At 37.6% G+C, this 144,179-nt stretch overlaps 1 protein-coding gene across 2 annotated transcripts; it reads right to left on the reverse strand.

Moving 5' to 3' along the window:
* Positions 1-28,917: 28,917 nt before the first annotated feature.
* Positions 28,918-118,706, reverse strand: LOC131689360 (U-scoloptoxin(19)-Sm1a). 2 transcript variants are annotated; one of them, XM_058974391.1, is made up of 4 exons: positions 118,461-118,706; positions 118,161-118,321; positions 58,724-58,873; positions 28,918-29,423 (listed from the first exon to the last, which is right to left on the reverse strand). In XM_058974391.1, the coding sequence occupies exons 2-4, from the start codon at positions 118,267-118,269 to the stop codon at positions 29,290-29,292; spliced, it is 393 nt and encodes a 130-aa protein (XP_058830374.1). In that variant the 5' UTR covers positions 118,270-118,321; positions 118,461-118,706; the 3' UTR covers positions 28,918-29,289. The 2 variants fall into 2 exon arrangements, with proteins under 2 accessions (XP_058830374.1, XP_058830372.1); XM_058974389.1 differs by having other exon boundaries at positions 118,161-118,386; positions 118,461-118,705.
* Between the last annotated feature and the right edge of the window lie 25,473 nt (positions 118,707-144,179).

A 144,179-nucleotide genomic window follows, 5' to 3' on the forward strand; every position in this document is an offset into this window, starting at 1 on the left:
AATTGAACTAATTCTTCCATTATTTAAAGAAGGGACCAGAATCTTCAATAACTGCGAGCTCACCGGTCAAATTACGACTGATATGAGCGGTTTAGGAACAAAAGCATCAGCATAACTGGCTCCAAGGAAAAATATAGAGTGCCGAAAACTCAGAGTAATTAAAAAAGAACCAAAAAACTATGAATATGTAAATAAAGATGTATTTCCAATATAAATAGCATATTCGCAAGAATTCTTGTAGTGATCTACCCAACTATGACAAATAATGATGTTACCAGGAGTGGCAGTTTGATCATGAACCACATTGTCTAAAAGATGAAACATCCAAGTTTGTACAACATAATGTAAAACTGAACAACTTCAACCGAGGCAGAGGGAGGGGTACTTTTTAGTTATGAAGGAAGAGTAAGAGGGGATGAATATCCTAAAATTGATTAGTTTAATTTATGGGCGAAAATAAATCGGCTATTTAAGCTGTGCGCACTTTTGCCCCATGCTATGCGCACTCTTGCCCCGACCATGGGGCAAAAGTGCGCATTTGAGTATTCATAAGAAAATAACTATTTCTCGGATTACAAGCAAAACCAGTATTACGTTTTGAAAATGTGTGATGAGAGTATTAATTTGTAATCATGCCGATTTTCTAGTGCTTTTCTATCAACAGTTATTTTACGAAAACTGTTAGGTGCGCACTTTTGCCCCACCTTACTCTACTCGTACAGAAGATTTAAAAATCATCGAAACTATTTTTCGACGGCTGAAAATGAACCTGATGTGACTAGCGATGAACAAAAAAATATTCATGCAAAAATCCGTGTTGTTCATTCAATTGAATATCTAATACTAATATCTATTTATCTAAATTCAATGTTTTCAAAAGTTGGTAAACACTTAAACACTAATTACCATCACTTACATTGTGTCAGAGTCTACGTTATTGCGTTTGATTCGTTGTTGCACGTTTGATTCGTGCGTCAAATAAAAGCGTAATTTGTTCATTTGACCTTTTCTGTAGAACCAGTGAATATTTATTTGTTTTATTGTTTTATTTTTCAACTGACTGACAATGTCTTATTGAAATTACTTAAAACTAATTAACATTTAAATTGCGCAAACAATATTACATAAGACTAACATTTAACACACTAACATTACGTTACGCATAATAACACAAAGCAAAAATAAATTATCTTTGCGGAATTTGTTGGTCAGCCAAAGGTCTCGCATGTTGCCGTGGACTCCAAGGAACTCCGGAATAATTACTTCGGAATTCTCGATATCGTATACCATGGGGCCAAGTCCCCTGCGATAAAGCTTTTTCCTTTAGTGTTACATCCATTTCCACTTTGAATGACACAAAGTCAAAGGTCGCTGTGTCCTGCCAAGCGGGTACAAGCTTTTTCACAGATATTGGCGTATCCGCATTCAGGCATGTAGTTGCAAGATCGGCTATTTGCTCTTCGGTTACGCCACTCCCAATATTGGACAAGAATAGCTTGAAGTTGTTGCCAAAGCTGGAAAAGTTAGACTGCGGAATTCCTGTTCTCGTCGACAAAAGAGAAACAACTATTTCATGCGCAGGAATGGTGAAATCAATTAAACTGCTCACAAATGCATTCAACTGATCGATGCTGGTCCTCAAATTTTCAATCTCTTCATCATGCTTCTTTTCGCGAAGTGCGTGCACGGCGACGAGAGAACTAGTTACACTGCGAAATCTAGCATTTTATAATACATTAACGCACCTGTCGGACATCCAGAAAATGTTCGAATTTCTGCATGCTGACAGCTCATCAGCAGATAGTCCAGTGCACCGCTCATGGAATACACGCCATCCATCGCAAAAACCATCACAAATCACCACTTCTGCCTTTGCAACGACAAGTTTACACTTTCCGCATGTCATATCCATCCTTACAATTGTTACAGAAGCACGATTTACCCGCAATGTAGTGAACGGCGGCACGATGAGATTATATGGTTTTGCCAGCAGTTTGTTTCAATACGAGTTTCGGAGACAATAGAATTTTTGCCGTTTGTGCGAGGAGATAAATTCTCGCAAGAATCCAAATTTCTTACATTTTCGCAGCTAGGTGGCATTCTATATACTAGATTATCACCAAAAGTGAAACTTCAGAAGACAATTCTATTAACTACAATTTTGTTAAAGATCGCAAAGCAATCCAACTCGAATATGAAAAGTTATTAAACTTTTATTTTTTTCGGAAGAATGGTAACAGTTAGTTCCACATAACACCGCATGGAGGGTGCCAACATTAACTTTTTAATGGGGGAAGATAGAACGTAGGTGTCTTCTAGAAAGTTGAATAAGGCTTTTTGTAATAATTCTTCTGAATACTTAAATTTTTTATCTTGTATTGCAACCTGTTAACAAATACAAATATGTTAATACGGAATGCTCTGATGATTTTTCGAGGACTCGTCTTACGCTACCCTGTACCTGGAAAGGTACAGTGTCAAAGTAACAGTGTACTTCGATGAATTATCATTGGAACTGGCAACGCAGAACGCCAAGCTGTTTATTATTGTATCCTAGTGATATTTCTGTTATTCGTTTTTTATTTACGTGAATTTGAAGTTTTTCATTTGTCACGCTGTTATTCGTTTGCGTTTTCGATGTGAAATGTACAAAAGCACCGAGGTTGAGCTGACGTTCGGTTGCCTATCAGCGCTGGCCAGTTCCGCCCTGTGGCTTCTGGTAGCACCCTTCTTCAATCTGCCGATTTCCGGAAGGCGTAGCATCGTAGGTTCGACTATCGGTTTCAGTCTGGTCGCCCGTGAAATGCAGTGACTCAAGTGGATCACTCTCGGAACGATCGTCGGATCATGGTTCATTTCACCCGTACTCAGTGTTATGATGAGCGTGATGTTGTTCTGGTTCATTCGGAGATTCATTTTGAACGCCAGAAATCCGCTCTAGGCTGGGCTGTTATCATTGCCGCTGTTTTACGGAGCCACACTGGCAGTTAACATATTCAGTATTGCGCACGAAAATGAGGAAGTGTCAGCCCTGTTTTCGTTCCTGCAAATACTGCGACATTCGGAAGTTTTGCTCACGGTGGTAACGATGTGCGTAACGCGATAGGACTAGAGCACTCTAGTTAGAGTGTGGCCAAGAGGCCATGACGTATCCAAACGAACATGGAATTTATGTATACACAATAGAAATACGTCAAATGTCATGTTCGTTTGGATACGTCATGGCCTCTTGGCCGCACTCTAACTAGAGTGCTCTAGATAGTACCACTCATTGCTCCCCTCTAAGAAAAAAACGTCCAACGAGAGTCCTTCATTTGTCCATTAGTGTTGGCAACCAAAAATATGTAAACAATCCAGAAGCACAACGGGTCGACGTCATAGCGGTCCCACGATTCAATGGGAGCGGTACGACCGCTATGACGAAAGCAAGTCGATTTATACTGTGATCACTTACACCACTCATGTACGATTCATCTTACGAATACCAAAGTGCCATCTTTACCAGACCTGTATATACGACATTGCGTTGGGCCCCCGTTGGACCACCGTTTTTGGGGTTTTGAGGTTATGATACTTTGTTTACACCAGCCCCCTGCTATGCAGCCATTTTGTACTAGCCAACATCTCCCTTTGTTAAAATCAAAACCACCCAATCCCAGTTAAACTCATTCCGGAACCGGTTCGGATTTCTGAATGGAGTCATTATGGATTCCAAATCAAATGCAACAACCGATTTTGACTTAGAATCGGTTGTTGCATTTGATTTGGAATCCATACTGACTCCATTCGGGATTCCGAATGGTTTGACCGGGATGCTATTGCACTAGCGACATGGGCCTAGAAGCGGCTAGGCCTATCATATGTTAACTACTGTCAAAGTCTGTATATCTCCATAGCTGATGACAGAAGTGACACCCCCTGGTTTACACCATTTAGATAAACACAAAATTTTAGATCATTTTATTTTTCGATTTTTTCATATAATAATTGTTGCATTTACAAAATTTCTACGTGCAATTACATCCAAACGTGGACACAAAAAAGAATCATTGATTGCAGCATAAGCGACCCCTGCTGGTTCCTCATTCACAGTATTTCGGTTGATTATTCTCATGCTGGAATATCCGTTTCCGACGAAGTTATTTTTATTGTTGATACTGTCCTGTGCCAGTGTGCAAGGTACCTGTCATTAGTTCTTTTGGAGCAGATGATCAGGACTCGGTGCTTGACCCTTTTCAATAGGATTACGATGTTTTTTGGCACTTTCTATCCAGAACCTGGAAAAATTAGGATCATTGATAGCATAACGATAAAATGTATCACAAAACCTGCTTGTACCAGTGTACCGCGTTCAGCAGGGAAGTCTGTGTACAAGATGCAGTATGGTTAGTACTCAGAGTAATTAGTTTCTTGTCAGAGAAGTGTCCTCTCTAAGCTTCTCATTATGTTGTGTGGTGGGCAGTTTCCTGTAATGAATTCCACCAGCCCCTAACATCCGGAAAAAATGTACGGGGGAAAGATTAAAAAACTGGCATAAATATGCATTTCGATGTATTGTTACCGCTTTGCAAGTGGAAACCAGGTTGAGTTGTCTGGTTATCGGAGTTTGTAGTAACTACAACGAAAAACCAAAAATAAGAAGGCATTCATACCTAAATTTGTGAGTGAGAAATACATTTTAAAACTTACAAAAACTACACTACAATGTGTGTGTACCGGTAGAAAATTGCTTTACTGATGCGACAATGCTGGCTGCCAATGAGATAACCGGTGGACCGATTTATTTAATGCTCGAGAGTATTGTTGATTTATCTTTAAATACATATACCATTTTAGCAAACTTCAAAGAACACAACATGATCAGTGATTTTCCGATTTACACTCAAGCTGAATTCATGAATTTCAAAACTGCATCTGGGAGGTTCTACGTTCTACGCCTAAATGTCCCATGTATATAGGGAATCCCATAGAACATGGGACAATTAAGCTTATAACGGCAGTCCAGGTATGACAAGCGGATCTGCTACATGCGTATTTTTTTCGATTCTGCCAAATACTGCAGTGACCAGCTTCCATCGATACATTCTGCTTTCATAATTTATTCACCGCAAGTTATGATTGCACCTTAAATGCCACAATATAGGCCAGTATCGGAATCGAAACCAAATAGGTACACCAGGAATACGTGTGACGAAACCAAATAGGTACACCAGGAATATGTGTGAATTGAAGCTTGACCAACTCGAAGTCATCGTCTCGCCAAATTGAGCGGTTTGTACGACTATAAATCGGTCGGCTAGGTAATATTACAGTCCACCGTCGGAGTAGGTAGGGCAAAAATAATAACTCGGCTTTCTATTTTGTTACTTATTCGCACACTCATCGCACCACAACAAACAGTAGCCATGGAATGAATGGGTTACGTATCCGCCCAGGAATACCTACGAAAAAGTTTTTGATTGTAAGATATACGAACAGTTTAGTTTTGCCATTTACTTTGGTTCAATTGATTGGTAATAGTCCGTAGTGCTTGCGTGCTCTTGATCAACAAGCAGACAGAGCAGATAAAGCTATATCTGCTTAAAAGCAATTGGACATTGTAGAACGTCGTTGCCGTCATGATCCATCGTGTTGTACATTTTACTGTTAGTACACTTCGGTTAACACTTTCGACCAGATTTGTTATCGTAGTGTTGGTGACATCTCGGGGACAGATAATCACTGGTAGAAGTGCTGTATCTAAAAGTGCAAATGTGGTTTCTTTTTGCGTTTCTGCAGTGGTCGATATCGATGGGATTCGCTAAGGAATTCGTTGGAGGAAGTGAGAGTATGTTGAAGCTGATCTTCAATTTCCTTCATTTGTTTAATTTAATCGTTCCAAGAAACCAACTAAATGCAATATTCTTCAGCCTGTAATATATCAGCCACATATCCTATGCATTTGACGAGAGTTTCTGCAGTAAAATCAAAATGTAAAACATTCGTTAGGTTCCTGCAAAAAAAGCCAAATCTGTTCTACGTGACTCACATGTTTCTTGAAATATAAGGCAACAATCAGTGTCGGTGTGATAAATTTGTGGTCCTTGCTTAATGAATGCGGCTATCACATAATCTCAGTATGGTGTACTTTGTAATATCAGCTGAGACAGAATGTCTGCATAGTAGGGTTCGTCGCATTTACCGCACCCGCACCGCAAAATCTGCGGTGCGGTAAGACACTTTTTCCCGCAGATGCGGTGCGGGAAAGAGCTTTTACCAAGCGGTTTTACCGCAACCGCACCGCAAAAAAATAATTCATAAAGTCTCACGTTTGCATTAAAAAGTGGATTAAAACTAGAACTTTAACGATTTGAGAAAAACGCAACTACATTTATTTCCTTGGCAAATGCTTAGCAATGGCATTGTTAGGAAAACCCCTCTGTCAGAACGTTCGAGTTTTACTATTCACCCAACAATAGAGAAACATAAAAAACTTTGAATTGCAATAAATTCCATTGACTTAATAAACTAATAAATAGACCAATAAATATTCGACTTATCACTACTTGATTTCTCACATTCTGGTTATTCTAAATTGATAAACAGTTTGCTATTACGAAAAAAATCTAGCTGTGTCCGAAATAATTTGACGCTAGTTTGACTCCCGTCCACTTCAATTGAAGTTTTTACCGTTGGCTCTTTGGGAAAATATTAGAGGAAAATACATTAAATGCTAGAACTTTCGAACTAGCCTTTAGAAAATCACAGTTCATACACTTTTAAAGGGTTTTTGAATGAAAATACATCCGTTTCTTGAAAAATACAGATGTTAGAATTTAGGATATTTTGATCATTATTTTAATAACATTTCTGCTGTATGCTACAAATCACACATTTTTTTCAGTTTTTGTAATGTTTAATAATTCCGGTTAATACCGGATTTCTGATTAGATCTAATGTATAGAGCAATTTTTTTTTTCGTCAAATATGGCGTCGATCTTATTAATGAAATACAATATGTTTTTATTTCACTGTATTGGAATATATGCGCTACTATATAGAAGTACTTTTTTGGTGAAATTCCTTAAAGAATGAAAAGTGGTTTTTACTACGTAAATACGGAATGTCCATTTCATTTTCATATGTCAAAGCAATGAAAATATGAAAATTTAATGAAAAAAATATGCAACTTTATTTCTTATTACATTTTTATTCCATTTTTTCAATTAACTGAAAGGTTGCTAAAATAAAAGTTCTCCTATTACTGCAGTAGAAGGTTTATGAATGTATAATGTTTGCCTTAAAATGTACGGAATTTTATTGATAGAAAATGCAAAAGTTGATTTTTTTCATAAACATCATATTCTGAAGAGTGTTTTAAAGTTAAATTTCGTGTGAATAAGAATAACATTTTATTATATATGGTTATACAAATTAACAATTTTCAACACTATTTTTAAAAATACAAAAATTATACCGCATTTACCGCATTACCGCGCGGTGCGGTGCGGTAAATAAAGTGCTGTTGCGGTAAGCGGTGCGGTTTTATTATTTTTTTGCGGTTGCGGTGCGGACAATCCATTTACCGCCCACATCCGCACCGCGACGAACCCTACTGCATAGTCAAAGTTGGTCGCTAGAAATATCCAGAACATATTGGTTTTTCCAATATTAGGAGAAACTGCAAGTACTCCTGAGCAAACAGGGAGAAAATCGTTCCGGTATCCTCATCTCCTTTTTTCTTTTTACTCTTCGCAGATCCCATTCGAAGCACTTTCTCCTGGAGTTAGTATGAAAAAGATTTTAACTTTACTTGGTCAGTGGTAAATAAAAAATGTTACTGGTAAGCTAAGTTCCTCAGCGAAGAAATCTTACCTTATATAAAATCATGAAAGCGATCTACAAAAATTTTACTTCAAAAACAAATTGTTGAAAAAACAGAATGGATCGGATCTATCAAAACGCGTTGCCATTTCTTATCATTTTTCAGTATTTGTTACTTGTCAAGCAAAATTCATGCATAGGGTTCTTTAAATCGAGTTTTCGGTGAGTCAAAAAACGATGACCCTTTTGTATGGGACCTTGACGTATTTAATTTGTATTTGCTGTTAATAAGGTGTATTCTGTAAATAAGCCTAGATACTCAGCTGTTATGTCCATCTTTCTCTGCCCTACTGTATCCGCCATATCGAACATGACACCAAATTTGGAAAAACCTCCTAAACAATGATCGACTTATTAAAACTATTGATATTTTTTCTCCGGTCAAGTGCTAAATATCCAGTACATCATGTCAAGCTAGATATATTTCCCGATATCGACAGTTTTCAAGTTCAAATCGTTATTTTCTGGCGTCAAAAACTCGTCAATCCATTACCGTGGCCTGGTGAAAAAAGATCGTTTTACTTAAATACCTGATATTTTTCACGTTAGGTATCTTTCTGAATCGTTGGAAATCTTAAAATGATATAGTACCAATACATTTTAACTGTATTTCTTCAGCTCCTAAAACGCAAAGTGTCAATCTTACCCACAGTGACTGTCTTAGTCTACTTTCCCCTACCTCAAAAGTTAAAACAATCATGAATTGAAAAAATAATATCGCATTGAACAATAAGATTTCGTGTGAAAATTGAAAATTGAGTTGTAAATCATATCCAGTTATCTTGTTGATCGTGGATGCATCAAATACATCAACAACACACCATTTAGAGGTTGATGAAATTAGAAAATTAAATTTATTTGTCAACTAGTAGATTTTACAGCATTATGTCAACGGTAATTCCGGATTGCTTTTCCTTCCTATCCCATATCTAGGGTTCGTCGCGGTTGCGGTAATTACCGCAACCGCGCGGTATTTACCGCACCCGCACCGCAAAAACTGCGGTGCGGTGAGACCCTTTTTCCCGCGGATGCGGTGCGGGAAATGAGCTTTTACCGCGCGGTATTACCGCAACCGCGCTTCAAAAAATAATTGTCTGCAGTCTGCATTAAAAAGTGAATTAAAACTATGACTTTTACCATTTGAGAAGGACGCAACTAGATTTATTTTCTGAACGAATGCTTAGCAATGTCATTATTAGGAAAATTCTTCTGTCAGAACGTTCGAGTCTTACTTATTACCCTACAATAGAGAAACATAATAAACATTTAATTGCTCTAATTTCCATAGACTTGACATTGATTTGCGAAAAAATTCGAATATAATCTGTATTCGACCTATCGCAATTTGATTTTTTACATTTTGGTTATTCTAATATGACAAAATATACTATTACTTAGAAATAAAATCTATAAGCTGCGTCTCATATAATTTGGCACCATTATTTTTACGACATATTTTGAAAACTATTTATTTAATACTTCAAACTAAAAATTTACAAACGAGCCTTTTCAAATACATAAAACGCACAATCCAATCATTGAAAAACAATTGAATTGTGCTGTCAAATCCAATTAAAAATGCACCATTTCTTTCGATTTCTCTTGGAAATCGTGGAATTATGAATCGTTTTCGATGACATTTTCTCAACTGTGAATTTTGATTAATTTGGAGAACTTAAAGATGAACTAATAATACTTAGATTTAAAAACAACCCACAGAATGTAATTATCATCATCAAACCAAACGAATCTGAAGGATTTTTTTTTCGCGTGCATCCATTGTTCGTCCAACTGGGAATTTTTTCTACCAAATTAATATTTTTCAGTTAGGAGTATTTTGTAATTTTTTTAAAGTAAAGCTTTCGAAGTTAGTGTAGGGCATTGCGATTTTTTTTGCGTTTCTCAAAGCCTCCCCTCATACTGTGAAAAGTTTAAAAATTAGCCCAGATGCCAAATTTTGCATAGTTTGGACAGTTTTTGCCTTAATTGAAAATTTATCTTGAAAACTCAGCGTAGGGATTAGGTATTTTTTACATAGAATGTGAATGCAAAGTTTCAATGAAACCGCTTAAGTAGTTTTTGAATGAAAGGTACCACCGCAAACCATGTTTTTCCAGAGACGTTCTACAAAAAGCTTCGTCACCGAGTCGTTTGTCGACTGCATGGATTACAGCATGTTATTGAAATGATACACTATAATGTACAAAACTTTTTATCAATTCGCTTAACGCCAAGTTTAAAAAAATCACAAAAAAGTATTTTTTTGCGCCAAAATCCTTACCCCTCCCCCCCTTAACAAAGTTGAATTTTTTCATAAATGTTACATTCTGAGGAGTCCGTAAAGGTAATTTTGGTGTAAATAAGAATAACATTTTATCATATATGGTTATACAAAATAAATGAATAATTTTTAAAAATACATGATTTTTACCGCATTTACCGCATTACCGCGCGGTGCGGTGCGGTAAATGCAATGCGGTTGCGGTATGCGGTGCGGTTTTATTATTTTCTTGCGGTTGCGGTGCGGACTATCCATTTACCGCCCACATCCGCACCGCGACGAACCCTACCCATATCTACTCACTCAATCTCTGAACTAGCATATGAATAGAAATGGAACGTACCAGCTGGTATAGCGCAATTTTTCTTTTCGTCTTGGATGACATTCAATGCATGCACAACTTTGTGACAGGTGGTTTGTGATTGCATCACCAGCTACAGCACTTGATGAGGAAATCCTGTCGCTCGTTGGTGCATAAATTATTGAAATTCATTTCTCCAAAACGGATCAGAGAACAGCAGGTCGGATAGAATGGAATGGTCAGATATTTCAACGTAATTTAGCATACGGAACAAACAGACTCAGGTGAAAAATTGTCATGTGGGGGCGAGCTTACATGCTTATAATTTCGATGAATATCTTTGTTAGTATGTCGTATGGACTTTGAGTTTCAAAAAAAAAGAGTTCGATGATGCAATCCCTCTATTTTAAATGTTCCGAAATTTCTACTCCAGTGTAGTGATAGAGCGACAGTGTCACCTTTCACTACAAATTTCAACTTACCAGACGGAGCAGGAAACGGAGAACATACAATGAGAACAAATTGCTGTAGTAAAATGCTAATTTATGTGTTGCCTTAAAATTCCTAAGCTCATTAACAACTTACTATTCTGCTTCGTTTTTCGGTACGGCGTAACAAGAACTTTCCCGGACTAGAAAATATTTTTTTCCGGGCTAAAGTAAATTAATATAAATGAGCATTAAAATGAATTGCCTGGGGATGATTTTCTCAACTCTGGCCTGAATGTAATTACAGTCACCCTTGCAGCCAACTTTCGCTGCCCTCGTGGTAAGTAACATTTTAACACTCTCAGGTTCGTTCTTTCGTATGAATGCGCTAACTGCAGCTGTTGGTGGTGCGAGAGCACTTGGGAAAAAGTAAGCATAACTTTGAATAAGACGTAAAGAAATTCACTGTGAAGCGTGCAATTGCATTCAATGTAGCCATATGGTTTGTTTGGTTATGTGTTTTTATATAGAACGTAATATATAACATGATCTGAGCAATGGACGATGCGTAGATTTTCTCTCCATTATTTGACATTCCAGACAATTTCACTCAAACGGGATTTTCAAAATAACAACCACTTAATTGTTAATCACATCGAGCAATGGAAACAGCATACCAGCAAAGTTTGCCCATGTCTACCAAGATGATTTTTTAAAATAATTCAGAAATAGCCTCACTTCCGACACATTTCAAAAATCGATCTTTTCATATGGAATAGACTTTTCGGATTTCTTTTCCGGTAGTTCGACTAGTTCCGATTAAGCTGCCAGCTTACACTTAATCGGAATGGTAGCTCGCATAGATATCTAACGCTGTTTGAAAGCAACTTTAGCGCTTTCTTACTCATAATAAATCATTAAAATAAAAATCATAAACCAACGCAATGCAGTTGGTGGTATTTGAAATATGTCTCAAATGCATGTTATGTGCAAGTGGTGCTTTCCAATCGTTCGAACTCATCGCATAACTTCTTATGAAATCAGACCACACTGGGAAGATCGTGTAGCTGGTAAAAGGCAAATAACTACTTTCCTAGAACTTTCGAAATTAAATTCACTCTCGGCTCGGCCTGATGAATAATTCACATACTAACCACACACTTTACGCCACATCCTTCGGCTCACATTACGATAGCTCCAAGATTCAAGCTCAAGCATATGCTTCGCCCCATCTTCGTCTTCCACGATGAGCATGCTTGCATATTACATATGTAGAACATATAGGTACCAGCGAGCCTGTATTGTACCAAAAGCACATCGGTGGTCCAAGCTTATCACACTGCGGTGGCTGCTACCGGAGGATCTATTGTGTCGTTGTGCGGATATCGTTCCACAGCAGAACAGCCGGTAACACTGCAGCTGTGTGTTGCAAGACAGCGGCTATTCAGGAAGTGAGATAGAGACTAACTTTCTTGGCCATATTGCTAGTTTTCCGCTATCGAGAGAAGTACTAACCTGTGGTTAACTTGAGCGAACAGCCGCAACATTTCCGTAAGATTAAAGAGGGGGTAAGGGGATTTATTCCCAATCGAGACATAACCATCGTTCGCGTTTGGAAATGTTTACATTGCTTTTACGACGCTTAGCTTGATTAACTAGGAAGACTCATTGAACTACTTTCTTGTAACGATAATTTTTAAGCTTCCGTTTTTACTTTTCGCGTGTAAATAAATACTGTGCAATTATTAAATTTTTTTTTAATCCAGACCCGGAAAGCCCAGTATATACCATTCCACTCAGTTCATCGAGATCGGAGAAACTGACCCGCCAAAACAATTACCCTTGCGCGGAATTTGATTTCTCTATAGCACTACCTTGCGGTATTACTTCGGGGAGGGTTTTTTATGTACGTAATACACACTCTAATTCCACTACTTAGTAGTTACACCATTTCAGCAGGCTTACAGTACCCCTCCTCGACACACTGCCAGTATGACAGTAGGAAAGCTAACTGTGAATGGAGAATTTGTGCTCTTCCCCTACGAGAACAATCTGAGCAGCAAAGTCCAGATTGTCTAATTTAGCCCTATCTTGTGCCATTCAGAACCACAACTTGATGGGCCCTTTGGCTCTCTATCCGATGTCATTTAGCACCGCCACCCTTTAGGCTCTTTGGCTCCCTTATTGTGCCATTTACCACCACTTCCTTGTTGAGCTCCCGACTAGTTCGCGAACTACTCGGTCTAGTCCCCGACGATAGAGCTAGCCAACACCGAAGGAGAATACCCCTGCGAGAGAAGTTCTGCCGAAATCGAGCTAACCAGCCAGGTGCCGAGATCAGTACGGTGAAGGAGGACATCCGGTTCGTTCGTGACTGGTAATGTCTCGTCGCGGTCTACTCGATCTTGTCCCCGGCCGAAGAGAGTTCCCCGGCGAAAGAAGTTCTCCCGATACCGGTTTTTCTTTGGTTTTCGCTATGTTTCTCTCTGTCCAATCGGTAGAGTGCTATGGTCGGTCCAGCAATAGTGGGTGGAGCGTGGCGTTCGGTTCACTGGCGCTCCGACGACCCATACTCGGTTCTCTGTCGCAGTCTACTCGATCTAGGCTGCTCCGGTGGAGAGGTTTTGCGGTGATAATTGCGCTGTTGACTGACCGCGTTGCACGTATTTACGTCGCTGGTTATTATGTAGATGACATTACCTAGATTTTTGTCCGGTCATCCCGTTTCAAGCACCTCCCTGCGTGTCGCGTCGTGCCTCGGACATTCGAAGACCACATGCTTCGGTGTTTCCTCGACGTTTATGCACTCCGGACAAAACGGGTGATCGAAACGATGTAGGTACTGTTTGAAACAATAATGACCAGACAGGAACTGCCTCAGATTTCAGGTTAATTCATTATGCTCCTATTTATCCAGTTCGAGAGAACTGGTATGAATGTGCGATTTCCCCTCACTTTTTCCAACGAGTCTCAATCATGCCACCATCGAATCATTTTTTAGTGTTTTCCGTGTTTATCTGGTCCCTTTCCACTTACAGCATTCGTTATCTTCCACTAGGATGATGCCGATAGGCATCATTCCAGTGAAAGCACAGACTGCCTCTGATGAGATAGTCATATACGAAACCCGCATGACCATGAGCCTGAGCGTACTACTCAGCTTTATTCCGCTGTGTCTCCAGCGCCGCAGCTCGGACATGGAATCCATACCTCAGTATCGACGACGACGCACTAGCCGGCAGACGCCTCTAGCTACTACTTGGCCCGGCGGTTTTCTTCATAACTCTGGTTTATAACTTTGGCCACTTTCTCGCAGGCATAGTCAACATGGGTGCTGTCGTTTAGTCGGTCATCGATCATTACACCCAGCTAATTCAACGCCCGCTTGGAGACCATGACTTACTCTCTGACAGTGATTTCTGCTCGCTGCAACACTTTTTAGTTACTGACCAATAGCACCGCCGTTTTGTAGAGGGCTATCTGCAGCTTCCCTACTTGCACCCAATTGCCAATCTTATCAATCGCCAACATTTCCACCTCTTCTAGTGTCTCTCCGAGTACCGTTATTAGGATGTCGTTCGCAAACCCGACGATTTTCACACCCCTAGGCAGATTAAGCATCAGCACGCCATTATGCACCCCGTTCCAAACCGTTGGACCCACGATAGAGCCTTGCCGGACTCCTGTCAGAATTCTAACCGATTTTTGCTTCGTGTTTGTCTCATAGATCAGGACCCGGTTCTGAAAATAACTCCTTAGAACTCTACGCATGTAAGAAGGGACCCTCCTTTTGTCCAGTGATTCCGCAATGACTTCCCAGCTGGCGCTATTGAACGCCTTTTTGAAGTCAAGATACAGTAACGATTTTCTCTTCTTTTCTGATTCAGCGCCATATCGGCTCTCTCCATTACTGTCCGAATCGCGTCCGCCATAGACTTGCCCTTCCGGAATCCGAATTAGTTTTTCAACAACCCGTTATCGCCCTCCGTAAATGCTGTCAGCCTAATAAGGACAATCGTTTCCAAGAGTTTCTCTAGCGAATCCTGTAGGCATATTGGTCTATACGAGGATGGATCCTCGAGGGGCTTACTTGATTTGAGCAGTAACACTAACTTCTGTACATTCCATTTGTCAGGAAAGTGTCCCTCATCTAGAAGCATTAGAAACACCTCTCTGAACATATCCGGGAATGTCTCAATACGATGTTGCGGATTCCATCTTTAAACCCATTTCCAATGCAACGAGTTTCTCGTTGGAGACTTGTATCTCTTCGGCATTGTCCTTCTTTATCTCGCCATATGGTATAATCGACCATATCATTGGATCGTGCTCCGGAAAGATCCCTTCTTAGATAACCGTATATTTATTAGGGTAAATTTCCAGAGGCGTCCTGGGCCCTTTGATCTTCGCCATCGCTACACGGTCTGCGCCCCTTATTAAACGCAACCCTTTATTATGCTTCATTCTATCCGCTGTAGTGCTAGCTCTCTGAGCGTATCTTCTGGCTCTATGTTCGGAGGACTCCGAGCTCCTCGTTTCACAGGTACGCTGGACACCATCTGTTCCTTGGCACTAGTTTTCTTGGCATTGTGGTGGGGCTCTGTTAACACTTCAGCGTTTATGTTAGAGGAGTTCCTCGCTGCCTGAAGTGCTTCCACAAAAATATCGTCGTCAATTAACTTCACCTTCCATTTTCGCTCATATTTTTACGCTTGGTATCGTTGACTGATACTGTACCAGATTAATTTTTATCATTTCACATAGCTAGAAATGAGACCAAAGCATGAAATCTACTATTAACGCCAAAACGGTTCATTTCAGGCCTATAGCATCTAATTTTAATAGATGCAACATGTCCTTCCTTTTCATATTGTGCTTTCGCAGATTAATCCTCCTATAAGTGAGATATTTTCATTAAGTCCTTGTACTGAGATGAGGTCTTCGGCAAGTTTGTAGCTCTTACTTCTAAGAACAACTTTACTAGAAACAACAACTAACTATCTTGAATCCCTTAAAAGTTATATCAGTAACTTTGATAGAACGGAAAAGGATGATATCAAAGATTTTTTTTGAATTTCATTTTACTATCTACCACCGCTAGAAATAATCTCCGACCAATTCCAAGTTGTCTGTGCGGACCTTCCACACTTATCGGCGCAAAAAAAATAATTTGCTCAAACCATCTGATAGCTAATTTTCTAAGTTATAGTCATCGGATCGATCCGGAACATATCACGGAAAATAAGAAGCGAAATAAGTAACTCCAAGCAGCTGCCTTTTCAAACAAGTTACTGTTACAATACTGTTAATGATAAATCGCTTCTGCTGTTCATAAACAATAAGATTCACATTTTATAAAAGGCGTAAGTTTGTGAAATTCACACGGAAAAAACTGGATTTGAGAACAATTCCTAAATAGCGTTTCATAGTTCGATATGTTCCCTATATGTAGTATTCATACCATGTACAAAGTTTTCAATGATAATCTCAACAAATATGCCAAAGACACGAGTTGTGGTACTATTTCTTTGAAGAATTAGTTCTTTTTAATTACTTATACGATAATTAATTATAAAAATGAATATATGAATTATATGTGCTTTTTTTCAAAATACCAGGCAGAATCAAGCGTAAGCGGCTTTGAGCATGAGAGGCTGCTCGTGCAGTGTCCCGTAACTTCAGGAAGGCCAGAGTGAAATATTTCAACTTCTGAATGAGTGCTTAAAGTCAAACGGTTTTATCAACTTTTGGAAGGAAAATTGAACTCTTTCAGAATAATTTCTGACAAAATTTTAATTTTGAGCTATGATAAAATTATACAATCTTAAAAGCTGGTGAAACTAAATGTAAGATGCTCTATCTCTTTTCGTTTGAAGATTAGGTTTTCTGTAGCCTACTATGATAAATTTCTCAAAGAAATGTCGCCGAAAAATGCCCTCTTTTATAAACATAAATATTGTAGAACACGTCAATTTTCAAATATGGATAGTTTTAGCTCCACATAATTAGGCGCTTCAAAATCATATTTTGAGCCACTGTGCAATGTTACTTCCACAAGTATTATCGAAATAAACTTAAGAGTTCCAGGATGTGGTGTAAGAATTGACCAGTTTTACGGATATAAAACATGCCTCCGACCACAACTCGTTTCGGCCTATTGAAATGCTGTCATATATCTGGGAGTTGTTCAAGAAAATGATCCTATTCCTCCTCGAGTTACTAGAGATGTGCAAACCAGCCCCTTTATTGGGTGGCTCCGAACCATTTACTTCATTGCAGCAAACTGATTCTTCTGAAGAGCTCGTTAGCTGATTTAATTTTGGCAAAGCTCGCTTCATTTTCCTCTACCTTTTTTGAGCCAACTCTTATTCCTTCATCGAGTTTTTTCTGTCCGCTCTTTCACGAATCGATCCGAAGACACATAACTCTTCATGGGACAGCTAAGAGCTGCTTTCATGTATGTCATTTTTTCACACCAGGATGGGAGGGAGAATGGTAGATAGAACAAAACAGGGTCGACTTTAAAGGTATCTCTGGATATCACATTTGGTATAAATTTTCTCTGAACACCACCAGGAACATTGCAAGGTGCGCGCTCAAGAGATCTGGCCAGGTTGTAACAAACAACGATATTGTCGGTGATGGAAGATCGGTATTTCATCAAACTGCAAAGAATTCAGTATCGTTATTTTTTGCACATTGTCGTGGATTGCATACGGGCTGATTGACAATTTCGAGAGGTTTTTCGAGCTAAATGCGCAGTCCCGTTATATGCCCTTGTACTTTGACTACACAACAAAGAACATCAATCTTCTTCGAAACCGTCTAATCCTCACAGTGTTCATTTCGTAGATACATCCGATTCAGCTCCAACTCCATTAAAGTCCACCAAGAAATTTAAGTCTTATCCTACGTTGTACAACTATTAACCCAACCCTTTCCCTTGTCACAGTTCGTCATAATATCAATACTATTCCACACCCCTCAAAATGCTACGACAATTGTGCATGGTCCCTATGAAATCTGAAAGACGGATAGATATTCTAGAGCGAATCAGTAAAAACTTTAAACAGAACACTAAAGGCACTAGGCAGACTCATTTAAGGATGGTCAACAGGAAATGTCTTCTGTTGTATTCTGCTTCCGAGCAGACGGGTATTTCGTTCGAATCTAACAGCGTGGTCGATAAGCATTCATAATTGTGAAAATTACACTTTTTGTATGTCATTGCAGAATATTTGTTAATTGATTGTAGTATTTTAATTCGTGTTTTACTTCATTATGTGAGAGAGGTAAAAATAATCAATGGATATTAACCCTTTCATGCCCAACTTTTTTCTAGTGCACTAGTTTTCTTTGAAAACGATGGGGTCACGAAACATTAAAAGCCTTTTTTCATAAAGATTGGTGCTTCCCTCACAGTGCTAGAAGCTGCTCAATTTTTACCTTTCAATGCTCAATGCAATTCTCCTAGAATATTTACTATAGTCCACTTACGTGGAAAACGTAGCCAAAGACACTAATTTGATAAGTTTTATCAGTTTTCAATAATATTGAATAATAACGAAGATAGATGAAAAAATCATTTTTTCGTCGTCAACGTAAACTGTCGCTGGCAGCACTGTTCCATTGGAATCCAATCAGACTAATTGCAATAACTTCAGTTCTAGAGCTGATCCTGGTAAATGTTAGTACTCAAATGAAAGGCAATAGTCAGGTTTATTAGCCTTACTTGGTTTTGTGAGCAAATCTTGCCTCAATCAAAAGTTATAGCTTTTTAAAAACGTTGTTGTCCACAAACAGCATGGGCATGAATGAGTTAATAACTTTAGTGTAATAATTGTATAATTTCCCTTTTCTCTTACATTCTCATATTTTTTTAAAGATGATAAAATACAATTCTCTTCATTGAACTCACTTTATTGTCCCAGAGTTTCCTCAACTGTGCTAGTGGCTGTGTCAATTGTTTTATACAGTTTTTCCCCTACACCCAACTTTGACAAACTTTGTTTTAGTGCTTTGCTGAAAAGTTGGTTCTGAAAAAACGGGCATTATCAACATATTTTTCCTGTATTATCAACCAGCTCTATTTTGACGACGGGCACTTCTGGTGCGTCCTCTCCATTACAAAGCAATCGCCATGCTAGGAACGGTCTGCTCCGAACTGTTCGCAAACTATTTTCCGCTTCTCTACTTTCAAGCTGTCGAGCGATCTCAATGTTTTCTTTCACCCGCATCCAATAAAACTTTTATTTTTCAATTTCATCACTCCCATTCCACCGAAACCGAAATTTTGAAGCACTCTTGCATTAGGCCACGTACCGCATTGATCGGTCAAAAGTTTTGTTTCTTCACGATTTCGGTTTAACAGTACGAAATTTGAAAACCAACAGAACTGAGGGTTTTGGTTGTAGTTGTTCATTTGGATTGACTTTTTGAGGTTTCCTGTAGCTCTAGCCTCTTAAAATTAATTTCGTTCCGTTAACTACTAAAATAGTTTGTACGGAGAAGAATTACAACACTGGAGATGTCAAATAATCCTTATTATTAACCCATAGAAACATTATTAATGATTTTGTGCGTACAGTTGCATCGCGGAGTGCCGAAAATTTTCAGAATCACATAAAAAAATATATTGTGCGATTTTTTTTGGTAAATCATGTATAAGTTAAATAGCTGGGACCTTTTAGATCATGAATACCCCAAGTAACAATTTAAGTTTTATAGCACGCTACAAGTGCTATATAAGTTTTATCAGTGGCTATAAAACTACCATAAAACCTCAATTGTTACTAGGGCGGTCATCTATAATTTCAGAAGAAAGCGTCGTCGTGTAGCATCTCCCCCCCCCCCCCCTGCTTAATGCTTAATGGCAAAGGGTGCGTACCTAAAACGTATTTTTTCACATCAGGAGGTGATTAAATTTACATATACGTCATGCATAGGTTCTTAGTATATCCACAAACTAATGGACCTAACACAGTGACAAAGAGGATTATAAGTCTATTTATCTAAATATTTGAATGGTGGATAAGTATAGTTTCTACGGTTTATTCTTTCAAGTTTCAGGCACTAACTTTCGTGAACGCATTAATTTTTATTGATGTCAATTGGATTAAAAAGAAAATTTCAACGATTTAACCCTTGTGAAGGCAAGCTAAAATCCTAACATTAAAGGGCAAGCCGGGCCTCTCAGGCCCGTCTAAATTCAAGCTCCTTTTTGCCGTTCTCATATAGAAAGGTTATGCAATCGGTCGAAATTTCGACTTTTTAACCGAGACCCGCAGGGCCAAATCTCTTATACCATTCGACTCAGTTCGTCGAGATCGTAAAATGTCTGTATGTGTGTGTGTGTATGTATGTATATATGGATGTATGTATGTGGCAAATAATCTCACTGATTTTTATCTGAGGTGGCTGGACCGATTTGTACAAATTTAGTCTCAAATGAAAGGTGCAGTCTTCCCATCGGTCGCCATTGATTTTTTTATTGATCCGACTTTCGGTTCTGGAGTTACATGTTGAAGAGTACAATCACAGAGCAAATTTCCATAGAAACTGATACCACCATGATGTCCAAATGATGCAATATATATTAAAATATGTCCAACATTACTTGGCTTTGCATGCCTAGATCATTAATGACCCACCGAAGGCATTACGACCACATTGGCCAGCTATGGCGGTTCTTGATGGCCCGGGGGAACTTACCAAGTTCCTAAGATAATGTCATACCTATTTCTCAGCGAATTATTTACCGATTTTTACAAACTTGGTTTCAAATGAAAGGTACTGCATTCCCATTGGCTCCTGTTGAATTTCTAATTGATCCGACTTCCGGTTCCGGAATTACAGGATGATGAGTACGAACGCGCAGCAAATCCCGATTTCAGCGTATAAGGTGATGGATGTAAAAAGGTCAATTTTTTTTCCAAATGGTGAGTACTCGGAAGATCACATCGACTGTCGATTGGTTCTGAGCTCCATTTCGTTTGAACACGACCAATAAATGTTTCTGGGTTGCTATTAATTTCTTCTGATGCATAACCGGAGTACATATCCACATTTTTCTGCATCAGATTCATCGTCGGAAGCAATATCATTTACATCTTCTTCCTCGCTTTGCAAATCAGTTTCGGAATCGTCTGCTGTTGAATTTGCTTGAATTTCTTCCATTATTTCAGATTCTTTGAGACGATTGAAAACATGGGCATATCGTCTTATAGCCATTTCAATTTTTTGTTGCTTTTAGATCCTACAAATTGAATAATTACGACAACTATAACACAAAGAATAACCAACAAAAATAACGACAGAGTTAGGTTATGTTGTATCCAAATAATTGTCAAGTACACCACAGTGGGTGAAATAAAAGTATTTACCCAAAAAAATATGACACACGTCATTATCGTATGCTATTTTTACATTCCTTATAAAATAAATGTATAGAATTCGCTCAAACTTTCAAGCTTTTTTCTTATAAGAAAAGGTAAAGATAAAATCAATCAAAACATGAAAAAAATCCTGCTAATATGAAGATGAACTCATCAAAATGTTTTTTTCAGATAAATATTAATGTATAAAACCCGTGGTATTCCTAGTAATTATTGCATGCACACCGGGCCTGCCAGGCCCGTCTTGCCTTTTTGTGCATGTAAAAAATTCAAACATAGCTGCGCATCACTCCATAGATGAAAATTTCACAATTCTTTATTTTTGTTATAGATTTCAAAGCTACTTATCAAAATTTCCATGCCCAAACTTATACTGCATACACATTTTTTTGTAACTAAAAAATTGTAACGTGCCGGGCCTCTGAGACCCGGTTGCCTTTTTGAGGGTTAATGTTCTTTTTAAAATGAAGCTTGCAAGAATAAACTTAACCCTCTAGTTTCAACCATCGCCTCTAGGCGGTCTTTTCTAAACTACTAAAATATGATTGTTTGTTGTCATCAGCACTATTATTTCTTCCCAACGCTCACACCTTTCATACACATATATTCTTTGAATATTCGTAGTTTTCTGTCCAAGGCAATTGAAGCTCAAATTTGAAAATTAGAGAAATACGTGGAAATATTTTTTGTGTTTAGTTGTAATCTTCATTAAATAAATTTTAGCTATTTTTGGAAATTTCAATAACTAAAAAAATATTTTTGAGTAGCCTGTTACTAGCATTTCACTGTAGATGTGAATTGGTTTAGTGGAATAATTCGGAAGTTTAGCTTTTTTGGTAAAATGTGGGTGAATGCTGCTGTTAGAATATGGATGTCCTTATCATTTAATAATATTTAGGGGAGTCTGGGGCTAGTTGGTGGAATCTTTTTTTCTCCTTTTCTATTAGACATATGGCGCTGGCTCTAGTTCTGCACTTCAAGTACTTGATTCAAAGTCAAAGCGATTCCTTGACCTGATTCAAAGTCTATACTAACAGGTTATCGTGATTAATAAAATTAGAAAATTACAAATTACTGTGTAATACAATCTCAAATGTGTTTATGTTGCATGACATTCTGTTTTGTACACGTTGTAAGCGATATTAAGTTTTCGAACGTATTAGAGTGAAGAGCCTATTTTAGTCGTATTAGGGAGGGTGCCTCACCATTTCATTAATTACTCGGAATACAATTGATTCAATGCGTATGAATTGGCAGCAATATCTTTGCTTTCTTCATATGAACCATTATGATAACAAAAATTGCCTTGCCATTTGAACCAATGCGTTGAACAAAGATGGCTAACGCCGCTCTAGCCAACGGTTTCATATGGTTAGGGCGAAAATAAACCCATTGCCCTAGGTGAAGTTTTTAAATTTCAGCATTTTTGTTATTTAGGGCGAGTTTAAAGCTATTCCACGAATGATTAGATTTTTCGATTGCGCGCGAAAAGAATTTTCCATTACAATATATGTAATATACGTAACCACAAATAAAATTTGTTTTTTTTTAATGTTTACTTAAGTTTAAGTTTACTTCTGACTTTCACTTGAAAAATTTCAATAATTCGCTTTTGAATACGAAGTGTGCGGCGAATTTAAAATGCCGCAACATTGAGGCAATAATGAGCATGATAATGAGTATCGATTGATTTGCAGTTTTATTGAAAAGACAGCTCACGCGATTCAAACTTTATCATCAAAAGTGGCCAGGTGGCATCATTGTGTGAATAGTCGTAAGTTGGCGAGATTTCCGCATCACATATTTAAAATTCTGTGATGCAACCAACAGTGTGCTCTTTTGTTTAGCGCGTTCTCTTTTACACGATCTTCTTAAATTAAAAAAATAAAACATGATAAGTGAAACCATCGACAGCAGACCCTGGACTCCCTCACTATAAATTAGAAGTCAATAATTAAACAACCAAAGCACTAGAGAAATACTCCTTACAGTTTAGGTAATTTGCATTCTGATATGGTCTAAAATATACAGTGACGCAATCTCATATTCGTATAGTGTATATGTTTAATATTGTTTCACAAATGTTTGCGCTATTTAATATAGGTATTGTTTTGTAAATGTGGTAGTCATTTTCTTATCATTTGTAATCTAAAGTGTGCAAGTTTCCGTACAGTACACATAAAAAATCATTACTTGTTGTGAAAATGGCACAATTTCATATTCGTACACTTTTGAAAAGTCAATCAATTTGTCAATTTTAAGACCTGTTATTTCTTTATTTTTTGTTTTGCTTAGAAAATAGATTTTATGACTACAGAAAAGTGTTCATTGGCACTAGTTTAAAAAATTCTCTCAAATTAACGTAATAGTTAAAAAAAAGTAAACTAGCTGCTTCTATGGGACGAAAACTAATTATTACTCACCAAAATGAGGGTAAATCACTTCATGAAATCTTTGAAATTGTTCAAAGGTTGCGTCCAACAATTTAAAATGCCGTTAAAAGCTTTGATGTGGCAAAACGTAGAGCAGATATTGCGAAAAACTTGAACTGTGGACAATTTACGATGAGGGATAAACGGATTTTAATTAGAAAAATTTGGGAAAATCGAGCAATTAATGTTATATACATGGTAAATAAATTGAATCGCAGTATTTAAGTATAAGTTTGCTCTGGTACGGCTCGTAATGTATGGAGAACGGACAATTACAATGCCTGTGTTCTGAGCAACAAGCTGTTCATCAATGAGAAGAACAAATAATTGATTTTTTATTTACTAAATAACATTGAAACATTTTATCGGAATATTTGAAAGATGGTAAACTTTGTTAACGAGTCCAAATTCAACAGTTTTGACGCAAATGGCTGTTGTTTTGAGTGGAGAAAATCGAACTCAGACCTGAACGTAAAAGCCTTATAACAGCAGCCAAGCGCAGAGACAGTGGCCTTTTTGTATGGGGTATTATATGTCCACTAGAAGTACTAGAAATATTGTCTTCATTGATGGAATGATGGATCAGAATGTGTATTTTAATATGAATAACTTAAAATAAATTTGAAAGCAAAGCTTCCATAAAATGATACTTTTACTAAGAAATAGTGGATATTGGAAATTCGATCAGGAGAAGAACCTAAAGTATAAGGCGTGCAAAAACGTTTAGAGTATGTAAATTTATAATTGTTTGAATATATTGGATTCTCCACTGCGGACCCCGTTTATTATTTGATTAGAAAAATAAATGGGAGTATTTGGATAAAAAGTGCGAAACTATCCGCATTATAATGAGAATGATCTTAGAAACTACTATTTAGAAGAATGGGATAAAATTTAAGTTGAATACACACAAAAACTAGTAGTTAGCATTCCAATACGATTGAAAACTGTAATTACAAACAAAAGCTAACACATTGAATATTTATTATAGAAATTTCAATTGATTTTTGAAAAAATATGTGTACTGTACGAATATGAGATTGCGTGTATATTTGACTATCTTTAGAATTATGATTATTTTTGAAAAAATGAGCATTTTTGGTACAAAAATAATTATTGTATCTTCCCTATGCTGTCTAGTAAACTATTCTACATATATAAAATGTCTCGTAAACTTAATTTTTACTTGTAAAATGCATATAAGCATTCCGCATAGCGGTTTACGAAAATGAGATTGTGTCACTGTAGCAACGATCTGTATTGAATCAACTAGAAGAAAAAAGTTTTTGTTTTTTATTCGCCGAGGTGCCCAACACCGCCTCTAGGCGGCCTACTTATTTTAAGGCTTTAATGAAAAACCCATTACTTACAAGAATTATAAACAATATTTTCGATTTTCTTATCACGAAGCCCACATACAAAAGCCTTTTCAAGCCAAAAAAATTGAGCGCTAGAGGGTTAAATGATATAAATTCATTGTATGAAGAAACCGTCTAAAAGCTACTTTTAAGGAACCCCTGCTAATACATAGATATATGTCGCTCGCACAAACATATAGATAATTAGTACCCTTAACAAAATTACTCCAACTTAAACATTATACAAGGTTTCGAAAGAAAAATTGTTTTGTATTGTTGGATAAAAATTGTTGCTAGAAAAGGAAGTATCCCCTTAATAAAAGTGAAGGTGTAAGCCAATTTATAGGCATTACGCATCTTCATGAAACTATGTTGAAGACACCTAATCCCGAAAAAATCAACGAGCCTAATCTCCTCAAGTGTTATGGTATAAAATGAAACAATGAAGAGCACTGCGACAAGCAGATTCATCTTTTCTTGGTAAATTACATTCACAATCCGTATGCGTAGAACTATTTCAAATACTGGACAAGACTAGATCTGAGATGATCTCAGAATATTGAAAAATTTAAATAAAATAATGCAGCCCAGGTTTTGGATGCAGCGCAAGTGAGCGACGTTACTGCGTTATCAAATATGTTTTCTATAAATATAGTGAACTTTTTGGTAAATTATGTACCAGTAAAAAGCATTCGGATTACGTGCACTGTAATTTAGAATGTCGTTTAGCCAGTGAGATGCCGCACTGGATGGCTGAGGATGCGTAGCTGAAATATGTTTTTAGACGTAGGAATGACACTAGCGTAAACTTTTTTCATTCATGCGTATAGTTTTTATTACAAAACCACATGACCGATTCAAAATCCTAAGTTAGTAAAATATTATTTTCCAACTGCAATAAAATCTGCAAATTCGACAAAATGAGATTGGAATTAACAGCTCTGAAAAATTAAAAATGCTCATAATAAAATTTGACAGTAATACTGGAGTATTTGCAGTTGCTATTTGAATGGATATATTCTGTTTCGCTAATCTGAACATGCCCTACAGCGTGGATGCCACATTCATCAATTAGCTAAATAAGCTATCCACGTGCGAATCGAACTAATATTGAATTCTGTCACTTGATGCCCTCTCTACACCCCACATGAACCGACAATACAGCGAGCAAACAGAGATTTCACCACATTCCGTCAATTAATAATAGTCATAATTGTCGCACACGACCGGAGAGTCCCGTGGCAAACATAAAGCTATCGTGTTTTAATGTAAATAAAAAAAATCCAATCTAATAACTAGATTTGTCGAAAACGTGTTGCAAGTGCACTACAAAATCGCTCCAGAGCAATTGTATGCTTCGACAATGATTGACGCTAGTTTCGACACGCATGAGCCACGTGATGCGCGGTTGACTGGGCGAGTATTGTGAATCCAATTATTCAAATTGCGAAATCACGCTCATGAAATATGATTTACGCTGTGCCGAGCAGGAAATGAATTTTTCGCTTCCAACTGCAATTTTTAAGTGCGACCCACTTTATACTGTCCAGTTTAACTTATTTTGGGCCAAAAGGTCAGAGTACCCGTGTTTTTTAGCTCGCGCTTCTGTTGAATTAGCTTTTATCTCCTCATGGTTACACATATTCACTTTTTATATACTTTTAGTATTGAAAATAGTTTACGCGGCTATATGTGGCTGGTGCAAGGTGTAAAACTAAAATTTGGAATTTGATCACGAAATTGTGACATAATTTCAAAAGATTATGGCGTTCATAATAGTTGATGGTTTTTCATTATTTAATCACCATTAGATTTATACAAGTTCAACTTAAAACTTGATAGCAACTTTTTTCCTTTTTTATTTCGACATTTTTTCTTTTTAAAACGACATTCAATTTGCTAGAAATTACTGGGTAGGGAAAGTTAAGAAAATTTGAAGCCATAGTACTCACGTGAGAGCAAGGATGTGAAGTATACAGATCAGAAAACTAGAAGTGGCAGGGTCATTACAACAGGCTTAATATCTTACGGGCTTAACTTTTGTCTTTTGTTCATTTGTGCTTTATTTATTGTGCTACATGCACGGAGAATAGTGCATCTCAAAAGTAACAAAAAAGATGTGCTTCATGCATCCCCACACCACCCCTGCGGCTCTGTTCAGCTCATACATTGAGTTGTGTCAAATATACACAGTGTGTATTACACACCCAGGAAAAATCGTAAAAAAAATTATGTCTCCCGACCTTGACATATACGAACGTCAAAAATGATACAGTTTTACGTTGGATTTTAATTTTACACGACACTAAATTTCGTATATCACGCAATTTTACTCCACATATGGCGTTTGTCTTAAATGTTGATACGTGTAATTTTATAGCACTGAACACGTAAAGTACATCTTTCATATTTTTTTGTTCAAAACGGAAAAATATCATCCATTTTCAGTGTTTCTACGAAGAAACTTATAAATGCTGTTTGTTTTTTTTTCCGAATCGTTAATACTACATGAGCCATGATGCAAGCTTACCAGAGCCGTAGCTCTTCAATATTTACAGTGAATGAATAAAGAAAAACCTAATTAATCCACCTAGCAGTGATACGAGAAATTTCATAAACATATCACAGTTGGCTCATTTATTAGTTTGCAGAACTTATGCGAAGTAGGCACCCAACTAGAAATGGGATGAACGCAGTTTCGGAGAGAATATATCAGTGATATTCCGAAGATATACTTGTAAAATGGTAAATAACTTCGTTTTTATCTTATTCAACTAAACAGTGTAATTATGTTAACAGAGATAAATTATGTGTGTTCATGATGTTGGAATATGCACATTAATTTAAATTTGGAATCTGACCCCTACGCAACATTTGTGTAACCGGATACTCACAACGGTTGTCGGTAAAAGGGACTACTTACAAACGCAGAGGATCAATGACATATCCTTTTCTAAATACAAAATAATACTAAATCAATACATTTGTTCCTAAATCCATTCCTCGAGAAATAAACTGTTAATGTTTATTGTTATAATAAAACTATCTATGCCAATTTCAAATTACGTGAACCCAACAACTTTAGCAAAAGCAATGCTCTTTTAAAAAGGCGCAATCTTGAGATTTAAGAATAATAAATGGGCATATTCGCTAGCGCATTACCGAAGATACCATCCTGCTTAGAAATCAATAGTTCCAGATACAGTGAGTCAAATAATGGCAAGCTTATTAGTGCCACCTAGTGGCAGAATCCCAAACTATTCGGCAAATTTCCTAGCAGGTTTTTAATCCCCTGAATAGCTTCGCCGAAGGAACAGATCTAAATTAATTAAATTTAATATTGACAGAAGATTACAGTGCTCCATATGATGAGGATCGTGAATTATTCTAAGGACAAGAGATAAGTACAAAGTACAATGCGCAAGTGCACGTATTACAAAATTTGGCGCGAGCGTCGGAGGGTTAAGCATGTCGTTACACTCAATGGTAATATGTAAATTCAAATTTGGTCGCCGAATTGTCATATTTTGGACTATTCTCAAGTGGATTTGACTTAATTTTAAATAATAACATAATATTGGGCATCACCTTCGTAATAATTTAAATGGAGCATGTATAATAAGATTAAATTGAAGTAATCTGTCGGCTCAAAATTTGGAGTACGCTATGTTAGCATAATAGTAATAATTTGAATATAGTATTTCTGGGGGAAACGACCACCGGAACCAGAAAATGGAGATACTGAGAGGAAATTTCGGACAAAATAATTTCTATTATTATTTTATTACTTCATCAGGTTATATTCAACCAGTATTGTACATGTAGGCCATATCATGTAAACATAATTAAACATGCCTTGCTTAAATTCCTGTATCTGCCACTTATATTATTAGTCAACCAAATTTACAAGAAGCAGTTTCGCATTCTTCTACTGTGCGTTCACTAATGCAAAACATCCAACAAAAGTAAATGTTGCTATTCATGCTATCACTGTTCAGACTTTTTGCACACAGACCATTATCATGACAATTTCCCATCAAGCAATTGCTTAGTAATCCAATCTTATTACAGACATATCCCAACCATCTAAAGTAAATTCCATTATTAACATCAAATTCAAACGATTTCTGTAATGGGTAAGCACATAAAAATGAAAGGTATTCGTGATCAAAACTGGGATACCAAGTTTGCGTATGCCTGGTAGAGATAAAAGCGCCGCATCGTTTCCATCATTAATTAGTCAACACACAGCAAATTTCGTCCTCCTCGCAGTCTTTTGCCGGACGTCTCAAACCGATGGCGTTGCAGCTTGTCATGCACTCGCCTAGATACTCGGCACAATTAAGTTCGCCCTTAACTGGGATCACTGAAAATGGATTGAAAAAAGAAAAAAAAATATGGTTTCATTCAGCATCGGAAGGATAACGGAGTGAATAGAGTTGTAGAATAACAAGTGAGAACAGTTACAGATTCAATATATAGATTTCTTAACAATACAGTAAACACGGTAAACAGTTTCAGAACAACCTTGCGTATTCCGTAACCATTCCTAATCACAGATTTCTGAAGCGTAGAATCTCCAAAAAATAGACATTATATGCATTATTTACCACTCTCCTCCATTAACTTCAACTTCCATTATTGCAATCAAAACGCGCTTTTCCCATTTGGCATTCGGCAGAAGATTCAAGTTCCGCTCCACAACTAAGATGAATCACTGGGTGCTCAACCTTCACTGACCCGAAAATGCTTCATGTGAAATATTTTTTAAACCAACCGAAGTGATCTTCTATAAACTTGAAACAGAAAGCATGTTCAGTATTATCCCTCATAATTGGAAGCAAGAGAGAGTCATCGGAGTCATCGCCATTATTAGAAATACCGAATTAACTCAATGCAAATGCAATTGATCTATACTCGCAACAAACAAATTCCGAAAATCTTCTTGGAAATTACAGTTACCTGTATGGTTTTGAACACAACCAGTCCATTTTTTTGTTTTTTTTTTGGCGCATCGAGGTGTTCAAATATTTAATTGAATAGTATTTTTGAGTTTACCGGTTTCCAAGCAATTTTCTTTTTTTTTGTTTCAAGTCGAACTGTTTTAACCTTTTTGGGCAATAGAAGTGAGGAAAATCATTCCAATTTTTCATTTTATTTTCATGCGTTTGAAAAAAATGGGAAATTTTTCCGACTGAAACACAGAACTTTAGTGGATTATTATGTAGGACGCTTCCTTACGGCACATCTGCGGGACGGAAAATTTCTCCGAGAGAACATTTTGCAGAGATACCTGAAACGGTCTATATATTTTGATGCGATGCATCGCGAAATTGTATTTATGCAGCTTTAGAACCGCCGATTCTGATACATCAGATGTTGTTTTTTTTCGAAGCTGTCAACAAGAACGACCCCATTTCGGTTCCACCTTCTGTTGCCCCACATCTCGTGCCGGGCGTTATACTATGGCACGATGTGTAACAATACCCCAATAAATCTATTTCGTTGGGTTTTCTCCAGGTTTGAACAAAATTTACTCAAAAAATTGAAAAATCGGTTTTTAACACGTCGTTGCAGCAAATGATGTCGAGGATTTCTGTTCCATTAAAATGAATTTTTAATACCAACGAATTTCAAACGGTCATATCTCAAGAACTACAAGATCGATTGTAGTAGCTTTGAGTTAATTAGAAAGAGAGATGGTTTTTGTGAGGAAATTTACGTTCATTCTGCATCAAGAAAATATATGCATCAACTATTATGAATTTGACAGAATTTAATGTAGCTTTAAGATATAATGGTCTCATCTTGCGCATTTTAGCATAAAAGACTTTACATTCATGTTTTTGAAAAACAAATTATGGACCATTCATAAATTGCCGAGCGTAAAATTTGGCCAAACCTGACTTATCACCTCTCCTGGTACGTAACAAATGCCTTGAAATAAATTTACTTCAGTAAAAACATGTTACGCACCGTTCTAGCTTACTCCCCCTTCCCCATATATCACAACATGTCATATTTTTTAGTACCCCCTCCCTCCCGTTTAAAAGGGTTAATTAATTTATGAATGTCCCTTACAAACCTAAACAACTTCATATTGCTGAAAAAATTTGTGCTTTTACTAGTTTGAAACAATTTCTCCCATCACAGGCGAGGCTACTATTATTAACGTGTACATTAATCATATATATATATATATATATATATATATATATATATATATATATATATATATATATATATATATATATATATATATATATATATATATATATATATATATATATATATATATATATATATATATATATATATATATATATATATATATATATATATATATATATATATATATATATATATATATATATATATATATATATATATATATATATATATATATATATAATAAATAATTGAAAAAAGAGAATTATGAGATCTCAATACTGATAACTGAAATGGATTCAGTGACCCGAAATTAGTTCAAGCCCATAGTTTTACCCATATAAACCATTTTTTTATAATTTTATTGCGGCTTTGCAGGGAGAGGGGCAACTATGCGTTGAGGCCCCTTGCGATGATATACTTCGCCTGCCACTGGGTCAGCTTGGCTAAGTCATTTTTAATAAGGTGTGAAAAGTATCAATAATCCCAAGGATATACTGAACAGCAGCAAATTTTGAACATAAACCGAAGCCATCATTGACTTTGAATAAGGTGGTGAGGTATTGATTGAATACACCGAAGCCAGTGGAGCCGTCGAGGCTTGACCTGTCGGTGTAAAACATCTTATTGCAGTTGACTTCTCAAAATTTCTATAAAAAATGTTTGGGATCACTAGTCAACGTATGTGATCCGGAATTCCACGGTTAGGACAATACGAAGGAGAATTGATGTTTTGTTCCATGTAATCGATATACAAGGACATAAATCGTTTATGAGCATTGATCTCGACCAGCTGCTCGAGATTTGCAATAACTAACGGGTTCAAGATATCGCATCGAATGAGCAAACGATATATGAGATCCCAAAATCAATTATTCAGCAGGAGGTGGCCCGTCAGCACTTCCCGAGCAGAAGAAAATAACTGCGGAATACTGAATTTAGGTATCAATACCAACGACTGTTTACCAAAATATGATATTAATGAGGTCTACATAAGAGGTAAAATACCAAAAAAATAACACAAATATTTTCTACAAATAACTATCTGATAATAAAACGAGTTATTATAATACCTGAATAATAATAAAACATTTTTCAACCTTCCAGTAACAAAATTCACTCTATGGAAGTACTCAATAAGGTATTGATTTGGTATTTGAATCGCTGGAATACATAAATAGTACTAAAATAAAGTATTATACCTCATTGAGGTATTAAGCAAGTATTGCAAAATGTTTCTTCAATACCTACTTAATACCTCAATAAGGTATAAAAATCAATTAACACCAAGTTTTGGTATGAATACCAAAAAAATAGTATGCTCGGGTTATTGCCCAGTTATTTTCTCCTGGTCGAGTTCTAGACACATCGTATGTGTCGAGTGCATGCAACCCAAAGCAATAAGCAATCAACAATGCTGGATTCGCTCGAGTTATTGTGCTGAGAAAGTTGATCCTTTGGTGACACTTCTGTTCCAGATACCTAATGTAGCATCTCCAGGTACCGAACCAAAACCCACGATATTTAAATGGGATGTGTGTAATTCGTGATGTTGATAAATCACCATGCAAAAATACCTGTGTTGTTCAGACAAATTTAGCAGAAAATTGTTTAACCCTTTATAAGGCCCAGAGTTTGGGGCTATTATTGAATGTTATATTAATAGAAACACCACATGAAATGCTTTTTAATAGATTTTCATGTGAAATACAAACGGAAATCATTTCTTTTACTTTTTAACATGAGAACGCACATGAAAGGGATGTTTAGTTGCATATGGTTTTATCATTTCGGTTCTCTACTATAATTTATTGTGTTGAACTGAGAATTGTCATTACGTACTGCAAAATTTACAGTGTACTAGTAACCTTTTGTGCCATGGTGGCGCCAGTGTGGTGTCTTTTAAGAAATGCAGAAGTGAACCATATTATTATTTTCTAATATTTGCAATTACCGAGGTCGACGATTAGCGCCATTTTCAAATCAAAGATGGCGACTCCCGGTTTAACGAAATTCGCTAAAAACCAATCACTATGAGAATTTTCGTAATGGTTTTGACGAGAAGTTCAAAGCTTTTTCTTCAAAAAGGGCGATACTAGCAGTGACACCATTCAAAGAAAATCAACAGTGAATATTTTCAGATTTTGTTTTAATATGTACAAAAAGTTATTGTGTTTTTGCATCATAGATTGCATGGATCAGTGATCGAAACTCAAAACTGCATTAAGTACTCAAATTGTTGAATTACATTTTGTTTTTGCCTTTCTCAATAGAAAAGTATTGCAATTGCTCTGAAAACCGAATTTTTAACGGAGGCCCGGAAGGCCGAGTGACATATACCATTCGATTCAGTTCGTCGAGTTCGGCAAATGTCTGTGTGTATGTATGTGTGTATGTATGTATGTGTGTGTATGTGCGTATGTGTGTGTATGTGACCAAAAATGTCACTCATTTTTCTCAGAGATGACTGAACCGATTTTGACAAACTTAGTCTCAAATGAAAGGTGCAACGTTCCCATAGGCTGCTATTGAATTTCTAATGGATCCGACTTCCGGTTCCGGAATTACAGGGTGATGAGTACGAACACGCAGAAAATGTCGATTTTAATAAATTCTGCAATGAATGTATAATGGTGAAAAGTTTTCCAAAATATGACCACAACTGCTTCGATTTGTAGTATTAGGTCACTAACATCCATTCAAAGTCTATTTGGCCACATTGGCCACCATCCTCGGTTCCGGAAGCCCCGGCGGAAGTATCTGAATTCAGAATAACAGTCACATCGGTTTCTCGGAGATGGCTAGACCGATTCGACTACACTTGGCCTCAAATGAAAGGTATTGCGTCCCCGTAAATGGCTATTTAATTCCATCCCGATCCGACTTCCGGTTCCGGAGTTACAGCTTGTGGCGTGCGATCACATAGCAAATTGTGATTCAAACCGATACTCCGATGAAAGCAAAAAAGGTAAAAATTTCGCTAAAATGTCTCTCAAACAACTTAAATTTGCTGTTCTAGGTCACCGACGGCCAACCAAACTTTCCTTGACTACATTAACCACCATAGACGGTTCCGGAAGTGCCCGGGAAAAGCGGCCATATTTCAAAATTTACGAACTCACATCAGTTTCCCGGAAATGGTTAGGCCAATTTTCACAAACTTAGTCCCAAATGATAGCTATAATATCCCCACAGATGTCTATAAAATTTCGTACGGATCGCTTATATGGGTCCGGAAATATAGACTAAATCGTCCGGTCACATATGAAATTCCCATATAAGCCGGAACTCAATTTTTTTTTTCAAAGGGGGGACCCCATGAAATTTCAGAAATCGAATTCGTATTTTTGATGCCAAACATCTTTAAAATGCATGAAACGTCGAGATTTTATGTTATCTCGAAAAAATTTTTTTTTATGAAAATCGACTTTTTGGGACTTTGCCGATTTCGCACCTTTTTTCAGTTCAATATTACCGTGGATTTTTTTTCTTTTTCAAAATTTTAGAACTCGAATAATGATTTATTTTCCGGTATATAGTTGTCATGTGATGTATAATAATAAAATGTAATATATGCATTTAAAAGTTTTTAATGAATATAAACAACGCACACATTCTCGTGATTCATGATTGAGAAAGGCACAATTGCACCGCTAGGTGGATTAAATAGGTTTTTACTATATAAATCGACTAAATGATAGTATCGCCTTTTCGGCGATTGTTTACTTGTTCGGTCCCACGTATCACCACTGAAGTATCGCCCTTACGTTTTTTTTACAATAACTCCCGCTTTAGGCCATCAATTTCGTCCGAGTTTTTTCAATAGTGACCATTGTTTCTATTTACAACTGGTATCAGCTTGGTAATCACCAAAAATACGAAAAAGACAGTTTCGCCCCTAAACATGGTAGCAAAATAAAAGTATCGCCCTGGTTGTTTGCATGGAGTGTGGAGGGCGAAACTGTATTTTTTGCTGTAGTTTAAGAAAGCAAAATCGTAGAATCCAAATTTTTAGGCCAATTTGTTGCGTTTCAGAGCCTTTATTCGCATGTATAGAAAATGCCATTTGTTTACATTTGTAAGTACGCAAAAAAGCGTTGAGTTGATGTTTAGTGCCATTTTTAAATCCAAGATAGCGACTTCCGGTTTAACGGATGGAGGTGACAAGTGGGTATTAGAGGTCATTGTTTGGGATTTTATATGTCAAATCCACATAATAAAATGGAATAAAATCTAGTCAACTCACATTAAAACACGTTTAAATATTTTTGTAAAGCTAACACATGATACATCTTCAACTCCATATAACTAACGAGTTGTATAGCCAAAATATGTCAGAAAAATATTTTTATTTATATTTGTACGGAAAGATCCCATTTACGGATATATATTCATAGCAAGAGATGGTATAAGCCAAGGTTAGGAACCAAGGAAACCTCTCGCGAATGTTCGTTAAGCCTATTCATCGCCTCTAAACATCCAAGATCAGTCGTATCGGTCGTATCATGTACAAATTTGATATACACATTCTCATTTGTTTGCATTTGTTTACCCGTGCATTTCTCATTTGAACAATTGAACTTAAGTTTTCGACTATATAATTATTCACAAACATATGACATTCTACCTGTCCAAACAATTAGGTAAACTTAATGGACCACTACCGACCTCTTTTTAGGTATGTAAAAGTAAGTGCTTTACACTGATCCAAAACATTGTCGGTAAACAATACTTTTAACATTTAAATACTATTCTGTTTCAAAGTATCATCATTCTCTCTTAAGATTTTGTTGTGGAACATCTAATTTAAAAAAAATAAGCAGTAAATATGGAATCAATGTGGGAAGTGACGACAAGTAGTTGCAGTTCGACCAGTTCACCGTTCTCTGATTCGTACGAGTCATCATTACCATCGAGTTGTAGTACACAGCAGGGCAGCGGTCTGGCAAAGGAGCTCGAACGACTACCAGTTCCTTTCGTGTTGAACGTACTGGAAGAGATGATATATGTCCCGGAACTAACAGCTGTACAGCGTGAAGTACTATCGAATCCATTCAACATTGGTAAGATTCTCAGATACGAACGACATGCTCGGGAAAAGTTGGTGAAAAATTTCTTGTGGCTGGAGAAATCTACCAAAAACTTCGTTTGGGAGTTAGTGGAGAATTTGTGCTTCCGAATCATTTCATCGCCAACAAGGCTAGGTGATCGTCATTTAATAGGATTCAATAGCAATCTGGAGCTGGGAACGATTCTCGCGGAAACTGGATGGTATGCAGAAGCCATAATGTTACTGAATGTTGTCAAAGTACAAGCAGAAGGAAGACAACTACATAAATTGCGCGTACTTCGAGCTCTTCTCTACGCAGAAAGTCTCTCCAGCCGTCACGCAGAAGCCTCGCAGACAATTTGTGAAATTTACATTCTGATGAATCAGATAGGAGATATTCCTCTTAGTTTAATGGCGGAAATGCACAGCACAATATGCATGAGCCTATTCGAGCAATGCGATTTCGATGCCAGTTATCAGCATGGCCTCGTGACGCTCCAGTTACTAACCGAAGGCAGTTGCTCATATGAAATGATTATCGAGACGTTTCGTCAGTTGGCTAAAACATGTATTGCTAAAAGCCAACCTCATCAGGCAAAACTAGTGATTACTCAAGCGGTTAGTTGGGCATGGTATATTTTTGGACCAGCGAGTGTTCAATACGCAGCAGCATTGGAAGATTACGCATATTACCTGCTCATGATGAATGCTTACGAAGACTGCGTTATGGTACAATCGGAAGTGAAGAATATTTACTATGATCTGTACGGACATCTAGGCCTGCAGCCCGAACTGGCCCAAGGAAATCTGGCATTCAGGCTTTATCTAGAGGGTTTTGAATATTCCGAGTTTGGACCTATCGATCAGTGTCTGCAGTATATACTGGATGTTAGCAGCGTTAGACGGACACGGGTGGAACGATCCGACGATCGACAAATGGTGGCAGTGAGAAGACTTCAGGTATTGCAGAAGGCAGCTGAGGTTACTCAGGAAGGAGCCATGGTCGATTTTGTTCTGAAAGACGAACTAGAGAACGTGCATCCACGGATAATGATGGATGACATTAAGCGGTTGTTTTTTGTTAACTTTTTGTAATTGTAATGTAATAGATACATAGTTGTTATTTTCAATATCGTTTCTCTAAATTACTTAAGGCATTGTGACATTGTTAATAGATCTCATATTCAAATACCCAAAATAAACAAAAATTTACAAAAATGTATTCGATCGTTTTTCTGTTCCGCCTCGATTTTACTCTACTATGCCCTGCTTGAAAATCTCGTGAATTATATCTCATTGATCTAAAGCGGATTCAGCCCTATGTCAGGAGGGGTTTATATTTTTTACTCGTTTTAGTAAATTTAATATTGAATGGTCGTTTCTTTTCGTAGTTTGATGATCAAGAACCATTCTTTTGTGAGCACCGATACCGAATTTCGCCACAGATGCTGTCCGTATACAGTGTTTGTGGCGAGATTCGGTGTCGGCGCGCACCAGTAGAAGGAAATCTCACTTCTCGTTACGGACAAACTAGATGTAACGAGAACAGGGTAGATATCCACTAAGCATTGTACGATGCTAAGGAGGTAGGGTTCGTCGCACCGCAAATTCTGCGGTACGGTGAGACACTTTTTCCCGCAGATGCGGTGCGGGAAAGAGCTTTTACCGCAACCGCACCGCAAAAAAGTAATTGATAAAGTGATAATTTTGATTATTCTAAATTGATAAACAGACTGCTATTACGAAAGAAAATTTAGCTGTGTCCGAAATAATTTTATGCTATTATTTTACAACATATTTTGGACACTAGTTATTTTATACTTCTAAGTAAAACTTCACAAACTAACCATTCCAAATACATAAAATGCAAGATCCAAATGGAGACAAAATTATTAGATCGTTTAAAACAATAAATTTGTACACTTAAATCCAATTTAAAAGTGCATCACTTCTCTCGATTTCTATTGGAAATCGTGGAATTATGAATCGTTTTCGATATCAATTTTTCAACTGCGAATTTTGACTAATTTAATGGAATTAGAGATACACTACTTATGCTGGATCTTAAACACAACCTAAAGAATATAATTATCTTCATCAAATCAAACGAATTTGGAGTAGTTGGCTGTAAAGGATACAAATGGATGAAAGCGTCCAAAATAAGGAGGGGTCCAAATTAGGATGATTATTCTATCATTCGTTCATCAACATCGTATTTCTATCTTCCTTGATTGCTGTGTAAATTCAATGTGAGTTTTTCTGCAGTCAATTTTGTTGGACTCTTTCTCAAAAAGTATGCTACATAACTTTTTTCGTGTACTTCGATTCAAATTTACTATAATTTTCTACCAAATTAAGTCCTAACATTTTTCAGTTAAGACTATTTTGTAGCTTTCTTGAAGCTTTTTTGCCAAATACCACATAGTTTGACTCCCGTTCACTTCAATTGAAGTTTTTGCCATTGGCTCTTTGGTAAAATATTTGAGGAAAATACATTAAATGCTAGAACTTTCGAACTAGCCTTTAGAAATTTACACTTCATACATTTTTAAAGGGAGCAATCTTAGTTTTTGAATAAGAATACATCTGTTTCTTGAAGAATGCGGAAGTTGGAGTTTTGGGATATTTTGTCCGTAACTACCTATTTTTACATTTCTTACAAAAGAAATGTATAGGATTCGCTCAAACTTTGACAACTTTTTCCGAGGCCCGGAGGGCCGAGTCTCCAATACCAATCGACTCAGCTCGACAAATTGAGACAATGTCTGTATGTGTGTGTGTGTGTATGTATGTATGTACAAAATGTCATGTAATTATCTCAGCATTGGCTGAACCGATCTTAATGAAATCAGTTTCAAATGAAAGGCCTAACGTTGCCATTTGACACTATTATTTTTGATTTTCGATATGTTGTTTACTTTCTGAGATATGGGCGATTTTGTCAAAACACAGCAGGTTTTTTGCAAATAACTTTCGAACAATACAATTTTGTCCCACAAACTGCACAAAAATAGAAAGCTTGTAAAAATACCTTTCTAACAAGCTATAGATTGTCTAAATCCGTGCACGAGCGGTGGAGATATTAGACATTTTGTATTTTTAGTCCTCGCTTACCAATTTCTACTAATTAAAAATAAGATTGTTTCATACAGAGCATTGCTTTACTGGTGTTTTAAGGGCAAAACTAAACCGATTTTGAATATCGGGGTATGAAAACACATCCACGTGATTCAAGGAATTCGATGTTGAGAAGATTTTGTGAATTACCTTTATAATAAATGAACTATTTTTCAAAAATCAATATATAAGTTCACTTCAAAGACAAAATAATGTGTTGATAAAGAAACAGTGAGTTCTAGTATTTATTCCTTGGATTAGGCATTGCGTTCAATCAGTAGGTAAATGTTGGATGGTATATCAATACACAGATCAACAAGTAATTCACCTAGTAGTGAGATAAAAGATTTCTAATATAATTATACTTGTGGCGTCACCGAAAGCAACTGTATGTTTGAAGCCCAAAAATCTAGCGAAAATTTAGCTCTTTTGCAAGATTTAGGTTATACTGGTTATGGCGCAAAAATTACTACTTACATTATTTATGATAAGAATGTAAGAATCAATATATCATAATAATATACCTATAAAAATAATGTCACTGCATTAACCATCATTTGCCATTCCTCACACGCCATTGTATTCAAAGCCTGTATCTACACTATAATTAAGGAAATTCATGGCTATATCAGAAAAATATTTAGCTTAACTGGGTAATATGAAAGTTTGCGAAGGAAATTTTCAAATGAGACATTCCACGTGCGATATTTAAACTATTCGTATCTCCATTGAATTTTGAATGAAATATATGCTCAAAGACTGAAAGCTGAAGCCAGCAGGATTGGACTTGCCATCAACGTTTCGAAGACAAAATACATGAAAGGAAGAGGTTCTAGAGACGACAATGTGAACCTCCCACCCGAGTTCGGATTGACGGTCGACGAATTCATGTATTTGGGTTCACTGGCATCCGACGACAATGATAACAGCAGAGAAATTCAGAGACGGATCTTAGTGGGAAATCGTGCCTACCTTGGACTCTAGAGGACACTCCGGTCGAACAAAATTCGCCGCCGCACGAAGTTGATTATCTTCAAGACGCTGATTAGATCGGTGGTCCTCTACGGCCACGAGACCTGGACTATGCTAGTGGAGGACCAACGCGCCCTTGGAGTTTTCGAACGAAAGGTGTTGCGTACCATCTATGGTGGCGTGCAGATGGAAGACGGAACGTTGCGCAGGCGAATGAACCATGAGTTGTATCAGCTGCACATTCGTTGTATTGGTACGAACTTTCATGAAAAATAACGGATCAAAGACCAAAAATATCCACAAATTAGATCCAGGAAAAGAAGTCCCCAAAGTACCCACTCTCGATGGGGGATATACTGAGTAGTTTGAACCATTTCTTTTTCACAATATTGGTCTGTATAGGACTTATTTATCCATATTTCCTGCAGGAGAATTCCGAACGAAACAATACAAACACGCTTTTATGCAATCGACATAGCCTAGACATTTCACACTATTTACTTCAATGCAAATAAAAACTTTGAAATATCTACCTGTCTCATTCACGAATCGCATTCTCCCTCTGTCGTTCTCTGTTCAAGGGGCTTGAAAGCACATGTGACCTTGTTCCACTTTACTATATTCAATTGCGCGTTAAAATACTGGACCAGTGAATTCTGTTCTGCACATAAATCTTTTTTCGGGAATATGTGACCAAAAAGTAAACTTCGAATTCGTCAAGTAAAGAAGCATGAAAACAAAAAGAATAAAACCAAAAAAAGATGGAAGCCCTAGAAAGTCCATTGCATATTTATTAGCCTTTTCTCAGAAGATGGGATTTTCAAAAACATTTCAAAACTTTCTGATGCAATGGTTTTCAAATTCGTACAATCCGGTTTATTCATTTTCTTTATTCAAAAATGTTTTTGGCTTCAAATATATGACCATTTCTTTTTAATTAATTATTTCATTCCGCATTTATTCGTTTTGTTCATCTGCGTTCATTTTACTTATTTTATTCGTTTCATTCTTTGGAATCACTCTGATCAGTTTATTCTTTTTGTGCATTTTACTCATATCATTCATTGTTTTCATTGTATGCATTTTATTATTTTTTTCCAGTTTATTCATTTTGTTCAGTTTCTCCATTTTAATAATTTGACTACTTTTTCAGTTTTAATCATTTCATCCAAATAATTTATTTGATTCAATTTATATCTTTATATTAATTTATAACACTGTTGTTCAATTTTTCATTTTAGTCAATGCATTTAATTCTGCTCATTTTCTTCTTTTTATTCATTTTATCACTTCAGCTCATTTTGTTTATTTGATTCGTTTGTTTTATTTATGCATTTCATTTATTATTACTTTATTCATTTTGTTCATCCATTCTTTTTATTCATTTGATCAATTTCATTAATTTGATTCATTGTATTCACTGGATGAATTAAATCAATTTGATTCATTTTATTCATTTGATTCATTTAATTAATTTGATTCATGTGATTCATGTGATTCATTTGATTCATATGATTCATTTGTTTTATTTGATTGATTTGATTGATTTGATTGATTTGATTGATTTGATTGATTTGATTGATTTGATTGATTTGATTGATTTGATTGATTTGATTGATTTGATTGATTTGATTGATTTGATTGATTTGATTCATTTGATTGATTTGATTCATTTGATTCATTTGATTTATTTGATTCATTTGATTTGATTTGTTTCATTTGATTCATTTGATTCATTTGATTTATCTGATTCATTTTATTCATATCTTTAATTTTATGCATTTCATGTTCAGTCATTCGTTTTATTTCATTCAATTTGTTAGTACGAGTCAATTTATTCTATTAATCTTATAGCTAGTTCTTAATATAATCTTTATTTTTATGTAATAACCTAATCTAATTTGATTCGTGTATATTATAATTTTGATTTCCATTAATTTTTCTACTCATTTTATGAATTTAAAAACCTATTGTTTCATATTTTGCTTTACTTTTTTATTTCGGTCGTTTTGTTGATTTCTATAATTTATTCAGTTTATTCAAGATTTTATTCGTACAAGACTAGAAACTGTTTTCATCCCACCTCTAGTTGGGTGCCTACTTCTCGTGAGTTCTGCAAACTAATCCAATAGTGAAATGTGTAAGAAATGTCTCATCTCATTGCTAGGTGGATTAAATCGGTTTTTAAAATCATTTCTGCTGTATGCTACAAATCATACATTTTTCGAAGTTTTTCTAATGTTCAATAATTCTGTACCGGTTGAGACCAGACTCCTAACTAGATGTATTGTATAGAGCATTTTTTTTGTCAAATATGGCGTCGTTCTTATTGATGAAATACAATATGTTTTTATTTCACTATATTGGAATATATGAGCTTCTATATAAAAGCACAGGTATTTCGACTTAAAATTTTTTTTGTGAAATTCCTTTATGAACGAAAGGTGGTTTTTACTACGTAAATGCAAAAATCATCCATTTCATGTTCATATGTCAAAAACATTGAAAATATGAAAATTTAAAGAAAAAAAAATGTAACTTCATTTCTTATTACATTTTTATTCCACTTTTTTCAATTAACTGAAGGGTTGCTAAAATAAAAGTTTTCCTATTACTGCAGTAGAACATTTTTGGATGTATAATGTTTGCCTTAAAATGTACGGAATTTTATTAATAGAAAATGCAAAAGTTGATTTTTTCATAAACATTACATTCTGAGGAGTTTTTTAAAGTTAAATTTCGTGTGAATAAGAATAACATTTTATTATATATGGTTACACAAATGAACAATTTTTCAACACTATTTTTAAAAATATTAAAATTTTACCGCATTACAGCGCGGTGCGGTGCGGTAAATAAAGTGCGGTTGCGGTAAGCGGTGCGGTTTTATTATTTTTTTTTGCGGTTGCGGTGAGGACTATCCATTTACCGCCCACATCCGCACCGCGACGAACCCTATAAGGAGGTACCAGCCTAATTCTTAAAGACCAAGAACTCACGAAAACAAATCCAAACACTATCCAAAACCAGCTTCTATCCTCACACGTTCCCATAGTAGTTTTGGTATTACCTTCAAGGCTCAAAAATGAGTTTCGATCGAAATAAAATTCTGAACCGCGAATTTCAGACGCATGCATTTTGTGTGCGAGACACAAACGTAGTTAATCTAAAATTTTGGGTTGTTCCAATCTTTTGAGTGGGTAATTCATCTCGGTTATTTTCGAGTGGGTAGTAATACCCATACTACTCACGTGATCAGCCGGTCTTGAGAACAATGAAAATAACACTATCAAAAAAGTAAAAAAAAATTCCTTATGTGATATAGCCACATTTAAGAACTCTGTTCTATCCAATAACAAAATACCTATACAACTATGTCACATTTTATTAGTACCATAAAGAGCATACTCAGATAAAACCTTTCTTTTTATTATTTATAATTTTTTGGGGCTATTATTGAATGTTATATTAATAGAAACACGGTTCTCTCACTTAGTTTAGAATATATTTACATTTAGTTCGTAATAAAAATAATGTTTTGGAAATATACTGCTACCGCCCGTTAGAAAACGTCAGTCTTTGTAATGTTTGATGTTTTTTCAACGAGATTGGTGCAAATATAAAAACATATCGATCTGGATCAAAAATGCAAAAAGAAATTAAGGTGGGTTACTTGTTTTATCTGATTAACAGTAAATAACCCCTGGATTCTGAGGATAAGTTGAAAAATGAGACCACAGATTACAGACGTTCATTTATTCATTGTATTTTTTCTTTGCAACTTTTACCACTCATGAACCAAATTTTCGGATTAAAAATAGTTGTTTTTACAAATTTGCTTCACCAACTTATAGGGTCTAGAGTATTTTTTTCAAAATCGAGCTAATTTTATTGTCCAAAAGGAAATCGCCATATTTCTTTTAAAAAAAACTCTTTACAGTGCATCTCAATAAAAAGTAATAAGAAGAGTTGCCAGACTCCTAACAAGTCAATTTCATAAGATTGGAACACTTCTCGCTTCACATTCCTGCGTTTTGACGAAACGAAAAGGTGGCAATATAGTTGTCACTGCCTTACAAAGGGTTAAAATCGGTGAAAGACCATGCTGGTGCAGCTTCTCAGAAAGAATGTTGATAGAAACTGAATCAAAAACCCCCTTAATATCCAAAAAACTGATATCATCTGCTTCTAGCTAACATTGGCTCTATGAATTTCTGTTTAGTGCAACGCCAGGCAATCGCTCGGACATTTACGGAAGCCAAATTATGTATCTGACAGTAAGCCATTTATTTCGACCCAACAGTCGGATGCCATTGCAATCGATCGATACGAGTTGTGGTCGGAGGTTGCACACTTAAAAATATTTACATCTCGCAAGATACACATAAAAGGAGCGTCACAATTCGCTTCACTTTACATTCAAGCACATGTAAAAATGTGCTTCGTTCGCAATTCGTCATCATCTTCAACCGAGTTTTACTTCAAAAGAGACACACTATTCTACTTCACATGTTAAAACATGTAAAATTCTATTATTAGACAGCGAAATATGTCACAGTGTTGTTTACATCCAATGTAATTTTCATTTTTTTCTAAGTGTGTGGTTTTCTTGATTTTGGGATAACGATGAGCTTCACTTGCCTCCAGTCATAAGGGATAAGGTTATCCTCAAGAAAATTATTCAATAAACTTAACAAGCGTCGTTAAAAATATATTTCAGCTACGCATCCTCAGCCATCCAGTGCGGCATCTCACTGGCTAAACGACATTCTTTTCTAAAAATATGAATTACAGTGCACGTAATCCGAATGTTTTTTACTGATACATAATTTACCAAAAAGTTCATTCTATTTATATAAAACATATTTGATAACGTAGTAACGTCGGGCACTTTCATTGTACCTAAAACCTGAGCTGCATTATTGTATTTAAATTTTGCAACTTTCTGAGATAATCTCAGAGCTAGTCTGGTACAGTATTTGAAATAGTTCTACGCATACGGATTGTGAATGTAATTTACCAAGAAAAGATGAAGTTGCTTGTCACAGTGCTTTTGATTGTTTCATTTTATACCACTGCGATGGCATTTTGCATTGAACATAATACTTGAGGTCTTGAGGAGATTCGGTTCGACAAACAATTCAGTCACTATATGAAAGTAAAAATTTATCAAATTTTCACGAACATTTTAAAAACAAAGGCCAATTCGGTAGAGACTCAACATGTGCGGGTGAGACGCCGCACCTTAGTTCCAAACTGAAAAATGGCAAACAAAAGGCTCTCGTTGATTTTTTCGAGATTAGGTGTCTTCAACATAGTTTCATGAAGATGCGTAATGCCTATAAATTGGCTCACACCTTCACTTTTATTAAGGAGATACTCCCTTTTCCAGAAACAATTTTTATCCAACAATACAAAACTATTTTTCTTTAGCAACCTTGTACAATGTTTAAGTTTAAGTCTCCTCAAGACCTCAAGTTGAATTTGATTCTGTCCGGCCCTGGAATTCTATTGTTACATAATAAGAGAGCAAGTGAGAGCTCTATCTTTGAAACAGGTGTTTCGGAATCCGGACAAACCTCTGTGGAGAAATAGAACATCCAACGGTTTGAATATTTCACACCCTCGTTAGTACTGTTTAGGTTTCGCATGCGTTGGGCTGTACCCCAAAAAATGCTTATCGATGTTTCTCTCGTTCTCTCCTTCATTTGTGTTTATAAAGTCAAGTACTGTCGAATCGACAGTGTCGATAGATAGCATGTAATCCGTCGCCCGGCAGACGTCTAAACCGTTAGCAATAGTAATTACGATTGGCAGATGGTCGCTGCGATGGTGATCAAAGATTACCTTTTACATGCAATCTAACCCCAGCGATGTCGAGCAAAGAGACAAGTATAAAGACGCGCTGGCGGGGCCAGAATCCATGTGATTTCACCCGTGTTCAAAATGGTCATATTGAAGTTGAAGAGAAATTCATTAAGCCAGCGCTGGTTTCAACTGGGAACAGTTGCGGTTTTTTGATGTTCTGGAAATGCTGGATCTTTTTCTGGGACATCAAAATGTCTGATCATGAGCTACTTCCTGCGACTTTGTCCATTTTATTCCTTTTAGGGCTCATGTTCGGGGGGACAACAAACAAACTTCCTCACTTAGTTCTTTTTCTTGGCGAGGTGAATCAACGTAAAAAACGAAATACTAAAGGTTCTTTCCAAGCGAATGTTAATGAACAAACGGGATGAAAAACTTAGACAAACATGAGCGAGAAAATAACACGTCGAAGCTGCGCGAGCAAACAAAGGCATAACCTAGCATGGCATAATAATATTATAAGTTGCTTGCTGGTTGAGAGAAGGCCCTACCTACTCGTTGCTGGACATCGTTGGTGCAGTAGGAGATGCATTCTAAAGTGTCAAGGCCGAACAATCCGGGTACTCCGAATCATGTATTTTTTGTTGTACATTGCCATGTTCTTCGTTGATTTTTTCATCTATTACCTATTGATACAATTTACAGGATTGTTGCCGTTTTATTCGATATGTCACCTGACCAGCCACCTAGCCTCGAGATGGGGCTACCTTCTTGGATATAGCTGACGAGGCATTTCTTTTTCATTCGCCCGTTCCGGGACAGACGCTGTTAAGGTTCAACTTACCTTTTTTGAGCATCTGTTAGATTTGAACGCTGGATAGTATGGGTAGGAAAAATTGTGTTCAACTTTGCCACCAGATTATTCATTTAAACCTTTTCAAAACTCAAAAAGAAGAATATCAGCCGATTTATTAGATCTCAACGATTCAAATCATACAAAATAGCTGCTGGAAAAACTATCGGTTTTGCTAAATGGTGCTTTTGAAAAAGTGGCTGTGATTTTTTGTCACACTACCACTGTCATCGAGCCCCTCGTCACTGATAAGTGATAACGCTGCCAGCTCAGCCGGAAAGTCTACCCGTTAGGTCAATAACGACGATAAACGGACATGCACAGCGAAGACAAGTAAAATCAGAACAATAGAGTAGTGAGATAAACCCTTTAGTTTTGGAAGCACGCTTTTCTGCTCCATGAAGATCATTAAATTTATATTGGATTTATTAACTAAATTAATATTATTATTGTGTTTAAATCTAAGATAAACTTACAACTATTGTTAACCTAAAAGTACGAGGAGAGAGTGAACTATTGCTATCTTAAAAGTAAAGGTGAAATTTATATTTATATTGCATCATCATCAACGCTAATTTACCAATTGCTCATTTAGAGACCGAAAGTGGTTAGATCTACGCTATAGTGGTCAAAATCTTGCCTGTACACGTAACGACAAAGGGCACTAAACGTAAGCAATCACAATTCTAACCTAAAATGTAAATGAATTTATAATTATGTTTATTATCAGGAAATTAAAGTTTGGCGTGAAACGAGTGAATCCTCCCTTTAATGCTTCGAACGAACAAATAAGGCCGCCTACTACAATTTCGGAAATACCGCTCTTAGACTCTTGTTACCTGGAGTAACAAATCTTTAATTTCGTTTATTACATGCAAGATGTCGGACCGAGCTAGCAATAAGAATGATCTCCCGCACGCACCGTAGCCACACAAAGCTCAGCTGCTGAATCGAAATGCGCTATCATAGTTGATCCCCTTCATGATCCCCCATCTACGAGTGCTTATAAACAAGATCTTCTCAATCTCGAAACGAAACAAATCGTTAGAAAGGCACTGTCGCAAAAAAGTGCACCCGTCATGGGTGGTAAAAATAATCAGTTTTCTACCGAGATGAAGGTCAGTAACGATGGGATCGGATGTAGCTGTCAAACGTGCAATGCGATCGACACCAGCCAAATGGTGCAATGTGACGACTGTGATGGCTGGCACCATTTCGATTGCGTGGGTGTGTCACAGGAGATATATAAAGAAGATTGGCGTTGTGGAAAATGTGAGGCGAAGAAAAAGAAAAAAAAGGCACACTAAAAAGACAAACACGGAAAAGCTGAACAATGAGCGCCCCGAGAAAGTTGTTAAAAAGACCAAGGTGCCCAACGAGAAAAATGAGAACGTTATTAAAAAGCCGAAGGAACCTATATCTACAAAAGGTCAGCAAGTAGATACACAGGCTACAGCCCTACAATCGAAGCTTGCACCAACTGTGATGAAGACACACCCTGAGGTAGTTCAAAAACCATTGAAGCCCGCCGCGGTGACGTCATCGATATCGATGAAATCTTCCAAATCAGCGTACAATCCGTCGGAACCTGCATCAGCGATGTCATCAGTGTCGACAAAATCTTCAAAGGCTCGTTTACAACTGCAATTGCAAAAAATAGAAGCGGAACGGAGATTATTGGACGAGAAAAAGGTGTTAATGATACAACGTTTCCAAATTTTAGAGGAGCTAGCCGGCCTCGATGATCCGGAGATGAACGATGAGGAAAAAATCGATGGCGAGAACGTCGACGCCAATGCCAAAGTGGAAGAATGGCTACAGGATAAGAATTCAAAAGCAGGCAATTCGGAAAGCTGTCCCACAGGTGAAGAGTTTGACGGCGAACAGCAATCAGATCACGATAGTGATGAATCTTTGCCATCGGATAACGGAGTAGGACCTGATGTCGACAGTAGTTTCGACCCGAGGAAGCGATCTACCCCGAAGACTGAAAAGCGGCGAATAACCGGTAACCAGTATACCTGTAACCTGTCCCGCAATCAGATTGCCGCCCGCCAGGTTGTCCCAAAGGAACTGCCAATGTTTAATGGGAATCCTGAACATTGGCCGATGTTTTTTGCTACCTACGAGAGCACGACGCGAATGTGCGGACTAACTGAAGACGAAAACATGCTTCGTTTAAGAAACTGTCTGCGTGGAGATGCGCTTGCCGCGGTACAAAATTTCTTGCTTCACCCGTCGACTGTCGACAAGGCGATGAAGGCCCTGAAGCTGCGCTTTGGACATCCACGATATATCATTCGAGTGCTGAAAAATAAGATCATGTCACTACCACCGCTGAGAGCTGACTCCATTAATAAAATGATCGACTTTGCCTTTTCTGTTCAAAACCTTGCAGTAACGATCAGCGCATGTGGTACAGAGGAATACACACAGGATATGTCGATGGTGGATGGCCTGGTGGAAAAACTCCCTGCGCCGATGAAGTTGGATTGGGCCAGGCATAGCAAACGCCTTCGAAAGGTAAACATATTAAGTTTTAGTGATTGGATTTTCGATATGGCGGAAGATGCTAGCATCGTAGCTGATCCGCCTACTATGCAGGAACACTTCGCGAGTAAGGAGACACGAAGAGGTACAAAGGATTTTGTAAACACTCACGGTGAATCACAAACGAGCAGAATGAACCCGCCTGGTTTAGCGAAAAGCGACCATCGTGCAGTTACGTCAGCTGCGACGCAGAATCTCAAATCAATGCCGTGTGCCGCATGCAAAGGCACTTGCGCATTCCTTGCAAAATGTAAGCGTTTCTTGGATCTCTCGTACGATGCGAGGTGGGCTGTAATTCGTGAAGCAAGGACATGCCGTAAATGTTTGAGAAGACACAAAGGAGGATGCGTGTCCAAAGATTGTGGTGTGAATCAGTGTACCTTTAAACACCATCCATTGCTACACAAGGAACTGCAAGTGAATTCGTCAATAGCGCTTGGTTCACGACGTGATGAGCAATCATGCAATACTCACCGAGGTGGATCAAGTTCAGTCCTGTTTCGCTACATTCCGGTAGTAGTTTACGGAAATGGTATCTCGGTTCACTGTTATGCCTTTTTAGACGATGGATCGTCGCTAATCCTTGTAAATCAAGACCTTGCAGATGAACTCAATATTTCTGGGGAGCCTTGTCCGCTATGTCTAAAATGGACCGGGGGCACACACCGCTTCGAGAAGAATTCAAGCAGTGTAAACTTCGACATCTCCGGTGAAAAAGGAAGGCGGTTTTCGCTGAATGACGTCCGGACAGTGAAGGACCTTCAGCTACCGTCACAATCGCTCGATGTTGAGCAGCTTCAAACTGATTATCGGTATCTTCAGAATATTCCTCTAGAGTCGTACCAAAACGTTAGACCACGACTACTAATTGGTGTAAAACACGCGAATGCTACCCTTGTTAGAAAGAGTCGTGAAGGGGAATATGGTCAACCAATAGCTGTAAAGACTAATCTTGGTTGGACAGTTTACGGTGGAGCTACAGCAGAACAGACAATGAATATGCTACATTACACGTATCACGTTTGCCAGTGTGACCACGAAATTGATGATAGCCTACAACAGTCTATGAAGGAATACTTCAATATCGATAGTTTAGGCATTATGGGACCTGGAAAGGAAATCCGTTCCCTTGACGATGAACGAGCTCTGAAACTGCTACGAGAACTTACACTCTTCGACGGAAAAAGGTACGAAACCGGATTACTCTGGAAACGAGACGATATCACACTCCCAGATAATAAACAAATGGCTCTAAAACGCTTCTACAGTTTGGAAAGTCGCATGAAGAAAGACCCCGACATGGCACGCATTCTGAAAGATAAGATGGCAGAATATCTGTCAAAGGGCTGTGTACGGAAACTCACAAAGGATGAATTGATGAAAAGTCATGAACGTTCCTGGTACTTGCCAGTGTTCCCAGTCACTAACCCCAATAAGCCTGGCAAAATAAGATTAGTGTGGGACGCCGCTGCCTCGTCGAATGGAATCTCACTGAGTTCTGCCTTATTGGCAGGGCCAGATCTGCTTACTCCATTAACATCGGTCCTGTACAAATTTCGAGAGTTCCGGTTTGCAGTAGCTGGTGACATATGCGAAATGTTTCACCAAGTACGCATTCGCCGTGAAGACCAGCATAGCCAGAGGTTCTTGTGGAGAGACCACGTTGGCCAAAAGGAACCTAGCGTCTACGTGATGGAAGTCATGACCTTCGGCGCATGTTGTTCCCTGGCAAGCGCACAATTCACGAAGAACCTTAATGCGAAACGTTTCAGTGGACAGTTTCCAATGGCTACTACTGCAATAATAAAAAAACACGTACGTAGATGACATGTTATGCAGCTTAGAAACTGAAAAGGAAGCGATAGATCTGGTGAAATCGGTTTGCTTCGTTCAAGAACAAGGTGGATTCGAAATCCGCAATTGGATGACCAACTCTCCAGCAGTTCTCTCAGCAATTTGCGGCACCGGAAGAGAGGAAAAAAGTCTTGACTTTTCGTCGAATTTAGCCACAGAAAAGGTGCTTGGGATGTGGTGGAACACCAATAGCGACTGTTTCACCTTCAAGTTGAATCGGATCAGACTAGGGCAGGACCTGCTGGAAGGGAAACGTTGCCCTACTAAACGGGAGGTTCTACGTACTCTAATGTGTATCTACGATCCACTGGGACTCATCGCACACTATCTCATGTTCCTCAAGGTGCTGCTACAGGAGATCTGGCGAACGGCCGTAGGTTGGGACGAGCAGATTAACCAACAATGCTTTGAAAAAAGGCAAATGTGGATAAAGCTACTCCCTCAAATCGAAGACTTGAGTATATCTAGATGTTACAGACAAACTACCTCAGCCGATACTGGAACAGAAATCCAACTTCACACCTTCGTCGATGCTGGAGAAAATGGTATGGCAGCAGTAGTGTATCTTCGTTACGTCGACGGAACAACGGTCGAATGTACGCTGGTTGCTGCCAAAACGCGGGTGGCACCGCTCAAGTACTTATCGATCCCTAGACTGGAGCTTCAAGCAGCTCTCATCGGAGCAAGACTCGCAGATTCTGTTGTCCGTGGTTTGTCCATCAAAATAAACAGACGTGTCTTCTGGTCAGACTCACGAAACGTGTTATCCTGGCTTCGCTCTGAACACCGTAGGTACAGCCCGTTCGTGGGAGCACGAGCCAGTGAGATACTAGAGTTGACAGACGCTTCCGAGTGGAGATGGGTTCCAACGAAGTGGAACATCGCCGACGAAGGCACTAAATGGCAACACCAGCCCACCTTAACTAACGACAGCAGGTGGTACAAGGGACTCGGGTTCTTATGGACATCTGAAACTGATTGGCCAGAAATGCCTTTCCAATTGGAGAGTACAACTGAAGAGCTCCGTGCCACTGTCCATGTACACTTTGAAAGTTCCAACGCAGTACTACCAGCGAACAACTACTCAAATTGGAGACATTTGGTTCGCGTCACCGCGTATGTTCTTCGTTTTGCTGACATACGCGGCACGCGAACGGTCGGAGTTCTCACTAGCAAAGAACTTCGCCGAGCTGAACAATTTCACTATCGCACAGCACAGCACGACAGCTACCGTGATGATCTTGCGATCCTGACAGCTAAAGACCAAAAAAACACTATTTCGAAACGAAGCCCACTCTATAAGTTGAATCCTTTCGTCGATGCGGATGGAATCCTGAGAATGCGCGGTAGAACAATAAATTGCGAGTATGTACCAATGGAAGTGAAATGTCCCATAATTCTTCCACGAGATCATGCGGTCACCAAGCTGGTCGTCGAGAGTTACCACCAGAAGTTTCACCATCGAAACAACGAGACTGTCATTAACGAGATAAGACAAAGGTTCAGTATTTATCACTTGCGCAGAGTATATTCTAAGGTCAGAACTGACTGCCAACGGTGCAAAATACGGACGGCTCTACCACGTCCACCAGCTATGGCGGACCTTCCCAGATGCAGGCTAGCCGCATTCACTCGCTCGTTCACCCACACTGGTGTGGACTATTTCGGACCAATGGAAGTGGCTGTGGGACGACGGCTAGAGAAGAGATGGGGAGTTCTCTTGACATGCCTTACTGTACGCGCCATTCACATAGAAGTAGCAAGCTCTTTGAATACCGCCTCGTGTATAATGGCTTTACGCAACTTTATGTCACGTCGGGGTACTCCAGCTGTCTTCTACAGTGACAGAGGAACCAATTTTATCGGCGCGGAACGTGAGTTAAAGGTAGCTCTCCGGGAGGTTGATCAAGATGCGATGATGCAGGAGATGGTATCCTCAAGTACATCCTGGTGCTTCAACCCCCCCGCTTCTCCTCATATGGGGGGAAGCTGGGAACGATTGATTCAAACTGTCAAACGGACCCTGTCGGAATTTAATTTGTCTCGACGACCGACAGACGAGGAGTTGAGGAACACGCTAATTGAGGTCGAGGGCATCATCAATGCACGGCCCCTAACCCACGTGCCGATAGAAGATGAAGCAGCCCCCGCGCTGACCCCTAATCACTGGCTGTTAGGTACTTCCAATGGTTCCAAGCCGCTAACATTGTTAAACGATAATTCGGTAGCATTGAGGCGCGGTTGGCACGTGTCGCAGATGTTGGCCAACAGATTCTGGCGTAGATGGCTTCAGGACTACCTTCCAGAAATCACTGGCCGTTCCAAATGGCATCAAAGAGTCAAACCGATAAGGGAAGGCCACATCGTGTTGATTGCAGATCCAGATCTTCCGAGGAACTGCTGGCCAAAGGGGCGCGTGATTGGAACCGTCAACCGGGACGGTCAGGTACGCAGAGTGACGATCCAGACGAATAGAGGTGTCTACGAGAGACCGGCAGTGAAAGTAGCGGTGCTCGATGTAAAGTCCAAGGAAGAGTTAGCCAACCTAGAGACGGAGTTGCCGAACTGGGGGGGAGTGTCATCGAGCCCCTCGTCACTGATAAGTGATTGGGGAGTGGGCGTAGCGTATTGGTAAATCGATTGCCTTGTACGCAGCGCACCTGGGTTCGAGTCCCGACCCCGTACATAGGGTTAGAAATTTTTCCTAAGAGATTTTTCTAACCCGAAGAGGCGAATGACCTTAAGGTTAAAACCTCTATAATTGAAATATAAAAAAAACTGATAAGTGATAACGCTGCCAGCTCAGCCGGAAAGTCTACCCGTTAGGTCAATAACGACGATAAACGGACATGCACAGCGAAGACAAGTAAAATCAGAACAATAGAGTAGTGAGATAAACCCTTTAGTTTTGGAAGCACGCTTTTCTGCTCCATGAAGATCATTAAATTTATATTGGATTTATTAACTAAATTAATATTATTATTGTGTTTAAATCTAAGATAAACTTACAACTATTGTTAACCTAAAAGTACGAGGAGAGAGTGAACTATTGCTATCTTAAAAGTAAAGGTGAAATTTATATTTATATTGCATCATCATCAACGCTAATTTACCAATTGCTCATTTAGAGACCGAAAGTGGTTAGATCTACGCTATAGTGGTCAAAATCTTGCCTGTACACGTAACGACAAAGGGCACTAAACGTAAGCAATCACAATTCTAACCTAAAATGTAAATGAATTTATAATTATGTTTATTATCAGGAAATTAAAGTTTGGCGTGAAACGAGTGAATCCTCCCTTTAATGCTTCGAACGAACAAATAAGGCCGCCTACTACAATTTCGGAAATACCGCTCTTAGACTCTTGTTACCTGGAGTAACAACCACACCGTGCTGGGGTACGCAACACAACAGCGTAATGAAAAAATCACAGCCACTTTTTCAAAAGCACCATTTAGCGAAACCGATAGTTTTTCCAGAAGCTATTTTGTATGATTTGAATCGTTGAGATCTAATAAATCGGCTGATATTCTCCTTTTTGAGTTTAGAAAAGGTTTAAATGGATAATCTGGTGGCAAAGCTGAACACAATTTTTCTTATGCACACTATCAAGCCTTGAGGTAACTTGAGCCTTAAAGACGCTAGTAACATGGAGAACAAATGCTCTTTCATTTCCCCCTTCCCTGTCACTATACAACCTAAGTTGCTACCGGAGTTGATTGCTCGGTCTTCGCCTAGATTGCTCGAACATCAGCTAACACTATTTGGAAATAGGGTTAGAAGTTCTGTATTAGAGATGAATGATCATAGAATTGTAGCTCATGTTGCACAGGATACAACTTTGCGCCGAGATATTTATAGTTCATACTTTGAAAATAACCTTCCTAAAACATTTGCATTTTTTCCTTGTTATATTTTACTCCTTACTTCTACAGTTATCATTTTCATTTCTGATACTTCGTTACTACAGTGTGTATACTAAACATCAGTCTGCGTTTAATAAACGTTACTTACCTCTAATCATGTATCGCAAGGTTCCCTGGATATAATATAATTCGTAAATTAGGACAGTAGTAACGTTCCACAATACTCGACGACTTTTATTCGTGTACAATTTATATGTATCACATTCAGGGAACTTTCAGGATTTTTTTCGTCGAACTAACAAACCGTAGCTTGATTTAGAATGAAACGACAATTACGGAATTTTCAAAACGAACGGATCAGCTGAAATACTATCATTAATTTGGGAACTTTTTATGAGTACTGCCCATGGTCATATATTCCATTGTTCCATTTTCTATGAGATTTTATGGGACTGATTTGTGAACATAGGCGATACTTCGCTCTTTCTGAGCATTGTCTAAATTTACCCACACTGCATGGTCTTTCGAAGGTGTTTGAAAAGGGTACAACCCATGAAAACACCATCGGTCACCATGGTCCAGAAGGTTTCATATAAAAACCATATTCTGGAATATTTATGGGTTTTTGAGACCATTTTATGTGGTTTTGTGGGTTGTGAAATTTGGCACGGACCATACCAATTCGCTCGGGTTCGCATATATTAAAAGTAAACATGAAAAGTTTCCATAGTGTTCTCTTGTTCCATTGAACACCACATCGATAAACCCACCTATAGTTGAATGATCGATTAGAATGTTCGATTAGCTTGCTTTTTTCATCATCTACTTTGATGGTTTGATAGCAAAATCAATACCATATCAGGCTAATAGTAACATAAATTCAACCATGTAAAATCCTTTTCGAAAAGTTACGATAATGTTAGCAGCAAGAAAAATATACCAGTCAGGGCCGGCGTCACAATTTTAGCCCGATTGGGTAGTAAGCTAAGGGTATTATATACAAAGTTGTGGCGAAAAAGTGAGCCAAGTTCATGATTTTTTTAAAGCGTTTCATGCAATTCTTTTTTGAAAAAGCAAAAGACAGCTTGTTGGTAGTACTATCTAAGTTCGAAAAAACAAGTTGAATTAAAAAAAATATTGAAGGTAGGTGGAGTTATGGCCCATCCCCCGTAACCAGTTTTTTTGGCAGAGGTTTGCGATGAACGCTCTCTAAGCCGAACCTCTCAACTGAAATCAAAAAGTAAAAAGATTATTGAAGAAAAATGTATTGTGGTGTACTTGAACGGATCGGTTTTCCAATAATTTTTTTTTTGCTGCGAAAAAATCGTGTTAACCAAAAAATTGAGTTTTGTAGTGTTCAAAATTTTAAACAAAAATTCATGGCAAGGAATCAAAAAAAATTGGATGAAAAAGGAACCGTTCAAGTACACGAGAATGTAAATACAAACAATTCAAAAAAAAAATTATGAAAATCGGATGAATAGTTTTTGCGATATCACGGGCGGCGCCGGTGGTTGAGTGGTAAGCGAGACCGCCACTTGGGTTCAATTCCAGCCGAGGTCGCTGAGATTTTTCTGAGGTGGAAAAATCTGTGGTCACGTCTTCTTTCGGAAGGGAAGTAAAGCCGTTGGTCCCCGGTCCATGAAATTGGTGGATCGATATCTAGTCCAGATAGTGGAATCACCTCTCTGGCGTCGGTAAAGAAGAAGTATATCCAACTTCTATACTCTACTAACAAAAATATCCTCCTCCCATGATACTTATGGAGTGCGCAGAAGTATATACGGCCTCTAGCAAAAGCAAGTATCGGACTAACAATTCCTTCCCTTTCCTTCCGCTATCTACGTTCAGGCCTGGCCGGCGCTGGTATTGATCAGAAACACTTTAGGATTACCAGGAGTTGCACATTGAAAGCTGGTTTCGCTAATCCCAAGCATAATTATCTACTGATTCCCTGTGCAACTTCAGCTAGTCCCGATCGATAACGGAATAGCAGCCAGGGGTGGTCGCACAAGCTCAAGCTCAAGCTGAATAGTTTTTGCGATATCACGTTCACCGCAACGGTGCTTTTCAAACAACTTAGTTCCGAGATAATTGCGTTTAAAGTTTTGTATTAACTTTATACGCGCAAGAACCAGCGCGCTGTGAGCAGCTGTAGTTTGAAATCTAGTATTCCGATCTGGATGAAATTTCGCACAGTAATTTTCAAAAGTATGTACTTTCAGAATATTTAATTTTTTTTTCGATTTTTTGAGTTCCAACATCGTATATAACCCCTTAAGCAAGCATAGGTTAAATAGTCTAGTCCTGGAGATTGGTCAGACTTACATAAAATAGCTCGCGGTGCGTTTGTGCAAATACAATCGTGATACAGCGAGGATGCAGGGGCATACGAGACACATGTGTGTTGGAATTCAAATTTTAGGTTTGTTAAAAAATTTAGAGTGGGTCTCGAATATTTTCGAGTGGGTAGCACTAACCATACTACCCACATCATGCGCCGGCCCTGATACCATCGATTCGCTTCCTGGTTTGTGGTTGACGCAGAGCAACTTTCCGGTCCCATGAGATGGGTCGAGAGTGTAAATACAGCCATACTAAACGGGATTTGCACTGTGTCAGGTCCATTCACCGGTTTACACGATTTCCCATAAAGAACACGACAAATAAGCCAACATAGCCGGAAAATAGACCGGTTCGGTTGATGATCGTGGTTATAAAAACACTTTTTTGCGATTGCTCTGTGATATTGGCAATTCGTTCTCCACACATGAATTTTGATTAGTTCTAGAGTTCGATGTTATGTGAACTGGTCGAAAATCCCCAACGTTGTTATGAAATTACTCACTCTAGGTACTGCCTTGTAATACTTTAGGCAGAGAAAAGCGCACGTATCATTCTTGCACACGAGTCGTGAATAATCCGATTTTCATTTGCACAATCAATGATAGGATCCAACGATTACCGAAGAAAGCAATAAAAAATATTTTCGAAGAAATGAACAATAGTGTCCACATAGCCTCAAAATAAAAAGAATTGACCAGATGCGTTAGCGTAAGCTTTTTTCTTGTTAGGGATTAAATGCGAATATGTACTGTCATCGTTTGCTGTTAGTTCGTTTTAAATCGATTTTTTCTAGCAATATGTTTAATTAATTAATTAATATTTTATCATTGCATGCTACTAATCTACTATTCCAATTTAGTTTAATGAAATTTCCCATACAAAACAAACACTATTTAGATGATGGTACAATATTCTATTACTTCATGTTAAGACAGTAATTCTGTTATTTTTACTACATGAATTGTGATGGAATTTTCAAAATAGATGTTATAGATGTCAATAGCTGTTACATAAATTTCCACGAAATACACTGATGAATGTTAGAAGGCATTCTCGGCATTCCGAAAAACATTAAATTCACCTTCATAACAGCACTCGACACCTCGATGGGCACTCTCCGGACAGAGACCACTCATGGTAGAGGGCGACTGGCAATCGGATTTATGCACGCACAGACCACCCAGCCTGGCGCAAGCCCTTTCTGTTTTGTAAACATCCACACCCAGGTAGGCTAAAATAAGAATCGAGATAAATAAAAGAGGAAAATGATTAGTCTCGCGTGTATTTGCAGTTTTTCCTTCGGCATCCGGTTACGTTTTCATTCGTTGCAATTGGTGCATGATAGATAAGTGAATATTTGATCCACACTTTCGCTCCAAACGAATTCTTGGGTGGCTGGATATGTAATCAATTCCAAAGAAGTGTGTCCATTGGTCTGCTGCACTAAGCTTGTATTCTACTCATTTTAATAATAAATTTATAAGATTGAGACACGAGCTGGCAGGAGTTATACTAATAGAACTTTGCAAAACGAGGAATGCTATACAATTGTTCGTAGCAAACTTTGTTATTTAGTAAACACATGAAAATTAGGATGCCAGGATAAAATATGACCCCCAACGACCAACTCTTGCACAGTGATGCCATTCAGAACAAAAGTTGGCCAAAATCTCTACAATTTTCGAAATCACGAAATTAAGCTATTTTAGTACCCTGGCTTCTATTTAGGCATATATGATTTCATAATAAATGTTTTTGGATTGATTAGGGTGGACCCAATACACAAATGAAGAAATTTCCTACCAATACAAATAACGTCAGTTTTGGCTTTAGTGTCGCAATCTGGTTGAACAGTATATTATTCAAAATCAATAAATCTGTGGCATATTTTCAGGTATGCGTGGTACTGAAACACATTTTTGTATTGCTTGGGCTTTATTTAATCTTATTAGTTTAATTTTGGGATGTACCGAGTAAATCAGTCATAAACATAATCGAAAGCGACGTGTTGTCTCTTTATACGACAGCTTCGGTGACTTTATTTTATGACTGATTTAGCCGATAACATCCCAAAATTAAAGTTCTGCAGTCGTCAAATAGCTTAAAATCATATTTGTTTATTTTGAAATTAAACACTAATGGAAGTTAGTATGACTTGAACTTCCTGTAAATATCCTAATTCATCGGTCAAGTCTCAAAGTGGAAATTAACTATAATCTAGTGAAAATATCTTCGATTATCAATGCACGTTATGATGTCCTCTAGTGATCCTTTCTATATCTGCCAACTTCTTTATTCGAAACCTTTTGAGCTCCTTCAGACTAATTGGAAGAGCACTCTTCCAAACACTCGTACATTACCACAAACTCCCTCGACAGCCTCGAACTATTGATTAGTTTCAAAAACAATTACAGGTCATCGATGCGTTTCAATTTCTGTTCGCAATGGGTTTGTGGATGCGGTGTACTCTAGAATGTATCGAAGCAGCTAATTGCAGCGTCAGCTTGGTTTATGCAAAATTAATAGGATAGAAAACACGCGTAATCGCAATCAATTCTTGCTTCTCTTGTTATTTCATGCCTTTAATGAAAAATAGTTACCTATCAACTTTGGCGCAAAACGGCCCAAAACACCACTATGATATTCTGAATAAAGATAAAAATTTCTAGAATATGCAACTAATGGCATTTTTTACGATTTCTCTTACCTTAGTAAAAGTTATGATAAATATCCAAAATTATATGTTAAGGCAGCATGCTTTATCATAAAATGTAAACATTGCCGAATTATCAAACATTTTTCAATCCAATGTTCATTCTTGTTGCTTGTTGATGTAACTTGCATGAATTTTAAAGATATTGGAAATTACCTGGTAATGAATATGTTATAAATTATTATAAGTAAATAAGTGTTGAATGAGTTCGAAATCTGAAAATACTTCTTTTCTAATCAGATCTTAACATACACAAAATACTTAGAGATCTACAAGCACCAAAATTTCATTTTTTTGGTTTTGGCCAGCTTCGCATAACCGCGGCCTGAGTCGATTCCAAGTTCCATTATGACTGTCGGTTCCAATTTTTAACCAACTCGGATAAATTTAGCTATTGCACCAATGTGTTTGAATCTTGTTTGGAATTTTTCGCCAATTTCCAAGACAAAACCACCTACTCGCATTTTCAGCTCCAGGAGGTACTGTATGCATCAGACTATCACTACTAGTGAATTTTTGAAAGATAATTTTATTGCCGACAATTTTGTCAAATTCTGTCAGTCAATCGTTGTTTGGAGAAGTTATTGAACTCTTAACAAAGTGATGTCTGAGTCAGTATTGCATGGGACCAAAAAGCGTTGAGTTGCGAATCAGTGGTTAATTCCCATGAAGCTTTTTTGCGAAGTAATGGTTGTGTTTGGATAAATAGATTATTTGGAAGAATTTTTGTACGTTCTGCTAAGGTCGATTACCAATCGACATAATGGATTCCATACGACGCGACGTTGCGATATTCGAATTCGTTTTATTATTGATGCATCGTGTTGTACAGTATTTGTCATTCATCAACATGTCGAAAACAACACATTTTTTCAATTTTTTCGTTCAATATTTTTGCTTGATAACAAACATTTAAAGATCGAGTCATGCCGAATCATGTCTATCTAGTGCGGATCGAGCTAGCAGAAAAAATGAGTAGAACAATCTGAACTGGGCTCCATAACGAACGAAGTACACGAGGTAAATACATTCGAATACATGAATTGTTACTTTTAATAACATAAAATGCCGACCATCTTCAATAACCTGAGTGTATTATTATGTGTCCTTAAATACATTTTATAATTTTAATTTATTTATTACATCTTCGATATATATCGTACAGATTACACTTAATGCTATTGCTAGTGTCAATGTTAAAAATTTCTAATTGCTAACTTATAATTAGATTTAGTGGTATGGAAGTCATAAGCTAAAACAGTTTCGTTGAATCTGCTACAACATCTGTCTAGCGGATTGTTCTGGCCATATACTGTGCGGTGCCTGGGAATCCACAGAAGCGGACGATTCCTTATATCACGAGGGGTACAAATAATTGAATCCTTGAGAGAATGTCGCGACAGTCAATATTGTTCGACAACATATCGAAAATGAACATTCTTTGCAAGAACGTGCGGCGAGACTCCAGCGTTGGCAAATCTAGCAACATGCATCTATTATTATACGGCGGAAGATGGATAGGGTCGTTCCAAGGCAATTTTCTGAGAGCAAATCGTACAAAACTTCTCTGAACGCGCTCCAGTCGGCTGCTTTGAACGGCGTTGTATGGCGCCCATACTTGTACAGCATACTCCAAAGTGCTCCGGACCAGTGCGCAGTGTAAAGATTTCAGTGCGTAGAAATCCACAAAATCGACAGCGTTCCGTTTTAGAAAACCCAATGTTGCAAAAGCCTTCGCCGTTGTTGCAGTGATGTGGTCGGCGAAACGAAGTTTTCTGCCGAATAACACTCCCAGGTCACGGATAGAATCCACCCGCTCGATGACACAGGCTTGAAGAGTATATTCGCAACGCCTTATATTTGCCGAACGTCCGAAACTTATCATCTTACAATTATCAATGTTGATCTGCATACCGTTCAGCAAACACCATTCCTCTATATTGGCTATATCGTCTTGGAGCACAGCAGAGTCCAGTGCTGAAGCAATTGAACGAAAGATTTTCAGATCATCAGCATAGAGCAGTTTTTTTAGAGTTGATGCGGGTGCAGAGGTCGTTGATGAATAAGAGAAAGATCAGTGGACCTAGGTGACTTCCTTGAGGCACACCGGTTGGCGTAACGAATGCGCTTGAGCATGTAGTGCCAATTCTAACGAAGGCAGATCATTGTGAGAGGTAAGAATGCAGCCATCTGGTAACCCACTCAAGAAAGCCTAGTCGCTCCAGCTTCAAAACAGCAATGTTGTAGGACACCTTGTCGAATGCTTTTGCGAAATCAAAATATATAGCGTCCCCTTGTTGACGTTTCTCTACAGCTGGAACTAGAAAGCTCGTGTACGTCATCAAGTTTGAAGTAGCGGAGCGTTTTTTCATAAATCCGTGTTGTCGTTCGTCGATTATGTTGGAAGAAGCAGCGTACATCGCATTGTACACAAACTTTTCCAGAACTTTAGCTAGGCAGTTCAGCAGCGAGATTCCTCTGTAGTTTTCAACATTGTGCCTATCTCCAGCCTTATGAATAGGAACTATAGCAGCTTCTTTCCATGCTGTTGGGAATATATTTTCCGAGATTGAACGCTGAAAAATAATATTTATTGGCGCAGAAAGTGCTCGGGCACAATGCTTTATAAACACAGAATGCAAGCAATCCGGACCAGGCCCTTTCAAAGGATCAACGCTGGACAGAGCGCTCGTTACATCAGAATCATTTACGTTAGGAAGAGGAAGGTTGATATTATGCGTTGGCAATGTTTCAAGGTACTGTTGCGATGGATAGACAGGAGGGCTGGTAAATATATCTCGGAGGTGATCTGCAAAAAGCTTCGCCGACTCGGCAGCGGACTGTGAATTTTGGTCTCGAAGATAGACATTTTCTGGTACACCCACGGAACGTTTTCTGCTGTTTATAAATGTCCAGAATGTCGAAGGATTATTTCGAAGGCTGCGCTGAACTTGATTCAGATATTCACCGAATGCACTGTTCCGGGCTGTTTCATACTGCAGTTCAGTTTGCCGAAGAATAGTTTTGTTGTCGTCGGTTCTATGATGTAAATATCGCTTTCGTTGTTTCCGGAGTACGTTGCGTAGGCGACCAAGCTCAGCGTTCCACCACGGAAATTTATATTCTGCTTTTCTGCTGACACGTTTTTTAGGAACATTACGGCGAAGAATCTCATATATGGCATCATAGAACGCCACAACTGCCTGATCTAAGTCATTTCCAACCAGCATCTCACGCCAATTGAGTGCACCAATGGCCATTGAGACTTCATCGAAGTTGCATTGAGTAAAGTCAAAATTGAAGTCGTCGTTAATTGTATCAAAAGCTTCATCGTCGTCAGAACGCATATCAAATCTTAAAACGAAGGGTTTATGGTGAGGGTCAACCTTCAGTATAGATGTGGGAGGCTCAATCAGTTCGAACACGTCCGTGTCATTAACGAAAGCTTTGGAAAACATTCTAAGGGTTCTTGGTCGAATTGACCACCCCGTAAGTTATTCCGGAACCTGGTTCCTCCGGAAAAGAGAACACTTTTCGACCGGTAACAAAACACGTCTTGCGGCATGTCAAATTTCATCATTTTGCAAAGCAATTTTTCCGACGTTCTTATATCAAAAGACGGTTTCGGTTCACATTCCTCATCGACAAACAGAGCTTCTGTGCCTACTATCAGGACAATATTCGGTATTTAGCGTTCACGCAAGTCGTGTGAATTTTAGTATTTTAGTGTCTAAATAGCGCCAATTTGGTGGTGGTTTGGACTTATCGAACTAGTATTAAGTTGGTGGTAGTTACTAACGCGGGGAATTAGAAACACTAAAAAATCCGACTTTAACAAAAAATTTATTTGGCACATAAATTTTTCAAAAGAGTTTTCTGAAGTCACATTTACCCCTAGCGCACGCACAAGAAAATTGAGAATTTCCAAGTTTTGTGAGATACAATAGAGCTACATGACAACCTTCATTATAATATACGCTTCTCATAATATTACCATAGCTGACAAACAGCTGAGTATCCGAATTGGTCAGCGGTCCAAATTTACCCACTTCCCTCTAAATATTCACAAACTTCAACCATTGCGTATTTTCAAATAAGTTATCTACAAAAAAAAATAGTTTTGATATGTCTTTGCAATGATTTTCAAATCGGGTAGTTATGTTATATACAATGCAAAGTGAAGTGTACAAAGCATACACCTACCCAAACCATAACGCACGGCAAAAAGATGAAATATGTGTAAATCCGCCTTTTTCAGTCAACCTTCTAAAAACTACTCAACCAATTTCTATAATAGTCGTACGTGGCACACCCTTATAATTCCCCACCCCAATTTATTCGCTAAGACTTATGTTATCATCCTTCTGTCGGCTATCCATAATTCCTAGCACTTTCCGTTTTTGCTACTCCGCAACCGTTCGACGTTGGCCATCAACACTTGCAGATTCTTTCATTCGCTACGGTCACTCGGTTGCTACTGCTTATGGAAGGAAGCGATAAAAAGTTTACCAAATGAATAAAAAACAATTTCCCACCTGCAGCAAGAGCCGCTACCATACACTACCACTTAAAAGTTTGGAATAACTTTAAAAATTGTTCTAGAACTTAGTGATTGTTCGAAAGTTCTCGACACAACTTTTAAAATTTAATAATGGTAAGAAACTTAAAAACCACATCAACAGTAATAACAGTAACTTTCGATGAGGTTGGGAAATTGGAAAGGGATGCACCCAAAAACTTTTGAACAATAGTTTTGAAAGGCGTATAAATTATATCGTCTCTCAACGTTCAACTGACAAGCAATCAGATGGAGCAACTAGACAACGAGCATCCGCACGCAACCTCTACGATGTGGTTACCATTTTCTAGTTCGTTGATGGTGGGTTGCATTCAAATTTTATGATAAGTCCTTGAATATTTATGGAAATAATTGTCGAATTGTGCAGTTTTACCTTCTGATGTATAATGAACAATTTTATCTGAAGTATAAGATTCTTAGAATAGTTCTTTGGAATTACATCCGAGTGTTCATTCTACCATCCAGCCTGATCTTTTCACAGTTATTCGATTCAGCGTTTTTTGTATTTTTCACTAATGCTCATATCACCCTTCTGGCACAACTCTATTTCCAACAGCAACGGATAGTAAAACATATAATATATGACGCCCATAAGTAAAACACCGTGTAAGCCGGTCCATTGGTTGGAGAACGCCTTACAAAATTGCCTTCAGCCGTATGTGGACAATGCGAACAACGATAAAACGAACGGAAGTTGAACATGCTGCTTCTCACATCACCTAGTTGCTGAGAGGGAAGAAATTATCACACCTTAGCAAAACGTGTAACATCTGCGAGACCAGCGGAAGCAGTCATATGCCTATCCTATGAGCGTGCACTGCCTTGAGTTGGTTGGTTAAACGCCTCCTACCCTCCGAGAAGATCGACTGTCAGGTGCCAAGTGAAACCCCTGCTGTGGACGCGTTTTTATCTTGCTCCATTAAAAGTACCAACAGTACCCCGGATGTCCCCTGTGATGTTGGAAGCTGATGTGCACAATTCAAGGAGGAAATATTTACCATTTTTTCGCTTACAATGAAACCACATAACGCCCGGTTACCATAAACCTAGTTGAAATATGCTTGGTCGCTCTAGCGGAAAACAGGAATAAATAGCTATTAGATATTTTTCCACGCGTCTAAGCGTCTTCCTCAGGCAATAAGATTAATAATATTATAATAAAAATAAATTTTTCTTAGATAACTATTGTCTACTATTTTCTTCGTTGTTGTGTATAAAAGACACATTCATCATTCATCATAATAACCCAAAATGAGAGTAACATATTAATTCTTGAATTGGGTCGTATAACAAGTTATCAAATCCAAAAAAAATATTGGGAATGGGCTTACGGATCAATTGTTTGTGACAGCAAAATTATGTGATGGCAGCTACAGAACTGCATGTGCGAATAAAAATATTATTGGGTAAAAATGGAAAGGAAAGCAAGCGCTTATGCCAATGATAATGCAAATTTATTTTACATTCTTCCCATAAACTGTCCACGTGTATATAGACGGCCCCTTCTGGTATTATGCCCGAAGCACTAAAATGATATACGAGAATGGGAGAGATGTTTGTAACTCTCGCGAGAATGAATGGAACTAAGAACGATGGTCTTTCAAAAAGTATTTAATTATTTCAGCTATTAGTGTAATTTATGGATTAAAACACTCTCCGTTAGTTTATGTGCCCTGTTGCTTTATAGGTAGCTACTGATGTGGACTGTATAGTAAAAGATTGTGACTTGCGATGATTTAACAAACGAAATAAATTTTGCTAAAATAATTTGACTTCAGCTAGACCCGGTCAACCGTACGTGTATGCTAGGTAACCCATTCTCCATCATTTTCCTTCTAGAATTCAATGGTATGAGATGAACAGCCCAAGTTATGTTGTTTACTAGATGCTAGCGCAAGGTGAGTTCAAGCTATTTCTTGAGTGATTTATATACGTAGCGTTGCATGAGAATTAGCGCGGTATACTTCGTAGAATGTAGACTTATGAGCTCCATTCCCACACGGATTAAATGAGAAACATAAAAGGAAAACTTTTCCTTCTGAAAGTTAAATTACTTGAAGCAACACTTTTGATGTGCAACCAGAATGTGAAGCTGACGAAAAGTGCAACTTGCCTCACATTGCGCGTAATGCCACTTCGTAGAAACCACAATCATTTCCATCCAACACAGTGATGATCTCCAACTACAGGGTCTTTAGAACTAAACATTTACGGACGATAAAGTTTGATGTCAGATTAAGCAGAAAGGACAATGTTGAGTTACAGCACACAATGGTACGACGTGCTAAAAAAAGCCGAAAAATCAATGTCTTGTAAAGATTTTGCAAATATTTATTTTATTTTTCTCTAAGTTTGCATAAAATTATCTCAATATTTCAAGATAATCGGATGAACAACTATGTCGTTGAAGCCAGTAATGGTGAGAATTTCTGTTCACTTCAATGCTTGTGAATTTTTCGTACATTCGTACTTCAAACGCGATAACTCAAGAATTACACAGTCAATTGGAGTTCTTTGGAAAGAAGAATGATTAAGTTAAACTATAAATTTAAACTTTTTGTGCAGAGATAACTGAGAAATTAAATGTAATATCAGTTGTTTATCTTTACACGCCTTAAATTTCATCTCCTATGGGACTTCATATTGCTGTGAAATTAATGATTTTTGCTAGTTTTGGATGAATTGTTGAACAAATTGATAAATATAAGGTAATTAACGATTTCGGCCCTATTCACAACAGCGCCGCGCTATTTTTGAACAACATTTAAAAGAAGCTTGTTAGATGTCTAGATTCATGTCCAACCATGTCCACGTTGAATGCGCATCTCCGCCGTATTGGGATCGCAGAAGATAATAAATGTGCTTGCGGAGAGGGTTACGAAGACATTGAACATGTTGTTTGGTCTTGCACTGAATATCGTGAAGCCAGATCCCGATTAATAGACTCCTTACGAACCAGAAGAAAACCACCCTATGTTCCTGTTCGTGATATCCTCGCTTCACGAGATCTTACACAAACAATTTAGATTTCTTCGCAGTTAGTTAAGTTAGATAAAACGATATAAATAAAGAAAAAAAAACCTATTTTAATCCACCTAGCGGTGCAATTGTGCCTTTCTCAATCATGAATCACGAGAATGTGTGCGTTGTTTATATTCACTAAAAACTTTTAAATGCATATATTACATTTTATTATTATACATCACATGACAACTATATACAGGAAAATAAATCATTATTCGAGTTCTAAAATTTTGAAAAAGAAAAAACAGCCACGGTAATATAGAACTGAAAAAAGGTGCGAAATCGGCAAAGTCCCAAAAAGTCGATTTTTATAAAAAAAAATTTTTTCGAGATAACATAAAATCTCGACGTTTCATGCATTTTAAAGATGTTTGGCATCAAAAATACGAATTCGATTTCTGAAATTTCATGGGGTCCCCCCTTTGGAAAAAAATTTTGAGTTCCGGCTTATATGGGAATTTCATGTGTGACCGGACCGTTCAGTCTATATTTCCGGAACCATACAAGCGGTCCGTGCGAAATTTTACAGACATCTGTGGGGATAATATAGCTATCATTTGGGACTAAGTTTGTGAAAATCGGCACAACCATTTCCGAGAAACTGATATGAGTTTGCTAGTTATGAAAGATGGCCGCTTTTCCCGGGCACTTCCGGAACCGTCTATGGTGGTCAATGTAGTCAACGAAAGTTTGTTTGGCCGTCGGTGACCTAGAACTGCAAAGTTAAGTTATTTGAGAGACATTTTAGCGAAATTTTTACCTTTTTTGCTTCCATCGGGGTATCGGTTTGAATCACAATTTGCTATGTGATCGCACGCCACAACCCGTAACTCCGGAACCGGAAATCGGTTCGGGATAAAATTTAATAGCCATTTACGGGGACGCAACATCTTTCATTTGAGACTAAGTTTGGTTGATTCGGTCTAGCCACCTCCGAGAAACCGATGTGACTGTTAGTCTGAATTTGGATACTTCCGCCGGGGCTTCCGGAACCGATGATGGTGGCCAATGTGACCAAAGAGACTTTGAATGGCTGTTAATGACCTAGTACTACAAATCGAAGCAGTTGTGGTCACATTTTGGAAAAATTTTCACCATTATACATTCATTGCAGAATTTCTTAAAATCGACATTTTCTGCGTGATCGTACTCATCACCCTGTAATTCCGGAACCGGAAGTCGGATCCATTAGAAATTCAATAGCAGCCTATGGGAACGTTGCACCTTTCATTTGGGACTAAGTTTGTAAAAATCGGTGCATCCATCTCTGAGAAAAGTGAGTGAGATTGTGTTCGCGTACACACACACAGACGCACATACACACACATACATACACACACACATACATACACACACAGACATTTGCCGAACTCGACGAACTGAATCGAATGGTATATGTCACTCGGCCCTCCGGGCCTCCGTTAAAAAGTCGGTTTTCAGAGCAATTGCAATACCTTTCTATTGAGAAAGGCAAAAATAAACAAAGATTACAGAAAAACTATCAATAGGTTTGCAATGAAATTCAAAAAAATAGAGTATAAATAAAAATATTCAAAATGATGATTATCCTCAGTGTTAACATTAGAAAGTGAACTTTTATTACAACGTGATAGTCTTAAGAACTTTTGTAACATGTTATGTAAAAAAAACCCGGCGTAAAAAAGCTTTTGCAAATGCCGTGTCAAATAAACGTTTTATGAGAAAAAACGAGCTCAATTTGAAAATAAATCTGAGGATTATGATTGATTACAGAACTCTGGAATTTTCTATTGGAATGTTAAATCAGTCTGCATCAATAAATTTTCAACTTCAATCCAATATTTTTTTGGGTGTGATGGGGGGGGTTGTATGGTGCTAAACCTCAAAACCTTCTCTTGGCTACGCCGATGCTTGGAGTTATTTATTTCGCTTTTCATTTTCCGATATGTTTCAGATCGATCCGATGGTCATAAGTTAGAAAAATTGCAGTCAGAAGGTTCGCACAAATGAATATTTTTGCACTGATAAGTTATCAAGTTCCTTCCAGACAACTTGGAAGTGTTCGGTGATTATTTCTAGCGGTTGTAGATAGAAAAATGAAATACAAAATTCGATTTATCGAAATAATGTTTGGCTTATTTCAATGGATTATTACTATATTGAACAATAAATAGGCGACAAAGAGTAATCCACAAAAAACAAGCCATAACTTTTAAAGTATTCAAAATAGATATTTGAAGTCTTCAGTAAAGTTATTCGCAAAAGTAAGAGCTACAAATTTGCTGAAGGCATCATTTCGATATAATCACTTCCAAGAAAATTTGTGAAAATATCTCACTCATAGGGGGATTAATCAGCAAAAGCACAATACCAGAAAAAAGGCATATTACCTCTATTAAATTCTCCGAAGATACTATTGACCTAAAATAAGCCGTTTTGGCGTTAATAATAGATTACATGTTTTTGGTCATATTTCTGGGAATGGGAAATGATAAAAATCTTTCGTCCGCATTTAATGTTAAATATCTCTTTTGAACAACAATCTATAGCGAAAGGTATTCGTTAACGCTGTCTAAAAACATAAATTATTAATCTATATTGTCAATTTCTGCAGATAATTCAAAAAAACTGCAAAGAACGCCATTTCTGCGCATTCAAACATTCATATCTTGGAAACTAAACATCAGAATCAAAAACAAATTAATAGCGTTCTTACTGTTTTTTAGTTCTTTCATTTAAAATTGGTTTGGATAAGATCGGTTCAGCCATTGCTGAGAAACACGAATGAGAATTTGTCCGTTACATACACACACAGACACACACACAGACATTGTCCCAAATCGTCAGTCTGAGTCGATTGGTATATAAGACTCGGCCCTCCGGGCCTCGGAAAAAATCTTGATAGTTTGAGCGAATTCTATACATTTATTTTATAAGAAATGTAAAACATCATTTGGTTCGTATTAAACAAAGGGGATATAAAAGGCGGGAATATAAGAGAGTTAGTATTGGGCAATCTTTGCGTGACATAATTTTTGAATGGCCCACAATACCACTTTTCCAACTTGCTGAAATTTATGTAAATTAACGCGCCGCTTTAAACTCATTATTTATGGTACATTTTATATAGCCGACAACACTCCCGACAGCCGGCTGTCCGGAGTTCAAGTTGTTTTTAATGAACTCGATAAACGGTTATCCAGAGCTAAACGCCTTCGCATCTAGAACATTTACGGATCCTACAGTCAATAAAGTATTCAAACTCCTTATGCATGAAAATATATTCTCAGTCGCATCGCTTGCTTGAGGCGAATCCTGACTAACAACCCATCCACTACCCAATCCGTGGTACTTATGGGAGTGTCACTGAGTCGGGGACTTCCGTTAAGTAAGTACCACATCAACACTTCCTTTCTCATATCCCAAGTTACGGTAAAGATGGTCGTGGCCAGCAATGGTGGTTTTCAGGCGAAATTCTCGCTTGGACTGGATCAATTATTATTCCCAAACAATGTTCCTCAAGTAGTCTGGCTGGAAATGAGAGTCATCAGTCTGCAATCTACGAAGTATACCGTGCTTACGCAACGTAACGCAACGCAACATTTAAAAGAAGCTTGTTAGCTATAACCTTTGACAAAATAAACTATCAGCGTACTATTTGTTAAACATATATTTAAAACAAATTAAACACAGATCACTCAATTTCTACACAGAGCCGTAGTGTGGTCATCTGGCGCCCTTAACTGAGTCTCAATTGTGTGTCCCTATGGTGTTTCCTTTGGCTTTCTTTTTCAGTTCGATCTTCAAATAATAATTTGTGTACGTGGAAATGGTACACCTACTTCCTACTTAATTCACGTTCAACTATCGTTCATTTCATGTCAATTCCAACCACAAATCTTTCACTGTATATTTATGAAATCAGTTGACGCTAATGGTTTGAAAGTGACGTAGGAAGCATCTATTCAGAAGACTGTACACTAGGGTGTCAATGTCATGTATGGGAAACAAGTGATCATCGAATTTAATAACCAAACGCACCTCAACAGCATTAGCAACTCGAGAAAAGTCTCTTTGCAAAAGTTTAACTCAGTCGGACACGATTAAGGGGTTATTCAAAACGATCAAAGTGCAAACATTTTCACCCGTGAAAAACCACAAAAGGACCCATAGAATGTTCAAAAATTGAATTCGAATTATTGATGCTAAATGGCTTAGGATTTAATGAAACGTAGAGATCTATCGCCACCCTGATTTTTTAAAGATAGCCTTCATAGAACTTAGAAAATTCTGGATTTGAGTTGATAATACTGTTGAAAAAGGCCGCTTTTAATTTATGTTTTATGCCAAATGTCTTAGAAATGCATGAAACAACAGATCTTGTATCTTCTCATAAAAAAATGACCAAAATAATTTAATTAAATTTTTTGTACTGAAATTTTCAAAAAAAAAAAAAAATTCGAATTGACGCTATACTTTGACATTTAAATGAGTTTTAAAACATTTGGCGTGCAAAAAAAAAATAAAAACTGCATTTCCCAACACAAGTCCGATCTCAATCTAAGAATTTTCCTTGTATCTCAAAGACATTTTTTCAACAATACACCAGATCTCAAAGCTTCATGACATTGTTTTTCGTTTGCGATCAATTTTTGCATGGAACTTTTTTTCGAGGAACCAAAACTTTTGAGGCGTGTCCGATTTGAAATTTCACGAAGACCATAAATATTGGGACTCTACCGTATATCAAATATACTGAGAAATTTGAATTGATTGGAGGATTGCTGATTACGCATATCAATAGATTTGAATAACCAGTCCAGAGGCTGTCATGTCATTCCGGTTATTTTCCAGACAGCATCCACTCATCCTTTTGCACAAGCAAATGAAAGAAAAGATGCATTTATGATTTATGATAGCTGATTAAGCTTTTTACATATTCTTTGTTCCAGTTTCGAATAAAATAGATTGCATCCATCCATATATCGTGTGAAGATAGATGACCACATTAGCAAACAGCACCTGGTCTTAGGGGCCATGCATAAATGACGTAGCATTTTGGGGGGTAGGGAGGGTATACCAAATTTGTGATGAAGTGTGACGAGGGGGAGGGAACGGTCAGAAGTTGTGCGACGTAGCATTAAATTGTTTTTGACGGGCTTCAAAACCCATTGATTAGATAAAACAATATAACAGTCCTCTAAGAGAAATAAATTTAAAACCAAACAAGTTACTTTTCACGCGGATTTTCATGTGGTAAGTTTTCGATTCACAAAATTGCAAGCTAGCAAAAAAACAAATAGATTTTGTATGGCGATATGCTACACTAGTTTGCTTATTTTACTAACTAGTAGACTTAGTTTGGTAGCTAAATTAAATTTTCTCTTAGGTTTAACCAAACAAACTATAGTAATTTAGTTGAACGTATGCTTCTTAGAATCATTGACCGCTGCATGGTTGTGAACTGAAAGAACTTCTCTTCGTGCTCCACATGACATATAAATTCAAAACAAACTATCAACACTATATTGGTCATGAAATGGGTTTATTTTATACGTAATTTGTTGTTATAATGAAAATGATGATAACAGCAGTCAAACATTTTGTAAGGACAAATATTTGAAAGAATTGTAAAACATGTTTAATTTTTTTACCCTCCGGCCTTGGTGGGGGGGGGGGAGTTGGAAATGCTACGTTATTTACAAGGGGGAGGTTAGAATTTTGTGACCAAATGCTACGAGGGGGGAGGGAGGGGTTGAAAATCACCAAAAAAAGGTTACGTCATTTATGCACGGCCCCTTAGACAATTCAGAAGAAACAAAGTGTTTCAAACGCTTCCAGGAACACCAAAAATTCCATTTGACATATCAACCAGTGATTCAACTTAGTGTACAAGAGGAGCTCTAAATAGGACCTTGCCAAAAACGCGACTTAAGATGAATGTAATAAAACAGGCACGTAAGTAGGAGATGTAGAAGAATCTTATATCTGGAATATTGTTAGCATTAAGCAAAGATTACCACATATGGTTACGGGTAGTATTACACTCGGAAGCAATAGTAGAGGTCTCGACATTGCTACTTTCTGCTTCCTATTAAATGTTTTGTATGCCATAGGCCATGTGTGGAAAATCTTACGGTTTGCGGGATGCACCCTTGAGAGATATAAGAAGCAAAAGAATGGACATGCTTGGATGCCCACCACGGATTCAGTTGGTACAAATACTCCAGAACACAAACATTCCTAATAGCTTGAACATACTGCAACTAGATTATCGATTCAGTTTCCTTTTGTTATAGACCTTTTTGTTTTCTCAACAAGCAACAATTCCCATTTCAATTAGTCGAAATTGATACAGCATGATTTGAATGGCAATTAGCTGGTAATCGAACATACATAATTAGTTATTTCAAACACCTAGGGATCTTTCCTATTAGGTACATGTTTATGCAAATTTATTCATCTTGCTTGGTTTCCTAAAACAGCAGATAGCTTTCATGTGGCATACCGACGAAAGCATACAGTGCACAACAAAATAATCATATGCCTTATATATTTAGTGGTAGGCGTGACTTGATCAATATATGTTTTGGCAATACAATATATATTTATATGATTTCTGGAGTTAGGCGTCAGTTTTCTCATAACTTTTTAAATTGATTAAGACCCTGATAATTTTGTATGAATTCTTATCATTTTATCGAGGCGACAGCATTTGATTTGAAAATTAATAGCTGTGTGGATTCATAACTCCACTAATACTTCATTGAAAAACCAGTAAAAACAAATTAATTAGTCGTGCCTGGAACATGAACGACCACAATTATAATAAAAGTGCTACAAACTTCGAGCGAGCAAAACCAGTTTTAAACCATCACTACCACCAACTTTACACCATGTCTATCTAAGTCTTGGTTGATGGGTTTGTAGTGACACAGAGATAGGATACGTGAGCAAGTTCAATCGATAATTGACGGGTACCGCCGGAGTTACCGTTTACAACCATGACAGACACTCTTTGAATAACCACAAGTTGCTTACCAATTCAACCAGTATCAGAAAGAGTAGATAGTTTTGATCAGGCCCATATGCCGTTGATAGTTAAGGAGGGAAGGGAATGGGTTCGAAAAAGTCCAATGTACAATGAATGTGTCCAAGTGGACACTGGAAAGTTACTTCCAGAACCGTGTACTGCTCTGCCCTTTTATGCAATTCCGACGTTAGCGCCAATAGAAATATTTTCAGGAAACCATTTTTTGTGTTTCGTGATGTTTTCAAAAGCACGAATAATGTTTCAACTATCTGTTCTGTACAAAATGTGTACAATCCATCGTAGATAATAGCCAATCGCTTAAATTTTCACTTTTTTGCAAAAACCTTGTAAATTTTAGCTAACGTCACTTTTGCAAAAAAATAGCGATTTCGTTTCACTGTTTTTATGCAATTCTGACGTGCGTATACAAACCAATAGTACCGGGTAAAACATGTCGTATATTATCAACTGTTTCAACTGAATTATCTGCAAATGATTATGAATTCTTTCAAGTTTCCGAGGCTATATGTGGTGGTTTGGTCAAATGGTCGGTTTTGGATCTATACAGATGTTCTGTGGATTATGTCCGAGGGCCATTCAGTACATTTTCATCAATTTTCCAAAGTTTAGCTGCAAGTCGAACATTATTATAAAATGTATTGTATATTTTATCCTATATTTGAACACTATGACTTCATTTTGGTATTATGTGGGCCTTTTTCAGGCAACGTGAAAGCGGTTCTGGGCTGGAAGTCCTAGTAAATACGGAATGCACTACCCATGTTTGTGAAACATTTATACTTGCCATGCGGCACATCAACGATGATCTGCAGACATGTAAAGTCATCCGAAAACACGGAGAAACTTTACAACCCTTCGGTGATTCCGGATTCCTTTTCAACGGACGAATTTTTAAGTGAATATTCCTATCACGCGGCACATCAAGGTGCACCAGCTCGGTTTTCTACGAACTATCACATATAAAGTCATCCGGGATGAAACGTTTTTGTTAAACATTTCTGTCTATATATCAAATAATATCAACCCTATAATTTATGAACAATGCAAATTCAATGTCAAATAGGGACACTTTATTAGCCCTAAAAAAGGCAAGCGGGTCTCAGAGGCCCGGCACGTTACAATTTTTTAGTTACAAAAAATGTGTATGCAGTATAAGCTTGGGCATGGAAATTTTGCTAAGAAGCTTTGAAATCTATAACAAAAATAAAGAATTGTGAAATTTTCATCTATTGATGTGATGCGCAGCTATGTTCGAATTTTTTACATGCACAAAAAGGCAAGCCGGGCCTGGCAGGCCCGGTGTGCATGCAATATTTACTAGGAATACCACGAGTTTTATACATTAATATTTATCTGAAAAAAACATTTTGATGAGTTCATCTTCATATTAGCAGGAAATTTTTTCATGTTTTGATTAATTTTATCTTTTTACCTTTTCTTATAAGAAAAAAATCTTGAAAGTTTGAGCGAATTCTATACATTTCTTTTATAAGAAATGTAAAAATAGCATACGATAATGACGTGTGTCATATTTTTTTGGGTAAATACTTTTATTTCAGCCACTGTGGTCTACTTGACAATTATTTGGATACAACATAACCTAACTCTGTCGTTATTATCTATTTTTGTTGTCTATTCTTTGTGTTATAGTTGTCGTAATTATTCAAATTGTAGGATCTAAACGCAACAAAAATTGAAATGGCTATAAGACGATATGCCCATGTTTTCAATCGTCTCAAACAATCTGAAATAATGGAAGAAATTCAAGCAAATTCAACAGCAGACAATTCCGAAACTGATTTGCAAAGCGAGGAAGATGTGAACGATATTGCTTCCGACGATGAATCTGATGCAGAATCGGAAGAAAAATCTGAATATGCACTTTGGTTATGCATCAGAAGAAATTAATAGCAACCCAGAAACGTATATTGGTCGTGTTCAAACGAAATGGAGCTCAGAACCAATCGACAGTCAACGTCATCTTCCGAGTACTCACCTTTTGGAAAAATTGACCTTTTTACATGCATCGCCTTAAACGCTGAAATCGGGATTTGCTGCGTGTTCGTACTCATCATCCTGTGATTCCGGAACTGGAAATCGGATCAATTAGAAATTCAACAGCAATGGGAATTCTGTACCTTTCATTTGAAACCAAGTTTGTAAAAATCGGTAAAGAATTCGCTGAGAAATAGGTTCCCCCGGGGCATCAAGAACCGCCATAGCTGGCCAATGTGGTCGAAGTGCCTTCGGTGGGTCATTAATGATCTAGACATGCAAAGCCAAGTAATGTTGCACATATTTTAATATATATTGCATCATTTGGACATCATGGTATCAGTTTCTATGGAAATTTGCTGTGTGATTGTACTCTTCAACACGTAACTCCAGAACCGAAAGTCGGATCAATAAAAAATCAATAGCGACCGATAGGAAGCCTGTACCTTTCATTTGAGACTAAATTTGTACAAATCGGTCCAGCCACCTCTGAGAAAAATCGGTGAGATTGTTTGCCACACACATACATCCATACATACATACACACATACACACACATATTTTACGATCTCTACGAACTGAGTCGAATGGTATAAGAGATTTGGCCCTGCGGGTCTCGGTTAAAAAGTCGATTGCATAACCTATATGAGAACGGCAAAAAGGAGCTTGAATTTAGACGGGCCTGAGAGGCCCGGCTTGCCCTTTACTGTTAGGATTTTAGCTTGCCTTCACAGGGTAGTAATTCTAGTAATTATTTGTCATGCGGCACATCAAATTCTGTGGTGTGTGAAAAATACAATCATATTTGAAGACATTTGGATACAGTGTTCCACTTAACGACTGGTCCCGGTAATTCCGGTTTCCCGCTTCTTTGGTAATTTTTTAGTGAATATTCCTGTTACTGAAGCTGTGGGTGATATTGTGTTTTTGAGCATACTTTGCATTTTTTTAATTTTAAACATGTTGTGTTATTTAAGGTGATTTTAAATATATTCGCCGAATGATTATATTTTTCAATAGTGCGTGAAAAGAGCTTTCAATATCCGTATAGATATTACACCTATCCATACACAAAAGTAATTTTTTAAATCCTTTTTTATAAAAAGTGCGGATGGGGTAAGTTGGCGGTGACGCACACGGGGCAAGTTGGCGGTACTATTTACAGTGCAAAAATAGTCATCAAATATTTTCATTTCTGGAATTCACTCCAAAATAAGAGAAACTTTTTCTTGTGTCTCTCGGCAATGCAGGGGACAATTATTTCGACCAATCGCCTGAAGAATTTTGAAAATTTGCTTTTGAATATAGAGTACACGTCGAAGTCAAAATGACGGGGTATTGAGACTGAAATATAATGAAAAGTGTCGAATAATATACAGTTTTATTGAAAAGACAACCGGCACATTTCATAAGGACCACTGATGTAATCGAATTTCCATTTGATTGCTTATTTTTTGGCATTCCGCCATCTTACCCCACACATACCGCCAACTTACCCCGGGGCTGGGGTAAGTTGGCGGCTTTTCCGCGTCACACATTTTTGTCTCTAGAAATAAAGACAACGTATGAAACATTTTCATAAAATTCAGAGATGTTGCCCACAGTCTGCCCTTTCATGCAACGTGTTCTATTTTGTAAGATCTACCAAAATCAAAGCGGTAGAAAATGAAAACTGAAAACACCGCCAACTAGCCCCGGTCTCCCCTATCTGTGGATGGCGGACCAGACGAAAATCCATGTTATCCAAAGGTTATAGAGCACGCCGTCCAACACTTCCAATAACATAATCTGGATGCGATTTGAATTTTTACTAACGCACCAGGGCGCACAATGGCACGACGGGTGACAATACCCCAAAAAGCAATGTATTGTAATTATTTTGTTTATATTTATTTCTCTCAGTTTGAAAAAAATTACGATAATTGGATGAAAAATTAATTTTTACATGTCGTTGAAGCAAGCGATGTCGAGGATTTCAATTTAATTCAAGAGAATTATTCGTACCTTCGAACTTCAAAAGGTGATATCTCAAGAACTACATGGCCGATTGGAGTAGTTTTGAGAGCTTTGAAGAGAAGAATGAATATTCTAAACTATGTATCTATGTAAGCTTTTTGTGCAGCTATCATTTGCGTTTGTTTTGCCTCAAGAAAAAGCAATTGAGAAATCCAATGTCATATCAGAAATTTATCTTTATACGTCTTACAACTTTTGTAACGGCGCCGGTGATTGAGTGGTAAGCGTGACCGCTACTCATTCCAGTTATCCTGGGTTCAATTCCAGCCGAGGACGTTTAGATTTTTCTGAGGTGAAAAAATCTATGGTCACGCTTTCTTCGGAAGGGAAGTAAGTCCGTTGGTCTCCGGTCTATGAGTTGATGGATCGATATCTAGTCCAGATAGTGGAGTCACCTCTCTGGCGTCGGTAAAGAAGTAGTAAAATCCAACTTCTATACTTACTAAGAAATATCCTCCTCCCATGATACTTTTCTTCCGCGATCTGCGTTCGGGCCTGGCCGGCACCGGTATTGATCAATAATCACTTTAGGATTACCAGGAGTTGCACATTGAACGATGTTTCGCTACTCCTAAGCATAATTACCTACTGATTCCCTGTGCAACTTCAGCTAGTCCACATCGATAAAGAAGCCAGGGGTAGTCGGACAAGCTCAAACGCAATTTCAAGCTTTATACGTCTTACAACTTTTGAGGTAGTCTCCCATGGGTCACTTATCATGAGTCTGACTCAAAATTTAGTGTAGCTTCAAGATAAATAGGTCTCATCTTGCGCATTTTTGCGCCGAATTTGTTATATCTATGTTTTTGAAAATATCCATACGAAGACGCCCTGTAGCTCATAAATCTTCTTACAAATTGGTTGCCTAAACAACATCTTATTACTAAAAATAGTGATTTACTCGTTTTGTCAACCATTTTGCTATCCGATGTGATTGACTACTACGACCAACTCCTTCAGATGGGTATATATAAAAGTAGTCGAAAAATTCATTTAGATTACTGGGTAGGGAAACCGGCATTCGAAAAGCAAACAGAGGTGTACAGCAGTAATTTCATTGATGCTAATCGTCGACAGGTTTTCAGTGGTGATCTTACGTGGCTTTTCTTTTGCCGGTTCTCACGGTAAAGAAGGACAAGCCTGTCTTTACTAGGAAGCATGCTGGTGGACTTGTAATGCGTAGTTATGCTGCCTAAGCTCGACCCCCATCAAAAGAAGACAAAAGTGAAGCCCGTAAGGTACTAAACCTGTTCTAATGACCCTGCCACTTCTAGTTTTCCGATATGTATACTTCACATCCTTGCGTACTATGGCCCTAAATTTTCATAACTTTCCCTACCCTGTATCTCTAGCAAATTGAATATCGTTAAAAAGCTAAAAAGAAAAAGTGACTACATATAGTCGAAATAAAAAAGAAAAAAAAACTTTTTATTTACTTCACCGCAAAAACCGTTCACTTTGATTTTTGATCTGGGGGGGGGGGATATGACGATTGTCAACTGAGGAGGGGGGTCTATGGCTGTACACGTAGTACATGAACGGCCCCTTATTTCCATTCTGTAATCCTGTTGCAAGTTTATCTCCTTGAGCAGTGGTTTTCAACCTTTTTCGTTCCACGTACTCCTTTCCGAATATTGATCCCCATGATGTACCTCTATCTGAAAATTGCTTACCATCATTACCCTGTCAGAAAAAAAGCATTTCAATTGGATGAAAACCATAGTTTACCAATTAAAAACTTGTTCATGATCACACTCAGTAAGCAAGAATATATAAAGACAAATATCCGGCGGGAATATTAGGATCACAGTTAAACTGATCCCGTATAATTCACCCCATACAATAGCCTAATTTACTCCTGGGGGTGAATTCACCCCCGGTGGAAAACCTCTATCCTAGATATTTATAAACCCGGTTGTAGTGATAAATCCTAAGAAATCGGCACGGACTTGACAATAGTTACCAAGGTGTCATATCGATTTTCTTTTCATATCTGTTCGAATTTCGGTTTTGCTACTATTATGTTAGACTCAAGTAATTTTAAATTTCAGTTTTTGTCACACATGAAATGAAACCGAGAGCGAAATAATTAAACTTAACATTTCGAAAAGAATAATATACTACACTTAAACGTTTAGAAAAGATATACTAAACTCAAGTAAACTTATCAGATATGTACACTTACTTTGAACATAAAATAGGTATGTTGTTAATTTTGACATGCACTGTACTACCAATTACTTGCTCAACCCACAACTAATTGAGGCACCATCATTCATTCGAATAAGTTATACATACCACTTGTGCTTAAAAGAGAAAGTTTCATCCTTACATTTTCCCAGCTTTGTTTGTATAGGATTTCTCGAGAGGATCCAATACAGAGGGAAGGCAATTAAATTATTTCTTAATAATCGTAAATCGTTGGTACGACAGATCCCTCTGATCTGTGTACAAGCGTCTACCGATAGAGGAGAGACCCAGCTCCAATCATTGGAACAACGAACGGCAGGTAAACAAGTCATCGGATTGATAATTTTGGATCGGAGTAAGATTTATGGTAGTCGCTTGATGTCCTGTCAACGCAGTTCTCAAGTATCGATTCGTAAGTTTCATGTCGTGATGTTTTGTTCTAATTCATTAGTTTATGTCGTCGAGTTTATCACGAATTTACCAATTATTCTTTGTTTTCCATTGGGTTCAGTATACACAAATTAACTAAATATTCTGAAAAAGCTATAAATATACACAGACTAACCGGAAGTGATCTTAATATATATTGAAAATGTACTTGTTCCTTCTTCAAAAATGTTGACATTGCCCTAGAGACTGCTTCATTCAGGTGATTCCCTGATTACCCAGTCTGGAGAAGCAAATCTGGGGAGCTGTCTTTGAAATGCACTAGTATACAAAACGGAAAACCGTGTTACGTTCAAGCAATCATTTTACATTACCCCCTTCCACACATTCTCTGGTGGTTCGTCAGCAGGGATATAACGAGACATTTTTATTATTATCTCGCATTAGCTACCAAAACTGCGGCAGCGCCACGTCGATAGAGGCAACCAGTAATGTTGGATCCTTTATTCAAGCAAACATCCACATCTGTCGGCCATGTTTCACTGGTTCCATGCCGGAGAACATAGAAAAATAACGGCAACTGCGGCAACGGAAAACGGAAGCAAAACTCTAATTGGCAACGGTAAGGGCGGTGAGGAAGCACAAAAAATTGCCATTATTTACCGATGACCCGGAGGTAACAGCGGGAAGGTCACACCTGCTGCTGCTCCTTTGCAGTTCTATTAAAGAGGAGCTAACAGGAATTGTAAATACTGCATGTTATGTTTAATTCAAGTTGTTCATACTAATAAAAAGTTTTTGCAGGATATACATTACGTAGAAACTATTTTAACAAACGCTTTCAGTATAATAGTCGCATTGGAATCAAAATAATAATAAAAAATTTGCGCCTTATTTTAAATTCACATTGACCTTACAAAGAATCTGACAATATTTTTAGATTGTTGACTTTAATGCTAAATCTCCTAAATCTGATTGAGTGTCAAACTCGACGTCTTCTCGTCCCAGTGGGTCTGGATTCATTCCCAGCTGAGTTGTTAGGCATTTTTCTAGATGTAAAATCACTGGTCACTTCTTCTTCTTCTTCTTCTTCGGAAAATATGTACAAGCCGTTGCTCCCGGTTCTGCTGTTGATGCAATGTACTGTTTTTTCCGAGAAATAAGATACTTTTGAGTTGTTTGAGGTATACTCAAAATTAGGTAGATTCAACTTAAATTTAAGTATATTTAACTCAAGGTTGAGTATAAAAAACTTATCAATGAGATATGATTTTTACAGTGATTAAAGGGAAACTATCTTCAACACGGTTACCTCGAGTTTGAGTCAAAAGAGCTCAATTTTGGGTAGTTTTTCGTATCCGTGCACAGCTATGCAGAATCCATCTTATTGCTGTTGATGAGTCGATTTCTAATTTCCAGATGGCATGGTCGCCTCACGGCGTTCAGTGAATCCGACAAAATAATAATATGAATAAAAAAATTCCGCCCATAAGCGCTTCAGTAGCTTTTGAACATCAGACCCCTGAGACGCCAGAGCACGATTATCATCAGACTGTTGTCGCAGTTGACGAATCCCGACCATCATCTCGCACAGGACATACAACAGGTCGTCCCCTACGATGTGTGATTGCAGGTAGGTAACCCTTTTTCTGAGTTACCACAAAACCAAAAGAATTATAGTTTCTGTGCAGAATTCTTCCATAGAAAATTCTTAACAAGGCCTAATTTTGCCAGCGCTTCAAAAAATTTATTTCATTCAAATTTATATCTTGCAAAACTTGGAAAACAAAATGACTTCTTCCAGGCACTGTAGGTGAAACCGATTCTTTGCTCGTCACTGCGACTGGCTGAGATACGGATGTGGGGTATTTGCGGTTGTCCTCAGGGTGGCGTTCAGACACCTTTGTTATGGAACTTGGTTGCCGACAGCTTGTTGAATATCCAACCCATGGGTTTGCTGACGATTACCAATTACTAATTACTGGATTTTGCATCGGAACAATCTTATGGAATTAAGAGCTGTTGAACAGTGGTGTCGACAAATTAAATTATCAGTTAACCCAAACAAAACTTCAATAGTTTTTTTCACGAAGAAGCGAATAGCAACCGTCCACTACAGTTCTTTGATTCTGAGCTACTGTAGATCAAGTCAAATACGTTGAAGATATATTGGATTCCAAACTGAATTGGTCTGCTCACATTGAGTTCACAGTCAAGAAAGCGTGCATGGCCTTCGGGCAATGCAGACGTACTTTTGGAAATACCTGTGGCGACATTGCGCATCTCGAAACGAAAGGTTTATTGTATGCAAGCTTGTATGAAAAAGTCGATTTGAAATGGTTCCATAATGTCGCCCCTGGAATCGCAAACCTAAATACATCTATTAGATTTACACGACACTTATACGTCCAATACTGTCATACTGTCATACGGGAGAGATGGTATCGATCCAGTCAAAGCTAAGTCATCTGCAAAGAATGGCGCTTATGGCGTTGACTGTTGCTTTTACCACAACTGCCGACACTTCTAAATATCATACCATTACACATACACCTCAAACAAGAAGTACTATCATGTGCATACAGACTGCAGGTTACTGGGCTTTGGAACAGTGACCATGTTGATCTTGCTACACTATTGTGGTCACAAATGGTTACATCGGGTCAAGATATTCTTGCTCCCAGCGATATTACACTCACATGTAGTTATCTTTACAGGACATTCCATATGAAAATTCCCTCTCGAGAGGAGTGGTTGCCTGGCTATATGGAAAGACAACAACAAACGCAAGTGGTCTGTTACACTGACGGTTCTCTGATGGTGGGATGTGCTGGTGTCTACTGTCGTGAAATGAAATTGGAACAATCTCACTCTCTATGTAAATATTGTACTGAATTCCGAGCAGAAATCTTTGCGATTATGTGCGGGGTACAATCAGCCCTTCAACAAAGCTTGTCCGGAAAAGTTATAAACTTCTGCTCTGATAGTTTGGCTGCAATCATGGTCATTAGCTCAGAAAAATCCAAGCTAGTAATTGCATGCTGAACTCAAATAGAAGAACTTAGCATGGTGATAGATGGGTCGACTTTATTGGTCCTGAGCCTGCTTTACAAATTTCAACAAGGTCCAGTTCTGGGTTTCAACCATATACTGCAACTATTGGCAAAATTTAGAAACTTGTCGTCAAACAAAAGTGCCCATTGATTTCTAAAAACCTCTTGCACTTTACGAAACAACACTGTAGCATGCTGATCAGAGCTTCAATAGGCCACTGCACACTCAATCATCATATGGCTACTATTTAGCGCGCTGAATCATTTTCATGTGATCTTTGTGAATTCGACTACGGAACCTCATATTATCTGCCCAGCAGTAACGCAATTATGATTTCAAGTTATCGGATGTTCTTATATAGACGCAAGTGTGTGTGGACGACTGAAGCTTAGTGACATATACTAAAATGTTTAATGCAGCTGGTTAAAGAGTTTTAGGCTTTCTCGCTGGTGATTCAAGCTACTTGTGAGTTTAATGTGCCTGCTGTTTGTTTTTGTGCTGTCATTGTTGCCACCCCTCCCATTCTACTTCCTCCCTCCTCCTTCTCGATTTCTCGAGATAATGATGAGAAAACACGAAAGGACTCAAATCCCCGAATGCGTACGGGAAACGTGCTATTTTAGCCAATATATTCTGATTCTTGTGTTCCATCCATAAATTGAGTCACTGGATCACCATATCTACCGACCAATCATAATGGTGAACGCCACCAAACGGTAATAACAAGTGGTTTTAGTTTGAGAATTAGTTTTGGCGATATAGAGAGCGCTAGTGTATTCAGCCAGTTCCCTTATAAAAATGCAAAATTTTAACAATATTTTCATAAATTGTCATTGCAAAATATTGAAAATTGAACGAGTAATCTTGAATTATGCGAATGAAACTTATGAAAAATTTCAAGACGATTAGCCCAGTATATTTGGGATTATGGTGATCAAGGCATTTATTCAAATTACCGACGAAGAGGAACTATCACTTACTCAATTACAAATATTTTCCGATAAAAATATCAGAAAATATAGTTCGAATGTTGAATTATATGAAATTTTACTAGATAAACTAACACAAATATATCGCCTAAAAATTAAAAAAAAACTTGTTTTACCACTGAAATGCTTGCATGTGGTCCCTAGAATTGAAAAAGCAACAAAAAGGATTCTCCATAGATATTTCCACATTAATGTTTATATAGCTTTAAAACCAATTTTAAGAAATTTTAATAAATTTCTTTGATTTCGAGAAGGCCAACAAATGAACAAAAATGACATCGCGAGATATGGTAAAATAGAAACAATAGGCTAAGTGGTAGCTTAGGTCGTCGCGTGCGAACAAAAAAACAAGGCGCATACGAAAGTAAACAAAAGCCCGTATAATCAATCATAACCCATCCCATTTGTAGTCCCGCGGTACTCCGTCACTATCACTTTCAGTGGCCGGACAGCAAACATTGCTCATGTGTACCCATCTGAACCTGAGTCTGTGTATGTACCTACTACTTCATTCTCTTTATAGTCCCACCGCCATTCTTCACTTGACTTTACACAACGCGAAATGGCAACGAGCGGCAAATGTCGCAGGCATAGCACAAACGATGGTATCGAACGTGTAAACGAGCCACACGCATTAATGACCATAAAACGTTAAACATTTTATCCAAACAAACAATACCATTACAGACGCCCGCGTCCCCATGTGCCCTACCGGGTCGATATTAAGAAGCCACGGCTGCTCTGGCGATATTGTTTCACGTTCTACCACTATCTTCCGGTCGGTAGGTGCTAGAACAGCTTTTTATTTGTCAATGGAACTGTATCTTCTATAGAGAATTTCGAGTTGCTTTAGAATCGCGGTTCAATTTCAAGGAGACTGTGGATGCATGGACAATGCGATAATGAATAACATTATGGCGCGAAAAGTATGTTTCTCGAAGTTGACAGCTGACCTAGCGTCGAGGATAAAAGAGTTGTCCGTCATGTCGTGAGAACGTATTACCGGTTTGCTGCGGAATCGGCTTTAATTCTTATCAATTGCCAGGGCCACATCATCACTTGAACCCAGATGACATTCTGCTAGACACGAGTGATCAATTAGTATAGATGGTTGGCACCGATTGAAAGTTGTCTCGAATGCGAAATTTGATAAAGTGGAATTGTGGAAAAAACTCGATTATTTCAACAGTCACTGTTGATAACAGGGGCGGATCCAGACAAAAATTTAGGAGGGGTCTGAAATTAATGAAAATTGATGTCTAAATTAAATTACGGTGAAGAATTGCACATCCGTTACTCGGAGATGGTCGAACCGTTTTTATCAAACTTAGTCTCAAATGAAAGGTACAACTTACCATAGGCTGCTATTGAATTTGATTTAATTCCGACTTCGGGTTCCGAAGTTACGGGTTGAAGAGTGCGACCACGCATGAAATTCCCATATAAATCGGTATTGTTATTTAAAAGATGCAAAACTTTATAAAACGTATTCTAAATTGCTTGAATTTATAGTTTCCTCACTGATGCCCAATCAATCCCACATTGACCACTTTGGACACCTTCGGCGGAACCGGAAGCTTCGAGAAAGTGAGTTCCTGAATTGAATTCACATCTGCTTCATACAAGTGTCTGACTCGATTTTCTCAAAATAATCTCAAATGTAAGCTACAGAATCCCTATGAAATGTTATTAAATTCCCTTGGAATCGGAGTTCTGGTTCCTGTGTTACGGGTTGAAGTATACGGTCACATGCGATATTCCTATATAAACCGAAATATTCATTATATCTAAATGATTCAAAACTAATTGAAATGAGTTCCAAATTGCTTGGAATAGTTGGTCCTGATCACTAATTGCAAATCAAAGTCTCTTTGACCACATTGAGAACCGTTGAGGATTCCGGAAGATCCGAGCAAATGTCCAAGTTCCGAAATATGATTCACACCTGTTTCTCATATATTGCTGACTCGATTCGCACAATCTTAATCTTAAATGAAGAATATAGTATTCATATTGAATACAACCGAATTTCATTTGAACGAAATATTCGAAATTATCAGTAAGAGAATCCGATCACACGTGAATTGCCTTTGTCTTTCTCCTATAGAAAATCTATGGAATTACTTTGAAGATCGACTTTTTATCAGATGCACGGAGGAGCGAATTTTTATACTATTCTACTCACATCATCTAGTTCGGTAAATGTATGTGTGCGTATTTGTGTGTATGCATGTGACCAAAAATCCCACATCAGTTACTTTGAGATGACCGAAAAGATTTTCTCGCACTTGATATCAAATGAAGGGCACAGGTTGCTTTGAATTTATTTCTGAACCGGCATCCGGCTTCGGAATTACTGGTTGAGAAGTGCGGTTATACGGTAAATCCTCATATAAACTGATACCACCATGGTATCTACATGATGCAAACTTATTAAAATAGGTGTTAAATTACTTAGATTTGCAGGCCCGTAGTCGCTTTGATCACATAGGTCACCTTGATGACCCAGGTAACTTACCAATGGTCAGTGAAAGATTTCGCACATACAATTTTTGACCCGTTTCCGCAATCTTCCAAATTTGAAATGATTTATGCAGTATTTCAATTGGTTGCTATTGAATTTCATCTGACTTGCGGCTCCGGAGTTACAGGTTGGTTAGTGCCGTCACATAGGAATTTCCCATATACCCTGTACCCAAAGGTGGGAAAATACCGGTTGAGTACCGGTACTGTAAACAAAATCTCCACATGTGTTTTCATTTGCTTTACACCGTGTGTGGTTTTGCTCTTGCTTGTGAAAATAAAACCGAAGTTTCGTTTACACAGCACCCCGATTTGGTTTCGTTTACCGATGAACGAGTATGGAACGAAACACGAAAAATATGAAACCAAACATCGGTTGTCTTGCGGCTATATACAGCCGGGTTGATATTCATTGGGTGTACTAGTGGTGTCAGCATTTTTAATGAATTTTATTTTAGAATTTCCTTTGGATATGACATTGAGTATTTTTCCGGTAATTGAAAAATTATCTTCAGGCATCTTACCTGCAACCAAAATTGATTTTCGTTGCCATTTGGAAATCATCAGTGGCTGATATTAATTCGATATATCCGCCATTTAATGATGATTCATTTTAAGGGGTTATATATGTGAGATCGGCCAAAAAATCAATTTTTTTTATTCTTCTATCGTAAAGCTCAGGTTCTTAAGAATGTTACCTCAAATTTTTAGCGTTTTTCATCTTGCTCCCTTATGGAGGTGTTGCTTATACTTGAAACCTTAAACGCGATTATCTCGAAATCATGTTTCCCAAAAGCGTCTTTGCGGTGACTACGATTTCCGGAAAAGTTTTCAACCGATCTCAAAACTTTTTTTTTATTGTTCGTAATTTAACTGCTGTGTCCATTTTTTTCGTCACAATTTTCATATTATTGTTATGAATTTTTTAATAATTTTTTTCAGCTGAAAATAGTGATCTTTTTGGAAAAATCGTCCCCGTTTCCAAAAAGAAGAATTTTTTTTAATCGATCGTTCAAGGACATCACAGGTACATATACTAATGATTTTATTTTGATGGTTTCTGTTGAGCTGTTAGACTGGAATCGTAGTCACGGTAAACCTCTTTGAAAAAACGCGTTTTGCCGTAATTGCTATAGCTTCGACAATTATTAATACAGCGAAGACCCTTTTTTATCAGCCCCTTTGTTTATGTTAGGTTGACAAAATGGGGACAATGGTAAAACATATTTGTTTATTACTTTTTGATAAATCGAAGCTCTAAAAATATTCTTCTTTAATCCCTAGACATAGCCCCATAATACTGGTTGGTCGATAAACTTGGGTCAAAAAACTGATAAAAACAGGGGCTGATGAAAACGGGTTTTCAATGTATTTTTTTTATTTTCTCAAGTTGATTTTGCAAATTGGACATTGTACTACGCTGAACGTATAACAAGTATTTCATAAAAATATGGCTACATACCTTTAGAAAAATTCATTTTCCCTTGTTTTCCCGCATCTCAACATGTATAACCCCTTAAGAAAGGCCGTAATATATTATTTTTGGTGAAGGAAACTGTAAAACTCGATAGTAAAACAAAGGTAAATAGCCATCGTTATTTTGATGAACAAGAAAGTAAACCAAAATTCACGATGGCGGCTAGTTCATGATAATCTATGGTCTTAATCAGTGCTGTACAATGTCATGATGATCTTTGAACTGTGACGGTAAATATGAAGTGACCATATCATTACAAAAACGATTGTTTTTTCTTTCCATTTTCCTCGCAGAGAGTTTCAGTTAACTATATCTCACAGAAGCCGTGCGAGATAGCGCATTTAAATGGTAGACGGATTAAGTACGATTTATTTTGTATTGTTATGGAAGACGAAATATTACCAGTGTATTGTATTCAGGCAGCATGCGGTGTTTTGTTGATTTTATATCCACCTTTCTGTTTCATTAATGCAAAGCTATTTGCGCGAAACCGCCTGTTTGCAAACGCTAGCGCATTGCTTGTAATAAGATGACCGTCATAACTGTATTTATATTGTAAATAAAATGATGGTCAGTTTCAATTCCACTCAATGATGATTCCAATGAGTGAGAGATTCAGAAGATAACAGTCTTACGGTTATTAATTCATTGGAGTGAGAACCGTAACTCAATGAGCATTGCTAACTGTTTTGACCGCCAGCTGTTTCATTCTCTTTTGTCTGGCAGGTTTGTCATCAGTACCGTGGTGGAGTTCAGCGCTGATCTTAATATTCCAAATATTTGAAAGATGTCTAAAAATTGTAAATAGACGTTTGCCGTAATTTTGAAATCCGAGTCATTTAAATGTCATAGACTAAAATTTTGAAATTTATATATGAATGGTTCCAAAAGAATGAAAATTGATGTACGCCATCAATATTTTAAAGCCAAAAATTAGAGAACCGTGTCAGAAATCATACCCCATTCATGACAATGTATCAACTTCAACCATACCACATGCTTTTTTCATGAGAAAACAACTCTAACAGTCATTTTTGGATTCTCCGTAGACCCAAAATCAAGATAGCTGCAATTTCAGTATTTTTCGATATAAAGTGGTAAATTTTACCGTTTACACCGTTTTGAAATCCAAGAGAGTGAATTTAAACGTTTTTCATGTTAATTTCACCCTAATGTTGGCTTCTTTACTTGTGGAAAGTATCTAGAATTAGTAATTTGAAAATGAAGGTTATATTAAAGAAAAACGTATTGTGGTGTACTTGAACGGTTCGGATTGTCAAAAAAATTAAAGGGTTGTACAAGAAACGACCACGATGACATTAAAAATGCGACCATTTTTGTGAGCCAGCCATATTATTCGTGATGTATCGACTTATTTAGGACTACTCATTTAGGACTGCTTGTTCCGTACAGCACCGCACAAATAATTGACGAAAACAAATCGGCAATTTCAGTTGCCAAACACTTAGAAACGATCGAAGCATTTTCCGCCAATGTTACTTTTCTGATTCAAATTTTTGTAGGTATTTTCTTGCTTCCGTCCAATTGGTCAGTTTATTTGTTTATCGCGCATCTTTCGGATATTATTATAGAAAATAACTAACCCGGTATGAGGGAAGTTATTTTCCAAAACACGAAATGAAAATTTCAATTGTAATTCTTCTGAGATCGATTTTGTGGTCCTAATAAGGACCGTTTGTTGTGAATATTATATCGCCGTTTCCTTGCAAATACAATGCGACTTCTGTACACGTCTAGTGATGGAGGCAATTTTGAGAGCGCCTTTGTTTGCTCCTGCTAATGTGGAGTATTCCTTCCAGGAACTAACGAAGCGGGTCGCCGGCGACAAGCGAACTGATTTCAACGATGATCAAATGCAAACTGAAAACCTTTTCCTATAGACTATTCATTTTACCTATCTCATGGGGTTTTCGATTGATTGACACCGGTGTAGTGGAGTGCACTGGTTTTGCACTTTCTAGCAGAAGTGTCAATGGAACATACCCAGTTTTCTGCAATTTTGCTAGAAAGTGCAAAAACGGTGCAGTTTCAGTGCACTCCACTACACCGGTGTCAATCAATCGAAAATCCTATCAGATGTGGTTCATAGTCAAAAAGGCGGCGCTAACAAGTAAACCACCAATCAAAGCACGGCTAATTAATACTTTTACAAAATCATTTCTATCAAAATTTACGGTAATCGTATTCTCTACGGAATCTACTACACAATTGTTATGATTATTTCCCAAACCACGCAAGAATCTGTGTGTTCCGTACAGTACAGCTGCAATTATTGGCCGTTTGTTTATGAGAATCGTCCGTACACTACTCGTCGACCATCAAGTATCGAATGATAAGGCAAAAAGGAAATTCAGCACATATATTTATAACTTTTCCTTGTTTGATAGACCTTAAGAGGTCTATCTGCTCTGTATTGACGGCTCTGCTCGGAATAGCTGCCTCGTGTACAGGCCCGATGAGAGGGGGGGTCAGCCGGGGCAATTGCCCTGGGGCCCGGGTCGCGTTTGGGGGCCCGAATTTTTATCCGGAAGATGGGTGAAAACGTCTGGTATTCATAGAAGAGCAAGAAAAATAAGAATTGTAATTTCTTTGTAATTATTTACCCTATTAAATTGTCATATGATGAAAGCGGAGAAAAATTTGAAAGACATTTTAATCTAATAACTTGAGAATTCGAAATTGTGGATACCAGAGCTTTATTTTATATTTAACTTTTTCCTTTTTTATTTCGACTATGTTAGTCACATTTTCTTTTTACATTTTAACGACATTCAATTAGCTAGAGATTACTGGGTAGGGAAATTTATGAAAATTAGAGCCATAGTACTCAAGTGAGAGCAAGGATGTGATGTAAACAGATCGGAAAACTAGAAGTGGCCTAATATCGTACGGGCTTAATCTTTGTCTTCTGTTAATGAGGGTCGAGCTTAGGCAGTATAACTACGAATCACCCGAGTTCACTAACATGTGTCCTGGTATCGATAGACGTGTCCATCTTTACCGTGACAACCGACGATATATTTAACATTTGTTAAAACAAACGTTCTTAGAGGAGTTGTCTACTTTATGTACTAGGTCAACAAAACCGAGTTTTTTGTTTGAATTGGCAGAATACTTTACAAAACGTTCAGAAGCCAATTCAATGTATTTTCGAAGAGAACAGCGCCAAACGTAAATGCAAGCACACGGACGTATCCGTCCTCTTCTGCGTTCGTTTCTTTACTGGTGGAACCGGTTGTTGGATTGCAGACACTGGGAGTATTTTATTGAGTGAATATTTGTTTCTGTAAGATCCACAAATCTTGGTTTTGAAGCTTTTTGTGGTTTGGCATAAGATAACGATGTGCTGTTAGCGGTTATAGTAGGCGGACTTTTCTTAGCTACTTCTGTACAATGTTTTAGGTGGTGCAGTGTTTTTTGGAGAATTTGCGCATAGGAATCTGCCCTGGGTGCATAACCGGTGTTGTCTGATGAGATGTTCCATGTTCGGTTAATATGCATAAAATGGTTTTGTAAAAAGGAATTAGTTTGTTCACACACAGTTCTCACCACAGGAAAAGGATTAGAATTACCCTGGAAAATGTTCCTCAATGTTATTAAATCCATTTCTCCGTACCTTGATATAAACTTTTTTTTATCGCCATGTCAGGAGTGGGCAGAGATAAATCGTGTAAGCGCACCTGTTTAGAGCCGTTGTCTATATATACGGAGATGCTTTAGTTAACGTTGCCGCATTCGTTGGCGTGTTGTATGTTGTTTCGCGTAACGAATGACTGTGATTAATGTTTTATATGGTGAAATTGTAGGATATTAGCTCCTGCTACATTGAGCACCTTTTTCACTTTTAGTAATTGTTTCACTTCTCGAATAGCTGGTCTCAAAGAACATTTCCAAAAAAAACAATAGCAACACAATTTATCCACAGTGGGGCTAGTTTTTGCCGGGGATCTATCCCGATCAGAACGACATAACAGAAAGCTATCAAATTTATATCTCATGTTGATATTTATTACTCACTGTGTTATCTTTGTGATATCCCAATCAGCAAGGCAAGCAAACATATATCAAGTTTATATCTTCTGGTGATATCATTGGACTGCTAATACGATTTGTACGCATATAACGAAGATGTTATAATAAATTGTACATATGTTCTTTCACAATTATCTTTGAACGCTAACGGTACACTGTAAACCGGGTAAATGACCATTTGGTTAAAGCCCCAATAAACAAATCAATCAATCAACTGGGAATAATTGTTACATTACACAAATGACCGTCTATTTACTAATACGCAGAAGTCTCTTTTCATGCGTCGTTATTCAACTTTTTTCCTCAACAATTTCTCGAATTTTCTGATTATCTGTTATAACATTCGCAGTTGATAGATTGCACTACCGTAAAAGATTTGTATTTATAGGAATTTATTGGGTTTAGATAATTGTACTGGTTTGCTTAATCTTCCCCATATTAAAATTGCTAATAACAAAACCTCTTGAAATTTCAAAGCAAACCTCGAAACTTTGGTATTTCTTTCTTTCGGAATCATAAATAACATTTGTCGTATTCTTCGTTAAATAATGTACGTATATTATCCGCTCAACGTTACCATATCGCATGGACATTATTACTATAAATCGTGTAAAACATGTTAACGTACAAGAGACGCGCCGAAGTTCACTATTCAGAATCTAAAAATAGCCCCACTTTCCTAATCTGCAAAGATACTATAAAGCTATTCAGTCTATCGTAATATAGACAGCTGTAGTAGTGATTAAAACTGCATGAAAACAAAGCGTATAGCACAAGGAAAACAAACAGTCCTTAGGCTTTGGCAAAGTTCAATGTGTGCGTTCTGGAAACAAGATGCATCCATAATCGTTTTGCCCTTGACGGATGCGAGGAATATTATGCTAACATTAAACATCAGTCGAAAGTAACGTCGTTGGTTCATGCAGGAAACATCCACATAAAACTCAGAATACCCAGGTTCAAATCGCTATGATCCACAAATAACCATCAGCGTGTCATATATTCGAAATAACAATCAGCCAGCATGTATGCAATCATTTGACCAAACTATAAAAAGCTTTTGTTACATGAAACTTTTTGCTGCCAAAGGCGTTTTCGCCTTTATGCATGCTATATTTTTCTTTTCTATTCTATTTTTAGACCTGCACGCTAAATTTGTTGATACTATACAATAGGTAATACAAGCTATATTGGCCATGGGAGAACCTAACAAAATTTGTTATAATTCTGATAGAAGCCTATCACAGGTTGTCATATTTTTGACCTACGAGAAGAATTTCTGTTATGTTTCGTGTTATTTTACCAACTAACTAGACCAGGGTTATTATACAACTTGTTATCATAACAAAGTAACACAGTCTACAATAATTTTGTTATTTTTTTCTGATCTGGCTCACAGCGGACATATATACTTTTGAAAAAAAATATATCTCATTTAGTTTTAATTTTGATAAAATCATATCAAATTTTGTTACAATTTTGTTATCATTAGCCAGGTTTTTGTTTTATTTTTTGTTATTTTAACATCTAACCAGTCGCATTTATAACAGGTTCTGTTTCAAAATATTTTTGAAATAAATAACTCCAGGTGTTATAAATCAGTTATGTCCTTCTAATCGGGATGGCGGAACGATTTTAGCTTGGACTCCGGGAGGGATGAGAAGGTAGACTGACCTTAATTAACCGGTAATTGAAATAAATTTTTATTTGTATATTTGTATTTTTATAGCACGTTAAAATAATTTTTCGCCAAAAATGCTTTGTGTTAAGATGGAACACTAATTTTGGGCGTCGCTAGAGATGTTTGTGATATCCATAAGAAGCCAATTGCTATGTGCCAAATAAGGAAATCAAATCAGTTCAATTCAGTCACCAGTACTAGCAGTCGTTTGCCCGCTGTACTCGCAGTTGTTTTATTTGCGTTTTATTCCTTATTACTGCGTTCTGTGTCATTTTTTGTCTATTACTGCATATTCCAACAGTGTATTAAAGCCGACTTCTACATTAAAACGTCACATTCCTTTCCAAAAAAACCTTCATAAAAGCTATGATTAGAAAATTTTCTCGGTTGTTCTATATTTTTAATCCTACAACGGTTTTTTTTGGGGTACATTTGTACCCCAGAGCTATTTGCAATCCCTGTTATTCCGTTACGGTTTATTTTAACTGCAAGCAAACTTTATCATAAATCAATTTGATTATTAAACTTCCATTAAAGCTGGTGCAACCTATTTGTTTCACTTAAATAACCTAACAGTGCCTGCTTAAAATTTGTCTGGGGTACAAATGTACCCCACAAAACCGTTTACGTTAGTGTTTTATCATGTGTATATAATTCGGAAAATTTATTATATCTTTTTTATAAGCAAAATATCGATACATAGTAACTTGCGTGAAATTGTATAGGCTTCAACACTGCTGAACAATTAAATCTGTTATTTGATTTAATAATGCTACTATAGCAAAGTAACTAGAAAAGGCGCTGGGATCGTAATCGTATTTTTTGGTTTTGATGTCAAAATATGATTTGTATATAATATGTACTACGCACCACTCAATTCCTCATCTTCTGTAGCCCAAGTTCTGGAACGTACAATGCACTGGTCTGTTCCTTCATCGCCTATTTTAACTTCGTTACTGCATATTGCTGTATATTTACTATTTGTATTGTATTTGTATTTGGTGTTCAAACAAGCATCGGAATAAATGCACTTTTTGGTCGGTTTTTGAATTATTTACTATTTGTTCAAAAGGCAATTTAATAATATTTACAACGCCGTATAGATAGTAAAAATCGGTTAGAAACTTCCGAAGTTATAGCAATATTAAGGTTAAAAAGGGAAGTTGACGTATTTTTAGGACAAATTGTATAAAAATGAAAATGTGCATAAAAAATTTGCAAAGCACGATTATTTTTGAAAAGGCTGCTTTGATTGGCTTATTTTTGAATAAAACTATCTAATTTAATTATAAATTCAATAAAAACTAGGCATATTAGAGCGGTTTTAATTCTGGGGTACAAATGTACCCCACAAAACCGTTTACGTATAGAAAAAGTTACGAAACCGTTGTAGGGTTAAACGAGAATTACGAGCTGAATTTGCTACCTTATTCTTGCTAACAACAAAAGCTAAAAACTGCTCCACCAACAGATAAATCTACCCGTGTATCATTTTGTCTAAACCACAGAAGCAAAATATCGTAGGGGATCCCGGGGCTAGTTGGCGGTTGAGGTAAGTTGGCGGAATCTCTTTTTCTCTGTTTCAATTAGACATATAGCGCTGGCTCTTCTTGTGTACCTCAAGTTAGGTAAAACCCGTTATCCAATGTGTTTTTGTTGCAAAACGATTTGTTTGGTGGAAGTTGTGGGTGATATTGTGTTTTCGAGTATACCACGTAAATGTTCTAAATTTTAAATGCTTTGCGTTATTTAGAGTGATTTTAAATCTATTTCCCGAATGATTATATTTTTCGATAGCGCGTGAAAAGAGCATCCGTATAGATATTACATCTATCCACAAACAAAAGTAATTTTTTAAATAATTTTTTATTAAATATGCGGTTGAGGCAAGTTGGCGGTGCTGCACGTGGGATAAGTTGGCGGTACTATTTACAGTGGATTAAAATCATGAAATATTTTTATTTCTGGAATTCACTCCAAAGTAAGAAAATCTTTTTCTTGTGTATCTCGCCAATGTAGGAGACATTTATTCCGGCCAATTGCATAAAAAATTTCGAAAATTCTCTTTTGTATAGGGAGTACGCGTCAAAGTCAAAATTCCGGAGTATTGAAACTGAAATATAATATCAAATGTCGGTTAATATACAGTTTTCTCGAAAAGACATTCAGCACGTTCCAAAAGGACCCTTGAAGTAATTGAATCTCCATTTGATTGCTTAGTTTTTGGCGTATACCCACATACCGCCAAGTTACCCCGGGGCCGGGGTAAGTTAGCGGGTTTTCCGCGTCACATATTTTTGTCTCTAAAAATGGAGACAATGCATCAAACACTTTAAAAAAATCGGCGATAAAAATTGAAACCAAAAAACCCCGCCAACTAGCCCCAGTCTCCCCTACTTCAACCTACTGTGTCGAACGTGAATAAAAATGAATGACGATCAAAGCGGAAAATGGCCGTACTGTGGTCAAACTGTATTCCTGTTTACTTTTCGAGGTGTCCCTTAAAATCACCTGTTGGAGAAGTTAAAAATATCAAATTTGCAAATGGAGGTAAAGATGATCAATGTCTATACCTTACAATTTCATAGTTGGACATAGTGTACTGATTATTTTTCAGACTAATAATCAAGTAGAAGCGTTTATTGCGCAAAATTAAATATATCATTGAATGTGGCAACATGAAGTCAGTACCTCTGTATATATAAAGGCGATGACACAAACGTGGTGCGAATACACGGATTATCTCCATATACCTCTAATAAGGTTGTTAACCATTGTGTACATTTTTAACAGGGCAAAAGAGTACCCGGGAACCCGCTAATTGAAAAACTCGTTACCATAGCAATTTTAGCAACAGCAACATAGTTTGATATATGAATGAATATATACAAGTCCTCTAATCAAGATTCAAATAAGTAAGTTGAGAAGGGCCCGTCAGTAACACTAGCCTTGGGGCCCGCCGCCGCTCTCGACGGCCCTGCTCGTGTATGCACATTTTCCCCTTTTTCGTGAAATTTCAATTCAACCGATTTTCAATAGAATACTTATATAGTACATCAAACTTATTAGCAACTATATTCAAGTAAGGTGTTTCTGAATCGATTGGTGTATAAATTAATGAAATCCATTAACTAATTGCGAAGTTATAACCGTACAAACCTTACATAGTTTAGTTACATAGGAGATTTTCAAAATTTAGAATGACACCCAGCCCCAGATAGTGGAGTAAGACATTTTCAATGTCAAAAATCCACTAAAAACCTCTGTTGACCATAAGATCGGTTTTTGAAATGTTCAAAATTTTAAACAAAAATTTATTTATAAAGAATTGTGTTAACTTCATTCGTGTATGCATTCAGCGCGCTGCTAACGGGTGTAATTTGAAATCTAGTGCTCCAATAATACTACACTGAAAAAACCCGCATAAAGTGTGAAATATTTTTCAATATTAAGTGCCATAATACTCAAGTAAGAGCAAGGATTTGAAGTAAGAAAGTTTCGAAAAGCGTGTAGTAGGGTCATATGAGCAAGCTTAGAGTTTCCCGGCTACTTAACTGTTTGTCTTCTGCAACGCAGGAGTCAGGATCTTTTGACATTAAATGCGAATCACCTGAGTCTGCGGCATGTTCAGACAAGCGTAAAGTCACTTAATGACTTATGCTGTCGGAACCGTGACTCCCCGGAATCGCAAGACTGACCTCGGCACCCAACCGACCAGCGTCAAGATAACGATTTCGAGAGAAATTTCAACGTCGGGAAATTTCTTCGTCGGAGTAAACCAGGCCCACCGCCAGGGACTAGCTCGAGTAGATCAGGAAGTAGCTCCGGCAGATGGTCGTCGGGGCGCCTGTCAACTGGAAGTCACCCTCCACCCAAAATCGCAGGACCGACCTCAGCATCTGCCCGAGTAGCATCGGTTTCGGAAGATCTTCCACTGCCGGGGAACTCTTCGTCGGAGTAGGGAAGATCCACGGTCGGGGACTATTACGAGTAGTCCGTAGAGAATCGCTGGCTTGAATCATCGGGGCACCATTGAACCGGACGCAATCCTCCACCGGGAATCGCTGAACTGACCTCGGCATTCTGCCGGACTGTATCTAAGGAAGAATAACGCGTCGGTCAACGGTTGCGGCAGACATTCTTTCGTCGGGGCACTCCGCCGAGGTAGGCTAGCTCCATCGTCGGGGACTACGCCGAGTAGCACCGAACGCGACAAACCACCAGAGTTCCTCACTCTGGCACACGATGAACGAAATCGGTAGTATGGTCTAACTACTGAAGGTGTGCCGGGTCGGCGTAAAAGCTTTACCACCAAGTAAAAAGATGGGTGGGTAATGTCAGAGACATAACCGGAGTGAAGTAGAATACACTTTAGACCGGTAAATTCTGCTCTGGAATAAGCAATTTCTATGCGACTTTGTCGACTTTAGCACATTCATAGTTTATTTGGAGTATTTTTGGAATTATCAAGTTGACAATTTGCAACATTCTTTGAAAATATTGTTGAACTTTTATGAATGAAGGCACGCAAACGAGCGTTTGACCTTCGTCCTACTACCAGCAAGCAGTTGGCAACAGCCCCCTGGCAACCCTATACCATCATATGGAGTTTGACAGCGACCGACATAATAGGGGTGTTATAGCTATAAAGCCCCAAACAAAGAATTATGTTCGGCACTATGCTCGATATTCAAGCATTCCACAGGACGTTTTGCATCTTGTGGGATGATTTAATAATTTAATTTAATTGACATTTTGTAACTAAATACAGCTTCTAATCATTCGGTTCAAAATCAATGTTTTGCCTTTAATGGCAGTGATGCTGGCTGTACAGAGACGTCGTTCTTGACAGGGGGCTGGTTGGCAACGAAGGCCGTGTAAAAGTGCCCAAGTCACGGTTGGCGTTAAGAAGCCTCATCGCTACCGAACAGAAACAGTCGCCCTGCGAAAAATTCACAGCTATCAGAAATCGAGCGGGCCTAAATTGTGACGCAAAATAAACCACAAACCAACAAGTTCTTTTCAGGACCAGCCAATTATAAAGTATTATTATTATAAATGAAATTTTCCATTGCCTTACAACCTCCCTCCCCCTTTCCACCCGGCTTGAATAACTATCAATCTTGATGATGCTGTGCGGCGGGGGCACTAGTTTTTATTATAGTGGAAAATTTAGGTTTGCGCGTTTTTCCCAAAAGTTTTTTAGCTGTGCGTTTTCAAGGAAGTTGTAGTTGAATTCAAAATAAAATAGTTTATTTCTATTGTCAGAGATGGACCTTCCAACGAAAACTAGTCTGGCTCGCTCTGAATCGAATTGTATGGACCAACCACTGCTTTCACAAAATCTGTTATTTTCAGTAATTGAACATTCTACACAACTAGTCACAACTATTTCCAATCAGCGCAAAAATCGAAGATTTTCATTCAGTACAATAGCAGATTTTCACTTTTAGAAAAAACAGGCAACATTCTGGCCGAAACGGAGCACCTATATCGAAACGTTAGAAAACGTTCGATTTTTGTAAATTGAATCATTACACTAACCTGTCTACAAATCACACAAATACCTTTTTTTATTTTGTGCCATTCTACTTGAAAGCGACGGTATTGTTCACAAGTGGCTCACTTACCATCCAACGCCCTTGGCAAGCCACTTTCTGATGCTTGTAATAACAAAATTTCAATTTCATTCTTTGTCGATAAATTGATGGCCCTGAAAAGGGCCTTTTGTTTGGGCAGTGTTCGGAATTTACTTGGAGCTGGTGTATATGGTAATAGTTTTGGTGTCATCGAAGACGGCGTGATTGGCCAACTCTTCTAGCAGCAGCAAACGGACGTTTGAATTTTGCGGGCGATGCTGCAAATGAACTGCTGCATGCTGATGCTGCAAACGAACTGATCGTGAACAACAGCATGCTGAGTTTTTATACCTGACTACAGCACAATGTAAGCTCGTCCTTTTTTGTGTTGTCCTCAATATGTGTTTTTCGTAGCTCCACCCCTTCGTTGGTCGACCACATATTTTTGATAAAGAACAAAATTGAAATTGTGTTTTCAATACGGAGGTTATCGAACACTCAGGGTAAAAAGAGTAATGTAATACGGCACCTTGGTAAAATGTTTGAGAATTGAAACCTTTTTTGAATGCGCCTAGTAAACACGAAACTGTAAACAAACAAACAAATGATAACTTTTTCTTTTGTGAAATACGTGAAATCGACGATATTGTTCACAAGTAGCTCACTTGCCATCGAACGCTCTTGGCAAGCTACTTTCGGATGCTTGTAATAACAAAATTTCAATTCGATTCTTTGTTGATAAATGGCTCGTACCAAACAAACCGCTCGTAAGTCCACCAGAGGAAAGCCTCCCCGCAAGCAGTAAGCAACGAAGGTCGTGTAAAAGTACCCCAGTCACGGTTGGCGTTAGGAAGCCTCATCACTACTGAACAGAAACTGTCGCCCTGCGAGAAATTCACAGCTATCAGCAATCGAGCAGGCCTAAATTGTGACCCAAAATAAACCACAAAGCAACAAGTTCTTTTCAGGACCAGCCAATTATATTCCAGTAAGATATAAATGAAATTTTCGTTTTCCATTGCCTTACAACCTCTTTCCTCCCGGCTTGAATTACTATCAATCTTGATGATGCTGTGCGGCGGGGCACAGGCAGTTTCCATTATAGTGGAAAATTTAGGTCTGCGCGTTTTTCCCAAAAGTTTTTTAGCTGTGCTGTTTTCAAGGAAGTTGTAGTTGAATTCAAAATAAAATAGTTTACTTCTATTGTCAGAGGTGGACCTTCCAACGAAAACTAGTCTGGCTCGCTTAGAATCGAATTGTATGGACCAACCACTGCTTTCACAAAATCCGTTATTTTCAGTAATTGTACATTCTACAGAATTAGTCACAACTATTTCCAATCAGCGCAAAAATCGAAGGTTTTCATTCAATACAACAGCAGATTTTCACGTTTGAAAAAACAGGCAGCATTCTGGCCGCAAATTTTGAAACGGAGCACCTATATCGAAACGTTAGAAAACGTTCGATTTGTGTAAATTGAATCATTACACTAAACTGTCTATAAATCACAAATAACTTTTGATTTTGTGCCATTCTCGTGAAAGCGACGGTATTGTTCACAAGTGGCTCACTTACCATCCAACGCTCTTGACAAGCTGATGCTTGTAATAACAAAACTTCAATTTCATTCTTTGTCGATAAATTGATGGCCTTGAAAAGGGCCTTTTGTTTGGGCAGTGTTCGAAATTTACTTGGTGCTGGTGTATATGGTAACAGTTTTGGTTTCATCGAAGACGGCGTGCTTGGCCAACTCTTCTGACAGCAGCAAACGGACGGCGGTTTGAATTTTGCGGGCGATGCTGCAAATGAACTGCTGTATGCTGATGCTGGAAACGAACTGAGCGTGAGCAACAGCATGCTGAGTTTTTATACCTGACTACAGCACAATGTAAGCTCGTCCTTTTTTGTGTTGTCCTCAATATGTGTTCTTCGTAGCTCCACACCTTTGTTGGCCGACCACATATTTTTGATAAAGAACAAAATTGAAATTGTGTTTCCACTACGGAGATTATCGAACACTCAGGGTAAAGAGAGTAATTTAATACGGCACCTTGGTAAAATGTTTGAGAATTGAAACCTTTTTTGAATGCGCCTAGTAAAAATGTTCTCCACTTCACTCCAGTTTGTTTCTGACCATATTTGCAATTTGCGTACTGAAATAAATCATAATTTAGGGTTTAACATAAATTGCTCTCCAGGGAGAAACAGTCCATGAAACAGAAAATGCAAACTTATTCTTTGAAATGATTTTGGTGGCCCTGAAAAGGGCCTTTTTTATAATGATACAAGTGAGTTCTACCTTTTCAACTTCCAAATCCATACAAAGTGCGTCCCTGCCGCTTCAGAGTATAGACGACATTCATTGCCGTTTTGCGCTTGGCGTGTTCAGTGTAGGTCACGGCATCTCGGATGACATTTTCTTGCACACCATCATCATTCGTAGATTAAATCGAAGATGCATTTTACACCACCACGACGGGCCAGACGCCGAATGGCGGATTTGGTGATTCCCTGGATTTTATCACGAAGAACCTTTGCGTCACTTGGTACGGGAACGCAAACATGATACCGCTCATTGTACCGTCCGGACGAGCATGTTGCTCGTGTGGTAAGCGAGCACCCACTGATACAAAACAAGCTCGCGTGACCTGTATATATAACATTCCCGTATGTAATGAAACGCTTACATGCTCCTTTTTGACGGCTCTGCGTGGGATATGCTGGCAAATTGCGCATTTTCCTCGCTGTTTTCTGAAAATCCTTGTTTTGGTTTATTTATAGTAGTCGCAGTAATTCCGAAATTTAATACGAAATACGTGCACAAATTTCCGATCAGATAATGCAAAAATATTGCGATTTCGTCCAGTAGAACGGAAGATATTCGCATTTCAAATCTGGGAAAATTTCTCAACTGAAATTTTTGAAACGGGACCCCATATTGAAACGTTAGAAGTATTCTACTTCAAAAAATACGCGCGCAGAGACTTTTTTCCGATCTCGCCGAACTGAGTCGAATCGGCTCTGCGGGCCTCGGTTAAAAAGTCGAAATTCTGACCAATTGCATAACCTTTATTATGAGAAAGGTAAAAAGGTTTTCAATCATTTTCTGTTTTTATTTTCACCGACATCATGAATGCTTCTCATATCCTTAACCCAAAGACTAGTAATTAATAATCTAAAATACAACAACATTTTATTTCTTTTGTTTGAGCATGTGCATTCACGAGGATCTATCTTTCGATAAAATTCGCTTAAGGTGATGCCCTAAAAATTAAAAGGAAGCTACATAAAAAGAATCGCATAACTTTGAAAATCCGCATAAAAAAGGTCGCATAAAAAACCGCATGGAAAAAACCGCATAAAAAGGACTTCAGTGTACACATCATACTACAAAGTAACAGTTAAAGAATAAAAATATGATAACACTCTTATATAATAATCATTATTCAAATGAAGCCAATAAAATGGAAATCCGTTCCGTCGCTGAAATTATCAGATAAATTTTGGGAAAAAAAATATTCTAGTAAAATAAGTAGGCACGCTAATTTGCAATTTTTTAATTAAAAACTTCTATTTATCCTTGCAAGAAAAAAACAATTCAAGATTAATCCATCTGTGATAAAGTTGGTCTTCTGCTTTTGCTAGCATTACGCCATATGGTTTTTGTTGCAGAACTCTCCAAATAATAAGTTCAATGTCCCCCTGCATAACTCTCCGTTAAACTTTCAACAACGGGTTTTCAAATTAACCTAGTTCATATGCAAAGCAGACACTACGTTTCAAATGTGCTCTCGGAAGCAGATGTCACCAATGCTTTCAACGTCGTGTTTAAATGTAAAACTTTTTGGCATCCCATATTCCATTTCGGGCACTGTGTGAACTTCTTCATACCCGTAGCCAACAGTCAATGTTCAACATTGCCGGAATTATGAATGATGAAATAATGCTAGTGCAATTGGGGAAATGGCTTTTCCTTGCAATTAGTTGATGACTTTCGCTTCAGATGCTCGCAAATCTGCACAATTGCTCAACGGATTCACACTTTCCGGAAAACTTTGGAAAAAAAAGTCAGAGCAAACTATGCGAGGGAGGAAACCATATTATGCCTTAGGAAATTTAAGCTTAACCTCGTTGACCACAAATGGTCAGCCAAGCGAAGCGGATTCAGATGAACGTTTGTGCATTTCTGCAAAAAATCCTCTCTACCAACCGCCAGGGTGATGAAATCGGATAAATATTTCACCGAGCTTCCGAAGCTTTGCTTCCAGTATTGCGGATCTTTCCTGAAATTCACATATAGAGTTGCAAATTATGCGACAGCATACTGTGCGCCGCTTTGATGTGTATTTAAGCTTAAACATCGATTACGACATTTATGTTTGGTTGATCCGCACTCGTGTTTTTCTTATAGAAAAGAACTTCGACGAAACGCTAGATTATATCGGGATTGACAATACATACCTAGTATGCGCGAAGCACATTCCTTCACGAGTGGCCGCGAAAAATTCAAAACCTGAAACTGTACTGACAGAAAAAGTGTTTGACCGTGATGAACATCAGCGCGCGGTCGTCACTTTGCTTATGTTATCCCGAGTAAAAAAGAGAGCATGTGTATGCTTTTCACGATAATCATGAAGCCTATTTATATCAACATTAATTTAAAGTGTGAAAGATTGCAAACACACATAACCATTTGAGAGAATAACCGTAATCGGTGCGTAATTCTAAAAGTGCACAACTTTCATAGTTCATGGTCCGTGGGTGCAGAGGTCAACTAATGAGCGTTTTTAGATGATTAACTTTCTGTGCTAGTGTATTTAGTTCGACCGAAGGGTTTTTCGTAATTTAAAATAAACACGATTATCTGACACACTGAAAAAAATAAATATTCGTAAATCTGCCACGTATAGATTTCGTCCAAAGTTTGTAAAATATTCGAATTATTTGCATGTAATAAAATTAAGTTTCTCGTGAATTCAACGTTCGTAATATAGACGAAATATGTTCACAAATATAATTTTTTTATTACGTTTATGTGATCAAATAATTCAACGATTCGTTATCAAGCCACGGTTTTCCTAACAAACCGTAAAAATTGAAAATAAAAGCAAAAAAATTTCATAAATTTATCACATCACGTGAATCATAGAATTATTTTTTGCGTAAATTTTTTTCCATTTCTTATAAAAGAAATATATATAATTTGCCAAAGCTTTCCAAATTTTTTCCGAGGCCGAGTGTTATATACCATTCAACTCAGCTTAACAATTTGGGACAATGTCTGTGTGTGTATGTAACGGACAAACTCTTATAGATGTTTCTCAGCAATGGCTGAACCGATCTTATCCAAACCAATTTAAAGTTAAAGGCCTATCACTCAAACAGAACGCTATTAATTTGTTTTTGATTCTGATGTTTAGTTTCCGAGATATTGATGTTTGAATGTATAAAAAGGTGATTTTTGCAGTGTTTTTTAATTAACTGTCGAAATTAACAACATTGACAAACACTTCTCATGTCTTCAGGTATCTTTTATGGATAGTTTATTGGAATCGGATTATTATCAAAACATTTATTATTTAATACGGACGACGGATTATTACCGCTTTCCATTATCTAGAAATTATACCAAAATCATGCAATTGACTATTAACGCCAAAACGGCAAAATTGAGGTCGATACATCTTTGGAGACTTTATTGGATATAATATGCCTTTCTTTTGTTATTGTGTTTTCATAGATTAACCCTCCCATAAGTGAGATATTTTAATTAATTTTTTTATGAGAGATTATATTTAGATGATGTTTTCAGCAATTTTATAGCGCTTACTTTTGTGCAAAATTTCGCTGAAAGCACACATTGACTATCTTATATGCTTTAAAAGATATAGCATGTTATTTATTGTTCAATATAGTAATAATACGTTTAAATATACCAGCCGAATTTAATTTAGATGAAACGGAAAAGGATGGTATCAAAACATATTTTGTACTTCATCTACCAGCACTAGAAATAACCACCGAACAATTTCAAGTTCATACTCTGTTGCGTTTCGGCTTCGCCTCATCAGAAACCGACACTAACTTATTGTCGGAATAGATTAGCGCCGGCTTGACGCAAATCTCTTAAAACTAAAACACACTTTGTGTTTCAATCGAACCACTGATCAAACGTGCTGTCCCGTTCGAGCAGAAGTTCTGTTTATGCCGATGAGACACAGTGAAGCCGAAACTTGTCTTGGCTTAGCAGGCCTATGCGCATATAGCATAATTTTAGGTTGTCTGAATGTATCTTGATCACTTATCAGTGTGCAAACTTCCATTTACCAGTACCTTCTGACAGCTAATTTTCAAACTTATGACCCTTTGATCGATCTGGAACATATCTCGGAAAACTTGAAGTGAAATAAAAGACTCCAAGTACATAAGTGGAAACAAATTCATTATAAACTCGTCCACAAGAAACTTCTTGGAATGCTGTCAACTTGAGGATTATTTTTGAGGAAATCGTTTTTCTATTGCATCGAGCTACATCAAATGTTTGGTAGTTTACTGAAGGTTTAACTTAACGGTTTCTTTCAAGATTTGGCGTACCTTCTCCCATTCGTTCATTTGCTTGGGTAGTTGAGGTTAAAAAGTATCCTAAATTAATAGTAGCACCCAAGGAGTGGGGGGGGGGGGGTTCACTCCCTCATTCGGCCGAAGAAAAAGAACTTTTTTGATATTTTATTTTGGGAAATGAAGATAGTACGCACCAATTTGGTATAATATATATTTAGAGCAATGTTTGAGGATGCAAAAAAATATTTACTACTGTTCTGGTCAATATTGTAAATCACCTCACCGCTGACATCGTAAATGGCGTAAATGATCCTGGCCTCAATTCTCATTTGAAATCATAATACCCTACATTTTTACTTGAAAGGATTGTATCGTCGATGGAAAGAAACAATTCAATTATTTTAAACATTTGCCACAGCAATCAGGGTCTAAAAAAATATTATTTTATATGGACAAAAAAATTGGGGGTCAAAAAGGTATAAACATATTTTTTGTATATTTCTACGGTTAATAGAGCAATTTTTCATGCACTTCAAAACAAATGCTATGCGAAGAAAGTTGGTTCACTAGTTTTTTCGTAATCCCCTACGCCAATTTAAAAAAACACAGTTTTGAGAAAACGCCGTTTAAAGTTTTGCGGTCAAGAGAATAAAAACTTCCTGCAATTACAATTGCGAGAATAGGTTTTGAAACTTGAGGGAGTGCCCCTTAAACAAGCTTGTTTTCGTGAATGAAAAATCTTAGCTATTTGAAAATGTTTGAAAGGCCAAAATAAAAATGTTTCTTTAAAAACTTCACAAAATGACGGAGTTGAGGATTATTTCATTACTCTAATACCTGATTGGTGGAAAAAGTGCAGCTCGTAATTTTGGTGGAAATCAACGAATAACAAAGATTTCCGATTTACTTAAGCAGAGGAACATGGGAGACTCGACCAAGCGCAAAATTTTATTATTTGCTATGACGTGTTGTATTAGGTTCTTAAAAAAAATTAAAAAAAAGTTATACTTGCTGGATCCCTTAAGGTAATTTTAAAAGTTTGGAATGAAAAATGCTTTCCTTATAGAAATAAATTAATAAAATTAAGTTAAATGATGTAATTTTTATCAAACTTTGTATGGACATATCTACTCGACTAATAATTACTTTAAAAGTACTTGTATAATATATTATTCCTTATGAAGTAGTGAAATAACTTTTCATTAACAGAAACATTGGAATAGTTATTACTAAAATGTGCACGACATTTAACGTAAGAGCTAATGTTGGGGAGACTTGGCCAAGATTTTATGGGGAGACTTGACCAAGTGGCAATAAGCTGAAGAGAGACAGAAAATTTCCGATATTTTTTACGCTGCGGTACCTACTGTTAACGTTGATCACATCACACAAAAATCCCACCTAGAACCTTAGTCTTTTAGTTCTAGTAATCAAAGTTAGCAGTAATATGGCTAATTTAGTAACGTGTGAACATGCAATGTAAGCAGTATGCATTTCAAAATCAATGATAATCCCTTAAAGGAAAAACCTGTTTTAATCCACCTAGCGGTGCAATTGTGCCTTTCTCAATCATGAACACGAGAATGTTTGTGTTGTTTATATTAATTAAAAGTTTCCAAATGTATATATTACATTTTTATTATACGAGACATTTTAGCGAAATTTTTACCTTTTTTGCTTTCATCGGAGTATCGGTTTGAATCACAATTTGCTATGTGATCGCACGCCACAACCCGTAACTCCGGAACCGGAAATCGGTTCGGGATAAAATTTAATAGCCATTTACGGGGACGCAACATCTTTCATTTGAGACTAAGTTTGGTTGATTCGCTCTAGCCATCTCCGAGAAAGCGATGTGACTGTTATTCTGAATTTGGATACTTCCGCCGGGGCTTCCGGAACCGATGATGGTGGTCAATGTGACCAAAAAGACTTTGAATGGCTGTTAATGCCCTAGTACTACAAATTGAAGCAGTTGTGGTCACATTTTGGAAAAATTGTTACCATTATACATTCATTGCAGAATTTATTAAAATCGACATTTTCTGCGTGATCGTACTCATCAACCTGTAATTCCGGAACCGGAAGTCGGATCCATTAGAAATTCAATAGCAGTCTATGGGAACATTGCACCTTTCATTTGGGACTAAGTTTGTGAAAATCGGTTCAGCCATCTCTGAGAAAAGTGAGTGAGACTGTGTTTGCGTACACACACACAGACGCACATACACACACATACATACATACATAGAGACATTTGCCGAACTCGACGAACTGAATCGAATGGTATATGTCACTCGGCCCTCCGGGCCTCCGTTAAACAGTCGGTTTTCAGAGCAATTGCAATACCTTTCTATTGAGAAAGGCAAAACATTGAAAACATCGAAATTTAAGAAACGCAACCCTTTTTGCCTTTCTCATATAAAGAAAGGCTATGCAATCACTGTAAAAATCGACTTTTTGACCGAGGCCCGGAGGGCCGAGTGTCATACACCATTCGATTCAGTTCGTCGAGATCGGCAAATGTCTGTGTGTGTATGTGTGTGTCATTTAAACTCACACAATTTTCTCAGAGATGGCTGAACCGATTTCCGCAAACTTAGTTTCATCTGAAAGGTATAACGCTCCCATAAGCTGCTATTGAATTTTTAATTGATTCGACTTCCGGTTCCGGAGTTACGGGTTGAAGAGTGCGGTCACACAGCAAATTCCAATATAAACTGGTACCACCATGATGTTAAAATGATGTACAACATATTAAAATTGATGTAATATTACTCTAGTTTGCGGGTCTGGATCACTAATGATCAATTAAAGCAGCTTTGACCACATTGGCCACCTATGACGGTTCATGACTCCCCCAGGGAACCCGCCAAGTTCCTAAGCTAATATCACACCCATTCCCCAACGAATTCTCTACCGATTTTTACAAACTTGATTTCAAATGAAAGATACAATAATACCGTTGACTACTGCTAAATTTCATTCGGTTCTGACTCTTGCTTCCGGAGTTACAGGGGTGTTAGTAAGGATACACTGGAATTTCCCATATAAATCGGTACAATCGTAATACCTCAGAGGCTAAACAGAGGCTTGAAATGGTCACCAATTTACTTCTAATCGCAGATCTAGATCACTGATTGCCAATCAAACATTCTTTGAATATATTGTCCACTATCGACGATTCCGGAAATCCGGAATTCCGGGCATATTCCACAATTAAAGTCACATCGGTTCTTCGGTGATGACTGAACCAATTTTATCAAACCAAGTCTCAAATGGAAGGCAAAATATGCAGTTGAGTATTGCGTCGCCCCCCTCCCCGCCTTGCCTTACACCTCCCTCCATCATCACCCCCCTCCCCTTGGACCACCCTCACGCTCGCATTTCCTTCATCCACCCCGTATACCAAAATAAGATGAAGGATTTCTAAAGCATCCTCCACTCCCACTCTACTAACCCCCAATTCCCTCCACTTTCAAACCCATTTCACCAACATTTCAAAATATAATCACATGAAGATAACATTGAACTCATGCTGATTAAGCTAATTAAATATTATTCTTTTACCTTTCTCATATAGAAAGGTTATGCAATTGCTCCAAAAACCGACTTTCTAACCGAGGCCCGGAGGGCCGTGTCTCATATAACATATATAAACTTGATTTTAAATGAAAGGTCCATCAGCTGCTGTTGAATTTTGTGTGGATCCGAGTTCTGGTTCCTGAATTACAGGGTGATACGTACGATCAAGCAGCAAATCCCGATTCTAACGAATTCTGCGATGAATGTAAAAAGGTGCATTTTTTTCCAAAATGTAAACACAGCTGTTGAATTTGTAGATCTAGGTCACCAACAGTCATTCAAAGTCTCTTTGGCCACACTGGTCACCATCGACGGATCCGGAAGCATCCAAATTCAGAATAACGGTTATATTGGTTTTTCGAAAATAGCTAGACCGATTTGATCAACTTAGTCTCAAATGAAAGGTGTTGCGTCGTCGGAAACTAATATTAAATTCCATCTCCATCCGACTTCCGGCTCCGGAGTTACGGGTTGTGGAGTGCGATCACATAGAAAACTCCGATTCAAACCGATACCGCGATGAATGCAAAAAGGTGCTCTTATATATACTTACCAAGTGTAATAAGAATGAAAGACATTTCCATAATGTTATATTGTACGAACCAGCTATTAAATCATAGTTTGGAGAAATGAGAAAGGCACAATTGCACCTCTAGGTGGATTAAAACAGGTTTTTTATTTTTTCCTGCTACCTAAGGATCTCGACAATATGGAGATAAAAAGGAATACAGTATGTTTTATATCATTTTCTTTGTCCTGATTTTTTAATATTCTGTTGGTCAAGTCTCCCCAGGCCTTGGTCAAATCTCCCCGCAGTGGATAAACTTGACCCAAAAAAAATACGTTCACAGAAAAACTTTTACAACTTTTGCAAAAGAAAATTCAAAATTCTGCAAAAAATCATGAACACACACAATACCTTTGCAGATTTATGCAAGCTTAACTAAAAACCTGGTCAAGTCTCCCCATGTTCCCCTATACCTTCTATTTGATTTTTCATAACGTTTTTCTAGAAATTAAGTATTTTCGACATGAATTTTTGATTTTAACGTGCCACAGAAGTAATAAAAAATGGTTTTCTGGTAATATTGTTTGTAGAATCCTAATGAAGCTATATATACGCAGATTGTTGTTATATTTTTTCCAATTCATCCATCACCCTCTTCTGCCATACGGAGCGGTGGGTGGTGAGCCTAGTTTACACTTGCATAATGATGGAGCTATTCAAACAGGGTTGCTATGATTAATAATAAAATCCACTTGTTTTGAAGTCATGCTACTTCTTTAGTTAATAACTTTTCTCAGCGAATTTTCACAAACTTACAATGTTCCACGAATGTGTTCAGTAGAAGAATTCCTTTAGAAATATATAGTGTTCTCATGAATTGATTGATGAGGTGATTTTTTTAAGAATTTATTTTCAATTTTAACCGATTTTCCATGCTAATTTCCATATAAACTTTGAAATTTTTGGAGGGTCCGTAGACACAACGGATCGATACCAAAATTTGCACAATTACTAAGGGCCATAAAAGGAATCAGTAGAGCCTGGTGGAGCTAAAAGTCAAAAATTGAACCAGTCTAGTGTATACCTCTGCATCTCCACGTTTGCCACTAAAAGGACTTTTTATTAGAAGGATGGGTTAAAGAGTCACACAAATCTGGATTCACCTTGATAAGTGATACAACCTATGCATCTCTCAGAAGTGTTGTTGTGTTTATTGCTCTGGGCTGCTGACTGCCGAGAATTTATGATAGAGCTATTGTTTGTTGAATTAATTTGGAAATGATCGGTGTGTAAAAAAAAGCAACTTCAGCTCCGAACTGCCGACAGTCGGGAGTGTTGCCCATTTTTAATTGAATCTAACGGTATGTTCACGATTTCATTGTTCCTTGTTTCTTTATTCCGGCGAATCACGATATTCTAAAAACAATACAATACCATGAAAAGCGATTACCTTTAGTGTTTCGAGACATTGGTCGATATAGATATGGCAATACCATGTAATTGAAGATTTCATAATAAAAGTATTATTTATCGTGTATAAACTTTGATATTTATATAGCAAATAAAATGACAATTATATATTGGTTTCTTTCTCCGCGAACAATTGAATATGGTACCGATTTTTATGTTATCATTATTCGCACGCGTTGTTAAGCTAACTGAAGCGCATTTTAAACAGTATAAAACAGGCACTACCGAAATACCTGAAACGACTAGCTTTGTATATCGAATATCCAACCGATGACACTAATTTTCACATTAATTACTAGAACAAGATTGGAGACAATAAGAACGAAAAGAAAGTAACCTGTCACCTTTTACGTGAATAATCAAGCTAGAATATTTTTATACTCATAAAGAAATATAGTTAACATGACAAGTTGAAATTATTCGCTACAATGAGAACAATTAATTAAGTTAATTTCATTAAATTAATTATTAAGACTAAAAGTAAGTCAATGAATATGACAATAAAACATATGGTCGGTGTCAAGTCAGACCGGACCAAGTGACATTGTATTGATTTCGAGAAAAACGAGTTTAAATCTTGAATCGCAGCATCCTTTACATTATAATTTGAAATTATTTTTTTCTAAAATTCTTGCTTATTGTAACATATTTCAAATCAGCTAAAAGCCGAATATAGCTGAAGAAATTTTTTATCCAGTGCTATGCACGGTGTTCCTAAAACCTTTATTAACAAAAAAATGACCATAAATTTGTCATACGGCATTCGAAAGATACAGTATCCAAGCATCTTCTCAGTGAATTTCAAAATGATCCATCAAGAGATTCGAGAGAAATTGCGATTTAAGTTTTATGACACGTTTCATAATGCTACCAGCAAACACCCACGGGTTTGGTCCTATCTCTATAAACAAAAAAATATTTTTCTATTTATTTAGTACATGGCATTCGAAAGATATAATAATCAAGTATATTCCCTGCAAGTTTGAAAATATTTCATTGACGGAATCGAAATTTATAACGGTTTGGGTGTAGTATGCGGTCATAGATGGGTTTTCTACCAGATTTCAAGCGTTAATCCATGTTTGTTCATTGACTATTTAGATCGTTTATACGTGTCGCGGTTTTTAAAGGACCTTACCATTTATTTACATAAACATAATGTACAAAAGGTGTTAATTATATGGTGCACTGAAAAAGTGTGTCTACCAAGCGTTAAATATAATGTGTAAATTAAAAAAAATGGATAAAAGTTGGAAAGTTTACTTCAAAAGGCCATATCACAATGGTTTGTTGACCGATTCTAATTATTTTTTCATTATTGAACAGGTAGACGTTTCATCGTTAATTTTTTTATAGTATACCTGGATTGTTCTCTACGGATGGACTGAGTACTAAGGAGTACTTCCTTGTATCAAGTTTTAAAAATATTCCAACCTGCGAATTAAGCGAAAAACTAATATATCTCAATATAAATAAGAATGACGATTGGCAATCCAGCTACATAACCGACAAGTGAATTTAGTTCAATTAAAACGTACATTGCGAAGTAACGTTCGAAATTAGCATGGAAAAAAAACTTTTGCGTTTCTGGTCGGGTCCATCTCAGTTCTAGATTGGAAAACTCGTTCAACACGGAAAAAATAGTTCCTAAAATGAATTTTGAAAGAATCACTAAAACAGAACCATGAACAATGTGTTTTATAATTATGTTCCATTTTCATTGAGTAAAGCCTATATAACGCTTTTATTTGTGAAAGATTTTTTTTTTGTTTTGTGAACTTCAATCACGGTTTCCGCCATACCATTACCAAATCGATTTTCTGTATGTGAACTTCATGAACATTATTCATAAAACTAAAGGTAGAATCGTCACTTTATTAATAGCTTTTGGGACACTAGTCATAGTCCGATTGTGCGACGTGAACTGATTTATGATTTGTTACATCTTGAATATGGTTGTAAAATAGCTCACAAAATAAAAACATATTTACTCGTGAACTATTTCCCGAAACCCGGAATATTATTCATGAATATTTTAAATCATCGTGAACTAGTTCATGTTTCCGAATATAATAGTTACGATTCATTATTCATGCTCGTGAAATAGTTCACAAAATCACAAAATGTTATTCATGTATACGTGAACTGCTTCCTGATTTCTAGCAAATTATTCACAACGCACCATTTACGCTCATGAAATAGTTTTTAAAACTATGAAAACAATTTCATGTATTCATGAGATAGTTAATGATTCCTAGTAGTGAAATAGTTCACACAATGTTATTCACGTATACATGAACTGATTTATGATTCCTAGCGACTGATCATGCTCGTGAAATAGTTCACAAAATCATGAAATATTATTTATAAAAACGTGAACTGATTCATGATTCCTAATATAATAGTTACACCTGACCATGTGTGCCCGTGAAATAGTTCACAAAATCATAAAATATAATTCATGGATTCATGACTCGCAATACACGTTTGGGTTTTTGTCATGAAAGTGCAAAATTGGGTAGTTCACAAAACAAAATTCTGCGAATTAGTTACGCTTTTATTAACTAAATCATATTATCACGTTACTCCGAGTAGAAAATCCGATAGTAATTAAACATGAACATAAGTCACAGGGCGGGCATAGCGTAGTTGCTAAATCGATTGCGTTGTACGCAGCTCACCTGGGTTCGAATCCCGACCCCGCACATAAGGTTAGAGATTTTTCTTAAGAGATTTTTCGAACCCGACGAGGCAATGACCTTAAGGTTAAAACCTCAATAATCGAAAAAAATAAAATAAAAAAGCATAAGTCATATTACCCCACGTGTAAAATTCGAAAGTGAGCTCGAAAATAAAATATGAGCACATATAGCACATAAATTACAAAAAACTTGACTGAGATCCTGAAATTATAAACGCTACTCGTGACCAAAATATTAAAAATCGTGACAATGATTCTGAAATCATGAGCATAAATCACTCAACTGATGACTAAAATACCATGATAACGTGAATAGAGATTACGGAAATCTTGACTGAGATCCTAAAATCATTAACAAATGGCCAGAAAAATCCAACATGAAGCTCGTGAATAAAATATCAAGAAAACGTGGATTTAAATTACGATTTCCCTGGCTAAAGCCCTGAAATCATGAACATAAACATGATGAGAAATTACGATAGTCGTGACTAAGCTAATGAACATCGTTTTAGTTTTTAAAATCATGAACATCGTTTTAGTTGATATACTACAAAACAGTGTATCCCCAAAATATGAACAAGAAAAGTAACAAAAATTAAAAATGTCCAGGAAACTACCACAGTGACCTAACCAAAAATTCCAATGTAGCGCCATGTACATTTTTACGCGAACTATTTTTTTGAAATCTGTATTTTTATGAATACGAGGTTTATTATCTATAATTTCAGGAACTTGATCAAGATTTTTGTAAATCGTTCAGTTCACGAAATCATGGGTTTTTGTTCATGAATTTATGAACGGATTTTTTCCGTGCAGTAACTGTTTTTTGCAATGCAGGATCGGTTCTATCCGCCCAAATCAGGTCGCATTTTATTTTCCCGTCAACTGCGAATCCCACAAACGTACATCAGCAGCCATGAAGGAATACCGGTTACTACTTCAACTCCCGGTCAACACTAACCAGGATAGAGAACCACAAATTTGCCGGGGTAAAAAAATAACATCTATTTTCTCTTTGCCAGTGGGAATTGGTCTGGTGAAGATTTTTGTTGCCAGACCAAAAGCAACCTACTGTCGAGAGAGCGCCGGGCTTCGAATTAGGGCCGTTGATTTTCCTTGTCGCCTGCAAATTACACCGCCGTGAGCAATTAATGCAATTAATTTCCATTCTCCATCTTTGAACATACCGGGTGAAAACCGAGACCACTATCCAAGCAGAGACTCCAAGACTCGAATGCTTTTGCATTTTCCCGAGGCCACATGCAATGCAGTGATGGAAAATACTCGAGTGGGATTTGGGAAATGGTTCACTTACTGATTCGCAAGCTTCGGTGATGACGACAACTAGGTACACCAATTGCCACATCGACGTTCTTCCTTGTGGACAGCAGTTTTTGTGCTGTCTTGCTCCAAACTTTTCAACTACGACTAATTGCACACAAAAATTGCGAGCTACATCGTCGACATAGATACGCAAACAACCAAACAAAATATAGAGCAGAATAATCCGAGGTAGCACAAGAGCGGCGAAACGGTAGTCCAGGAGACTTTGATTGAAATTTAGTTGGATTACTTTCAACGATTCGGGCTATTATTTTGGCAATGGAGGTAAAATTAGAAGAAAAAATCGCTCAGCGGTGTGGTTAGCTGGATTAGTGCAGCTAATACAAAGTAATATTTTTATAGTTTATGAACACGAATCGGTCGCTAATTCCAAACTCCCTCAATTTTAGATGAATTCATGTGATGGAGCATAGTATTATGAAGAAGCTAGTCTCGAAAACTTTTAATGTGTGTAATTATAATTTGATTCAAATAAACTTCAGAGAATAGTAGAATAATAGATGTTTCATACAAAACTATCCATAATAAATTATAAAAAATGTGGTTGTCATAGTACAATAATATTAAATGTTGAAAATGGTCGAAACTACATTTACTTGGTTTGTAAACGAAATTAGTTACACCTATTATTGTACATTCAATTTAATAATAAGACACATGTACATTTATAAGAGCCAATAAATATGAATTTGATTTATTTAACCTCGAAAAACGTGTTGAATCCCTTAACCTGCTTCACACGACGCTGCAAAAATTAAATGTAAACGTAACCGGTATGAGATTGACATCCGACTAGTTTGTAATGTTGCAGATGATGATCTTCTCGATCATCGCGGAAAAAATCTTACTTCCGCATTTTGTATGTTTTGTTTAAAAATTATGTTTGTTTTAAAATTATTTATCAGTACTTGTAACATTCAGAACGAAAAATCACTAAACTTCAAAGGTACCTTACTACCAGCTCGACTACAATAAGTATATGAAACTAATACATTAACAAATTAAATAATACGATCTCACCGCAAACCGGTAATTGTTTTAAAGTTGGATACTCACTCCGTACTACCTCGCCATTTTCGTAGACCGTGGGTGGAGGAATCTCGGCTCCGCGGCAAGCGTAAACATACGCCACTACCAGCAGCAGGGTCAATGGGTAATAATTCATATTTCAGCCTCCTTACTGCAGCGATGCGGTTAACCAAACTGTATGTTTGTTGCTAGTACCACAATGTTTGAATAGAATTAGTTTATGCGTAAACTGGACGAATACACAGATATCCTACTACAAGTTTAAGTTGTTATTACAGGCACTTAAAGCAGAATCACTGATTACACTTTTCAAATTTATTCACTTACGGCACAGTTTGACGGTGATTATTCGCACCGACACAAAACAACCTTTAGTAAAAACTGACAACGATTAGCCGAACATGGACAAAAACAAACCAGGATCTAGGATCAAATATTGTTACAATAACTCTTCTCTTGGTAGCGGCAATTCAAACCCGAATCGTTACTTTTCCGAATGTCACACTTCGACACTATTTAATTGGGTGCTAGCTCTGGATGCTCTGAGCTGACGACTGACGAACGGTTATGAGTAATCAATAGCTTTTATAGAGGCACTTTAGACTAGGGGAGTTCACACAGTAATTTTGCCTGGTGCCGTGCCACGCCATCACGTCTTTAGTAGTTGGTAGCTTTATTCACCTACCGACAACCACATCGTACGCGATGGTCCCGCTGCTATCAATTTTGCGCGCTGCACCGCTAATGAAAACAAAAACAGTGAAAACTTTTGCACCGCAAAGCTAATTGCCGGTAAGCGTTTGAGATTAGGTGATCGTATTTTGTAAATCATGTTCATAGTAGTTACAATATTTTGAATTATTTTTCGATATTTTGTTGATTAGAATGTTTCACCGTAGACTTACATCGTTCTTAGAAGGTCTGACTTGGATGTTTTCACAGCATTCCCATAAACGAGAATATTACGAAATCGATTGCCACATGGAACATCAAAAAATGTTTTTTCTTAACTAATTGCTATATGTATTTTTGTCGTGACTAGCTGCTAACCTTTCAATATAGGGGCGTCTTTACAAAAATTCGTAACAAACAGCGCAGAAAAAATTTTACATTCATTTTCGTATATATATATGAACATTGATGGAAAGTTGAATCTTTGGACAAATTCACACGACTTGAGATGCTTTCGTCCATGTATTTTGTTATTAATTTACACGTTGATTGAAAATTTCAGTTTTAATCATATAATAACCAATGTATTTCTATTAATTGTTATAGCAACACGCTTTTATTTTCACATTTTTAACAAAAGAAAGGTATAGGTTTCGATCAAACTTTGAAAACATTTTACAAGGCCCGGAGGGGTGAGTCTCAAATACCTATCGACTCAGCTCGACAAATTAGGACAATGTTTGTATATGTGTGTGTTTTTGAGGAGCAGAAAAAAATCCTTTTCCTGAATAATCAGGAAAAAACTGTACGAAAACCAACGTCTCAAGGAACGAGTTTGGACTGCCACCCGACTCGCTAAAACAACTGCTCTTGCCCTGGACCTGAGCACCCACTTTAATTCAACTACTACTAGTTAGTTCCTTCAGTATGGTTACAGCACCACTCCTTGACACACCATCAGTTCTCGATCATCCACACAGGCTGGGAGTTTCTGCATAGCAGTTGGAAAGCTAGCAGTGAGTCGAGATTTGGTGCGTTTCCCCTACGAAAACAATCTAGGCGACAAACGGTGATTCCGGATTGAACGTGTCATCCGGTTCGCTGGCGCCCCGACTATCTATACCCGGTGCTTTATAGAGGTCTACCCGACTAGTCCCCGGCGGTGAATCTAGTCTGGCGGAAAGTTTCCCGGCAGTGATTGCTCTCGCGACACCGTTACGCCATCTCCGCTGTAAGCCTGTCATGATCTGCGCCACCACTCTGTTGACCACATTCCACGTGTTCATGTCGCTTGTCATTCTGTAGACCCAATCACGAAAACATGAACGATAGTCAAAAAATACCTTCACTCATTTTTCCTCAGCATGGGACCACGGTGCGACGTCCCACCCGCACAGGCGGCATCTCTTCCGAATTGACCCTGATTGTTCAAGTGTTCGTGGAAACTTGATTTCCTCTTCCATAACAAAAACTACTTCCGTGCACTCGACACCCGTGGCGATCGACAAAAACAATTTCACCAATCCTTGCACGGCCTACCCTGATGCAGTTAGGCGGCTTTTTATACGGATTTCCTAAGTCTTGTGATGTTTTCTACGGTACGTATAAAAAGAATTTCTGATTATCCCTGATTCCGGAAGCTAAGTGGGAATAATTTAATAAAAAATAAAGTGATGTTAAATAAGCATTACTAATCAAAGCTTACAAATGCTTCTATAATGCTAATAATTACACACAATATTTCTAAGGAAGGTTCCTCAATTTAACAGAACACCCCAATATCAATGAAATTCAGAGCACAGTTAAAGAAAACAGTAATTAGTAGTAATAGTAAGGAACGCGCTCACCGATCTATTGCTGTGGATATTTAGACCCGATGAGAGGGGGGGGGGGTCAGCCAGGGCAATTGCCCTGGGGCCCGGGTCGTATTGGGGGCCCCCGCTTTTACCCAGAAGAAGAGCGAACACGACCGGTATTCCTAGCAGAGCACTTATTAAATTGTTATATGATGAAAACGTAAAAATGAAAACTTTATACGATAGTTGACATTCGTTAAAACAAACGTTCTTAAAGGAGATGTCTACTTTGTGTGCAAGTTTTAAAAATGAGTTTTATTGCTTGAATCAACGGAATACACTACAAAACATTGAGAAGCCAATTCAAAGTATTTTCGAAGAAAGCAATAAAGCGTCTAACAGAAATGTAAGCGCACGGACAAACTCATCCGTCCTCTTCTACGTTCGCTTCTTTGCTGGTGCTGCCGGTTGTTGGCTTGGAGATACTGGGCGCAATTGTTGTGGTGTGAATATTTGTTCCTGTCAGATCCGTAGATATTGGTTTTGTAGCCGTTTTTTGTTTGGCATAAGATAACGGTGTGCTGTTTACAGTTATAGTAGGCGGGCTTTTTAGCTGCTTTTGCACAATGTTTTCCGTGGTGCAGTGTCTTTTTGCAGAACTCGCGCATAGGAAACTACTATGGGTACATAACCGGTATTGTCTGATGAAACGTACTATTTTCGGTTGATCCGCATAAAATGGTTACGTATGAAGTTAGGAACACCCGGGAAAATGCGTCTCTTTACATAAATCTGTTAATCACTAAACCAGGGGTGTGTGGAAATAATTCATGTAAGCGTTACTCTCTAGAGCCATTGCCTATATATACAAAGATGATGATGTTAACGTGACAGCTTTCGTTGGTGTGCTGCACGTTGTTCCGTGAAAGAAACGACTGTGCTTCTTAATATTTGATATGATGCATTTGCAGAGCGTTAGCTTCTCCAGGATTGAGCCCAATCTGCACGTTTAGTAATTGTTTCACTTTCCAAGTAGCTCTTACAGGACATTTATAAAAATCAATAACAACACAATTCGACTGCAGTCGTTGTTGCCGTGTATCTATAGCGGAACGATTTTTAGCTGCAACTCTGGGCATGATGAGAAAGTAGACTGAGCTTAATTAACCAGTGATTAAAATGCAAAAATTTTGTTTTTTTTTGTATTTATATAGCACGTTCAAGGAATTTTCCCCCAAAAATGCATTGTGTTGAGATAGAACGGTGATCTTGGGTAAATAAATCAATCAGTGTGTCGTTTTGTCTGCACAGTAGAAGCAAAATATCCAACCCACTATTTCGAAAAAAAAAAAATATAGTGACGATTACAAGGAGAAAGTGGCCTATTGTGGTCAAACTGTATTCCTGTTTACCTTCTGAGACGTTTCTTAAAAAGAGCGTCTGGTGTTAAGTGCTCAAAAACGAAAGTTATTTTGATTTTCGATTTTGAAGGCAAGGCAACAAAGGATCTTTTGTGTAATGTTAAGCTTTATTTATTCATTCATTGTGCACACAAAAATATATTTTTAGTGGCGCAGAGCCACACATACGAGCGTTCCAAGAGTAGACGCTCAACCATTTCCACGTCAAGTGCGAACATGATAACTCTTGATAAAATTGTCTGACACAGGATATTCAATAATATTTATAAAGCTTAGACTTGTAGTTACTCGATGAACCAAAAAAGATGGGTGGGTAATGTCTGCGACATAACCGGAGAGATGTAGAATACATAAGGAACACGTTCTTCAAATATGTTGATACTCATTGGAATTTTCGGACAAAAGGTGATTTGGGCGAGGAATATTTCAAATTATTCTTTACAAAAATGATGGTGGTCCTGAAAAGAACCGTTTTTGTTGGCGTTGTTGGCCTTGGTGGGGGAGATGGCTAACGATGAAATGAATTGTTAGCGTGAGCAAGTCACATAGTACTGGTCAATGGCAGAACAGATAATAATTGATTCCTGAAAATCATTTTTTCTTTATTCATGTAAATTATACATACTTACAAATCTAATAGAAGATTCCTGGTCATATTTCTGAATCATTAGTGCGAACATTGTGTAATTTGGTTAAGTACAATGAAAGTTACAAGCTTTCAAAACTCGACCTTCTGTTCTGTTTCTTTCGAAATATTGAAATGGGGTGCCTATATTGAACCGTAAGTCGTAGTCACAATAATAGTTGATGAAGGAAAATATTTTCAAATTTAATTCATTCGAGAGGCGTGATAGCGCTGAAAAGGGCTAATTTGTTTGCCAAATTAAATGTTCTCCAGGTGGGAGATTTTTGTTCCAATTGGTCCTGATTACTAGCATGGAGCTGCACAAATTAATACACGAAGATGAATCCTAAAAATGACCTTCTCTCCCGGTGTTGATATACAGTCTTCGGACATTTGAAAAGACTTGCTGCAACCGAATGAAATCACAATTCTTTCTGAGATTTGCGGCACGGTGCATGAAATTAGCGGGAACTAATCACCAATGAGCTTCGGTCAGATGATTGAAAATCGGTTCTTTCGTGTGTCTGTGAGTGTATGCTATCTTCCAACCATCGGAAATGAAAATGATAGCCTCTACAAGTAGCACGTAATGGCCAAAACTGATTCATCCACCAGCCTTGTACAGCTCACACATATTTTCTTCTCGGTATTGTACAGTCCTCCGTTCACCCCAAGCAGCTAAATACGAATGATAATAGAAACAAATCTGTAACGGACTTATTTTAAAACTTTTCATCATTTACCCCTTAAATGCGCAATGTTGTTTTAAAACAACATCACGAAAATCATCTCAATAGCATCATAGTAACGTATTAAAGCTGTGAGACAATTTTCAGAAAATTAAAACAAAATTGGTTTGCGCCTTTAAGGGTTAAGTGTTTGGTAGGTGCACCATATAGACGGCTAGTTTTCGAAAGATTTTTCAAAACACAATTTTTTGTTATTAGTGCATGTTATACATACTTCAAATTTTAATACTGCATAGAGGAACATATTTTCAACAAATTGGCCTAACAATCAAATCATTCTGTTAAGTATGATAGAAGTTATTAACGTTTAAAATCTGACGCGGCGCCATAGCACGGGACCCCTATATTGAAAGCTTAAATGTAAGTTAACCAAACATCGAATCCAGCCACCAAACGTAAGTGTGGAACCGCCTTGCCAGCAATAAAACCAACTACGCTGGGTCAGCACACACGCGCACCGACCAACACCCGTGGGAAGACGTCACCAGCCGAAGAACACTGTCGTCAGGCGTACGCAGCTTAGGTTAGCATTTTGTTAGAAGCATAGGTGCAGGATATAATTGAAAATAAATTCATTCTAGTATCGTACTTCGGAGCGTAAGGTTTAGTTTTTTAAAAACGCGTATGTTCTCCGGATATTGTTAACTGGCGCAGTCAAAGTCTCGCGGAGGGCGAGTGAAAATAACCGAGAGTATATCGGTAGTGCAGTGACTAGTGCAAGACAATATTGAACATCAGTGCTCGGAAGAATACCGAGAAATAAGATTATACTCCACTCTGCGAGGGACCTACTGGAATCACAGCCGAGGCATACGGCTATTAACCGTAAGTAATTAGTTTAAAAGTGAAAGCAATAAAAGTAATTAGCATAAGACCAGTGAAGTGAATCAGTGAAAAAAAAGATGAATCGAAATAACGTTTATGATCAAAATCGCCAAGAACACCCCGAAGATCCTGAAGAGGATTTTCAAATCCTTCGCCAACAACAGGCGGATATCCAAGGAGAACTTTCAAGACTCCGACAGCAGTACGCTGCTCTAGAAACGGCATTGCATAATTTTCAGCAACAAAATGCGCTTGGGGCAATGGTAAACGATGGTACCGCCCAAGAAATCATATTGAAAAACCTGCAAACACCACAGGTTATACGAGACTTACCATCTTTCGATGGTAACCCCATAAAATTACATTCATTCATCAAAACGGTAGAGAATATAATTCCTCTTCTACAGAACGCTAGAGGACAACCTATTTATAACGTATGGCTCCAAGGCATACGAACAAAGATAACAGGAGATGCCGACAATGTGCTAGAATTATACGGTACCAGTTTAGACTGGACCGAAATCAAAACGAACTTAATCACACACTATAGTGACCGCCGAGATGAGGCGTCCCTAACTAGAGACCTTTTTAAATTAGAACAAACCAATAGCGTTGAAGAGTTTTATGGGAACATATCCCATATCGTATCTCTTCTTATAAATTTACTAAATCTCACACACGAAAACCCAGCAGTAAAGTCCGCCAAGCAAACATTTTACCAAGACATTGGACTAAAAGTATTTTTAACCGGCCTGAGAGGATCTCTCGGACCCATTGTCAGAGCACAAACTCCAATGTCCCTGAAAGAAGCTCTTAGACTCTGTCTAGAGGAGAGCAACTACAGTAAGCCACCATCGAAACCGATGCCACCCCAAATTCCTCCCAGAAATAACTTTATGCATCAACAGCAACGACCAGCAATTCAATTTTTTAACAAACCAAGCTTCTCACAACCTATGAACCCGTTCCGAACATACCCCAGACCTATCCAACCTTTTTACCCACCAACATCGTTCAATCCTCAATTCAGACCATTCCAACCAAGACCATTCCAACCAAAACCATTTCAACCAAGACCATACCAATCCAATAACCCCTTCCAAAATCAACAAAAACAAAATTTTAATCGAAATCCCTTCCAAAACCAGCAACCCAAACCAACACCGATGGAAGTCGACCCATCTATCCGCAGCAGAATGGTTAACTACATAAATAGGAATCCGAACCCTGGGCCATTCGGCCAAAGACCACCTCAAAATAGACCCCAACCATATTATCATTTGGAAGAACTACAGAACACAGAACAAATGTACTACCCAACTCCTTACCCAGATTCTTTCGATTACTTTGAATACCCAGAATATTCATACATTAACCAGTACTCTGACGAAACGAACTACCCCGATGCAGCCAACACTATGCACTATAATCCATTTGATGAACCGGCAGCAGACGAGCCCAAGGCGGAAGAAAAAACGAACGAAACTGACGATCTAAATTTTCAAACACTTACCGACCAAAAATTTATGACATGATCGACAACAACTTCATACCATATGTTCAATTACAAACAACGGCAGGCAAATTAAAATTTCTGATAGATACCGGAGCCAATAAAAATTATATTGATCCGGAGAAAACCCATAATTTACAAATGTTCAAAACTGACGCTACCTTTGTAAGAAATGTAAACGGCAGACACGAAGTAAAAGAATTAGTGCAACTACACGCGTTCAGAGGAAAACCGCCAATAACGTTCTTTCTTTTCAAGTTTCACCCATTCTTTGACGGGCTCATTGGATACGAAACACTGACGCAACTTAACGCTGACATTTCAACCTCCACTAATTGTCTAAAATTTCCCGATTATACAATACAAATGATGAGAAAATATCCAGACAGCTTCACTACGCATCTAAACATACACGAAGAAAAACTCCTGGAACTTCCTTCCCATCTATCTCAAGGCGATTTTTATATTGAAAAAGAATTACCTCTAAGCCGCGATGTTGTGGTGCTACCAGGACTGTACAGAGCAGGAAATAATAAAGCAACAGTGGTAATTAAAAATATCAGCGAAACAGCTGTGAAAATCAACCCAACCAGACCCATATTTGGGGAACTGAACAATTTCAACCTAGTGCGTCATAAATCTTCAAACGAAACACTCCCAAAGAATTTAACCAAAGCGCTCAGGTTAGACCATCTCAATACAGAAGAAAAGCAAAAAGTTACTAACCTTATTGGAAAATTCAAAGACATTTTCCACTTGGAAAATCAAAATTTAACCTTCACCAACGCGATCAAACATCGCATCAAAACAAAAGACGATCTTCCAGTCCATTCCAAGTCATACCGATACCCCTTCTGCCACAAGGAAGAGGTTCGATCACAAATTGCAAAAATGTTATCTCAAGGCATAATCAGACCTTCAGATAGTCCGTGGTCCTCCCCAGTGTGGGTGGTTCCAAAAAAGTTAGACGCATCGGGCCAACAAAAATGGAGGTTAGTCATTGATTATAGAAAGCTCAATGACAAAACCATCGCAGACAGCTATCCTATACCCAATATCAGCGACATATTAGACAAGTTAGGCCGATGCAAATATTTCACGACATTGGACCTCGCATCTGGTTTCCATCAGATCGAAGTTCATCCCGAAGATGTTCCGAAAACCGCATTTAGCGTAGAACACGGACATTATGAATTCCTGAGAATGCCCTTCGGACTCAGGAATGCACCATCCACCTTCCAGCGTGTGATGGACAACATTTTAAGGGAACACATTGGAATAAGATGTCTCGTATATATGGATGACATCATCGTGTTCTCTTCAAGTCTTCAAGAACACATCGAAAACCTGGCAAAGATATTTGAAAGCCTACAGAAATTCAATATGAAAATCCAACTCGATAAAAGTGAATTTTTGCAGAAAGAAGCCTCATTTTTAGGGCATGTTGTTACGTCGGACGGCGTTAAACCTAACCCCGGGAAAATAGAAGCCATCCGAAACTGGCCTGTACCAACTAACGAAAAGGAATTAAGAGGATTCCTTGGCGTATTGGGATATTACAGGAAATTCATTCGTGATTTTGCTAGAATTGCAAAGCCCCTAACAAAATCACTCAGGAAAGGCGAGGCAATAGTGCACACGAAAGACTTTTTAGAAGCATTTGAAGCCTGCAAACAAATTTTAACAAGTAGCACCATCTTGCAATACCCAGATTTCGATAAACAATTTGTCCTGACTACGGATGCATCGAATCATGCAATTGGTGCCGTTCTGTCTCAAGGACAAATTGGTAGCGACAGACCAGTGGCCTATGCATCAAGAACTCTGACCAAATCAGAGGAAAATTTATCGGCCATTGAAAAGGAATTACTGGCCATCGTTTGGGCTTGCAAGTATTTCCGCCCATACTTGTTTGGTAGAAAATTTATATTATACACCGATCACCAACCGTTAACTTATGGATTAAATCTGAAACACCCAAGTAGCAAATTAATTCGATGGAGGCTTCAATTAGAAGAATACGATTACGATATTCGATACCGCCCAGGCAAACAAAATGTTGTTGCTGATGCGCTATCGAGATTGCCTACAGAAATTAACGTAAACGAAATAGATGATGAAGCGGATCAACAAAATAGTTCAGACGCCGCCACAGTACATTCCGCGGACACAGATGACGGCGAATTCGTAGGAATGACATTGAGACCAATCAATTGTTTTTCCAACCAAATTATACTAAAAATCGGTGCACCCGAAGACGATGTACTAGAAGAAGTTTTTCCTCAGGTGTACAGAAGGACCATAACTAAAGTAAATTTCGGAGTACCAACAGTGCTTAGAATTTTTAAAGAATATATGGACATTCGGAAATCAAACTGTATCCTCTGTCCTGAACAAGTCATACCCACCATTCAAGTCGTGTATAAAAACTACTTCAACCAAAACAGGGCCCTAAGAATAACGATTGCACAAACTCTTCTCACTGACCTAAGAACACCAGAAGAACAGAATGAAAAAATTGAACAAATACACAGTTCAGCCCATAGAGGAATATGGGAGAACAATACGCTTTTATCACGCAATTTCTATTTTCCTAAAATGAAACAAAAAATTCGGCAATACATAAAACTCTGCGAAACCTGTAATAAAAATAAGTACGATCGGCACCCATATAAAATAACCATTCAGCAAACACCCATCCCAAAAAGACCATTTGAAATTATTCATACAGACATCTTTATATCCCAACCTGATACATTTCTAACAGCCGTAGACAAATTCTCGAGGTTCGCTATTATTATTCCTATCAAATCTCGCAACATACATGACGTTAGGAAAGGTTTACTAAAAATTTTTAGCCTTCACGGAAAACCTCAACTTATTATTAGCGATAACGAACCGTCTATAAAATCAATAGAAATTCGAGGGTTATTAGATGATCTTGGTATCCAAATACACTTCACACCAGTAAACCATAGCAAAACAAATGGCATAGTCGAACGGTTTCATTCGACCCTAGCCGAAATCTATCGATGTGTCAAAGGAAGACATGAAGATCTGACATCTAAAGAAATTTACCGAATCTCGTGCACTCTTTATAACGAGACGATTCATTCCGCTACAAAATTAAAACCCCGCGAAATCTTTTTTGGCATTAGAGACAATGAGGAGCGACCACTAGATTTAGAAGAAATCATAACCAAAAGAAATAAACTCTATGACGAAGTTATTATTCAATTACAAAAAACCCAAACAAAAGATTGCAACCAACAGAACAAGTACCGCGAAGTACAACCAGAACTTGCAGATAATCAGCAAGTCTACATAAAAAAGCAGGGGGTCAGAAACAAAACTGACCCAAAATACTCCAAGATCCAGGTCAAAGAAGATAGAATAAAGACCTTTACCGATGAGTCAAACCGTAGACTACATAAAGACAATTTAAAACGCATATACTAACCGCAATTTTCTTTCCACAGGAGGAAGCGAAAAAAAAAGTACCACGTAGTCATCACACACCAACTAATGCACTTCTTTCTCAATATTTCAGATGAACTCGATCCTACCAATCCTATTCCTCGTTCTTAACCCCTGCATCGCATCCAGCACGTCACCTCAACCAATCCGAATCACTAATATGGATAAAAACCCCGGACTCCTTACCCTACAGAAAGGACGAAGCTTCTTGAAACTAGGTGAACATCAACTTTTTCATATAATTGATCTTGAAAGGTACGAACCTATTTTCATGAAACTTCGCAGTACCATCAAAGGCCTAGAAAACTTCGGAAATTTCAGTGGGATGGTGAATACCCTCCACGCGAAATTTAGTAGCACAATACACACCTTCGAGAAACTCCATCCAAAACTTAGAAACAAACGTGGGCTACTAAATTTCGTAGGGACAGGGATCAAGGGGATAACAGGAAACCTTGATAACAACGACCTAATTGAAATATCACAAAGCATCCAAAACCTCCAAGTTAGCAACAAAATTTTAATCAACGAAAATAATGAGCAAAGACAAATTAATGTACAGCTTCAGACTAGGATCAATAGAATCATTTCTCAATTATATGACCAGCTCAATGAAACAAAAAGAAACATTTTCACAGCTCAGTACGAAACAGAGATTAAGAGAAACTTTATGCTCATTCAGGAAATTTTCAGAATCAATTTCAATGTTGAACAGCTTAAGAATCATCTAGAAGACATAACCGAAGCCATCGAATTCGCTAAACTAAAAATCATTTCCAAACACATCCTATCCACAGAAGAAGTGAATTTTGCAACCACGAAATTAGAAGAGAAAGGTGTATTTTTATCTAGTATAGAAGAAACATATGACTACCTAGAACTTTCAGCTTTCTATAACAAAACTCAAATTATCTTCATTGTATCCATACCCTTCTTAGAAAACTCAATGTATAATAACCTTGTACTAGAACCTCTGCAGATAGGTAAAAAGGTCATAAAGCTGCCATCGCATTTCGCCATGCAAAAGGAAACAACTACGTACTTTATCATCAGTGAATGTCGCCGGATACAGGACAACAATCTGTGTGCGCTAGACAATCTCCTTGATGTTACTGGAGATACTTGTTTTTCAAAATTGCTCCAAGGTTTTTCCGCCCACTGTACGTTCACCGATGTTACTAAGACAACAGAAATTAAACCAATTTCCAAAAACCATATAGTCCTCAAAAACGTTACGTCACTAAACCTAGAGACCACATGCGGAATCTCAAATCGCACGTTAACCGGAACATTTCTCATCGAATACCACAACTGTTCAATAGTTCTGAACGGATCAAGATTCGAGAACATTGAACTAACTATAAATGAATCACCAATAATGATGCCTCTGGACGGTCTCTCCATAGAAGAAACTCACTTCGAGCCCATCATTAAACCCGATGAGTTACACATTAAAAATAGACACTTCTTGGAAGACTTCGCTTCCAAACAGGAAACACAAACATATACCTCACTGGCTATGTCCAGCATTAGCATTATGTTTGGAGTCGTAGTAGTTGTTTTCCTGAAAAGGAAATCAATTCACAAAGTTATCATCGAAACGAAATCCAAAGTTTCAAAATCCAAGCCACCTATGACCAGAAACGAAGACATCGAGGCACACATAGGAAATTCAAAATCAGCAATTCCAAATAACCCAGAAACCACAGGAAATACACTTAGTAACAAACCGGGACGGTTTGGTATCTTTAGGAGGGACGAGTTAACCAAACATCGAATCCAGCCACCAAACGTAAGTGTGGAACCGCCTTGCCAGCAATAAAACCAACTACGCTGGGTCAGCACACACGCGCACCGACCAACACCCGTGGGAAGACGTCACCAGCCGAAGAACACTGTCGTCAGGCGTACGCAGCTTAGGTTAGCATTTTGTTAGAAGCATAGGTGCAGGATATAATTGAAAATAAATTCATTCTAGTATCGTACTTCGGAGCGTAAGGTTTAGTTTTTTAAAAACGCGTATGTTCTCCGGATATTGTTAACTTGTATTCTACATTAAAAATAGAAATAAGCTCGAGTTTCGGAAAATGGCTTCATGAAAACCGGAAAATCTCATAATTCGCACATTTTTCTTCAAAATAATAGAAAGAAATTTTTTTTATTCAGTGTTCTGACAAGCTACACATATTGTGCATTCTCATCACAAAAATCAAGTAGATTCGTTGATTGGTTTTTGAAAAAGGCGTTTCGAGAAAAACGCTATTAAAGGGTGTCCTACATTAATTTTCATCACGAAAAAAACGCTGTAGAAAATAACTCATTGGGTATTGTTTCTTGAAAATTTGGGTAGAAGTACTTTGGAGTGTGTTGTTTACACTGTATTTTATTGCTGTCAGTGTTTCGAAAATTGTTGCCGATAGATTGAAATCTGCGTGTATTACAGCAAATACTAGGTGGACTAGGAGACTATTCTAGAGGTAAAGGTACAATACTAACAATTAAGACGATAAAAAAGAAGTTGATTTTTTTGCCCACTACATCAGACCACCCCCCCCCCCCCCCCTAAGATCTATTGTTAAAAGTACAAGTGACCAATGTTTACACCCTACAGTTTCACCATGTTAGACGTAGCGTGCTGATTATGTTCCAGACCATCAATCCAGCACAAGCGTTTGTTTCGCGAAACGAAATATATCGTTGGGTGTGGCGACATGAAATCAGTATGAGGCGATGACATAAACGAGCTACGAATACCCGAAATCGCACCATGAACCTTTAATTACGTTGTTAATCATTATGTACACCCGAGTACTCGCAAATTTAAAAACTCGTAACTATGGCAATTTCACCCGATTTGGATGCCACGGCATAAGAAGCTGTCGAAATTCACCAGTCTGGCACGCTATCTGTGGATGTGTCAATATGAGCCAACCGGAGAATAATAGAAACCACGGACTCACGAGTTTCTCATGGCTGAAGAGGTACTAACCCATGCTGAACTAGAGGGCTTAAATTTGAAAGGGCCCGGCAGTATTACAAGCCTTGGGGCCCGACGCGGCTCTCGACAGCCCTGTCTATGTCCTTTTACAGTAGTACATCTATTGACCGCGCGGATCCTCATTCACAGGTACATGGCGGTAGTCATTTATATCTTAAAATAGGTGTAGTTAGCATTATTTTTTATAGGACACCAATCATCGCTTCACTGTAGCCAAAGTTTATCAATACGAACGATGAGTGTGTGAACTGATATAATTTCTCTGTTGTTACACATACACTTCACTCTATTAAATTTTTCTGGATGGTGTAGCCCCTAGAACATACGCTTGGCCAAATTTGCGTTCAATTATCTTTTTCACCCTCACACAACGTGAAACACCATTGTAAATAAACTCTGCTGCTACTACAAACTCCACTGCAACTGCCACTGAAGTAATCAACGAAAGATGTCGAATTGGCATTTAGCTTCGTTATCAGTAGCCACAAAACACTATATATTTTCAAATAGCGCATTATTTTTGCCTACAAGATATTTATTCAATCAACAAAATTACTATTTGTGCACTAAAGTAATACACATTCATTAAGTTTTTATACAAACGAAACGCGAGTGCTAGAGTAACAATCGTCCACACGCGAAGGATCAATGCTTCACTCCCGAAACCTGTTTTTCTGAGAAAACAGTTTCTGTATATGGGAAATAACTAAATCAAGGTGAATTTCAATATCAATAATTAAATAAAATTAATTATCTAGTATCGAACGTTCGCCCAAAAATCAAACTGTTAACAAAGACTTCACAGAACTGAAAGCATGCATGCATATGCTAAAATCATTAATACTCAAACGACTAATAAAAGCCATATAATATGTAAATTCTCTAGCTTGATTCCGAATGATATCCGAAACAATCGGTGTGTGGAAAAAATTCATTCAGCAACGATCATGGCAGTGGACTCATCCTAGTTTCAGTTAGAATTTCACCAAAAAATTAGACAGATTGTTTCACTCATTCGGAATCCAGTCTGCACTGACTATACGGACTACTGCCACCAAGATATGAACTCCAGTACAAAACGCACTGTTCAATATTCAATAGATCTTGTACCCGAGTAAACTCCGGAGAAAACTAGGCGAAAGTATCCGTTTCCCCCATCGTAGCCGTACTGTGCAAGAAGGATGGGGATTTTTTTGCTCCGAGTTTTAAGAAACAAGAGTAAGTTACTGGAATAACCCTGTATCAAATTGGAGCGTGAATTGAATACAACCTAGACGAACAGTAGCTAACCATACGATTCAGTTAGTACCCTCATGTTATGTTTTCTATTCCGAAATGTGCATTCTTGGCACCGTCATGTTTTAAAAACTAATTTATCACCACTGTGACAACTATTTACCTAGCTAAAATGTAATCCACTTTAAAATGCACATTAATTTAACTCGGCCTTATCAAATATTTTATTTATTTAATTAAGCTGCACCTGCAAGTGTCATTTCGATAAAACATAATTTAAATTGCTGTGTGCCACAATCGCATTAAGTGGATGTCTAAATTGTCACCCCGAAACTGGGGTCAAAGAACGATAACTATAATCAAAAATGCACGTACTACGTGTGGTAATAGAATTCATTTTGAATGCACGTTAAACGACTGGGCCACATGATCGCCGTAACCGCAGTCAGGATTCCCAAGCAATAAATTTCACCTTGAATTATATTTTTCATTAATACTTAACCCGTTATTTATAACGAACGCATCGTTTATACCGAAATTGAGATTTTCATGCATAGGAGTGTGACCTGAATCATGTACAATCGCCATGTGCTACGTTTCCGTACGCCCGTAACTTGTAACTGGAGTGGTGTTAAAACTCTCTAACTACATGGGAAATGGTGTCGAAGTGAATTAAATTACTAGACACTCAACGAATTCGCGCGAAATTTGCAGCAGAAAAGTGACACGATGCAAGAACTGGAAATTAAAATTTATTATCCATGTCTGTTTTTGCCGAGTTTTCGATGCCACCATAAATGTGATTTCATGAAAACAATTCGCGCTTGTCAGTTTTTCATTCGCTATGGATATTTTTTCTAGAATGCGAAAGAAGAAGAGACGCTGGGCATCTGTCCATTGAAATGAGCAATGCTTCGGTTAACTATGAACTGTGTAGGTGCCGAAACGCGTTGGAAGCAGTTATACAATAATTGCGATTGCACTTAAAAGTTCAAAACAATAAACATTTTTATTCTGCGGATAGCAGATGGTTTTCATTGTAAAATGTTGCGGTCTGATTGATACAAGCCAGTAATATTCAATATAAGGCTGATTTTGTTCCGATCTTAATGTGTTACTCAATTCATAATGGTTTGCAACTATGGATCAAGTTTGAGCATATTAACAAAATAATCTCACAGATCTTTCAGGATTGCTAATCGATCCAACGAACAGGCGTCCACAGCCTTCTCCATTAGAGAGGACTAACCATTTGATTATAACACTGTTAGACAAAAGAAAAACTTGGTGCGATTATATGGATGGACATATGGATTTTTTTCGGAACTGGGAGAAAAATTATGAAAATTGGCTTTTTGAAGTGTTATTGAAAATGAAGCTAAAAAAATGAATTGCACCACGGAAAGAAAACGCTGTACAAAATTATCTAGTGGACCAATCGCTTTCAAACTTTCAGAAAATAAAATATAACTCATTAGAGAGCTATTGGCACACTTATTTCATTCAACTTAAATACCATAACCGTACACTCGCACCTTACGCTTAACTCCATTCATAAGGTTATGTGCAACATCTGGCTGCAGCTTCTTCTGCACGGAAACTCACTTTTTCTTCAAGTCTTCCTCAGATTTAACCTCCTTGGGATGCTTCCAGAGTAAGTACCACTACAAGACAACATTTGAATAGTGGCACTAAGCTAGATCCGGCCAGAAGATCGTAGTAGGGTGTGTTACTTGAACAGAGGAAGCAGACGCTTCTGTAGACCTTTCTTGAGATAGATCGCCTTGTTTACAGTCCCTGTAGTCACGAACGGCGCACTTCGTTTGCCACATGTATTTATTGGTGAACTTTAAGTTTCTGCTCCCTCTGGGACATAAAAATTGTGCTGTGCTGTAAAGAAAAGTAGCCCCGGAAGCTTCTGGAAGTCTGCCTTGTCCATGATGAGACAATGAGGCTTCGTCAACATCTGGGTGTATAATTTCAGGGCCTGTGACTTTTCCACCGTATTTTGCCATTCATCACGATTTGGAAGCATTGTACGTTTGCAGTCCCCCCGGTCTTTGGAGCTCTGAACGAAAGACTTGGACAGATTCAACTTTTTGGCCACATCCCTGACCAAACCATGCGGATTCTGCTAAATTGCTTTCACTACACGCTTGTGATCCTGATCACTAATAGAAAATCCACCGCTTTTCTACTTCCTTTCTGAGTTGTTTTCCGATGTTCTAATGAGAGAATTAACCGTAATGTGTCCGATGCGGTACCCGGGTACCTTTTTAGGTTTCAATGTTTTATCCATAGCTGGAAATTGAAACTTTGTGACATCCTAGAACTTCACTAAGTAAAGCTTTTGGGTTAATAATATTGTTGATATAGTAAAGCGGAAATGAGGAGGGGCTCCTGAATTTTTTTACTACGTAACAGGCCAACGTGGGTACCCACAAAACTGAAATGCCAATAACTAAGGTAATTTCCAACCGATTTTTATCTTTGGGTGTTTTGGATTCAGGAACTTATCCATTTTTAGACTTGGTAAAAAGGAATCAAGTTACTTCCTTCTTTTTTCCTGTTTTAATTCGACTATCTTAGTCACATTTTCTTTTTTACATTTTAACGACATTCAATTAGAGTGAGAGCAAGGATGTGAAGTAAACAGATCGGAAAACTAGAAGTGGCAGGGTCATTAGAACAGGCTTAATATCGTACGGGCTTAATCTTTGTCTTCTGTCAATGAGGGTCGAGCTTAGGCAGAATAACTACGAATCACCCGAGTTCACTAACATGTGTCCTGATAAAGGTAGACGTGTCTATCTTTACCGTGACAAAAGTGGATGAGTTCCTGAATTCAAAACATCTAAAAATGTCCAAATCGATTAAAGGAAGCCATAGTTATGAGCAGGCATTGTAATTCTCTCTCACTCACGCGAGAAGAAGCTTATCCGATGTCCAACTTTTCCGAGATAAGATGAGTCGCAAAATTCTCCGTCTCCACAAATAGCGTGAGAACGACTTTCCGGTAAAAATTATTTGCCTTTTTCACCGGAGAAGGTGATAAAATTTTAATTTCGTGGAAATCAATAAAAACTTCAAAAAATACACTTAATTACAAAGAAAAGCGGCAATGAAATATGATAGACTTGTTTTTTTCGTGTTTTGGAATAACGACAGGAAAGCAGCGAGCGAAAAAAGGATACCATGTTAAACTCATTCACTCATTCTCCGGCTGTTTTATTTATCCGGAGAAATAACACGTTGTCTTTATCCGGAGAAGTTGTGTGAGTGCCAATAACTTTTCGTGTGAAAATGTGAGTTTTTATTGTCGCAGTAGCAAACTATCCGGGCGCATTTACTCATATGAGCGATAAATGCAATGCCTGGTTATGAGCGTTTCAATTTGTGGGTACCCGGGTACCCTCGTTGGCCTGTTAAAGGTGTTTTTTGTTGGACATAACGGTTAAGGATTTTCCAGGTACTTCAATTCGCGAAGTTGCAATAAAACAATGGTAACAATACACTCTAAACTACTTCTACTCAAATTTTCAAGAGAAAATACCCAATGGCCTTTTTTGACGTGATGCAATTTGATGTGCAAAATCCTTTAGGCACTTTTGAAGTCAAGAACACTGAAGTAGGGGAATTGTGGGAAAAACCGACACTGTGGGTAAAACCGACACCGAAATCAAATTTTTATTCATTTCATTATAACACATTATTATTGGTACGTTTATGTACAGCATTTGAAGGAAAATTGGATTTAGATTAGTACGCCGAATGTCATAAAATAAACAAGACATACGACTGCAGCGTTCATACTCGTCTGGATGTTAATTTTTTTTGGTACATTTTAAGGTTTTAACCGAATAAAAGCTTTTCAAATCACCACATTTTTCAGTACCTATTATTATCGGCCTTTCCTATGATCAACTGGATGCATTGAAGACGAGTTTGAGAAATTCAATATTTTTAATTGCTTTTTTAAAAAATGTGCCCTATTGGGATAAAACCGACACCCTATGGTTAGGGTAAAACCGACACGCTGGTAAGACGGTTGTGTTTACTTGCGATTCATTACAAAGTGCTAGGGATCTTTGTGACACTTCAATTACACTATTAGCACACTATAGTAATAGCAGAATTACACAGAAATACTTTTATTGTGTTTATTCCTTGTAAGTCTCTTTAAAAATCAATAATTGGAATTTTTGCTTATTTGATTCTATCGAAGCTTTTGCTATTTCTGTAAAAAGCTCATCAAACCGAATTTCTAGTGTTCTCTTGATTTGTCATGGACGAACTTTATCACAATGTGACAATGATCTTTTGTATACCCCGGTAGATTGTTGATGATCAGAGTCCTAAAAATGAAGTCTGAAAAAGGTAATTTTACTCAGAAGTGTGTTTCACTTATAAGTGAATGAATCCGATTAGCAGAACGTAGAACGCTTGCAAATCTTCTCTCATGAAATAAAATGACACTGAAGGTCGCTATGATGTGCGTAAGCATTATTTGGAAATACCCATTTCAAGAAATAATCTTATAGCATAAAATACTCTTATTTATAGCACTACGCTTTCGAACTCTCTTTCCCTCACTTCATGATGAAGCTATAAAAAGCATATATTTGCATCACACATGCTCATACTTTATTAATCATGTATATATCTCATTTTTAATAAAGAAAAAGATTTTAATAAAGTGGAGATAAAAAATTAAAGGGGGTGTCCATCTTACCCCTATGGGGTGTCGGTTTTACGCGCAGTGCCTAAAAAAAGTCATTTTGTATTCCAAGTTTGACAACCAATAATTTTTAATGAAATAAATTTTTTGAAGCGCTGAAAAAATTAAGCCTTGTTATGAATATTCTGAAGAAGAATTCTGCATAGAAATTATAACTTTATTGGTTTTGTGGTAACCCAGAAAAAGCGTTAAGCTTAAGGTGTCGGTTTTAACCATAATTCCCCTAAATGCCCAAAAACATTTTTTACAGTCAAGATCACATAATTTCGAACCAGTCAACTTTAATGGATTTGAGTCTTCGAATAAGTTTTGAAACATGATACAACGCATATATTGAAAAAGTTTTGGTGAATAATCTGCTTAGATGTAATTATGGATAATCAACTCTTATAAAACATTATCTAGTGACTAAGATCTGCACTGAAGTTGTTGAGAATAATGTGAAAAACAAATTTGTTGAAGACATGATAACTTCATATATGTCGTATATCGAGATATATGAATTTTATTAAACCTAATTTACACCTCCTTTTCTTTGAAAAGAAATACATAGGGTTCAATAGCTTCAAATGCAACATGACTCTCTTAAACAATTATGTGCCTAACCACTAACAACTTACCTATTTTCGCCCTTCTTTTCCACGGAATTACATCAAGGTATTACTTCATGGGATGCTCAGTGTGCTTTCTTCAAACCTGTTCCTTCTGCCCATGAGTTTTTCGCAGCTATCTTGGAGCCTCACTTGATCTATGAAATGGCTCTTGTTTTTTTGGCAATGTCTCCATTTAGTTCCCGTTTCAGTGAGCCGTTTGGCTGCTGATTTCCTGAATCATTTAGTTCCTGTTTACGTGAGTCACTCAGCTTCCATCCTTATCACGATTCACTTAGATAGTCCCCAGCGGTTAACTCACCCTACTCCGACTGAGAGTTCCCCAACAGAGGAATTTCTCCCGACACCGATTTCATGAGCAATTTAACTCCCAGTTTTATCGAAATCTACTCGTATATTCTGCGACGATGAAATTACTCTGAGAATTTGAGTTCCTCGGCAGCGCAATTTCTCTCGGTGCCGATGTCTGTTTCGTAAACCAATTAGCTCCCAGCCAATTAAAATTTACTACTGTGTATTCCTCGGCGGTGGATTTATCCCGATACCGATATCTGTTTTCGCGAGCCATTTAACTCCCCGCTTCGTGCCGATCTACTCGATGTAGTCACCGGCTTTGGATCTAGCGTACTCAACGGACCAGCCAGTAGGTGCCGAGATCTGTCCAACGATTTCGGATGGAGCGTAGCTTCAGGTTCACTGGCACCCCAACGCCCCGCTTTTGGCTGTTCGATGTGATCTACTCGAACTAGTCCCCTGTGGTGGATCTAACCTTCTCATGAGTCACCCGGTAGAGTGTCGAGGTTGGTCCGGTCATTCCGGTGGAGTCTAGCGTCCGGTTCGCTGGGACCACGATGACCCGAACCCGGTGCTGCGTCGTGTACAACTCAACTGATCCCCGTTGGTGGATCTAGTCTACTTCGGAGGAGAGTTTCCCTGCATCGGAATTTTCCCGAATTCGGTTTCTTGTTTCACGGCGACACAGCATTTTTGATTCCTTCGCCACTTCCTCTACAGCTCGCAGAGTATACACGTCACTACTCTGTTGGCAACATTCAGATATGCTCATCGAGGCACATCTCTTCGACGATATTGTCGACAGTCCCGCCGGCATACCCCTACGAGCTTCTTCGAACCTAGGACATTCGAAGACCACTTGCTCCGGCGTCTCTTGCACGTTCACACACTCCGAGCGAAGGGGTTACGAAGCATGTCCAACCCTATAGAGGTATTTCCGGAACCATCCGGAAGCATCCGTGCACGGGCAAAAAACGGGTCGAATGGATGTCTGAATGTAGTATTTCAAGTAAGATGCCTTACTAATATGGAATATTTCAATATTTAATCTACTTTGTGCGTAGCGTATTTGTGTGAGTATGGAAAGACAAAATCAATTTTTTTCTCTTAAACTCTTTCAGTACAAATAGTTTTAGGTGTAGAGAAGAGGAGACAAATTTAATAGTTTAAGCAGAAATTCGTGACCAAAAAGGCATCTATTATTTCTAAAACAAGTTGTACGTTCCAGTTTCATTATTATTATTCAAAGCCATTTTATAAAGTTTACCCACGTCCGACAAATAATGAAAAACGAAAACAAAAAACGGAAAAAATATAATGGAAACCTACCATGGTTCATGGTAACTTTACTTTGCCACTTCTTCAAATACTAGCCAACCGTCACAGTCAATAACAGCCTAAAGATAAGTTTTTTGTTACCGAAGTGCATGTGTAGCCAATCTAAAATGTTGTTACGATCGATAGTGATAACAACAACTCAAATATCTACGTTGGCGCTATCTATCGCTCAAGGTTTATAAGTTAGGGAAACCCACAAAGTTTTATTCCAGTATAAGTATAAATTTATAAGTTAACTACAAAAATCCACATCTTTCACTGCAAAAAGTTGCCTTATACAACGCGAAAAACCAAGTGACGAAGGCATGCTTTCTCTCACATCACGCAAAACAAAAATTGATTCTCTGAAAAATGTACTCGATGGCGTTTACGTCACTTTTGCATACAAGGTCAGCACAGCTATCACGAACATTTCAGAATAACCGCTAACAGTCAAATGATAGCAGACACCCAAAAAAAAAACAAACCATCTACTCGAAATGGTCAAAGGGTGCTTCAATGGGTTTTTACCGAAACAGTAAGATTTTCTCTCTGCATCTTTAATGATATTAATTTTATGCGGGTACGTAGAGACGAAAAAAAAACGAAACTCCAACACACAAGTGCCTGATTGTCGCGCAGGGTAGTGCAAAATTTTCCACAAGATTGACTCTGACGATTTTTTTCTGTAAGGATATTTGCCATGGCTTTTCTCGCCCACTTCGCCGTTATTGCCCCATTTAGTGCTACTGTGCGAGTTGTATTTTGTTTCAACTATCCTCCTTTCGATAACTTTCAGTCGATTATAGATTTTGAATGTTATGAATATTACTTCCACCATCATGTCAATGGTTATGGGAAAGAAATGGAATGTTATTTGCAGAACAAGTGCTAACGCTGATTCGAAATAGTTTGGTAGTCATTTAGAAGGCAATGTGATGTGTCCTATATACGATAATCTGGTAGAACAAAATTTTGGAATCGGATTTCAAAGCAGTATAACGAAGTTCAATGATAATAATTTTCAATGTTACGTATTCCCTTTACAAATTAATACAAACAGTTGTAGACGAAATTGTTAACAAGGACGTTGAAAGAAAATCCTTCTATCAACGCAACATGCTATCAATTATTTGGCAGATTTTAATATTCTGGAATCTATAATTGATTTTCAAAAACTTTTCATTGGACTGTTGTTTTCCAAAATAGTGCTAAGAAGAATGGCTTGAATTGAAGGTCCCGTGAATTCAAGGATTCTTAAAATCAGGGACCATTCATAAATTACGATTGTGACATGTTTGTGTCATATGGGGCAGAGGGAGTAAGCTAGCACGTTACGTAACATGTTTTTACCGAAGAAAAAAAATGAGGAATTTGTTGCGTAATAGGGGGGGGGCGGTTTAGAGAAATTTGTAACAATTTGTTACATGGGGGGAGTGGGGAGTCAATTTAGGGAAATTTTTGCGTTACGTAATTTATGATTGTCCCTCAATTAAAGAAGACAACTCTACAGTTAGGGTTACCACCCCTCCGGGTTTGACCCGGAGACTCTGGTTTTCGGGAGCAATCTCCGGGTTTTACATCAATTTCTCCGGGTTTGATGGGAAGAAGAATATTTTCATTTGTTTTTAATTAATTGATTCTTTACAAAATATTTGAAAAGTATAAGTTAACTGTTACTCTGGTGATTTATTTTGTCCGACTAACCCTTCGTTTCGAGGTGGCGAAGAAATGTTTCCGATTTCTTTCACAAAGCAATGAATATGAAAAAACAAATCAAATTTACTACAAATTAAGGAAAGTAATATTTCGCTATATGCTACAATTGAAGTGTAGCATCCCACTAAGTCGCTCAAAATGATGTAAAAAGTCATTTTGCTGCAATTTTACCAAATCACTTCACTGTTAGTGGTGCTTATCACCAGCTGCACCAAGGTATGGCAGATTCTAATCCAACTGACAATGTCAACATCTAACGAGTTCTTCCAGCGTTGTTGCTACTTCTGCAGCGACCCTTAAATGTTGGCTAGGGAGGTGATGAAAAACCGACACCAAATAGTGCTTGCCATGTGATGCCGCAGCCTCCTTTGCTCTCCTTTTCCTGTTACTTATGGAGGAGAGCAATACTCGTTCGACTTATCCTCCACAGCGAGAGTAGCTGGTGCTTTTGTATTCATGGCACTCAGTTGGGGAAGTGTAATACTACACCACATTAAACCGACAAAACCGTTCTCAAATGTGGAAAATTTACAGCTTTACTGTAACGTAGTGATAAAAAGCGATTAAAATGTTCTAAAATGCCGAGCAATCGCTCTAATTTCAATTTCCATTCAAAATCCACAACCCCCCAGGTCAGTGAAAATCTCCGGGTTAAAGCCTCTCCAGAGGTGGCAACCCTATCTACAGTGATATTGTACTTTTCTAGTAACCTTGTGTAGGTTGTAATTCTCATTAAATACAATACAAAACAATGTTTACAAAATCTTCATACATTGGAGTTTTTGGAGTCATCGGTACTAAAAAATTATCTATATTGTCACTTTTCGTCAGGTTTTCGATTTTTCAATACTAAAAGAATAAACCTTTCCAGCGGACAGTGGCATGACGTGTTAAAAAGATTAAAAATCCAAATGCTTGTATACTTTTGCAAATAGTCATTTGATATTTTTCTAAGTTCGAGTAAAATTGTTGAAAATTTTACAATAATCGGATGTAAAATCATTGCTTAAGTAAAAAGTTAGGCATATTTCGAAAATTTTGCTTGATTCAATGAAGAAACGAATCGAGATCTTGTAAAATTGGATTTATAATACTAGTTGTGATGCGAAAAATAATAATTTCAAGTATTATCTACCGCAGAAATTAATATTTTCAAGTATATTCCACCACAAGATGGCGGCAGTGCAGCATTTTTCCGCCGACGAGTTTTTTTTTGAAAAGGGTCCAAGGCCTGAAATCTATCTCCAATAATTTTTGGCCAAGATCCAAAAACTTTCTCCGCTTTCTTAAAACGATAGCAAGCGACGTACGTACATTTTTTCGATATTTTGATTTTTGCGAAATGGCACACAAAATGTGTTAAAAATTGGCACAAAATCGCGTATTAAAAAAAACTACGCGATGAGAAAATAAAATTCTTCGTACGTCGATGGAGAAAGTACTTTTGAATATAGGGTATAGAAGAGCCCGGGGATAGTTGGCGGTTATGATAAGTTGGCGAAATACTCTTTTAACCTTTTCTAGTAAACATATAGCGCTGCCTCTCATTGTGTACCTCAAGCAATGTGATTTTCAATCCATTCCCGGAAAGGTTATATTTTTCAATAGTACCTGAAAGAGCTTTAAGTCTCCATATATACATATATTACACATATCGAAAAAGAAAATATTTTTTTTTAAATTTTTTATAAAATATGCGGTTGGGGTAAGTTGGGGGTGACGAGCGCAGGGAAAGTCTGCGTTACTATTTAGTGTGTAAAAATAGTCATCAAATATTTTCATTTCTTAAATTCGCTCCAAAGTACAGGAATCTTTTTCTTGTGTAACTTGTCAATACAGGACATTTTCTTGGCCGGAAGAATTTTGAAAATCGCCGGAAGAATTTCGAAAATTTGCCATTGATAATGGAGTACGCGTCGAAGTTGAAATACCGGGGTATTGAGACTGAAATATAATGACAAGGGTCGAATAATATACAGTTTTGTTGATAAGACAATCAGCACATTTCAAAAGAACCCCTAAAGTAATTGAATTTTCATTTGGTTGCTAAGTTTA

This window comes from Topomyia yanbarensis, chromosome 3 (genome assembly GCF_030247195.1).
Source record: "Topomyia yanbarensis strain Yona2022 chromosome 3, ASM3024719v1, whole genome shotgun sequence".
NCBI classification, from domain to species: Eukaryota; Metazoa; Arthropoda; class Insecta; order Diptera; family Culicidae; genus Topomyia; species Topomyia yanbarensis.

What these genes read in the sequence shown, in the direction of transcription:
- LOC131689360 (XM_058974391.1), bottom strand. Translation starts at nt 118,269, where the DNA reads ATGAATTATTACCCATTGACCCTGCTGCTGGTAGTGGCGTATGTTTAC. An exon ending in AAATGGCGAGGTAGTACGGA is followed by an intron (nt 58,874 to 118,160) that starts GTGAGTATCCAA and finishes TTCTTATTTTAG; the next exon opens with CCTACCTGGGTGTGGATGTT. An exon ending in TGTCGAGTGCTGTTATGAAG is followed by an intron (nt 29,424 to 58,723) that starts GTGAATTTAATG and finishes ATCCATTTTCAG; the next exon opens with TGATCCCAGTTAAGGGCGAA.